This window comes from Saimiri boliviensis, chromosome 15, assembly GCF_048565385.1.
Source record: "Saimiri boliviensis isolate mSaiBol1 chromosome 15, mSaiBol1.pri, whole genome shotgun sequence".
Taxonomy (NCBI): domain Eukaryota; kingdom Metazoa; phylum Chordata; class Mammalia; order Primates; family Cebidae; genus Saimiri; species Saimiri boliviensis.
The window spans coordinates 81,927,885-82,072,063 of NC_133463.1; the positions used below are offsets into that span (position 1 = coordinate 81,927,885).

Below are 144,179 nucleotides of genomic sequence, written 5' to 3' on the forward strand. Positions count from 1 at the left end.
GTTGAGTTGAGTCAGGAGTAGACAAAGGAGAATCTGATTAAAAGATATTCTGGGCCGGGCGCGGTGGCTCAAGCCTGTAATCCCAGCACTTTGGGAGGCCGAGGCGGGTGGATCACGAGGTCGAGAAATCGAGACCATCCTGGTCAACATGGTGAAACCCCGTCTCTACTAAAAAATACAAAACATTAGCTGGGCATGGTGGCACGTGTCTGTAATCCCAGCTACTCAGGAGGCTGAGGCAGGAGAATGGCCTGAACCCAGGAGGCGGAGGTTGCGGTGAGCCGAGATCGCGCCATTGCACTCCAGCCTGGGTAACAAGAGCGAAACTCTGTCTTGGAAAAAAAAAAAAAAAGATATTCTGATGAGCAAAACCAAAAAACTTTTCACATCTCAGTTCTAAAACAAGGTCAAACCAGAGATACCTGCAGCCAGGAGGAATAATGTTTGGATGTAAACAAGCTTTGTGAATAATGTTTGGATGTAAACAAGCTTTGTGAATAATGTTTGGATGCAAACAAACTTTGTGATTGTAGGAAATTCTGTTACTTTTTACAACCACTGATTGTGTATCTGACTTCTCTATTGTATAGGCCATGTGAGGCATACATTTGCATTTCCTCTTACTATGATGTAAACCAGAGCCAAGAAAGTGTATTTATTCCTGGCCTTTGAAAAATAAAATTTGCTGTTTAGGCACAGCCTATCAGCCCTCCAGACGCTTCGCTTTCTCTCTCTCTGTCTTTATTAATTTTCCAGGCGCACTCCCTCTTCCAGGTATTGGGACCCTCTTGCAGGTCGAGAGACCCCCAGGCAGACGTGCCTACCCGTCCCGGATGGTCCACGACACAGTAGGTAATGCAAATCTGCAATTCTTGAGAGAAGGGAAACTTCTGAGATGAATCTTGTGAATATCCACCTCTGTGCTTAGAACAATTTCCTGGTTGCTGCACAATAAGCTGGAGTCGAAACAGAGAGCATGGCCTCAGTGAGCTGATGAAATAGAGATCACAGTTCAGAATTATGGGCTTGAGGCAGATGGAATCCTCAGGGTGGGCCTTGAGTAGAGGAAACTCTGTAGAAAGGGGATTCCATACATCAGTGGAGAATTCCTGAGATTCTCTGGCTGAATTTTAGTTGTGCACGTACAGGATAAATCATCCAAGCCTTACCATATAACACATACTATGCTGTTAAAAGCAGAACACAGATACTAGAAGTCAAGCAGTTCTTGAATGGAGAATTGCAAGGAAAGTTGGAATTCTTGCCCTGTCAGAATGTAGACATCTCTTTAATTCATCATTAATACCCTAGCATCCAGCTGAGACTCCAGAAAGCTTGTGTCTTAAGAATAAAGATCATACCATGGACCTGGCCTAACCAAGGTCACAGAAAAGATCCCTAGAAAATAATGAGTTTAATGTTTGGTCCCCCCGAGTAAGAGAGGCTTGGAAAATACCTTGAGCTTTTCATAGACTTAAATGAACAAAGTGTTAAACCAAGCATTTAAAAGTTCAAGTGATCAACCAGTAATTAAACAACTTGTTAATTTGAAAGGACAATAGTGAAGACAGTCTCTTCAATGTCTTTTCTACAACATTCAGTATTCAACACAAATTTCAGAAAATAACAAAGAAATAGAAACATAAGATTTGAAAATTACTCTTGAAAATATGTTTAAATAAAGAAAAATATAATTTTAATTAGTGAATAGATAAAAAAAATCCAACAGAAAAAAAATGTAGGTTATAAAACTAAATAGAAATTCTAGAACTAAAACATGAACTGAAATAAAAAGTTGACTGAACAGGTCTAATAGAAGATTGGAAATAGCAGAAGAAAAAGTCAATGAACTTGATAATAGTTAATAGAAATTGCCTAATTTGAAAGAAAGAAGGGAAAAAAGATTGAATAAAGTTTAAAAGAACCCCAGGGCTCTGTGTGAAAATAATAAATAGTCTAACATATTGGCACTAAGAGAGAAGCTAGTGAACAAAAAGCAAAGAAAATATCTGACCTGGCATGGTGGCTCACACCTATAATCCCAGCACTTTGGGAGGCCACGGCGGGTGGATCATTTGAGGTCAGAAGTTCGGGACCAGCCTGGCCAACATGGTGAAACCCTGTCTCTACTAAAAACAAAAAAAAAATTAGCCAGGCATGTTGGCACATGTCTGTAGTCCCAGCTACTCAAGAGACTGAGGCAGGTGAATCACTTGAACCCAGTAGGTGGAAGTTGAAGTGGGCTGAGATCACACCACTGCACTCCAGCCTGAGCAACAGCATGAAATTCTGTCTCAAAAATAAACATATGTGTGTGTGTCTATATATATATATATATATATATATATATATATATATAGACACACACACACACACACATTTGAAGAAATAATTACAGTTTCTAATTCCCCAAGTTTGATAATTTATAGATCCAAGCAGTTACATCAAAACCTGATAAATATAAGGAGTTTCATCTCTAGTAGTAAGGTAGTCAAATGGTTGAGAACCAGAGGTAAGAGGAACATCAGGAAAGAAGCCAGAACAAACAGACACATTACGTGTAGGGGACAAGTGTAAGAATTATTGCTGACTTGTTATCAGAAACAACGGAGGCCAGAAGATTATGGAATAACATCTTTGATGTGCTGAATGAGAAAAGCAATAACCAAACCAACTGTCAATACAGAATTCTGTATTGAACAAAAATATCCTTCGAACAAGGATGCAATAAAGGCATTTTAACTTAAATTAAAATTTAGTGATTTTTTTACCTCCATCAGACTTGTAGTATGAGAAATGCTAAAGCAAGTCCTTCAGGTCAAAGAGATGTTCTATTCTGTAGAAGTTCAAATCTGCAAGAGAAAATAAAAGCACCAGAGATAGTAAATAAGTAGGTAAATACAAAAACCTGTTTTCTTGTTTCTTATAACTCACATGAAACACAACTATTTAAAGCACAAACAAAAACACTAAAAAGTGGGGTATATGACGCTTATAAAAGACATTACAATTAAATCCTGAATTTAGTCATTAAGGAATAAGAAGACAAATTGCATTGCTCATCCTAAAAGACAAATGACATGGAATTTTCTTTCTTTTTTTTTTTTTTCTTTTGTTTTTATTGCATTTTAGGTTTTGGGGTACATGTGAAGAGCATGCAAGATTGTTGCATAGGTACACACGTGGCAGTGTGATTTGCTGCCTTTCTCCCCATCGCCTATATCCGTCATTTCTCCCCAAGCTATCTCTCCCCACCTGCCATCCACCCCCATCCCTCCCCTATTGCCCCCAACAGACCCCAGTGTGTAGTGCCCCCCTCGCCGTGTCCATGTGTTCTCATTGTTCAACACCCACCTATGAGTGAGAACATGCGCTGTTTGATTTTCTGCTCTTGTGTCAGCTTTCTGAGAATGATGGTTTCCAGGTTCATCCATGACATGGAATTTTCTTGCTTGCTTTCTTGTTTTCTTTTTCTTTTTCTTTTTTTGAGATAGAGTCTTCCTCTGTCACCCAGGCTGGAGTGCAGTAGCACAATCTCGGTTCACTGCAACCTCTGCCTCCCAGGTTCAAGTGATTCTTCTATCTCAGCCTCCTGACTAGCTGGGACTAGAGGCGAGCACCACCATGCTTGGGTAATTTTTGTATTTTTAGTTAGAAACAGGGTTTCACCATATTGGCTAGGCTAGTCTCGAACTCCTGATCTCATGATCTGCCTGCCTCAGTTTCCTAAAGTGCTGGGATTATAGGTGTGAGCCACTGCGCCTGGTCCTGACGTGGAATTTTCAGAAAGACCAATGTCTTGAAAATCCATAAAAGTAAGAGAACTATTTTAGATTAAAGGAGACTAAAAAGACGTGAGAATCAAATGCAACTCATAAATCTTAATTGAATCATGGCTCAAATACACAGATACGTGCACGCGCGCATGTGCATGCAGATGCAGCATAAGCAAGACTTAATTGGGATGATTAACAGAATTTGATTTGAATATGGACAACATGTCAGATAATATTATTGTTTTACATAATTATCCAGTGTGATCATTGTACTGTGGTTATGCCAGAAAACATCTAGTTGTTAAGAGATTCATATTGCTTTGTAATTAGTGGTCAAAATGCCATGATTGGTGATTACAACTTGCCTTCAAATGGTTTGGGGGGAAAAAAGAAAGCAAAATAATAGAAATTGCTGTCACAGCTATAAAAACTCACTGCTCCAATTTCCTTTTAAGAAAGCACTTGCCAGTCAGTTGCAGAGTGTAGTCAGCTGGACGTTTCTAGTCATTAGGTCCTTCAGGATCCAATTCTGCTTTTGAGCTGAAGCCATACTCTTTCCCAGCAGTGCCCAGCCAGTGACTGATCCATGCACGATACCAGATGCCCAGTGGGAAATCTTTGCTCTGGAGCTCCCTGTTAGGTTGGCTGAGACCTTTGTTAGATCCTTATTATACTCTGAGACGCTCCCTGCCGGTGCTGCTTCCATTCCTTCAATATCTTATAGACTCTCCTCTGGCATCCTAACTCAGTCTCATCATTAGTGTCCTCCCAACTGGATAATTGCTGACTCTAATCGAGGACTTTATATCTGTGCATTATCTTACTCTTTCAATATTAGTATGGTTTTGAAATTTTCACAAAAACAAAAAGGTAAAAGCCATAATACAACAAGAAGACGCACTTCTATGTAGCCAGGGTTTCTAAGTAATTCCAGTTTTATTGATCAGAATTACTCATGTGAACCTTGGAATGGGATGGAAGTTAACTGTGTGATAATTCATTTCTAATAGAATGGATGGCAGAGACAGGGAGGCCATTTTGGTCAGAAGCTCCCTTATTTGATAATTCCTTATAGTGATGGCAGCAACTTTTCCATCTTAGCAAGAGCAATGTCTTTTTGAGGGCCAAGAATTGTTCCAGAAGCTCAGCATAGAGCTTGCTTTCCCGATGTTACATCATATTTTAAAAATCTACACAATATCCTAGAAGTAAATCTCTCTGTTCTAGCAGCTTGCATGGTTTCTGTTGTCTTCAACAGAACCTTAGCCAATATGCAGGTAGAAATCCGTTTTCTCTCATATAGGTATCTAAGAATTTTTTGTCTTATTTTCTAGGTACCAACGTTGCTATTGAAAAGAACACTGCTGTTTTTCCTCCAGTTTCTTTATATGTTTCCCTCTATAAAAACTTTTATAATCATGTTGTTATCACTTGTAATTTTGAAATTTCATAAGGCAACTTCTTATTCATTATGTTGAGTGCTCAGTGGGCCCTTTAATTTATTATACTTTGTTATTGGATGTGCACACCTTTCAGGTACAGAAATTTCCCTGTCTTATATCTTCGGCAATTTCACCCAGATGAAGTTTCACTCGTGCTGCCCAGGTTGGAGTACAATGGTGCAATCTGCAACCTCTACCCGCCAGATTCAAGCAACTCTCCTGTCTCAGCCTTCTGAGTAGCTGGGATTATAGGCACCCGCCACTACACCCAGCTAATTATTGTTATTTTTAGCAGAGACGAGATTTCACCATGTTGGCCCAGCTGGTGTCGAACTCCTGACCTCAGGTGATCTGCCCACCTCAGCCTCCCAAAGTGCTAGAATTACGGAAATGAACCACCATGCCCAGCCCACCTTATTCTTTTCTTAGCTCATTTGGGAAGATCACATATCAAACCTCTTGGTTTAATCTTCTAAATTTTTATTTTTTCTTTTAGTCTTTTTTCCTCCTTAATTTTTTCAATACTTTCTGTGAGGTATTTTTTGTTTTGTTTTGTTTAAAACTTTCAGGCTTTCTATGCTTTTTTCTAGATTTTATTTTCTCTTCTTTTCTTGTTTAATTGCTGAAAACATTTTTTTTTTGTTTTGTTTTTGTTTCTTTTTCGTTGCTACCTATGTTTTTTGGACAGATATTCTATCTTATTCTTTTGGAGATAAAAATGAATTTTAGAAACGTTTTCTTCCATCTCCTGCATTAGTTTCATTTCTTCTGACTCTCTCCTCCCACTGCTTGTTTTTGTCTGTCTTTTCCAATTTAGAAACTTTCTTTAATGATTTATGATTTCTGGTTTGCAAGTCCCCAGTATGAAGTCAGTAAATTATGAAAAAGATTATTGTGAGCTGTTTATTGGTAGACAGAACTCATGGGTTATTGGGTTTCATTTCAGGAGGACTACGTGTGAGTTGACTTTTTCATTGAGTGAAACTGAAATGCCAGTGATCTGACAATTTCTAGTTTCTTAGTAACAGAACTAAGAATTAGGATTATTAACTTTTCTGTGCCTCAGTTTGCTCATAGAAACAATGGTAATAATAATCATAGTACTTACCATTTAAGATGAAGATAAAATGAATGAATGAATGTGAAATGCTTAGAAAAATGCTTGGCACAGAGTCAAGCCCTACAGTAGCTGCCCCTTCTCTGAGGCTTTATGTTTTGTGGTCTCAGTTACCCGTGGTCAACTGCAGTCATGAAATATTAAATGGAAAATTTCAGAAATAAACAATTCCCGTTTTAAACTGTGCACCGTTCTGAGTAGAGTGAGGAAATCTCGCACTGCCCCACTCTGTTCCAACTTGGATGTGAATCATTCTGCCCTGAGTCTCCCCACTACCCATCACTGACTCACCTTGGGACTGTCTCAGTTACCAGATTAACTGTCGCAGTATCGCCATGCTTGTGTTCAAGTCACCATTACTTTACTTAATAAGTGCCCTAGAGTGCAAGAGTAGTGATGCTGGAAATTCACGCATGCCAAAGAGAAGTTGTAAAGTGATGTTTAAGTAAAAAGGTAACCCTGGTATTCCTTGGTTAGGGTTTGGTAGCATATGTAGTTTCAAGCATCCACTGGGGGGATTGGAATGCATACCCCATAAATAAAGGAAGATTATTACACATAGATAATTTCATCATCATCATCATCATTCTTGTTTCAGTGCTGTTTCTTACTAGAAAAATCCTTCAATATGCTCCTGGGTGGTATAAACTTGGTTGCTGGTATTCTGAGAACATGGCAGGAGTGGTCTCATCAAATCCTCCTGATTCGGTTTGATCCCTTATCACTCCTTTCCACTGTGCTGGTGTCTTGAGTCTGAGAACTCTTCAGTTCAATTTGAATGGAAGATAAGCCTCTGATCTGTGTATGCCCATGTGCATGCACCGGTGTGTCTGGTTGCCTGGCTGGACGGGGTCAGTAGGTATTGGAGAAATGAGAGTCTACCTGCTTTGCATACGGACTTCCAGCCAATTCCATTTCCAGCCTCAGCCTCGCTCCTACCTTTCTAAGTACCCGGCGCTCTGCATGAAGGCCTTTCGGAGCTTCTGCAGGGTGGTTTGACTCATTTCTTTGTTCTGTTCTACTGTTGCTATATCTGTTTTTCTACTTTTCATTTCCCTTTCTCTTCCATTACCTCAAGTCAATAATCATCTTATTTCACATGAATCCTGAAGGAATTACATGAGATTGCACTGGTGAGAAGCCTGGCATTGTGCTTGTCACATAGATCATTGATAATCAATGGGGTCTATTTCCTCCCCTCCTATCTTCCCTCCTTCTCCTCCTCTTCCTGTCTTCCTTCTTTCTCTCCTTTTTATCTTTCCTCCTCCCCAGCATTATGCATTCACACACTTCAACTACCCCAGGCTGCTTTCAGGACAGCAGTTTGTAATTACTGCAGGATGGTGTATAGTGTCTGTGGCAAATTTATTTCCTCTCATATCTCTTGTAAGTGTTGCTGATGCAGAATGAATGCCTCAAATCACTCAGAAGCAAACAAATGGGATGGAAAACGTGCTGGTAATAATGTTGGATCATGAGGCATGTACTCTTTAAAAAATTGTTCTCTTCTTTGTCTTGAACTGTGCAGCCCATTAGAGCAGGCGTCCCCAAACTACGGCCCCGCGGGCCGCATGCGGCCCCCTGAGGCCATTTATCCGGCCCCCCACTGCACTTCAGGAAGGGGCACCTCTTTCATTGGTGGTCAGTGAGAGGAGCACAGTATGTGGCGGTCCTCCAATGGTCTGAGGGACAGTGAACTGGCCCCCTCTGTAAAACGTTTGGGAACGCCTGCATTAGAGGCTTGTCAGGGGCGGTAACAATCTGTCCTCTCCCAGAGGTCTGTTTTTTCCTGGAAAGGCTTGGTACTGGGTTGAAAGGGAAGGTGGGAGGATTCGAGTGCTGACCTTAGTCAATGGTCTTCTTCTACAAAGTGCATTAGAAATGGAAGGGATCTTAGAAAGGATTGAATTTGTAGGGAGGGAGGCTGGGATCAGGCGACTGGACTTGACTTCTTTCAAGGCCAAAGCAGTTCATGGTGAGCTTGGACAAGAATATGGGTCACACCTGGTCCAGGTTTCTTCTGGGTTCAAGAAACAGCCCATTCCTGTTCCCTTTCCTTCATCTTCAGCCATTGATAGATAGTTTCTAGTAACTAGCCAATTGGTTTTGTTTCTGTTTTTCTTTTAAATTAATTAGCTCAGCCAATATTTATGGTGAATTTTATGGTGCCAGGCATCTTTCTGGGCACTGGAGACACAGATGAATAGGACTCTATCTCTCTTCTCAATTTGCTCCCAGGTGGTCAGAAGGCTAACACTGACCAGAGGCATTTTCAATTCTGTGTGGTTGGTGTCAGAACATGGGGTAGGCTGGGGGCAACAGGGAAAAAAAGACCCCGAGCCTTTTCCAGGGCTTCTGAGAGTTTCTGGGAAAGGTTCTGCTTAAACTAAATTTTAAGGAGAAAAGAGAATAGAGCTTTTCAAAAAAGAATCAAGAAAGAGGAGAGAGAGGAAGCCAGTCCCGGTGAGAAAATAACTTGTGTGCGATGATAGAGTGGGATCTCAACTCAGGTAGCCTGGACCCAAAGGCCAAGCCCTCTCCTCTTGACCACACAGCCTTCTGGGCTAAAGGCCATGCTGGTTTGGGGGTGAGGATACTTCTCAGGGCAAGAAAGAGGCAGGATGTCTAACACGTAACATTCAAATCTCTCCATCTTCCAGAGTACCTGCACCCCAAAGGCTAGACCCTTCTTCCCCTTTATCCTCACAACAGTACCATGGAATCAGTGACAGAGTGACTTGCTCAGGGTCTAAGGTTATGCTCCTCTCCTTCCTCCTGCTCGGCTTCCTCAGGGAGGTTATGACAGGATGGTAACCAGAGAAATGGCACCAAGATGTGCAGGGCTTTTTAGGAGGTGTCCCCAGAGTTCACAAAGTCCATTCATTCATATACCTGGAATCCTCTCCGGGGAAGTATGCGTGGGATAATAACAGCCTTTCACTGACCTTGGGCCAGGTAATGTGGAAGACTTTTATATTCTGTTTTCATTTGCTGAATCTTCCTTCCAGCATCCACAAAACAAATGGATTTTATCATCCCTACCTCCTAGCTGAGGAAGTGGAGGCTCAGACAGTTTATGAAACCTTCTCAAGGTCACACAGCAAGTAAGATGAAATCAAAATGCAAACCAGGCCTACCTGACTCCGGAGACTTCACTCTGGAACAGAGACAAATAAACTCTGTGAGCAAAAATGTCTCTGGGATTTCGTATGGATCAGTGTAAAACCCCAGCTTCAGTCTTATAAACCCCATTGGCTTTAAAACAGATGGAAGAGAAGTGGCTTAGAGACAGATCATGTGTCCAGTAACAGAGGCTTTATTTGACCACATGACGGTGTGACCCAGATCCTCAAAGCCACACTAAGAGCAGTTGGTGAGTGGGTGGCCACCAAGAGACGAGAAATTTCACTGTGCTGACCTCAGTCCTGTCCCTAGCTATGCAGGCAGAGCTTGAGAGGTCTCTGATGATGGAATAGGCTGCCTGTGAGCAAGTGAGTCCCTGGCACTGGAGGTATGCAGGGATGCATGCTTATTAAAGAAATTGTAAAGGCGACTCCTGCCCTGGATAGGAGGTAGCTGAGCAAGTAAAGTGAAGCCCAGAGAGAGGAAGGAATGATGCAGAGGGTCCGTGGGCGGGACCAGATCTCTGTCTGCAGAGTCTTAGAGTCGCCCTGGATAGGAGGTAGCTGAGCAAGTAAAGTGAAGCCCAGAGAGAGGAAGGAATGATGCAGAGGGTCCGTGGGCGGGACCAGATCTCTGTCTGCAGAGTCTTAGAGGCGTTGTGAACATGGAGGGAAGTGACATGCAGGACACTCTTCCTCACTTGAGTTAAGAGCTTTGCATATTGTACCCAGTGTTTCCTGGCCCAGATCAAGGCCTTGGATTTACAAAGTTGAGGGTGGACATTGTTAGGCAGCAGGGGGTTAGAATTCCCTTTTGCAGACCAGGCTGTGTGAGCCATAAACATTTGTCACAGAAACCCTGGATTTACAGGCACAAAAAGCCCTGAGCACAGGAACAAATGGACTCAAGGCCCAGAACTCCCCTCCATCAATCTTTTCTTCCGGATTGTGCAAGACTCTGGCTATTGCATAAAGTAGCTCCTGGCAGCCTCGAGTGATGGACAGGGGCATTGATAAGAGGCACATTTCTTGGAAGAAAGAATGTGCTTGGCCTGGCAGGGTGGGGTCATGGGAGTTGTTAGACAGGAGGCCCAGTTATAAAACAGACCCTACACACAGATATGTGGATAGAGCACTCCAGCATCCAAGTTGGGAGGGGAGGAAAGACTGGCCGAACTAACTCCAAGAGAGGGCAATTTGGAAGAGACAGGAGTTGTAGCCACGTTCTCCTCAGTATTGTAATAGTTGTATTTTCAGTTGCCACTTTTTATGGAATCAACAGCAAACTTAATTTCTTTTTGGAAAACACTTTGCCGCTGGGGGACTACGTGTGAAGATGCTTACCCTCCACATGCAAAGGGCAGGACTTGAAATTAGACCTAGTAGGTAATCTCTTGGGGCTTTGCATCTTGACAAAATGAAACAAAAGCAGAAAGAACAAGAAAAAGACAATCAACCACAGCTTGTTCCACGAATCTCAGAAGCAATCCCCTGCTACCTGAGAGCTCCTGAAGGACTGCAGTGAACAGAAAATGCAGCTCCCACCTGGCTTGAAACATAACTGTATTGACTCAAATCACGAAAAAGTTCAGACACAGATGTTGACGGGTTTGTTTTTATCCTTCCGTCGTTTCTTGGCTGAGCCTCCTGTGACATTGGCTCCATTATCCACATAGGTATTGTGCTCATGGTGGCAAAATGGTTGCGGTAGCTCCTGCCTGCATCCCTTCAGGATCAAACCTGGTAGGAAAGGGGAAATGCAGGGTTAGCTGGACTGGGGTTAAATTATCTGCCCTCTGTCTTGAGTCGGCTGCTCTTCCCTGAACCCATCACTGAAGCCAGGAAGAAGGAATGTACCAATATTTTAGACAGAGGGCTTATGCTCCAGCCCAGGCATGGGGGTAAAGTCAGCACCACCAGAATCATGTGGATAGAGAATGGAGGGTGTATGGATCCACCAGTGACAGTTGGGGGCTGCTGGAATCATTAGTGTGAGAGAATGACAACAGGTAGCCAAAAAAAACCAAAGTCCACTGTAGGCTGGGCATGGTGGCTCATCTATAATCCCAGCACTTTGGGAGGCTGAGGAAAGAGGACGGTTTGAGACCAGGAATTTGAGGCCAGCCTGGTCAACATGGCAAAACCCCATCTCTTCTAAAAATACAAAAATTAGCTAAGCACAGTGGTACATGCCTATAATCCCAGCTACTTGGGTGGCTGAGGCACAAGGATCACTTGATCTTGGGAGGTGGAGGTTTCAGTGAGCCAAGGTTGCACCACTGCACTCCAGCCTGGGTGACAGAGTGAGACTCTGTCTAAAAAAGAAAAGAAAAGAAAAGAAAAATGCCCATTGTCTTTTATATATTCCTTCTATTTTTTCTTTTTCAGATGGAGTCTCACTCTGCTGCCCAGGCTGGAGAGCAATGGTACAATCTCAGCTCACTGAAAACTCTGCCTCCCAGGATCAGGGATTCTCCTGCTTCAGCCTCCCAAGTAGCTTGGACTACAGGTGCGTGCCACCAATCCCAGGTAATTCTAAGTTAGTGATAGTCTATCGTATTTTCCAATATATTCCAGTTCCAATTCCAATGTTTTGTATGTTAGCTATGATCAGTTTCTGTTGCTTGTACTCAAAGAGCCCTGAATAATAAATGAAACTTGAGCTTTGTCAGCTTGGGAGGAGATTTGATCCTGTGTCATGGAAATAATAATTTCTGTCCTATAACAAATGCATCTCTAAAATCTTGGCTTCTCTGGGAAGCAACATTACTCAACAGTTTCCTGACTGGTGTTAACATGGGGTTAAAATACCTTGGCACCAACAGGCATCCTCCCTTGACTTTCAGTTAAAATAAGAGAAGAAGATACATACTGGAAATCCATCCCAGTCAGAGCTCTCTGTTAGAATCTGAGTCTTGGAGTCTAAAAGAAATTAGCACGAATCCTGACTTTCTCATACTCAAGCCATGAGACTTTAGGTAGGTTCCTTAAACTCCCCAAGCCTAAAAATCTCCTTTTGTAAAGTGTAGATGATAAGAGTTCTTGCCTTGCCAGGGTTATTGTGAGGATTAAATGAGAAATGATGTGTGAAGTGCTTGGCACATTGCATAACCCATGGAAACAATTCTTAATCCATCAGGCATGCTATTACCATCATCATTGTATTAGTTTCCTCTTGCTGCTGTAACAGACGAATATCAAGGCAGTGGCTTAGAACAACACAAATGTATTGTCTTATAGTTCTGCCATTCAGAAGTCCTAATGGGTCCTACTAGGCTAAAAATAAGGTGTCAACAGGGTAAGTTTCCTCTCGGAGGCTCTAGGGGAAAATACGTTTTCTTGGATTTTCCACCTTCTAGAGGCCCATCCAATGTTCCCTGGCTTAGATTCCCCTTTTCTCTTTGCTGTACCGCTGTGACTTGGCTTCTGTTGTCAAGCCTCTTTCTCTGACCACAGCTGGGAAAAGTTCTCTGCTTTTAAGGATTCATGAAGTTAGAGTGGGTCCGCCTGGATAATCTAGGCTAATCCTTCAATTTCAAGTTCTTAACCCTAATCATATCTGCAAGGTTGCTTTTGCCAGGTCCGTAACATATTCACAGGATCAAATGATTAGAAAGTGGACATCTTTGGGGGTCATTCTGCCTAACACACATATCATTACCGTCTTCATCTTCATCATCAGTAAAAAGAAGTCAGATTACCCAGAACCAATCATAGTTTGCATATTGCATGACTGTAAAAGAGAATTTTACAAAATGCAATGGAGTCTAGCAGAAGTGGGTCTAAAGGAATGACAGGAGGACAATTTCCTTGGTAAGGTGGCCAGTGGGAAAGACTGATGAACTGGTTGCAGTGACAGGAATCACATTTCTGAACCAAAAGCAAAACATCAAAAGGCCACGGTCTGACAAATGTGTGGATACTTCAGTGGACATGAGGTGAGCATACTGGGAAGATGTGGGAGGGGAGGTAGCTACAGTTGTAGAAGCAGATTTTGGGGTGATCCCATTAAAGCAAAACTCATAGGCTACTATACCAACGGGATGGTTAACAAACGAAAGAGAATATTTATCTTTCAAAATGTCAGACCTCAAGGAGAAAGGTTTGTGACAAATTAAGAGTATGAGACTTGAATATTTTATGCTGATAACCACAGTGTTTCATCCTCAGTGTGACTCATTTTGTCCTCCTTCTCTCCACATCAATCCCATCTCTCTCTTACAGACACACAGGCTCCCGAGTACCCAGGGTTCCCAGGGCTCATGCCGTGGGAAGTGAGAGGATTCCTCCTGAATTCATGACACTCAGGTAAGGTGGAAGCCATGTCAGCTGGAAGTGCATCCAAGGGCCATTTCCTTGGGAATTTCAGAAAGAATTTGGGAATGTTATAAACATGGTTGATGCTTTGAGAATCCAGGTTCTAGTCTGCATGAAGTCTTGGTATCTTAGAGTTGCCTGGGGCTCCAAGCTTGGGTGGTTGGGAGGCTTTCATGGATACAGAGAAGAAACACTTCCCTGGGACAGAAATCACTGCTGAGATTTGTCTGTAGGCTAAGCCTCTTCATTTACTTAGTATCTGGGGGAGGAGGAGAAGAGTTGCTTCCTGCCATTTGTCTAATACATGCTTGTCGAGAACCAGATCCACTGAAGTCATTCTAGGCCCCCAGAATGGGAGATGAGCAAAGCAGACTAAATCTCTGTGCACAGGGGCTTATTTGCTGCTATCCGTCTTTCCTTGGTGAAATTCTGCTAACCTTTGAGACCCACCATGGAGACCACATGGGATGTTCATGCATCAACATGCTCCTGTGTTCCATCAACAAAGGCATGAGAAAGTTCTTTCCCCAGAGGCTCAAGTGCAGGAGATGAGAGGTGATGGCTGAAGATGTACACATGGTGCATGGGGGGCAATGTGAGAAGCGGTGCTAATATAGATTGGCCAACCGAGACCAAGAGCAGAGGTGTCCCCAGAGGAGATCTCTCTGGGGGAGTAATGTCAGGAAAGGCATCCCCAAGGGATGACTGTGTCAGGGTGGAGTGGGGCTGGTGTTGTGGAAGCCCTATGTGTGGGCTTATGAGGTTTCTGGGAAACCTGAGAATCCAGGTAGGCAGGGAAACAGATGGGCAGGGGTCAGAGGATCTGGGTGACAGAGAGAGCTGGGGAGTGGCGGGCAGCTACCTGGGGGCCCTGAGGCCACATTGCAGGGACTCTTTTGGGACAGAGGGCCTGGGGGAGACTGAAAACTGCCTGCTCTGGTGACCCCCATGTCCATGATTATGCATTATGACAGTTTGACCACAAAAAAGCACCCCATCTACCCCCGACCTGTTTCAGGAAAACATTAGCCACAGAAAGCTTTCCCCTTAATATTGAGCAATCCTTCCTCTTTCAAAACTGAGGAGCTGCTCGCCTGCTCTTGCAGCTAAGGTGGCTGAATCTACCCAAGGACTTATTAGAATGTCTCCTTATAGCTAAAAACCCCACCTTCATAGTATACTTGACAATCCAAGATTGTCTCAACATTTTCTGTTTTTATTTTATAAAACTGACTCTCCTTTCTGACACCTTTGAACTCCTGCTAAAATGAAGGCAACAGCCGACTACCTCCCTTGCTGCAATATTATGGATAAATAAAATTTGTTTATTTGATCTCAGACACAGTGTTGTCTTTGGCACTAGAAGTCGTGACCTGGAAGATTCTATCATGATGAGAATACCACTTACTGAGGGCTTACAATGGGCCACTGGTCAGCACTTCACATAATCCGCACACAATCTCCCATTAAGTAGGTACTGTTGTCTTCATCAGCATCATCTTCACTTTATAGGTAAAGAAAGCAAGGCACGGAGATGATAATGAACTTGCCAGAAGTCACACAGCTGGTAAGTGCTAAAAATGGGATTTGAACCCAGGCAGTCTGACTCAAGATTCTGCACTTTTCCCCAGTATGCGACATGGTTCTAATACCAACGAGGTTTTTGTTCACATGTTTGAGGGCCTGTGTAATTTTTTGAATTTGGAGACTTTAGAGCTCTGATGAACTGCTTCGCCATTCCTGAGGGGTGATTAAGTCAGGGCGGGGAGGCTGAGGGGGGTGGTTCACACACGGAGCCCAGGCAGATGCCCCTGAACTAGGGCAGCAGCAGCTGGGATGGAGGCAAGTGTGAGCCATGAGAGACCTTATCCAGCAGGCTGACACTTTTCCAGGCTGGAATCTTTAATTCCAACTGCAGAACTTAGAAGGACAGATAGGTAGGGCAGACAGCCTTTTATAGAAAGATGAAGAAACTGAGGTCAAGGGTGAGTCACTTGCCTGGAGTCACTCCTCAAACTTGTGGCAGAAACAGATTCCAAAGGTTTACTGGCTCTCGGTTGTGGACCTGGAGGGAAGGTGTAACCCCAGGCACAAAGGCGGAGTCCCAGGAGCATACCTGTGGCTTCTGCCCATGGGGTGTTTGAGCAGCTCATGCCCTGTCCTACCTGCAGCTTATCACAGCAGTTCTTGAAAGGGACACCAGAGGTAGAGTTTGAAAGGCACATTTATATACAGTGTCACTTTGTCTTCAGGACAAATGTGAGACCTGGATTGTGATGTCCCTTTTGTGGATGTAGTTCGGGGTTTAAGTGATAAACCCAAGGAGACACATCTGGGAGTTGGAGCAGCTAGGTTCAGTTCATGGTTTCGAAGTCGAGAGGGCATGGATGGCACGAGCTGCTCTTATTGTCCGCTTACCTCATTAAGAGCATTGGCAAGACTGAAATTGACCCTAAGCATGTGCACGCTTTCTTTAAAACATAACTTAAGAGTAAGTGTAAAGACTCGCAATGTACTGCAAAGTGGGGGTGAGCTCTATAAGAACCTTTTCTGATATTCTCAGCGGTCATTTAAATCTTGTCTGGTTTGCTTTCAGGCCCTGCAAAGCAACAGGCTTGCTTTGACTGGTTGCTCTCAGAGTTTATGAAGATGAGAGTGTTATTAGAATCCGAAGTCAGTCATTGGCCCGTGCTGGTAAACTCAAATCTGAAATGTGTGCAAAATGTGTTTTCTCTTTGGAGAAGGTGACATCTCATCTGAGTGCCTTGGGCCCCTGGAGGATGTTATCTGCTGAGAAGAAATCACACATGCCAGGTTATCCGTCTTCAGGTGATTTCTTCCAAGTGTGGCCCCACCTCCCTTGATGACTGCCGGGGGTGTAATGAATTACCCACTTGCGGGAGAAGGCTGGAGAATGTGCTTTACCAGAGATACAGAAGTTCAGGGAAATGCTCGGGTATTGAAGTGTGTGTGCATGCATATGTGAGTTTGCATGTTTTGCATGCTCCCATGTGCACGCATGTGTGTATTTGCGTGTGCACAAATGCATTGTTGTACACACATGTGCATCTCCAGCCCTACTGAGGTCTCATGGAGGGGCAGATCAAGACAGTTCCTTAGAAATGACTACTAGCAAGGCCTTTTTGGAAGTGGCCTGGCCCTGCGAAGCTCAGAGGATCAGATTGTGAAGCAAAATTTTACATAATGACACTAGGAAAGGAGGCAGAGTAATGGAAGAAAAACCGATTTCCAAGAAGCAAGGCACTTCAGCCTGTGTCTGCCCCCAGCCTGCTGGGCGACCTTGGGAGACTCATCAGCCTCCTGAGCCTCAGTTTCCCTACCTGGGAAGCTGTAAAGCCCAAACTCCTTGCCAAGGTGTTTCTGGCCTGTAGTAGGCGCTGTGGTGTGTGCGACTCTCCTTCAGGACTGAGCTCCCTGCCTCCCAGCTGCTGGAGTGTGGGCAGCTGGTGCTCCTCAGAAACGCAGAGTCCTTCATCCACGGTCACACTCCCTTCCCTAGGGAGCAGCCAGCTGAGGACAGACCCATGCAGGTGTCAGACCTAACCCCTGGCCTGATACTTCTGCAGGCCATCCCAGCCTCATGCTCCCTGTGGGGCCCGCAGAGGCCTTTCTTGAAAGTAAGTGCAGAGTAGCCCCGCCTCTCTGCTAGATTTCTGCTTCCCTTTCACTCCCTTTGAAACCAACAGTCCCAAGAGCACGTCCCCATCACCCCGCTGCCTGCAGACTTCCGTCTCAGGAGATCCCGGACGGAGACCCCAGTGATCTATGCCTCTGTGATGGCCCCTCCTCCACTGTCCCTCACTCTGCTGAGGGCTGTATAGCCTTCTCTTCATCAAAGCGCACTCCAGCCTCAGGGCTTTTGCACCTTCCTTCCGTAGAAAACTCTCCCCACCTCCTGTGTTGGTGGCTTCCCACCATTTAAATCTTAGCGAAATGGTCATGTCCTCAGCAAGGCCTTTCCTGACCACCCTGTCTAAGTTTCCTCCCTCAGTTACTCAGAATACATCATTGTTTTATTTTTTTCCCGAAGTTTATCACTCCCTGACATCAAGTTTGTTAATTACGCAGTTGTTTATTTTCTGCACCCTCTCCTTTGAAATGAAAGTTCCCTGCGCACAGGGTCTGCAGTGCCAGCAAGTGCACTTGGAACAAGGTAAGCCTTCAACAAATATGTGTCGAGTGAATGGAAGACAAGGTGGTACCAGACAGGATCCTTATGCTAGGATTCGGGACATCCATGCACTTGGGTGGTGCAGAAGTGTAACAGGTGGCTGCAGGTTGTGTGGCTTAAAGCAACAGGAACGTATCCTTGCATAGTTCTGGCGGTCAGCGCCCTAAATGAAGGTGTTGGCAGGGCTGCACTCTCTCTGGAGGCTGGCAGGAAGAATACCCCCTTGCCTCGTGCAGCTTCTGGGGGCTGCAGGTGTTCCTTGTCTTCCTCGGCCACATCATTTGAATTTCTGCCTTGCTGGCCACATCATCTCCATCTTCACCCAGCCTTTTCCTGTTCTCTGTGTGTTCTTTCCTCTCATAACAACACTTGCCATTGGATTTAGGGCCCATCTGGGTAATCTGGGATGCGCTCATCTCCAGATCCTCAACTTACCTGTCTGCAAAGATCACTTTTTCCCCCCAAGAGTTTACAATCATTGATTCCAGAGATTAGGGCATGGACATACCGTTGGTGGGGCCACTATTCAACCTACTAGAGACAGGAATGAAATTCCATCTTCTTCACTGGTCATTAGAGAAATGTAAATCAAAACCACATTGAGATACCATCTCACTCCAGTCAGAATGGCAATCATTAAAAAATCAGGAGACATCAGACGCTGGAGAGGATGTGGAGAAATAGGAACACTTTTACACTGTTGGTGGGAGTGTAAATTAGTTCAACCATTGTGGAAGACAGTGTGGCAATTCCTCAAGGACCTAGAAATAGAAATTCCATTTGACCCAGCAATCCCATTACTGGGTGTATATCCAAAGGATTATAAATCATTCTACTATAAGGACACATGCACATGTACATTCATTGTGGCACTGTTTACAATAGCAAAGACCCGGAACCAACTCAAATGCCCATCGATGATAGACTGGATGAGGAAAATGTGGCACATATACACTGTGGAATACTATGCAGCCATAAAAAATGATGAGTCTGTGTTCTTTGTAGGGACATAGATGAATCTGGAAACCATCATTCTCAGCAAACTGACACAAGAACAGAAAATCAAACACCGCATGTTCTCACTCATAGGCAGGTGTTGAACAGTGAGAACACATGGACACAGGGAGGGGAGCATCACACACTGGGGCATGTTGGCTGGGGGTAGGGGAGGGACAGTGGGGGGTGCAGAGAGTGGGGAGGGATAACATGGGGAGAAATGCCAGATATAGGTGACAGGGGGATGAAGGCAGCAAACCACAGTGGCTTGTATGTGCCTATGTAACAATTCTGCATGGTGTGCACATATACCCCAGAAACTAAAGTACAACAAAAAAAGTCCGTCTTCATTTTGCCTAACTTTTAACCAATATTTAGGATTTGCTTCAATCGTGAATACAGGCATAGAGCACAAGCCCCTCAGAGGCGCCTATGAAACTGTCGCTAGTTGATATCACAGAAATTTTTGCCATAGGAGAAAAAGATGCTTGTCATTTTCATAAACGCAGCCCTTATCAGACTCTCCCTTACTTCTTGTTGTAGAATCTGACACTAGAGAGCTTGTATGTTGTTCGTTGTTCCTTTACCAGTTTGTTTTTAAACTAGTTTGAAAGATTGGTCATGGTGGCTCACAGCTGTAATCTGAGCACTTTGGGAAGCCAAAGTAGGTGGGTCACTTGAGGCCAGGAGTTTGAGTCTAGCCTGAGCAACATAGCAAGACCCTGTCTCTACAAAAAAATTTAAAAAAGTTAGCTGAACATGGTGGCATGTGCCTGTAGTCCCAGCTACTTGGGAGGCTGAGGTGGGAGGATCACTTGAGCTCAGGAGTTTGAGGCTGCAGTGAACTATGATTATGCTACTGTACTCCAGCCTGGGCCACAGAGCGAGATCCTATCTCAGAAAATAATAATCACAAATAAACAAGCTATTTTGATGATCATATTGCAATTTAATTGGTAGTTCTCTAATCCAGTGTATTTTGTTCTATGCATTTAAAAACATTATTCTAAGAAGCTATTCATAGGTGTTTTGGGAAAACCAGAGGAGGCTGAGAGCCTCTGGATGAAGGGTCTCTGAGGTGTTTTGAGTTTTTTTTTTTTTTTTTAAACAGGTTGAGCATTTTAAAAAATCATACAGTTCACTATTGATCATTTCTATTTTTGATTGCTAGTAACACTATCAGAAGCAAGACAGTGAGCTCTCCCGCTGTGGTCAGTGCTGAGACCCAAGAGCAGAGGGCTGGCTTTGAGAGAGGATACGTTCAATGCTATGATTCTTTGCATCTCTTAAAGACGTTTCCTGTCATCATATGATGTCGACAGAGCCCAGGTTGGCAGATCATATAGAAAGGGCCTTGGGACCCACAAGAAGAGAACTAATTCCACTATAAAGCCTCTGCATCCATAGCTAGCTGATAAACAGTCACGAAATGAAGACACACACGAAAGATGCTGTGTGTAATGGGCCAGCAAGACATAGCTCCTTTTCAAGGACAGAACCCACAGAGAACACCTGTAGCTGAACCAAAGCTGGTTCAGCCTTGACTTACCCCTGGACTGTGGGAAAAGCTGCTTCCCATAGTCCAGGGGCAAGTCAAAGCTGAACCAGCTTTGCAGAGCACAGAATTGTTCTTGTTGAAGCTGCCACTTCAGGGCACAGTGGGTCAGGCAGCCATGGCCCATTAAAGTGGGTGATACGTATTTCACACCCTGGGCTGGAGGGTGTCACTGGCTGCTGCTTGCTACCCAGCTGTCTGCAGCTGTGATGGGCTTGTCTCTCCATTAACTGTGAGAATTATGTTAAAGCCAGACCCACACCAGGTCAGCATTGCTATCTTGCCTGAAAAACAGATTAGATGACTCTCAAGACCTGTGTCTATCTACCCAGAGGCTATTGCTCAGCCTGAAGTATATTGATGACACAGATGCTATGCTTTGTATTTTATTTTTATTATTTTTTTGAGACAAGATCTTGCTCTGCCACCCAGGCTTAAGTGCAGTGGTGTGATCAAAGCTCACTGCAGCCTCAACTTCCTAGGCTCAAGTGATCCTCCCATTTCACCCTCCTTTGTCACTAGGACTACAGGCTCATACCAGCACACCTGGCTAATTTGTTTTTATTTTTGTAGAGAGGAGGTTCTCACTATGTTGCCGAGTCTGCTCTCAAACTTCTGGGCTCAAGTGGTCCTACCTCCTCGGTCTCCCAAAGTATTGGGAATACAGGCGGGAGCCACCACACCAGGCCTGGATGTTAAGCTTTAAAGAGGAACTGGATACCATGATTTCAAATAAGAGTCTCAAAGCTGTTGCCCTGTGTTTGCACATGAAGCTAACTTGAACCTGTGTTGTGTATGCATCTGCCTGTTGGAAGCCACCTGGGAAAAGAATTTACATTTGGCTTGAAGTAAGCTGCATCAGCTGCCAAGGACACCACTAAAATATCCATCTCTGCTTCTTTATAGGTGAAGTGAACAAGCCAAACCCTGATTCTTCTTACCTTACAGGGTCCCGGGGGGCTGGAATGAGAGAGTGCATCATTGCAGTTTCCACTGTAGTGCTCCATCGGCCTGCTTATTCCCTGTGGTTGGGGCTTGATTGTGCTCAAGTGTTAACCCCTCCTTTGGAGGGGATGATCTTCCTCCCATGATATTCATGGTAATTTCTTTTCCCTGCTGGGTCTTGAGTTAGGTAGGACCATGTGACACAGACCCAGAGGAAGAGACCTGAGAGGAATTCTGCTTGGATGAGTCTGAGAAGATATTCCTGGTTTTTCAAAAAAAAAAACAAAAAAAAAACAAAAACAAAAAACCTCAAGATAGGAATTCTCCTCTCTTTGCTTTTGGAAAGGTTGTGCAAGGATGGCTCTGACAGTGGTCTCAAAATCACGAGGGTAGCATGGCCCACCTGCTGACGACGGCACAGCAGAAAGATCAAGACTTGGGGCTCAGATGAGATTATTGAACTGGCAAATTAACACACAAGCCTTCTTTCCCCACGTTCCTTGTTCTGTGTATAAGGTTATACCACTGATGGTTTGTGCCATTTGGGGTTGAAGGTTTTTTTGCTTGCAGCCCCAAGCTGACATGAAAGGTCTGTTAGAATCATGAGCAGATAGTGGCAGGATATTTCGATAGTCTAAATGGAGAAACTTTAGTGCATGGGTTTTGTGATAGCAGTTCTGCCTCTCTGAGGATATTCCCCTTCACTTCTGGGTTTACAGCTGTGATCTGGATACGGAGTGCAGGAAGAGTTCACCCTCTCCCAGTGGCATGCTACTGTCTCAACAAGCTGCATGGAGAGTAATAGAGAAAGACACTTCCTTGACCAAGCTCACTTTGACCCCCTGGAGCTCTCACAGTATTTCGGGGCTGTGAAGAGCAGATCCACCTGTGTTTCCACCAGGCCACAATTTCCTCATTAGTTTGCTCAGCTTCCAAGCTGAGATCATTATTAATTAATACACTTATAGTTATTAATATACGGTAACATTAATTAACTGCAGTCTACTAAATGCCCCCTGTATGTCTGATCTGATGCTAGGCGTTGTGCTGTATTTTTTCACTGATCCTCCTAATCCAAGAAGGTGGGTTTTGCCATGCGTATTTTACAAGAAAGAACTCAAGGTTCAGATAATTCATTAATGTGCCCGAAGGTCCACATTCTGATTGGAGATCAGCAGAGGCAGGATATCGCCTCTGCAATTCTCCCCGTTTCCACTTCTCTGAGAGGAGTTTTGCAGAGGGAAGCATCTGTTTTAGATTTGCACTGGTTCTTGGCTTGCTCTGGTGGTAAAGAAAAAAAACATTAACCTTGGTGTCAAGAACCTGGGCTTGAATCCTAGTCTGTCTACTGAGGTGATGATAGGACAGGGGGAGGTGTCATGGCGTGGACTGAATTTTTTTCTCCTCTCTGAGTCTTAGTTGTTTTTTTTTTTTTCTCTAAAAGGAATAATAGTCCTTAAACTTCAGGTAATTTATTGTCAAATGAAATAAAAAATGTGAAATTATCCAGGTACAGTGTAATAGGTACCAAAACCTCATGTTTAGTTTATTTGTTGATTCACTCTTCACTCATTCTGCATATCATCTTCTGGGTCTGCAAGATGCAGCATGTAGACACCTTGGTAGTGAACTTGAACACTCTGGCAGGAGTTGGTCTCCATCACCTACCAGTTGTGAAACGGTGGGCAGTGCAAGTACCCTTAGTAGTTCTCACTTAACCTTCTGTAACAAAAGCGCTTCTTTTGTTACAGCTACACTTTCATAATTTTAAATGTGTGAACTCATTCGATCTTCTCAATAGCCTTCAAAGTCAGCATCTTATTATCTCCCATTACAGATGAGGAAACTGAAGTACAGGGAAGTTAAAAACTTGGCCATGTCACGTGGCTAGTGAGTGCTGGAATTGGAAACTGATCCCATAAAATCGAACTGCAGAGCTCACGGTCGTGTACTGCTATTTCTCCTCCTGGAGGTACTGTGAGGATTCAACAGACGTCAATTGCATGCAAAAGTGTGGCTAGCACATAAGCAGCAGTCCATAAATGTCAGCTTATCATGTCAGTGAGATAGTGTGATGGTCACATAAACAAGTTCTGGGGTTGGGTAACCTGGGTTCTACCCAGCTCCATTGACTAGATGTATAAAATCTTGGACAGGAGTTCCATTTGCCTCATCAGCAAAAGACAGTAAGAAAATTCTACATCTGAAGGTTTTTGAGAGGATTTATCAAGCTAGCACAGGGAAAGTGTTAGAGCTTGGAACATTTTAAATGCATTTGGAGCATTGTTTTTTAAAACCTCTTTCCTCTTTCTACCTGAGCTACAGCTGTGAGTGCTCATGTTGCAGATATTTTGCAGGGGCTGATGTCTTATTCACCATTGTCTTTTTGCATCTCAGGGCTTAGTGCTCAGCACAGAGTCCAGGTGGGGCTGCTTAATAGAAATAGGTTAATCTGAATATAGTCTGGGATGCTTTGGGTACTGTTACCTCTTTGTGGCACAGACATTCATAGGACCTGTGCATTCACTGAGCAAGTGAGTCCTTCCTGAGCAAGTCACTCACATAACAGGCTGCAGTGGGACAGGTAAATGCCATGCAGCTTGGTGTCAGAAGGGAGGGGTTGGAGTGGAGAAGCCCGGAATCATGAGCCCTTTAATAATCCTTTCAGCTTTGACACTGAAGGCATTTGTAATTTGCCTCTACATTCATTCAATCATTCACGGTAGACAGCATCCATTTCTGTTTATTTCCCCAAGAGAGGCAAAACCACACATTTAATTACTCCTTCCTTCCTTCATCTCTCTGAAAATGGAGAACCTTTCGTCCTTTGTCTCAGGGAGAAGCCATGTTATGTATCCTAAAACTCCCTCTTCTCTCATTCCTGTTCTTAGCGGCTTCTTTCAACTTGACCTGTCAAATATCTCTCTAATGTGCCCCTTTCCTCACGTGTGCACACCCTTGCCACCCAGCCACTGGTTTCTGCAGCAGCTCTCTCTTCCTGCCTGTCAGCCCTGCCTTTGGCCTGGACTCTTGTAAACCATTCTCCATCCTGTGGCCAGAGCAATCTTTCCAGATGCAATCATCTCAATTCCCTGTTTGTCGTGATTCGATGGCTTCTACCTGCTGGATGCCAGGCTTTGGAAAGAAAGCGTTGAGAACAGATGCAGCCTGTGCCCTCATGGAGCTGGTGGCCAGTCTGTGCTTTGTCCAACAGCTGTGATCATTTCCACCATTCACACATTTGGGGACTCATGAGTGTGGACCCAGGGAAGGCTTATCTAGTCTGTCTAGTTGGGATAAATAACCAGGTGCTTTGGGAGTTGCCATATGAGCTAAATGCTCATGACAAGGAGAAACTGATCAGGCTCTGCAGGATGTACCAGGGAGAGGGGAAACAACAGGCACCAGAAGAGGAGGCGTGGGAAGCCTGCTGCTGGCTTGTGGCTTGGTTTCCTTTTTTTTTTTTTTTTTTTTTTTTAAGTCAGGGGTTTCACCATGTTGGTCAGGCTGTTCTTGAACTCCCAACCTCAGGTGATCTGCCCGCCTTGACCTCCAAAGTGCTTGGATTACAGGCATGAGCCACCACACCCAGCCCTCTCGCTTGGTTTCTACAGCACTTGTACTTGTCCTTGAATGATGATCACTTGCTCATTTGTGAGCATCTGTTTTCTTCCCTGTCCCCAGAGTTTTCTGAGACCAGAGGCCTTGTCTTCTCTTATTCTACATCTCAGTGCTTAGTGGACACCCAAGAACGTTTACTATCAATGGGCAACTAAAGACAGAAGGGAATAGTTTCTTTCCCCTCTCTTCATCATTTGTGTGAAAACTCCTCCTGCCATCCCACCTCTCACTCTTGTCGTTGTCTTTCCTGCGCCGAAATATATTGAATCTCTTATTTACTCTAGCTTGTCCCAAGATACACCTCTTTTGAGTTAGAGACAGAGAATTCAGTGGTAGTACCTGCAGGTAGGCACAAAATTATGCAAACACCACTGTTTGAAGATGCCCGCACTCCCTGTCCATCTGCTTTCCAAAAAAATGTGTAGTTAGAGTGCTCCATGAAGCAGAGTGTGGCTTGTGTTTGTGTGGTGTGAGTGTGTGTGCATGTGGTATGTGATATATGCATGTGTTTGTGATTCCACATGGTTTAGTGGAAGTCATAGTCCTACCTTTGGATTCAGGCTGTAAGTTCTAATCACCTACATGGTCATTTATTGCTGTCATCACTTGACCTCTTGGCTCCTCAGTTTCTTCATCAGTAAAATGGGAACAACTGTTCCCTTAGAAAGACTGTTATGAGGATCAGATTTACTGCATTTAAAGCACCTGACATCTAAAGTTTTGATTATTTCCACTTCTCAACTCACCTGTTACGATGCTCAGGGGTTCACCTCTTGCCAATGAAGGGTGTTGACAGCATCAGGTTGGAACGTATGAGCTAGACCTGGCCAGGGGCCTTTTGAGCCAAGACAAGGACAGACCTGAGCCATGGGCTCCTGATCTAGCAGCATCCTAGTGAAGCCATAATGTCCAGCCTGATTTTTTTCTGAATAGGCCTTGGGGAGGAGCTGGCAGAATTCGGCCTAATGGAGCACACTTTAGATGGTTGAATCCACTTGTCTTCACTGGGCCCTGTCCAGCACTGAAATTTCTAAATTCCATGGAGGAGACCTCCAAGGAATATGGGCAGCTTCTCCCTTTCCCAAACTCACACTTCCCTTCAGGCCCTGAACAGTATCTGAGGGGAGGCTAAGAGTCCAACCAGGCCACTTTTTATCATGTGTCTGTTACATCCCAGACACTGGAATGGGCACTCTGCATGTGCTATTTAATTCTGTCCTTGAAGGCATTGGCTCTCAACTGGGGATGATTTTTCCCCCAGAGGACACTTTTCAATATCTGAAGACATGCTGATTAACAAAAACCACATGATTATCTCAATAAATGCAGAAAAAGCATTTGACAAAATCTGTAACCGCTTCATTATAAAAAAAAAAGTCAACAAATTAGAAATAGCATTTTCTCAACTCAATCAAGTTTGTCTATGAAAGCCCCACAGATAATACCCTACTTAATGGATTTTAAAAACTGAAAGCTTCTCCCTTAAGATCAAGAACAAGGATGTTTGCTCTGACCACTTCTATTTAACCTCTACCATGTTAGAGGTTCTGGCCAGGATAACTAGGCCAAAAGAAGAAACATTAAATAAAAACAAAAATAAATAAAAGATACTCAGATTGGTAAGGCTGGTGAGGAGGGGAAAGTACAGTTGACTGCTTTGTGTCTACAGCATTTGAGTTGTCTTTGGCATTGCTGACATCCGAGAGGCAGTTCAGCAGACTTCAGAACCCCAGGAGCTCTCTCACCTCTTCCTTCCATCCCCACGAGCACCCAGAAGCTTTTGGGTACATGGACTTGGCAAGTCAGCTGTGGAGCCACATACCAAAACACTCATTCCCTCAATGTAGAGATACTTGGTTTTTACCTCTCTCCAGACATTATGCTAGAACCAAGAAATACAGACATGAGTGAGATGTGGCACCTGCTCTAGAGAAGTGTTCTAGGTAGTAGAGGAGAAAGTGCCTGATCAACCCAGTGCAGATACGGTGTGGCCCATGAGGGAAGCATATGTAAAAAAGCCTTCCCCGAGCAGGCACTTGGGCTATGCCAAAAAGTATAGATTTATTTACTAGGCAGAAAGAATGCATGAAAAAAATCATTAAAGTGTAAAAATCATTAGATCTGTTGATCCAAATATTGCTGGCTCTCCCTACTCTCTAAGCTAGAGTATGATCACATTCCCATGCCCACCCCCATCTTGCTTTGGTCAATGACATTTGCATTGCATGGAAAGATTAAGAGACAGAAAATGGTTTGCCATGGTCTTTTCTTCTTGCTGTGATGACAGAAGAAAGCTTTATCAGCTTGAGTCATAGAGTGACTACTATGAGCAGAAATTCCTCCTCCAACTCCTGCTCCCAGTGGCGACTTTGGGCATGTAGAATGAAATTTAGGGGATGCTTGTTTCTGCAGTATAACTTAGCTCACCCTGACTAAAACATAAAGGTATCACCAAGGGCAGTAGAAAGAGCACAAGAAAATATCTGGAGGTGAGAAATAGCCTCTTGGATATGAAAAACTCTAAAAGCTTGGTATGGCTATTGTATAAAGTATGACAACACAGGAAAATAGAGACATGACAGAGCAGAATCTGGAGACTCTGTTACCCTTTACAGAGGAGCTGTGTTGTTTTTATTTTTCTGTAAGCAATGGGGAGACATTAAGAGTTCCATTTTGAAAAAAAAAATCACCCTAGCAGCAATGTGGAGAATGGATTTGAGAAGAATAAACCTCAATGCAAGAAGACTCAGGAGGTACCTGTTTTAACCCTACAGGTGCAAGAAGAAGGGAGGCTGCATGAGCCCCATGGCATAGGGATGGAGGAGTGTGAACACACAGACAGAGAACTCAACAGGATGGAATCTGCAGGACTTGGTGGTTGACTGTACATAAGAATGAAGTAGAAGAAAGAGAGTGGTCTCACTCCAAAGCCTGTGTTCTTTCCACTCACTTAGCTAGTTTTCTTTGGATAGATGCTTTTGTATTATCACCTAATTTAATCCTCAAAATCATCTTCTAATTTAGGTTGAACAAATACTATTTCTACTTTACAGATGAAGAAATTGAGTCTCTGAGAGGTGACAGAATGGGTTACTTTAAAATCAAAGTTCTCCACTATCCAAACGGCCAATGTGTTCTTTCTCTAAATCTCTGATCTCAGTGACTTAGGTATTTTAGGGATGGAAGTAGATTTTGAGGGGGCAGTAGCAGCAAGGTGAGGGGATTGGTAGTGGGCAGGGCTGTTGCTTTTCAGCCATACTTATCCAGTTGATTTATCTATGAGTATTCTTGCATATGTTACACTCATAAAAAGCAATGTGCTCGAAGAAACCTCGTATACCAAAGTCTGGATTTATAAGACTCAAATGAGTGATTCTTATTCCGTTGTTCAAGGCTTTTTTTTTTTTTTTTTCCTTTCTTACTCTATCAAAATATTCCTCATAGGTTTTCTTAAAAGAGCAATCTCAGTCTCCCAGGATGCTTTTAAAATGCGATTTATTGCCCACGTTTTATTAGCATTCCACTGCCTAATGCAGTCCATGTTTAACATGGCATGTATCCACTCATAGAATTGTGCCAGCCTGAGATGTCATTAGCTTGGTATTTCCAGTTGTCTTCACGGTTATTTTAAACAAAGGAAGAGTGAATAGAGTCAGTTGTATAATTTAAAGTGGCCCAGTCTCCCTGAATCAAACTCAGAGTAAAGCATTCTATGGAATTGCGTGGACGGAGGGGACCTGGAGAGATGGCGGTTAGCAGTCCTTGACTTCAAACAATCCTGAGCCCAGGCCAGCACCTCTTTTCCCTGAGATTTACTCTCCTTTTCTGCAAAGGGAGAAGATGGACAAGCCAGTGGCATGCAGCTCTGGGCTTAGAGTTCCGTCCTACCCGTCAGCTCATTACTCCCTTGGAAGCCCTTGGGAAATCAGGCTGTGAGGAAGTGGAAGTCTTAGGGTTAGTCACCCCAATACCTTCTAGTTTGGGAAATCATAGATTTGAGTCTCTAACCTACTTCAGCCACTTAGGAACTCCGAGGGCTGAAGGAGGTCCTGTAGCTGTGTCAAGCCTCTCTTTTTCTCATCTGTAAAGTGAGGCTTTCATCTTGTATTTGGAGGGTTCTGATAAAGGAAAAAAATCTAGCACACTGTTCAGAACGTAATGGGTTTAGTGTGTGTATAAATGCTGACATTTATTCACCATTAAATACAGTCTTGGACTACTTAAAGCACTTTACACATAACTCATTTAATTCTGCAACACCATGAAGAAGGTACTTTTATTTCTCTTCAGTTTACAGATAAAGAAACACAGTCTCAGAGAGACTGAACAACTGATTCAAGGTCAAGAGATCATAAGTGATGAATAAGAACATTGGAAGTTTTATCATATTTCATACAGATCTGGTCTAAAAATGAAGCTGAAAATTTAATTCTGCCATAAGTATTTATGTAGTTCGTTTGACACAGTCATCTGTTAAAGTGGTGGGCAGATTCTAATGTGGCTTTCCATAATGACTGCCTCCCAGTATTCAGTGCCTAGAGTAGACAGGACCTATGACTTGTTTCTAACCAAAAGAGTACAGCAAATAATGCCTACTGCCTATGACTGTCAAGCTTGTTTTGATGGAGTCTTTCTCTCTCTTGCTGTCTTGATGAAGCAAGGGGTTATATTGGAGGTCCACATGGCAAGGAACTGAAGACAAGTTTTAGGAGCTGAGGGTGGCCCCGGGTGACAGCTGCCACAAGAGATGGAGACTCTCAGTTCTACAGCTGCAAGGAACTGAATGCTGTTGGTGTCCATGTGAACTTGGAGGTGACTCTTCCCTGGTTGAGTCTCCAGATGGAGACTCAGCCCTTCCTAATGCTTTGATTGCAGACTTGCAACTGTGCTTGACCTCCTGAATCTACAAAACTGTGAGGTAATAAATGTGTGTTGTTTCAAGCCACTAAGTTTGCAGTAATATTGTTACACAGCAATTGATGACTAATACAGTTGTGGTTTTTATTTATTTGATTCTTGTTAACATAATCCTAATGGTAATTATTTAAAATATCCTTCTAGCCTGCGCATAGTGGCTTACACCTGTAATCCCATCTCTTTGGCAGGCTGAAGTGAGAAGATTGTTTGAACCCAGGAGTTTGAGACAATTTTGGGCAACATAGCAAGACCTCATCTATACAAAAAATAAAATTTAGCCAGGTGTGGTAGTATACACCCATAGCCCTAGCTACTCCAGAACCTGCTTCAGGAAGATCATTTGAGCCCAGTAGTTCGAGACTGCAGTAATCTCTGATTGTGCCACTGTACTCCCACCTGGGTGACAGAGCAAGACCTCGTCTCTAGAGAAATATAAAGAAATAAAATATCCTTTTATTAGGCTAAGTTCTCTTATGGGAGACCATTAACAATGCAAAACATTAAGTGAACACTAGAGACAACAGAATCCCAGATGACAGAAGCAGCAGCACCTGATCTCCTAAATCCATTTCCAGCATTCTCAGGGCCTTCAGCTCTCCCTCACCAAGGACTGGCTTCCAGCTCCCTCATGCAGCCCAACTGACAAGCATCGCACAGCCTGTCTGTGTTCCACTGGAAGTGCTACAGCCAGAGCAGAATGCATGTTCTACCGAGTAGGATGCTTTCTTCCTGCCACTGACTCTTCCCTCTTCTGTAAAATGCATCACCATTTTCTCTGAGGAAACTTACCACTCTCAGTTCATATGGTTCATATGGTTGCCTGTCCTATTTTCTCAGCCACCTATATAGGTTCAGGGATGAACACATAGCCCCAGGCAAGCCAGTGGGATTTATCCCCAGGACTCCAGTTGGACCTGCTGGGAAAAGGGCATCTATTCTTTTTCAAGGACTGCTGTCTGTCTTCCATGAGGCCCCTGACAGCGTAGGAGTTGCCAGGAGTCATGGTATGCAGAAAGTGAGCTGCATCGGGGTGATGCCAGTGCAGGGAAGCAGAGTTTAGGGACAGAACAAGTCATCAGATTCTAGTGACCGATCCATGGGGCCTCAGTGAGTCCAAGCCTAGACTTTTCACCTCCATTGATACATTTCCCTTTGTGCATAAGACAGTTTGAGAATGGTGTCCATCCCTAGCCACAGAAAATAGTTCTGGCACACACCTGCTGAAGGTTAGCCATCATGTCGGGTAACAATTATTCCATAGAGACATCTGCAACTTTTATTTATTTATTTATTTATTTATTTTTGAGGTGGAGTCTCACTCTGTCACCCACACTGGAGTGCAATGGTGTGATCTCGGCTCACTGCAACCTCAACCTCCCAGGTTCAAGCAGTTCTGGTGCCTCAGCCTCCCTAGTAGCTGGGATTACAGGCACCCGCCACCATGCCTGGCTAATTTTTTTGTATTTTCAGTAGAGACAGTCTTTCACTATGTTGGCCAGACTAGTCTTGAACTCCTGACCTTGTGATCCACCCATGTCAACCTCCCAAAGGGCTGGGATTACAGGTGTTAGCCATCGGCTTCATCTGCAACTTTTAACTGACATTGACACAGGATGGCATGGCTATTTCCACCAGACATAATGCTGTTAACCAACAAAACTAATGGTAACAATACCTACCATGTACTGAATGCCAGTTTTGTGCCAGGTAAAGATCACCTTCTTTTGTGAGTTATCTCAGTGAAGCCTCCACAGCCATGCGAGAAGTGATGAGAGTGACGGGCAGCCATGTTTGGCAACTACTGGGCATCAGGCTCCTTATTTCGTTCTTTACACACAGGATCTCATTAAAGTCCCACAGACTATCATACAAAGGGGGTGACAACTTCATCTCCACTATAAGATGAGGTAGATTGCACACTTTTTTTCTGCTAAAGCACCTACATCTTTCTCATAAACACAGAGGCCAAGTGCTCTGTGACCACACAAGGTCCTCATGTAAAAGCTGGAAGGTATGACTACTCCTTGCTGTCCCCAGGGCATCTTAGCTGAGGGCAGCCCTGGGGGGAAGCATTGAAGCAGAGAGGGCTGCACCTGCACATCTGGTGTCCTGAGATACTTGTTGATGGAAGAGCTGAAATGTTGGGCAGCACACACCACTTGACCCAGCAAGCCTTCTAGGACAGCTGGTTCAGAAGCTGGGGATTAACATTAGGAATGGCAATACAGGGATCTGTGTCTTGGACCATGTGAAATGACTGATACTGTCTGTAAATATACCTGTGTGTTCATTCTTTACCTGTGGGATGCCTGTGTGCTGTGTAGGGACCTGGAGTTAGTAGACGAGGACTTAATCTTCTCTGTGGCCTTTCCAGGACTCATTTTGGATATTAGGGCTTGTATATACTTATCTCTGAACTTTTTTTTTTTTGGAGACAGGGTCTCACTCTATCCCTCAGTGAGGAGTACAGTGGTGTGATCTTGGCTCCCTGTAACCTCCACCTCACATATTTAAGCACTTCTCATGCCTCAGCCTCCTGAGTAGCTGGGATTACAAGCACTTGTCACCATGCCAGGCTAACTTTTTGTATTTTTAATAGAGAGAGGGTTTCTCCATGTTGGCCAGGCTAGTCTTGAACTCCTGACCTCAGGTGATCCGTTGATCTCTGCCTCCCAAAGTGCTGGGATTACAGGCATAAACCACCACATCCAGCCTCTAAACTTCTTTCTGGCTCTGGAAAGCAAAGAGAATAGTTCTTTATGGGGCATTGCAGGTGGATGAGGCTGAAGAGGTCTCAGAGATCAGATTATGAAGAATTTTGGATGCCAGGCTTAGGTCTATCGGGAGTAACCTCAGTCTAGGAGCTGCTCACATCTTATCTTACTGTGTCCTCATAGCAACCTCAAAGGGTAGATGTATTGGTCAGGTTTCATGCAGTAACAAAAAATCCCCAATGTCAGTGATTTATGGCAGTAGATTCCAAGCCAGAGCCTGCATCAGAATTACCGAGAGGCCTTGTTAAAACACAGATGGCTGGGCCCACCTCAGAGTTTCTGATTCAGTAGGTTTAAATGAGGACTGAGAATGTGCATTTCTTGCAAATTTCTAAGTGATGTTGATGCTGACGGACCACGCCTTGAAAACCACTGGTTTATGACAATAGATATTTCTTTCTCCTTCACAGCCCTAGGGGTGGGCTACGGTGCTCTGCTCTGGACTGTGGATGGATTCCAGAACTGCTCCACCTGTTTCTTATTCCAGAACTCAGGCCGATGTAGCAGTGACTACTCAGGCATGATGTAATTGTGCATGGCAGGGGCATAAGAGGCCAAGATAAGAGAGTCATTCATATTTAATGCCTCTCTTTTGATTGGCATATGTCTTGTCTCATTGGCTAATGCAAATCACAAGTCTAAGGCCAGCATCTGTGGGATGGGGGAAATATACTTCTACTGAGGCAGTGGAAAGGAACATGCAAGCCCAGGACCCAGACACACATAGAATGAAATCCTGATTATATCAGCTATGTGAGCGGGGCAGTCACTTGCCTCTTTGAGCCTTGGTTTTCCATTTGGGGTGAACGAGGGTAATAATTCAAAGTTCACAGCTTTATAGTAAGAATTAGGTATAGTGCAGGCAAAGTGATTGAGAGGGTTCCCTCAAGAGAAAATGCTTGAAATTTTAAAAGAATAATGCAGATAGTGAGACTCACCAATGGCAGAAGAGATCTTTTGTGTTGAGGTGACAGAGGCATTGTGTCATCCTCTCCCCACTGGTCCTCTAGAAATCCATCTGCTCGGAAGACTGGCCAGCTGATCTTTCACAGAAAGAGCCTCACTTCATTTTTCCCTCTAGGTTGGACTGGGTGAAGAAGTTGTATTTTCTGAGCCTTGACTCCCAAACAAATCTCTGAAGAATTGGGACCCCAGAATGTCAGACTTTGCATTTTCTCAGGCACTGTATGGTCTATATTTCCCCAGGATTGGGTAGATGGCCTGATACTTAGGATGTGATCAGCAAACACTATGTGAATTGCATTCTTACTCATACTGACAACCCCCATTCTCTCCCTGAAAATGGAGGCCTGGGCATCTTTCAGCTATATTCCATGAGCCTTTAGTGCATTTATTTTTTTCTTTGGCATGCTTTGCACTAAAAGCTATTTTCTTTCCTGTCATCCCCTATCAACTTGGTGAGACCGGAAGTGTGGGCCATTGTGATTGTGGATGCACCAGGGCCTGGGCAGGGTGATGGCTTCGCATTCTTACTGTCATGCTTTCCATTGTGCCAGGCTTGGAGAAGCTGCCGCGGTGTGTTTATCTGTTCATTCCTTCATTCCTTCATCATCTCTTCACGCTGGCCACACACATGTGCTATTAGGGTTCTTATCCATTTGGCATCCTTCCCTAGGCTGATTGTGAACTCCAGTTAAGAGATGGCTTGCAAGCAGCCTTGCGGACTGAACTGCAGTGTCACTGAACTCCTGCCACGTGACAGCCATGGCTATACATTCTAGCTTTTGCCTTTCCTGCATCCATTTCCTGTTTTTCTGGCAGTAGTTCACGGAAGGTTTACTCCTGAAACCTTCTCCCACTACTCTCTGAACATGTTTTGTGGATGGGGTGAACAACACCTCTGGCTTTGGAGGCTGAGCTTGTGACCCGAGCCTGGCCCATCAGAGCATCACATCTTTCTGGTTGCAAGTGATGCTCTGACTATGAGCACATGGCCTACCTCAGGACAATCAGGGAAAATGGGACCCACCACTGGGGAGTTTGTTGGAACCACTGGGAGTAGGTTTAGAGCTTTGTCAGTCATCTTGCCACTGTGAGGTGAAAACCTGAGAATGGGCCAAACATAAAAGGCAGAAGGAACATGGGGAAAGTGAGATTGAGTCTGGAAACAGTGCTTGAGATCTGGAGTGAGCCAGCGAGGCTGACTTACTTTATTTTCCTTCCTTCCTTCCTTCCTTCCTTCCTTCTCTCCCTTCTTCCCTTCTTTCTCCCTTCCTCTCTCCCTCCCCTTTTCCCTTCCCTCCCTCCTCTCCTTTCCTCCTCTACTTTCTCCTTCCTTCCTTGCTTCTTTTTTTCCTTCCTTCCTCCATTTTCTCCTTTTCTCCCTTCCCTCGTTCCTTTCTTGCTTTCATTGGTATGGATGAGATGAGCAGAATAACATAAAAATACATTCTCATCTGACTTACTCTCCGTGTACCAGTGACTGTGCTGGACCGTGGGGAAATGATGATGGCTAAACAGAGATGTCCACTGCCCTCTGGGGGCCTTGCTCATCTCTAAGGATTAGAGATGATATGCAGGATACACATATAATTACAACTTCGGAGGAGAGATGACAGAGGGTCTTATGCTGGGGGGTTGACTCAGTCAGGTGGGTCTCTCTAAGGCAATGGGTCTCAGCCAGGGTGATTTTTGCCCTCCCAGAGGATACCTGGCAGTGCCTACGTGGAGAAAGGGTGATGCTACTGGCATTTAGGGAGCAGAGACTAGGGATTCTGCTAAATATCCTGCAATACACAGCACAGCCTTCTATGACAAAAAATTATGTGTCTGAAAATGTGGATAGTGTAAGGTCAAGCAACTCTGTTTCAAAGCAACAGAGGCTGAGTTGAGAATTGAAAGATAAGATGTTAATAAGGCAAGGGGACAGCAAGGGGGCTTAAGAGTGTTTCATGCAGAGGAAACTCAAAGGGCAAAGGCTCAGGCAAAGACATTAAGGAGTGGCCAGGTGTTGTATTGTGCAGGTGAGGTTGGAGGTCAGTGAACATACAGGACTTCTAGTTAAGTATTTTGGTCATCATTCCAAAATCTCTTTGAATATATTAAGACAGAGATGATGGCAGTGACATGATATTATTTGCATTTCAAAAAGTCCTCTCTGGCTACCTTGTGGAGAGTCAATAAAAGTGAAGTCCAGTAACATGGAAAGACCAGCTGTGAGGCTATTCCATGATTCTAGGTGAGACAGGAGTGTTGCTTGGACTATAATAATCTTGGTAGAGTTGGAAATAAGTAAAAACTATTGAAAGCCAACTAAGAGTTAACATATGTGGGGCATGGTAGTAGAATGGATGTACAGAGCTGGTGTAAGAGAAAGAGATATCACCCATGGCAAGATGGGTGGACAAAGGGGTCATCAGCCAAAATAGGAAACCCTAAGTTTGTACAAGAAGATCATTAGTTAAGTTTTGCCCATTTGAGTTTGAGGTGTTGTGTTGATATTCAAGTATATCCAAAATGCATTGATACTTCTCCCCTTATGAGGTAGAGTATCATATCCTTCCTCTTCAGCATGGTCTGGACTTAGTTTCTAGTAAATTGCATATGGGAGGAGTAACAAGATGTTAAGTATGAGACTCAAACGTAAAATGACTGTGGCTGGGTCACATGGCTATGTGACTAGGCTGGGTCTATGAGACTAGGCTAGGGCTATGAGACTAGGTGGTAAAATGATGGCACCCTGGGTGCAATCTCGCCTTTTCTCTTGAATCACCCAGTCAGCTGCCATATCAGGAGATAGCCCAGGAGACAAGGAAGCCAGATAGCAATGTGTGAGGATATTTAAGCAGATCATAAAGAGGCCTATATTATGAGGAACCGAGACCTGTCAATGGCCTGGAATCAGGTCACCCCCAGTCAAGCCTTGAGGCGACAGTTGACTAGTCCCAGGTGACTGCCTGAGGACACCCTGAAGAGACGCCAGAACCACTCAGCTCAGCCACACCTGGATTCTTGACCTGTAGAAATGAAGAGATAACGAATGTTGTTTTACACATCTAAGTATTAGATGATTTGTTATACAGCAATTGAAAACAAACCCAGGCCCTTTGAAACATTCTAGTGGCTAAGGCTACAAAGCATATCTCAGTATCATCTAGAGTTCTGACAAAATTTCTCTTGATATTTTTGCAGATATGATTATAAAATATGGGATGAATAAGAGCACACTTAGCAATGGCACTGTAGAACAATTTGTCTAAAAATGCAGGCAAATTCATGCCAAAGAGAAAGGTTGCTTGCTTCTCACTCCTCTCGTATTCAACAATGATCTATGCTTCCTGGATATTGATGCAGAAGGCAGGCTGAGCACAGCTAAAGATGTTACTACTGAAGGGAAAACTGATTTGCTACATAATCCCCATAAGAGGCTAGAAAAATATAATGAAATTTCCAATTATATAAGACAATGTCATTGGCATTGTCTTATTTAATCTTTTTAAAAATTACATTCTATTATTACAGATGAAGAAAACAAAATCAAGTCATTTGTTCAAAGTTATATAGACAATGATTGGGGACCACAACTCCAACACATGCCCTTCGGCTCCTGGCCCAGCCTTCTATTCACCACGCCAGGGCTCTCTGATAGCAGAATCAGGGCTGTGAAAGATTTTAGGAGCCTAGAAGAAAAATGGACCAAAACGTTTACTTTTATTTCTTTAAAGTGCTTGACTCTGTAGGACTGGGCTGTCCAATAGAGTAACCACTCAGCATATGTGGTCATTTACATTTAAATTGGTTATAATTATAAAATTGAAAATTCAGTTCCTCAGTTGAACTAGCTGGATTTCAAGGGTTTGATAGCCACGCGTGGCTGCTGCCTGAGGTACTGGACCACACAGATACAGAACCTTCCCATCATCACAGAAGATTCCATGAGACAGCATTGCTGGACTGAAATACAGCTGTTTGTGGAGTGGGAGCAAGTTCACTGGTTTTGGGGCTTTTCTGTTACTGAAGGACAGCTGTGCAGTGACAGGAATGGGGAAGCTGATGAATACGAAACATCAGCTAAAATGGGAAGGAGTGAATGTGTGACAGAGGGGTGAGCTGGAGGGGCTGCCAGGAATCACAGGTGTCAAGCAGGGGTACGTGGGATGAAATAGGAGTGCATTGCTATGCACGCCCCGTTCTCTGTCCTCATGACGTCACAGAGGGATTTCACCTAAAGGAACATTTTCAGCCCCTCTCTGCTCTGGCTTTCTTTCCCCCAGGCCCTCTTTCTTCCTGGCTGCCAGGGAGAGATGGCAGAAAAATACATTGGATTGGGAGAGAGGCTAAAAGCTGATATCTGTTTATATTTTCATCCAGGCCGTTGATCTGGCAGACTGTGATGATTTTGGATCCCTCTGTCTTTCTCTCTTTCCCTTAGTCTTCTTATTGTCTCTTAACACACATAAAGTAGGGACTCTCTCTCTCCAATGCAAGTGAGTTTAACTACCTGCTTTGCAGATTTTCCTGAGTCATTGGGAAGTCAGACGATCGTAGGTCACCTCATTATGCCTAGATCCCAGCTATGTCTTCTAGTCTTGTGGTAGCAGAATTATTGCTGATCCAATCTTCACCTTTCTGACTGTTAAGAATACGTCTTAATTGGTCCCAAACGTGGAGGAGGGGTACAGGAGTGATGAGTTGTCACTCTTGAATCTCAATGTTACTAAAGTGGAATTTAAGAACATTAGTCATCTTTTTCAATTGGATCCACTTTAATGATATTTAAGAGATGCAAGAACGAAATCATAATACCAAATAACAATCAATTTTTGGACTGTTTTTTGAAGGTCATAACCTCAATCCAGAGTCAGGTAGGATTTCAGGATATACTGGGTTACTCTTTGATTATGACGGTGCTTTCTAGTATAGAGAAGTTGGGCGAAGTGGGTCTGGTCCCTGCAGCTCATGGAAGATGCTTCTCCAGCGCTTTTGTTTCATCAGGATTAAAGGAGAAAGTTTGGCAAGGAATTGGGGAGGCTTTATGAAAACTGGTGCAGAATCCCACATAGAAACAAAACACATTTTTCTTGAAAAATACTTTGGAACTGAGGATATAGCACTGTTCAGACTGCATTATCCAAAATGTTCTGTGTTCTTCATTGAGTAGGACATCAAGGCTGCGGGAGGTGACAGTGACACTAATAACTGAAGCCACAACTAACCTTGATTGTGTGTTTACTCCATAGTAGGTGCCTAAGAATTTTCCTTCCATGACCTTATAGAATCCTTACAACAATGATTTAAAGTAGGAATTTATATTGTTCCCACTTTATAGGTGAGGAATTTGAAGCATATGGAGAGGTTCAGTAACTTAAAGATTTTCAGCTGGTAAGTTAGGAAGCTGAGATGCAAACTTAGGTGTCTTTAACTCCAAAGCCACCTGGGAGCCACTGATGCCTATGCCATAGGTAACCGAGCTGATACCAGTCATCACTGCAACCACTCAGTAAACAGGGTCATTTGCATTTACTAAGGGCCACTCACTGTGAGTATGGCAGACCTCAGATGAACCAGCAGTGGTTAGGGTCCCCGGGAATTTTCTGTCTTGTGGCAAAGACAGACAACATAAAGGCATAATCAAAACAGTGTTATCTAGATCCTTCTTCCTCATTTTATAGGTCAGTACCGGCAGCCAAGAAGGAGGAGCCAAGCTGCTCAAACCACAGTTGGTGGGTCCCAAAAGGACCAAGCTACATCTAAGGCTGGGACAAGATTGAGGGAAGAGAGGAGCTTAGGAGGCCGAAGGAAAGGAGGCTCCCCCTACGTGTGCTGCCTATCCACTTGTGCAACCCTGAGAACCAGTGCCTCCTTAACTTTTCACCTTTGGTCATGAGAGACTGCGGTTTGAACTGCGGCTGCATTACTAAGCCTCACCCCAATACTGGCCCTGACTGCAACCAAGATCTCTAATTTCAAGAACCACCCTACAGCCTGTGTTCCCACAGCATAAGCCTTTGCCAAATCTTTATTCTGTTTCATTTTTTTCCCCAACAGATTTTTACAGAAATTTTCTCAGGTGTGATACAAAACACCTTCTGGGATTTCTAAGTCAGTTATAAACCTGCTCATAAGCTCTAGAGGCAGGGGCTCTGCTTCACCCATGTGTCCTGAGCATGAATTGTTTCTTTAATCCTGAATTTTAATTATTCTGAGACTCTAGGGATTGTACGAGTCATCCTATTTTTGGAGACGTGAAAGCATTCAAAAGAGTAAAAGCAGGTCAGAGAATCAATGAAACAGAGAGAGAAGGATGTGTTCACTGCCTCAATTGAGCCCCTTTTACAGATGGAACAACTGATTCTCAGTGAGTCCAAGAGTCTCATTCAAGGTCACAAAGCTAGTCAGAGCAGAGCTGGCCCTGAAACCTAGCTTTCTGTCTCTTGACCTGAATTATACCAGATCCCACAATTGTGACTGATAACTACTGTGCTTGATATCAAATATAATTCTTTTTTTGTTAGGGCATTCAGGGATTCTCACTGAGGAGAAGCGATGGGTACAGGGGCAGGAAAGAGAGATTTATTCCGCTCCCAGGCCATTTCGTATGAAACCGATGTTTATTATAACCTTACTTTAGACAATCTTGGAGTTTTATGGGAAAGGAAGAGGTGGGCAGCCATAACCTAAACTACCTCCTGCCCTGTTTATTTTCCCCTCTCTTGTTCCTATTTTCGTCATTTTCTTTCCCTTCAGCACTGTGCAATTTCTTGCTTATATGGTTTAGCTGCGTCCCCACCCAAATCTCATCTTGAATTGCAGCTTCCACAATTCTAACGTGTTTTGGGAGGAACCTAGTGGGAGGTAACTGAATTATGGGAGCAGGTCTTTCACATGCTCTTCTCGTGATAGTGAATAAGTCTCACGAGATCTGATGGTTTCACTAAGGGGCATTCCCTTGCACAAGCTATCTTGCCTGCCACCATGTGAGACATGACTTTGCTCTTCCTTCATCTTTCACCATGATTGTGAGGCCTCCCAAGCCATGTAAAACTGTGAGTTCCTCTTTCATTTATAAATAAACCTCTTTCCTTTAGAAATTATCTAATCTAGGGTATGTCTTTATGAGCAGCATGAGAGCAGACTAATACATTGCCGGCCAGGCACTGGGATGTCTGCAGGGGAAAATGCCATCAGACCCCTGGGGCACTGGCATCGCCAGGGCACGCTTGCTCTCAGACTCACCTCACTGACCCTACCCTGGGTTTTTACAGAGAACCAGCACAGTAAACAAATAGAAGCATTCCACGAGCCTTTAAAAACCACTTTAAAAAAAGCAAAAATCCAGTACGTGGCATCAGTATTTCATAAATAACCCATCTTTATTTATAAGTAGGAGAAGTCAAAGATCATAGCTATTTTGTGATGTTTACTCTAAACTATCCAAATATTGGCACTGCACTCAGACTGTGGAGGGGAGAGAGATAAATAAATGCCCATTCCTGCCTTCTACAGGCTCACAATTCTTATGGAGGAGAAAACCATCATCATTACAATACAGAATGGAGTGTTAATTAGAGGTGTGAGAGGAATGGCCAGATGGAAATGTTTTATAGAAGAAATAACTTGGGTGTGGAGTCAGGCAGAGTCTAGCTGAGTCATTAGCTCTCTGAGTAACTTTAATGAGATGTTCAAGCTCTCTGAGCCTCAGTTTCCTCCCATGTAAATAGGAATATTACATGTAGACTATAGGCTGTCTGAGAATTAAATAAGCTCCCATGTGTAATTGTTCTTGCCATATCATAGGTTCTCAAAACATCAGTTTCTTCCTTTCCTCCTTTCCTCCCTCTAAAATTCTATATATACTCCCCTCTATCCCTCAGTTCCATGTCCTGTGGTCCCTGCGAAAGTCTGGGTTCCCCAGCCACAGTGACCGCGAGAAGGTCTTGGGTATAGTCTGTTTTCAAGGTAGCACCAGGAAGCAAGGGTGAAAGAACAGAAAGGATGAGACAGAGAAAGAGAAAATCTAACATGAGGTTATGCTTCTCTCATTACAGGCCTGTATTTTGTCAGTGCAATGGCCGCTGCTTGAATTCCCGGACCTAAGGATGACATTCTTCCAACTTCCCTTGCAGCTGGAAATGCCATGGTAATGGATGTCATTGCCGGGCTGGCAGTAGCTATCTTGCAACCATGAGGCAGCAGGCATGTGTCAATATGTAAGGATGGCAGAGAAAACAACTAGAAGGAGCTTGGATCTATCTATGATGTCACAGTCAAACAACCAAACCAACACTAGGCGCCCCCCCACCTCTAGACCTCTCCCCATGTGCAAACACTCAAACCCTATTTGCTTAATTTCAGCCAGTTTCCTGATAGCAACCTGCAAGCATCTTCCTGACCCACATATCCTTATGAAAACAAGGACAGTGGCTCTGTTGACACAGTTGTGCTTTTGTGAGCACCTACAACAGCACAAAACACACAACTGGTACTCAGCAAATGGTGCTATTGTGACCTCACAGTGTGGCTGTGACTCTAATCTGGGTGGCATTTCCTGTTTCCCACGCTTATCTCCACCATGGGGCAATGGCTCTGCAGGGGAGACTTCCGCAGTCAGAGATTATCCCAAGCCAATTAGCCTCTATCCTTTAACTCACTTTCCCCCAGCTGGCATTCATCATCTTGTCAGCCTGTCCCCAAAGCCCTGGAATGTCGTGGAGCTATATCCCAGAGTCTGAGTGATGGATTGTTCCTCCCTCACGACCCTTCTGGGTGTCTCTAAGTGAGATGCTGGTCCTGGTTAATCTCAGATTCAGAAACTATTTCCAGAGTGATATCAACCCAGGCTTTCTCCTCTGGGCTAAAGAGGGAGTGAGGAGTAGGGTCTCACAGAAGCGGAGCTGGAAAGTATTGGGACCAGACAACCAGGCCTCTTAGTCACACACTGCAGGGACATCATTCTCCCTGTGTCGCTCTCAGTGGTGCCAGTGGAGTTGTATAGTGCCCAGCCTGCACGTGCGTGGGCTGCCTGAGGAAGCCCTGCTGGCTGCGTCGCTGCAAGGCCTCTAGATGCTGCCACCTTCCACCAGTTTTTTAAAAAGAGAACATTGAACAGGAGAGAGGCTGAGTATATCTTCCCAAATAGCATACCAATGCATGGCAAGTACATTGGGAAGTATGTCTTCCCATATACTATAAATGTCTATATTATATTATAAATGTAAATACATATTCATATATTATAATGTATATTCAATTAGAGGAAAAAAGACTGGAAGAAATCAAATCAGGTTGCAGGATTGTGAGTGACTTTGCTGCTTGAGGTCACACAGCACTTATGGAATGGAGCCTGGACTTTATTTTTATTTATTATTATTATTTTTTGAGACGAGCTCTCACTCTATTGCCCAGGCTGGATGGAGCGCAGTGGCTCGGTCTTAGCTCACTGCAGCCTCAACTTCCTGGACTCAGGCAATCCTCCTACCTCAGCCTCCGAAGTTGCTGGGACTACAGGTGTGTGCCACCACACTCAGCTAATTTTTTTTTTTTTTTTTTTTTTACTTTTAGTAGAGATGGGGTTTCATCCTGTTGCCAAGGCTGATCTTGAACTCTTGAGCTCAAGTGACTCTCCTTCTTAGGCCTCCCAAAGTGCTGGGATTAGAGGCATGAGCCACCACACCAGGCCCTAGACTGGACCTTGCAAGAATCTATGTGGGTGGCTCAAAGGCCTTTGACCTACAAGATTCCATCTGATCTGTCACCTGCTGCTTATCGGGACAAACCTGCTCATGGTGCTGTGGCCACACCAGGTGCGATCTGGCACCTGCTGCTTGTCGGGACAAGCTGGCTCCTGGTGCTGTGGCCACGCCAGCTGTGAACAGGCACCTGCTGCTTATCGGGACAACTCTTTGCAACTTTTCTGTAAATTTAAGGCTATTCTAAAATAAAATCTTTATTAAAAACAAATATTGCCAACAAAAATCAGGCAGGACTGCTGAAGCTCTCCCCTGCAGCAGGCTGTCCAGTTGCATGGTTTGCACCTGCAGAGCCCCTGATGGAGCGGAGGAGAGTCCAGAGCCTCCATGAGGACTGCATCCGCCAGGAGAGCACCTTCCTGTGCTTATCCACCTCGACAAGCTGCTTTCTTCTAATGAGCCCAAAGTCACATAGAGCCCAGAAGCTGCCCTGTCTTCTCCGCAGCCCATTCTCACCGCCTGCTTTTATTTCTGTCTCTTGCTGTGTTCTATCTTCTTTAAAAAATGTTAAACCTTTTCATAGAACTTCACACAGCACCTGTACTCACTGACCTCTCAGGCTTCTTCTGGTCATTGTGGTTTTGGAGATGTGCTTTCATTCTGGGAGGAAATGCACTTTTGAGGAATGGCCTTTGCACCCTTACAGTAGGCCTGCGAATGTGACTGTCACCTTCTCCTTCCCTGTGCCACCCTCTGTGATAGCTTCCGGTGGTACAGTGCAAAGAGCCCTTGATGGGGAATCACATCTTTGGCTGCACGTCTGCTGCCCCTTCTACCAAATCATTTCCCCATGCAGAGCCTCAATTTCTCAGTTGTTTAGAGCTAGACGGCCTTGTAAACCTGGGCAAGTTGCTTAATCTCTCTGTGCCTTGGGCTCCTTGTCTGTGAGATGGGAATTGCCGCAGCTTCTATTTGTTTCTTTCGTGTTTTGAAACAGGGTCTCACTCTGTCACCCTGGCTAGAGTGCAGTGGTATAATCTCTGCTCACTGCAACCTCCACCTCCCAGAGTCAACCTCCATCTCAGAAGCGCTCGCCTGTGGTCTCAGCTACTAGGGAGGCTGAGCTGGGAGTTGGAGTAGATGGGACCACAGGCTGGTGCCACGGCACCCAGCTGTATTTTTCTTATTTTTAGTAGAGACGAGGTATTGCAATGTTGGCCAGGCTGGTCTCAAACACCTGAGCTCAAGTCATTCTCCGGCCTTGGTCTCCAGAAGTGCTAGGATTACGGTTGTGAGCCACCTCACCCGGCACAGCTTCTACTTCGTGGAGGCGTTATGAGTTAATGCACGTAAAGCTCTTAGAAAAGTGCCTGGCAAATTGTAAGTGCTTAGTAAATATGAGTTATTGTTATTGCCATTATTGTTACGTAAACATGACTTGTGCTAATACGGTAAAGTGGTCTTTCCCAAATAAACTCTACACAGGTATTTCCACTGCATGAAAATTTTCCATGGGACTCCTTCCCCATGTTGCCATTTGCTGTTGTAACAAATTGCCACACACTTAGTGGCTTCATGTAACACAAATTTATTATTGTACCATTCTGGAGGTGGTCAGAAGTTCCAAAAGGTTTTGTGGGCCTAAAGTCAAAGTATGGGCAGGGTTGCCTTCCTTTCTAGAGGCTCAGGGGAGAATCTGTTTCGCCACCCTTTCCAGCTTCTGGAGGCTGCCTGCACTCCTTGGTTCTTGGTTGAGTCACGCTCACCTCTCTTCTGCTGTCACTTCTCCTTCTCTGACTCTGACCCTCTCCCCTCCCTCCTGTAATGACACCTGTGATTATACTGAACGCTGTTGAATGCCCGGGATAACTGCATCATCTCAAGTTCCCTAACTTAATCAAACCCACGAAGTCATTTTCGTCATGTAAGGTTATGTATTTATACGTTTTGAGAGTTAGAAAGTAGATCTATTTAAGAGTCATTATTTTGCCTATGCAATACTCTTTAGGATAAAGCCCGGATTTCTCAGAGTAGTGTGACAGCATCTGAAATCTGGAGTCCCTCCAGTTCTTCCAGCTTTTAGTCCTTGTGAATCCATCTCCAGAACATTTGCTATTTTCCTGCAGGCCTGAGCTTCCCACTTTCTTGCCTTTATCTTCCTGTTTCTACCTGGGAAGTCCCCTGCCTTCTCCAAACCCGCATCTTATCCTTTCTTCAAGATCCAACTTAACAATTGTAGCAGACAGTAGTGACCACAAAAATACCGCACAATACAACTCAGTGGTGTAAACCTACGTTCAGTCTCATTTACGTTTCTGCAACTTGGCTGGAGATCAGCTGATCCAACTGGCGCTCAATGAGGCTTGTTCCAATCAGTAGGTAGGGGTCAGGTCTGTTTCATGCATATTTCATCCTCCATGGACCAGAGCTGATTTTTGTCACGGTGAGGACAGTAGCACGAGAAGAAAAAACCCCACCGTGCCAGCACACTCACCTCTGGCCTCTATTATGGTCACTAACAACCTACCGGCCAAGGCAAGTCACGTAGCTCAGCCTAACATCAATGAAACAGGGAAATATACCTTGCTTCTAGAAGGAGGGAGAGTCAATATTTTACGTGACTCAGCCTAACATCAATGAAACAGAGAAATATACTCTGCTCCCAGGACGTGGTAAAAGAGAGTAAATATTTGCTGAACAATGATTCAAGTGATCATAAAGCCTCTTCCTCTAGGGAGTCTTCCTTGAGTTTCTCAGAGGCAAACTCTGTCTTCTTCCATTGGCATCTCACAGCACTCTGCTTTTTAAAGAGCAAGGCATAGTTCATTATCTCTAATAGGATACAGATACTTACATCGGAGTCACTTGAGGTCTAGATAGGTGGCTGATTCTTGTTTACTACTAAACCTATCCTTCATCCCACTCCAAGCGTCTGTTGCCTACTCAGTAAAGACCCTGGAACAGGAAAACAAGTACCATCCATCTCTTTTCATGAAGCTTGGGAGTAGAAGCCCCGTCAGCCTCACCTGGGAATTATCTTATTGCTGGCAGGCAAGCTTGCAGTATTTGGGATACTACATTCGACACAGAGGACACATTCATGACTCCCAAGATGATGGGGTTTTGTGGTTCTAATTATCAGAGGGATAGGAACAGGTCACTCCACTTCAGCCTGGGTGACAGTGAAAGACTCTGTCTCAGAAAAAAGAAAAGAGAAGAGAAGAGAAGAAAAGAAAAGAAAAAAAAGAAAAGAAAAGTCTGGCCTTTTGGCCGAATGGTTTCAGGCTACATTCTCATGGGCATTTTTTTTAGGATGGACTTTAAAATATAAGAGATACCTTTTCTGCTTTCAATGCTGTGGAAGTAGATTACGAGGAACATGCTTTGGGAATCACCAGCCGGGGGGCATATCCATGGATTCAGTTAAAGCTGGGTTTTAAACGTGATTCTTCACTGACAGGGAAATGCCCAACTCTGATTGGTGGGCAGGGTTTTGCTCTAAGAGCTTGCACTCTGTAGCACTGGGATCTGGTTCAGTTTCTCATTAGTTGGATGATCGTGGGCAAGTCACTGGCTCTGTGAGCTCCAGGCTTTCCATCTGATCAGTTGAAGCCTGGCTGGACCTGGGCACTCACCAGCCCACCCCTGTGCTAGCCCTTATGTCTAGAGGATACTGTGGGCCCTGAAGTGTGAGGTTTGCAGAGTGCATAGCAGCCCAGAGGGAGGGCTCAGCTCACTACCAGACTTTCCCTGTGCACCCACTCTGGGGCTGACCTTGTTGAGTAGTCACACGTTGTTTCCCCAGTCTGCATGAGCCTGCTGGAATGTTCCCAGATTTACGTCTTGCAGGCTGGGCAGTCCTCTTCATTCCCAGCCAATGGGTCAGAGCAGCTATAAAATGAGAGATGACATGGTTTGTGGATTTATGCCCTAGAAGCACCTTCTCATATGCCTGCTCTGTCAGAGTGGTGTTCTCAGTACTCCCCAAGGGGAAAAACCCACACTGGAGCCTGAGCAGGGGTGCCTGGTGAGTGCCCAGGTCCAGCCAGGCCCCAAACATTCCCAGTATATTTTCTAGTGAAGTGGAAAATCACGTCATTTAAAGACCGATGCAAAACAAACAGGAAGTTGGAGCTGGGATCCATTCCTGCAGAGGAGGGTGGAGGAGGGAGGTTGAGGGGAACGTGATGATAATAGTGTAGTCACGAACATTCATACAGTTCTCACCGGCTTCCCTTCCCTCCCTCTGTAAGGAACTTCCTGAGGCTTAGGGATATGGGGGCTGAGTGTAATGTAACTACAGCCAAGAACAGGACACAGTCTCAAAGTGACCATCAGACACAGAAATTCATTGACGTTCATTTCCCATTATGTGGCCTTCCTCATGGGTTGGCGTGGGCCCTGGCCTCTCCTGTGTACTGGGGACTTCTCTCCTGCACCGTCTCTTACTCTGAGCTGCACGGCACACCACCCCTAGCCCATGTTTGTTACGTCTCACTGTTGCACCATAGTAAAAATAACCTTGATGGGAAGGACAAATGCTTATGAAGCCCTGACAATGTGCTGTGCGTATTTTAATCACTTTATATTTATTAGCTCATTTAATCCCCATAGCTATCTCGTGGGGTAGGTCCTGTTGTTGTTCCATTTTATACTTGGGGAAACTCTGTAATGCTTCATGTTTTACAATGTAGATTTTATTATTATTCAGGTATGATGAGGCCACAGATCAGAGTGTAATGGCATTGAAAAGACAGTTCCCAAGAGGAGAGGGACACCAGGCTATGGGGTCCATGGGGGAAGAACAGTGTCTGCCAGTCAGAAGGCAGCAGGAGTGGGAAAAGAGCCTTCATTGTAGTTTCCAGGGGAAGGAATGGTCAAACAGGCTTAGGATTGGCGAGTTTGAATACTTTCCAGGACTCTGGGGCCATAGAGTTCAACCCTAATTGTCCAGCACTTGAGCCCGGGGTGAGTAGGGCTGGGGAATAATGGCCAAGAGTATGAGAGCAATAGAGCAGGTGAAGGTTGTGGGCTCTGGGTTGGCTGGTTTATATACCCATTTGTAATCTGCAAAAGGGTCCAGTTGCTCCTCACTTGCGGAAAGAAGTTCAAATAATAACAATGTATGAAAAGACATTGTAAGAATTCTTTATTACCCGTTCCAGCAAGAGGAAGAGTAGAAAGCAATTCCACTCTTTAATGCATGATGGGAGTGCAGGGTTTTTTAAAGAAAGGATTTGGAATGTGGAAGAGGCAGGAGTTGCTAGGAGCTACCCAGGTGGCGTGACTTTCCCCAGGGGTGCCTCTTGAATTATTGTTCCACTCGGTGAAGGGGCTGGCACCATTGTGGATCCTCCCAGGTTATCAATTAATCACAGTCAATATTGTAGTCACTCTTTAGCCAGGATGAGTTCCAACCTTGAAATATTGTTTTGCTGGAGAGAGAATTCTGATCTGGTTCTTATCAGGATCCAACTTCTGAAGCTTCTAAGGAAATACATGACCACAAACATGAGCATCGTGTGGGCTTAACAAGCATCTAGGTAAATAAATATACATAAGGCATGGAGCATAGAATGGGAGAAAAGGGAGTGGAGGTTCACGGCACATTCCGAGGCTGCGTTTCAAGATGAAAGGTAATCCATGTGCAGTTTGTCTCAAAGTCATGTCTCGAGACTTGAGGGTGTGCAGAAGAGCAAAGGGGAAAGGAAAAAAAAAGTTTTAAAACATGGTTTGAGGCTAAGCTGCACGGCTACACATTTACTGTCTGTATGAATTGACCAGCCCTGGGAGGGCAGTCTCTTCAACACAGGCAAGGCTCCCATTGTCAAAGCGTGAGAATGACAAGAAACACTCCATACCCTTGGTAGTCAACAGAATGTTTATGGAAGTCTCGTCGATCTATGGGATCCCACTCTGCTCAGCTCTCTGTCAGTCACCTCTCTGCAGGTTGAAGGTAGTCAATTAAGTGAGAGCCTAAATCTCTGCCCTCAAAGAGTTCCCAGTCTAGTGAGGAAGCAGATATGTAAATCTCCTTGCACTACCTGATACTGTCCACCCATTCACCCCTAGCTGGACAGAAGCATAAAGTACTATTTGATGAGGAGACCAGCAAGAAAACCGCATAGCTGAGAGGCAACAAAAGCTGGACATGCAGGGTAAGGAAGGTAAGCATCTGAGCAGTACTCAGAGAGGAGGAATGGAATTATAGAAGATTAGGGAAGTGTACACATGTAAGATGCCTCTGGAAAACAGTACAGAAGCCAGAGTGGTTAGAGAAGATGTAGGCAGGAACAGTACTGAGATGAGGCTGCCATGGACTTTGTGTGGTTAGCATGATCATAGCAGCCAGCAGTTACTGAGCAGTCTACAGGCAAGAGGTCTCTAAGCAATAGCATTTTCTCATCCCTCACCGCAGAAGGAGGAAATTCAGGTGCAGGTGTCCCGGGTCACAGAGGAAGACGGGGAGCCTGGGTTCGAAGTTCAGGGGTGTGATTCCAGTGTCCTCGCTTTTAACTGCTGCAAAGGGAGCTCAAAAGGGTTTTACAGTGCAGGTGACAGTTCTAGAAGCTTCCTCTTGTCAGCTCTGTTGAGTATTTGTCAGCGGGAGATGCTGAAGACAGTGAGCAATTAGGTTGCACTGGATCAGAGAGGAAGAAAAGAAAAGTTGATGGAGAGAGGTGATGTTTCTGGTGTAGACTTAACTGGATCAGGTGATAAGAATGAGCTGCCTGCAGAAGTGAAGGAGAGTCAAGAAGGGAAGATTGAGGCTCCAATCTGGGCAGCTGTGCAGGCACCAACCCCCTTATCTTGGGGACAGATTGGCTTGGGAAGTAGCTGGGCTCAGAGGGAGGCTGGGAGTTGGCAGGCCCTGTCCGAGGAGGCGAAGCTGACTGCAAGTAGCACCCAGGCTCACACTGAAACCCGCTCCCTGGCTGCTGCTGCCTCACAGCACAGACTTTATCCCTGCACTGGAAGTTGTACTTGGGGCTGAAACCTCATTTACTGTTATCTCTCTCTGTGGGACTAGGAACACCAGGCACTGAAATGCCTTGCAACCCTCCCTGCAGGTGCAGACCTGGATTCAATCACAGCCCTCTTCCCTCCACCACACCCATTCTTGCTAGCTCAGGGACCCTGCTCCACTACCCACTGGCAGGACTTTACTGCAGACACAGCCTCCCCAGGAAATAGACTCCTCTGCAGGAAGCTGGGAGTGTGTCTTTTTATATGAAGGATTTGTGGGATCTCATGGAGTATGTCTGCAAAGACCCTATAAGCTCACTTCAGATTCCCTTATATTTATCTCCCATGTTTACACATAGGCTGCAGCTGTCTGCCTGGAATTTCCTGCCTTCACTCTGCTCCTGATCAGACTCAGAGGAGCCATTTTCTCCAGTTCTCCCTTGGTCCTGCTGGTGGCTGGCAGGAGAGTTAGATGTCCTACCATCACCTGCATCCTTGGGGAAGAAGCCAGAGGTCCGGGCATCCTTTGCTTCGGGTCATCTTCTTACAGGATTGCTCCTCTGTTCCTGCTCTCAGCACCAGGGTCCCTGGTCACTCATCACTGGTGCAAAACTTAAGGGGGCACCAAAAAACTCAATCATCAAGATAGCCAATTTAGTGAAAAAAAAATTTAAAATCAAAATGAATGCAAAGAAACGAAATGTTTAACAACAGAATCCACCTCGGCAGTTGAATAGCCTCTGCCTCGCTCTCCTCATCTGAATCCCTTCTCCGTGGGAGCCTATTTTTAATTTTAAAACTGATATTTTGTCTATCATGAATATTTTGCATTAATTTTGATTTTGAAATACTGAATTTAGCATTATTTATCTTGCTTTTTGAGTTTCTAGGACCCCTGATAAATTGTGTACCTGAGGCAAGGGCCCCCCCTTGCTCACCCTAGTCCTTGCCCTGCTGAGTGGGTGCAGGGCCACACTTTCTCTGCAGATGCTTGACAAGTGTCTGCCACACTCTCTAGAAGGCATGGTCCAAGTTCTAGACTGGAAGCCAAGGGGGAATTTCATGGGAAAGCTCACACTATTTGCAACTTTTATCAAAACTCTCCAATTTGTTCTCTCAAGTATCTGATGCCTGTTTGTTTTTGAAACCTCATTGGTGCTTAAGACATGCTTACTATGTGAATGAAGAAATGAATGAGTGAATCCTCAACTGCATTTTCAATTACCAGAAATTTTTCTGTAGAACACTCACAATCTGTCTACACACACCATGTCTGGATTCCACCTTATTACCCTCTTCCTTAAACTTGCAGATGTTAGAGGAGCGTGTTCACCCGGTAGTAACATTGCACAGGTTAATGCAATGGCCAATTAGGAATAGTAGTGGCAGCCAAAGGTTTAGTGCTTCACTTGATGGAGACTCTGCACTTAAATTTTAAATATGGAGCGATTGTGAACAGATGAAATTGGCTTTCTCTGCAGCATATATATCAACTCAGGTAAAAAGAAATTAGCTATCACTCTGCATGAGGCATTAAAGATAAACAAAATAATATAGAATTAAAAAATAAGAGGAGGAGAAGCCAGAGGAAAAAAAATGAAACTCTTTTTATCGTTACACTTGGCTAAGGGTATCATCACATGCTCTCTAATAAGAAGAAATCTGAGTGAAGAAAAGTAAAACTGCAAAAGATATTGCATGCTTAATTTATTATTAAATTCAAGTTAACTTTATGTAGTTATTTTTAGTATTGTTAATTGACTCTCAAATAACATTTGATGTTTTCATAAAGCCCTAAGAAACGGGAGCTCCTAGGTTTTGTGTAATCTGAATTGGTTAGTCCAACACTGACTAACCCCTCAAAACTTCTAGTGCCCGTATTAGGAGAACCAGATAATAAGCACATGTTACAAAAAGGTGCCCAAGCAAGGCTCCTTTCAGGGAGGGGGTTTGCTGCACCATACCAGTCATCTCCATTATCTTTGAGCTTACTACTGTATGTAGGGCCACATGCAGAGCATGGAAGATGGGAAGAGGGATAAAGCTCAGTCATTGCCCTCAATGAAGTTATTGTCTGGTGGCTAAGACAGACACTTACACTAGCATTTGTCTAAGGAGGTTAATATCATAGGAAGCTTCGTTTAAAGAGTAGAAAAACCCTCAATGAAGGCCTGATGGAATCTACTTTGGGTGAAGATTTGGAGATGATAATGATTCAGAAAGTCTTCCTAGAGGTGGGGCTGTGTGAATAGAGTTTAGAAGGAATTCTGGCCATATGACAGAAGAGCCCAGCAGGGGCCACTTGGGAGCCTTTGAAAGAGAGTAAACCCCTCAGCAGTTTGGTAGCCTGCAAAGTCCACAGGACCATTCTAGGTGGAGAAAACCTCTAAGTGAGGAAGTTGCACCTTTGAAGAGTTGAATTTCCTTGGAGTGCAGGAGTGAGTGTTAAGGAGGCAGTGGTGATGAGGCTTAGGATTGGGTTCATGCTGGTTCATAAGGGGCCTCACATGTCTCATTAAAGGCTTCTAGCCGTAAGAACACCATGAAGTGATCCACACTTAACAACAGCAGCCGGGTGACCACATGGAGGATGGAGTGGAGAAGGCCAATGAGAAAGAATCTCCCTCATTGCCTTGTGGTCACAGAGCTTGATGTTTCCTGGTGGGGGGCTCTGATTACCTGGGGTTGTAAAACTAGTTAAGTGAAACTAGCAAGACCCTTCTCTGCCTGAGCTTTTCGGAAGAGATTGACTTCAGCCTCTCTTCCCAGGGTGCTGTTCAGCCAATCATTCTCTAATCATATTTGTAATGGGGGCCTGGCTCTGTGCCAGGAACATCCATATGGATTCTTTCAGGTAATTTTCACAAAAACCCTGAGAACCAGCATCATGACTCCGTGTTGAGAAAAGGAAACTTAGGTTCAGAAGTCACATGTAGGAAATAAAGATCTATGGCATGAATCAGGTCTTCTGACTTGGAAATTCCATGTGCTTTTCAGAGACATACATTATCTCAAAATATCTTTCTTTGTCTCTTCTTCTTTGTTTCTTTCTTTCCCTTTTTTCTTTCTTTCCTCTCTCTTTATCTCTTTTTTCTTTTCTTTCTCCCTCTGTCCCTCCCTCCCTCCCTTCTTTCCTTCCTTCCTCCCTCCCTCCCCTCCTCCCTTCCTTCCTCCCTCCCTCCCTCCCTCCCTCCCCTCCTCCCTTCCTTCCTTCCTCCCTTCCTCCCTTTCCCTTTCTTCCTTCCTTTATTTTTTTATTTATTCATCCATCATATTCATTGAAAAATATGACCCTCCACCTTAGTGCCCTAGGGTCATTAGCTACCAGATGGAATCCTCTAACAACTGAGATGTATTCAGAAAATATTTCTTGGACAACTTCTATATGCTTGCTATCTTATAATCTCTGGGGAATCCTGTGATGGTTAAGCTATGGCTTCCACCTCAAAATCCCAATCTAATGCAAGAAACAGATGTACAAACCAGAAATTACAGTTCTCTGAGATAAGTGCTAGAAATGAGCTTTGCTGGAAATGACCTCATTTCCCCATATTGTAAAATAGATGACTTACGGCTACGTTGATTTCCACTCCTCACTCCCCTATGCACCATGCTCTAAAAATGAAAACGCAGAACAAGCCACTCTGGGTCTTTTAGCCTGTGCTAGTACTTGGAAGCATGCCTGTTCTCCATTGTCTGCTTTCTGTAATTTCTTATTAATTAAGGGGAACAACTGTGAAAAATTTATATTTTAAGGCCTAATATTCTGTGAAATAATAATAGACACTGCACAAAAAAATTTATCTCAAATTATGGAGTCCTCTATATCAACGTATCAAAGCATGCTTCTTGTATGCTCCTAGTGTCTTACGCGATTGAATAATAAATAATTTCAAGAGAGGTGATAAATATTTATATGAGATAGTAAAAGTTTGATTCAATCATAAAAGAGTTTGAAGAAAAGAAAATTAGAAAGTATTGGCATATGCATAGGAAAAAGATAAACATAAAGGAAGTCAAATGAAAAGTTAATAGTGGTTATTTCTGAGAATGGGAATTGAATGTAATTTGTATTTCTCTTTCCATATTTTTATATATCTTCCCAAAATTCTGCAGTGAGCATGAATTGCTTATATTTTTAGAAAATAAAAATTGCTTTAAAAAAAGAACTTCTTGGTAACTGAAAGATTGAATTGTGTTGGTGGGCTTTTTATCAGTCAACTTGCTCTTTACACTATCCAACCTGCTATTCCCACCATCCCACCTACAATTTCCACCATCCCACCTGCTCTTCCCATGATCCCACCTGCTCTTCCCACCATCCCACCTGCAATTTCCACCATCCCACCTGCTCTTCCCACCATCCCACCTGCTCTTTCCACCACCCACCTGTAATTTCCACCATCGCACCTGCTCTTCCCACCATCCCATCTGCAATTTCCACCATCCCACCTGCTCTTTCCACCTTCCCACCTGCTCTTCCCACCTTCCCACCTGCTCTTCCCATGATCCCACCTGCTCTTCCCACCATCCCACCTGCTCTTCCCACCATCCCACCTGCTCTTCCCACGATCCCACCTGCTCTTCCCACCAGCCCACCTGCAATTTCCACCATCCCACCTGCTCTTTCCACCACCCACCTGTAATTTCCACCATAGCACCTGCTCTTCCCACCATCTCATCTGCAATTTCCACCATCCCACCTGATCTTTCCACCTTCCCACCTGCTCTTCCCACCTTCCCACCTGCTCTTCCCACGATCCCACCTGCTCTTCCCACCATCCCATCTGCAATTTCCACCTTCCCACCTGCAATTTCCACCTTCCCACCTGCACTTTCCACCATCCCACCTGAACTTTCCACCATCCCACCTGCTCTTCCCACCATCCCACCCACACTTTCCCCCATCTGACCTGTGTTTTCCACCATTCGACTTGATCTTTCCATTATCCTACCTACTCTTTCCACCATCCCACCTGTGCTTTTCTGGAGGGGATTTGGAATTGACTCAGGTGAAGCTCTCTTGTTTCTAAACTGAAAATTGAACAGGTTTGAACTAACTCCTGAGTAAGCCTCCAAAGTAGATGGAGATGACTTTACCTATGTAAGGTGAGCTGAGGTTGCTGAAATACTGGCTTTCCTGTCAGGAATCCCTCTATAGTGTCTGCAAGTCCACTAGCAATGTAAGACTTCATGGGTGGAGCACTTTAAAAGTACTTTGACAAAGAGTCCAGTCAAAAGCGAGTTGATATTGGCTGTCACAGTCGACAATAATAACAACAATGGCAAACACTGTTTCAACCCAATTCTCTCTCCATGCCAAGCTCTAGTCTCCATTATTTATATGTTAGATTATTTTATTAATGATGATTAGGTGAGGGAGAGAAGAGAAAAGACTCAGAAACATTTGGATCTTGTCATTCCAATTTTCTGGGCACAGTTCTTTATTTCTTTTATTTATCTTTGTATTTATTTTGAGACAGGATCTCACTCTGTCACCCAGGCTGGAGTGCAGTGGCACAATCATAGCTCATTGAAGCCTTGACCACGTGGGCTCAAGTGATCCTCCCGCCTCCACCTTCTGAGTAGCTGGGACCACAGGTGTACATCATCATGCCTGGCTATTTTTAAAATTTTTGTAGAGATGGGATTTCACTATGTTGCCCAGGCTGATCTTGAATTCCTGGGCTTAAGCAATCCTCCTGCCTTAGCCATCCAAAATGTGGGATTATAGGCATGAGCCACCATGCCTGGCCAGGCAGAGTTCTTTAATCTGTAAAAAGAGCATGATGCTATCCTTTGTGATGAGTTTATTAGAGGGGTGGTGTGGAGGGTAAAGTGACATTATGTAGGTAAACCAAACTTCCTCACAAGCATTACCATGTATTTACTTTAACCCTAATTTAAATAGAGAGAGAGGGGTAACGTTCTCTGCCTTGCACCCTTTCTCCTGAGCTGCACCTGCAACTTCCCCATTGCATAGTGATCCTGAGAATTTACACCAGGGGATGTGTCCCAAATGAGGCCAGCGACTTTTAGGAAGACACTTAGGGGAGCCGTCTTTGCATTTAGGTTCACAGACGTATGGATGCAACGCAACTTGTAAAGCTCATGTCTGAGAAGGAAGCAAGGCAGATCCGAGAGAGGGAAAGAGCCCATGGGACCCTGCTCATATGTAGTTACCATGGCTTAACCTGTCTACCACCTCAGGATATCTCAGTTACATGAGCCAATACATTTTGTGTTTGGCTCCTGATGACAGTAATGAAAAAGCCTATTTTCCATGTAAAATGAAATCTGGAATGAATGATCTAAATATTGGCACCAAGATAAGTATTGATTTTCATGCTCTTTTTTCTGTGTTTTTACAAGTGTTTTATAAAAATTGGTTTTACTTTTATGCTAAGAAAAAATTAAAATATAAGTGTTTTAAAGGGTTGTGTTGTGATATCGGTCCTGGATACATTCCCTTCCTTGGTATGGCTGGGACTGTAGGCTAAGAACTTAAGGCTTTCTGATCTCTGTGTGGGTGCCTCCCTGGGCTGTAAATTGCAGGATGATGCCGCTGTCAGCTGCATGTTTCTGTCCTCCTTAAATTCATATGTTGAAACCTGATCACCAATGTGATGCTATTTGGAGGTGAGGCGTTTGGGGTGTGATTAGGTCATGAGTGTAGAGCCTTCATGAATGGAATTAGAGCCTTTAAAAGGGGACTACAGAGAGCCCCTCACCACTTTAGGAGATGCCCAGCTGCCAGTGAACCAGGAGGCAGGGCTTCCCCTGATATCGTGTTTGCTAATGCCTTGATCTTGGACTTCACAGCCTTAAAAAATCAAGAGAAATAAATGTTTGGGTTTTATTTGCCCCCCCCCCCCACTCCAGTCTATGGTATTTTGGTTATGACAGCCCAAACAGACCAAGGAAGTGCTGTCTCCTTCCTGGTCCAATTTAGAAATTTGGGCTCTGTTCGCTTCCTCCCAGTCCCCACTTGGCATCCCCCAAACATCCGCATTTGCACTGTCCTTGCCATTTTTAGCCTTCCCTCTGTGCCTCGTGTTAGTTGTTTGCTTGCCTGTACCTCTCTCGCCTGCAAGCTCCTGAGGAAGGGACACACCTTGTTCCTCATTGCGGCCCAGCCCAAGAACTGGGCCACGAGAGGTCACTGGCCCATTTGCTAAATGCATGCATGATGGATCCCATGGCTGGCTTGCACACCACCCATCCTAATCACTCTCTTCCTGGTCTTCTCTTGTAGAGGCTAGAAAACAATAATATTTTATTTCTCAAGCTTCTTTTTTTTTAGCCAGGACTGGCCAAGTACCTAATGTTGGCAGAAGTCCAGGAGATGCTTCCACTCCCAAATAAAAGAGCAAAATCTTGAGAAAATCATTCACCTTCCTGCCCTGCACCTTTCCTCCCACCTGTAACACGAACGTTCTGCCTGCTGTGTACATGCTGTAGCTATCTCGCATCTGTGAGGCACCCAGTACAAGGGAGAAAGCCAATATACTCAAACAGCAGGGAGTTAGGAGGGATGGAACCTGGGTCTCTACTGACATAACTGAGAACTCATATAGGTCCTTAACTGCTTACCACTGGGCATCCTAGGTTGGGAGCCACAGTCAGATGTCTGTTACGTGTAGTAGATCCCCTGATACTTGTGTGAATGAATGAGGGATCCCACATCAATAGGTGGGGGTGCATAAAAGGTGTTGGAGAGCATCAGCCTCGAATCTGGCCCAATGCCCCAGATCAAGGGCTAGTATTCATGGTGTCCCTGGACATAAAGAGGCTCAGAGAGGACGATGGCTTGCAGAAGAACAAAATTGAGCATTGGCAAAATCGATATGAATTCTTCACTTTGTTATACAATATCTCTTTTATAAGCATGTTGCAAGGTACTGGGCCTACAGAAGGTATTCACTGCATTGCTTAGTTAAATAATAATAGCAGAAAGAAAAGAAATGTTGCTTGATTGGGAGTCACTTTTCTTTTACTCCAGGTGACCACAACGTAATCTAACATGTCCCAAGACACTTTATACAAATGTAACATCAATTCCCTTTCTCCCCTGACTAGCCCTTGGAGTTCCTGGACATCGTCAATGTTATTGATTCTTGGCCCAGTGCAAATGTAGATGGGATGTGTTGCACTCCAAGGAAATGCCATTTGAGGAAACAGATCAATAAGGTTGATTATTCACATTACAAAGGAATTCAGGCAAGTGCATTGGAATAATTGATTGTTGGAAAGAAATTATTAAAGAAAGACAATGTGGCTTGGACCTAGGCTTTTAGATAGTTCTTTCTCTTACTATCTGGGTGATCTTTCCATGCCTTTTATAGAATCATAATAGAAATGGTAGTATTAGTCATGGGGTAGAAATAACTACACTCACAATGATGGTGATGCTAATTTAACTTTCTAAGGTTTTTGTGTGTGTGTGTGTGTGTGTGTGTGTGTGTGAACTACTTAAACTCAGTGAAAACAAATAGACAAACAAGCAAGCAACTAAACTTTGAACAGTGCTGGACCACTCAGAAATCAACATTAGTGGTTAAGAGTATAGTTATAGGAAGCCCTCCAACAAGAAGAGAAAGTTCTTTGGAGAACAATTAGATGTGATATGGGAAGCTTTGCGTCCAGAAAATGAACAGCCATTACAGGTAAAGAGGATTTGACTTGGAACCTTTTCCTCTCTGTAAAGCCAGACCCAGGCTTTGTCTGCCTTTGCCCCATGGACACTACTCCTTCAAGCCCTTCACACTGTATTTGAGTCTGTTATGGTCCTGGGGAGGTCTTCTTTTCTCCAGAAATACGCAAAGAATTCTGATTCTCAAAAAATCTGATTGGACACAGGGATATTTTCTTATCAGTGTTGAATGGGGTGAAGAGGGTTGTCTTTCAAATAGACTACCCTCATCCCATTCCTGATTTGAAAGACCACTGCTAATAATGGGACTTTGGCCATCAGCATCATGAGGGTAGAAACCACATCTGCATTCTCAGTGCACTGTGAGACATGTAGTAGATGCTCAGTAAATATTTGTGGAAGAAAGGGATGAGTGAGGTAAGAAAGAAGGAGGTACAGAGATAGACAAATAAAATGAGGGAAGGAAGGAAGAGGGAGAGGAAGAAAGAGAGGAAGAGAAAGGGAGGGAGAGAAAGAAGGAAGAAAGAAAAAAGGAGTAGAGGAAGAAGGAAAGAAAAAGGAAGAGAGAGGGAGAATGAAAAGAAGAAAGGAAGGGAGGGAGGAAAGAAGAGAGGGAAGGAAGAAAGGAAAAAGAAAGGGAGGAAAAACAAGAGAAGGAAAGAGGGAAGGAAGGAAGGAGGAAGAAAAGGAGGAAAGAAGGAAGGAGGGTAGGAAGGGAAGGAGGAATAAAAAGAGAAAGAAAAGGAAGGAGGGGAGGAAGGAGGGAAGGAAGAAAGGGACAGAAGGTTCAAGGAAGAAAGGAGGAGGGAGGGAGGGACCGCAGGTTGTTGGGGCAGGGCAATGCCTGGGAACCCCAGGTTTAGAGGCAGTATTGCCTACTGTCTTATGAACCTGAACAAGAGCAGAGGCTAGGATTCTGTTCCTGGCTCCGTCACTCATTAGCTATGTGACCTTGGCCAAGTCACCTCTCACCTTCCTCTGGGACACAAAAGGAATCAAAATAGATAAAGCAAATCTCCTCACTTTCATCCCAGGTATAGAAGTGAGCTCAGAATGTGATTGCTACAATGATAGCAAGCTTTACCCTGAAGCATCCTCTGAGGTTGACAAAAGTTGACATGGAAAAGAAGAATTTTGTCAAAGGATGCTCAGATGCTGAACCCACTGGTCTCTCAACCTGCCCTTATCCTTCTGTGAGGAAAGTCAATAAAAGGCCTTTAACCAAAAATATTTTAGTTTGGGGATGTGGAAAGCAGATGTGAGTGTGGGGTAGGGTTCCTCAGAATGAGGTCTTGTGAAGATGAGGGTGGAAATCCCTCCCTAAGTCTGAGGATCTGAGTGTAGAGAGGAAATGGGGAAGGCCCAGGGATCTTGTTGAGATGCCTTTGGTTCCATCATGCATGGCAGCCAGTGAGCAGCCATGACTGCACGGGTGTCTGGGCAAAGCAGAGCAGGAGAGGATTCCCAAATAGTCCATGGTTTAGCTGAGGCATGGGAAGGTGAGAACAACAGCATACCTTGAATCATTGGCTTGCTGTGCATCAGTTGAAGACACGGCTCCCAGCAGATCCCCAGGAGAAAGGAGGAGGAAGGGCTTAGCTAAAGTCAGATAAATTAAGACATAGGTGCCACAGAGGGCAGTAAAGGGGTCCGAAGTTAGGATACGAATGTGACCTTTCCACAGTTGCCCAAGCTTCATCATGTAAGCCCAGAAAGCTTTACATCTGCCCTAAGGAAAAATGGATTTGAGAGTATGATTGGGAGTAGGCACCTTGTGATGTGCTAGGGTTTGCCAGTCTCTATGATGTCAATGTCAATTCCAGCTTGCAAAATTCCTAAAAAAATTAATGATCATCTTTTACTGGCCACATGAGCACACCATGGGGCAGGAAGGAACTCCTGAATTTAACTCAGCAGATCCAACATGGCTTGGAGATTCTAGAATTTACTGAATTTTCTGTACCATGTAGAATGGGACCTAGGAGGATAAAGAAGAGCAATGCAACTGTGAAGGGAAAAATATGGACTCCCAAGATAGAGGAGTCTAGAGCAACGCTAAAATTAGAGCTCAGTAGTACTAAAACTGTGTTAAAGATGGTTGGAACCACCCAGGACTTAGCACTGTGGGAAAAGGAGAGATAGGTGGTGTGAGGAAATGAACACTGTTAGAACCACAGTGCCTAGTCTCCCGGAGTCTCTCGTGTTTCTGCAAAGCTCACAAGCACATAGACAGGCTCTCATTTGCTATTTTTATGAGGACATTGGTGACGCAAACAGCCTTGGAAGAGATAGTGTCTCTCTCCAGACTAAAAGACAGGCAAGCTTAGTGACTATTATAAAAGGTTTAGGGACTCTCTATTTGGAGTCCCTCTCCTGGAATGCACCCTGCTGTGGGTGCAGGTGCTACCTGGCCTTCTTCACCTCTCCATGTAGGAACCATGGCTTGTGGAATTGGTGTGACAATGATGATACTTGGATTAAATGCCTATTGCCTGAGTAATAAATCGCCCTGTGCCCCTGATCAAGGAGCTGCATATCTTGTGAGGCATCCAGTGCCAGGCTGTTACCCTGCAAATAAGGTAAAACCTCAGCCACTTCACAGTTCTTGACAACTGCAAATCTGGATTACGAATGCCATGTGTCAGTTCATACAATGGGCAATGTAAGAGTTTAGAAACACAGCTGACTGCGGTGAGGAGGTTTGGAAGCACAATTTCCTGGAGTTGAATGTCACTGTCCGATCCCGTGGGTAAGAAAACTGAAGATGGGAGAAGCAAGGCGTCCCCCAAATTCTGAGGATAGGGAAAGGCAGGGCTGGTGTTTCACAGAGGTCTGGCTGGCTTTAGAGCCCGTAGTGTGTACTCAAAACTGGAAGCCCTCCAAAGCTTCATGCAACTTAAGGAGGTCAGGGTAGACTTTGGAAGAACCCTGACTTTCACAGCCAAACGGAGATTGGAGGATGCAGTGGAAGCTGCATGGGCTTTGGGTTGTACAGATCTAGAAGGCTGTCCTAGCTCAGCCCCTGAACTGGGTGACCTCAAGCAACTCATGTGGCCTTTCTGAGCCTGATCTCTCTTATTTGTGAAATGTGAGAAAACAGTGCTCACCTCACAAAGTAGCCATAGGGTTAACCAGGTAAAGTGAGTGACGTTCTTAGCAAGATGTCTGCAAAGAGCCAGAACTAAGAGTAATTCCTCTTCAAGGCAGCATTCCTCCTCTGGTAGCAATTATGATCATGGAAGAGGATGCTGGAGAACCAGATGTAGGGCGCTGGACGGCAGATCAGAGAACTGAAGTTCAGGGAGCGGCGAACTCTCACGTTCTGTTCCCACTGCGTGTTAGTGTCTGAGTCTGGATGGGACCTCACCTCCATCTCGGTCAGTCCCTATGTCTCTGCCCCTCTCTGCTACTACTCCTCAATGTCCCTATCTGCCTCAATGTCCCTACCTGCCTCTGTACTCCTTTCCACACCGTTCAAAAGGACCCAGCCACCTCTCTCAGGAACCCATCATTTTTCTTTTAATGCTTTTCTCTCCCGACTAGGTACAAGTTCTTTGGGGGCAGGATCCAGGCCTATTGATATCTGCCATATCCCAGCCTCAGCATGGTGCCTGGCACAGACTGGGGGCTTGATGCATTTCTGTATAAAAGTTACAAATGAGTGCACACATACATGCATGAATAAAACACTCAGGCATGCTGCAGGCTTGCAGGAAAGGTAAGATTAGGAAAAGTGGAGATGCGTAAGGAAGGGCAGCATGGAGATGAGAGAAGCATGCAGAAGCTTGCCTGGGTCTAATATGTCCTCTCTGCGGGGGCTGCAGGTGGCGCTGAAGATGGCGGGGCCCCAGGTGCAGTGGCCAGCCCAGTAGATGGTACCATCCTCCCCCCCGCCCCTTGAGACGAAGTCTCGCTCTGTCTCCAGGCTGGAGTACAGTGGTGCAATCTCAGCTTACTGCAACTTCCACCTCCCAGGATCAAGTAAGCCTCCTGCCTCAGCCTCCAGAGTAGCTGGGACTACAGGCACATGCCACCAGGCCCAGCTAATTTTTGCATTTTTAGTAGAGATGGAGTTTCACCATGTTAGCTAGGATGGCCTCGATCTCTTGACCTTGTGATCTGCCCACCTGGGCCTCCCAAAGTGCTGGGATTACAGGCATGAGCCAACATATGGTACCATCTTTATCATCTTGTTCTGCCCTGTTGGGGAACCCTTTCACATTTATTCAACACAGCAAGGGTGTTTGTTGGCCAGAGCCTAGGAACCCATGAGGGAGATGAAGGGGTGAAGAGAGGGGTCCCTGGAGGTAGGCACAACATCGGTGGGGCAGCTGAGCCATTGGTGCAGAAGGTCAGGGGTGCTTCCAGCTCAGAAGAAGCAGCATCTGAGCTGAGTCATTAGGGAGTGTTGGGATCCTCTTTATAAAGAAATGACCCAGCTTCAGGTTCCTGCAGGGTCTGGGACAGCCAGCACAATGCCAAGTGCTGTGATCACCCCGCTGTGCCCAACTGGGCCAGCCAAGGCCTTTTGTGCTTTGCACCAGTTGTGTGGGAAGGTAGCCCTGATTTCTCAGCATAATACCAGTGCTGAGAGTGAGCCTGGCAGGGTGTTAGGAGCATGGGCTTTTGAGCTGGACAGACCCATGTCCAAGTCTAAGCCACTCCAGCACTGATCGTGTAGCTGCACCAGTCTGAATGTTGATGTTTTTATTTGCTAAACTGGAAAAATACAAGTACTTGTATGTTTTTCACGAGTAATGAGCTAATCCATGGGAGTTGCTATGATCATTGTTGTTATTATTTCGGTTTCCTTCTGATTTTGCCCTTTCTGTGCTCATATCCAGGCAAATTTTGGCAGTTTCTCTTTCTTAGTGTAGATGTCCCCACCAAGCATAATATGCAGGTTTTTGCTTCCCAATTTGGGTAGCAGAAACTGAACAGATGAGACCCCTTCTCTGTGAGGCCTCAACAAAGCCACAAGCATTGCCATCTTTGCCAACTTCATGCCTGGGCAGTGCCAGCTTCTAACAGGACTGTGTGGATGGTCCCGAGGCAACCCTGAGGCCTCAGCTTCATGATTCTGTGACAGCTGGTGTCACCAGTGGGAACGGGTGTTTCCCCCTTATGCGGGAAGCTTAAGGCAGAAGCAGTCTGGCCTGTCAGCTTGTTTATTTACATAGCAAATTGCATTTTCTACTTCATTAACCACCACGCTGTACCCAGGAGCTTCCTCTGGGCACTGGCTCTGATCAGGGATTGGAGGGCCTTTGTTCTGGGACTAGAGGAAGATAAGTTGGGAAGGGGGTGGGGTTTGGGGGGCACTGCCAACCCAGGAGGCATCTGCAGAAAGAGAATTGGCACTGTGAACTGGGGCAGGAAATGCTGAAAACCTATGGGCTTTTCCAACATATGCTTTGCTGGAAATGAATATGCAGCTACCTTGATATAAAACTGGGTGCATTTCTTTTCTTGTCTGAGTCACAGTATTTTCCTCTACAAAACACGGTTTCCGCCAAGGTGGTTAGGATGACCATGCTCACAAATGATGCCTGTGAGTGCAGTCCTATAAACTCCAAAGTCAAAAGCAAAGAGGGTGGATGGTGAGGGAGAATAGATATGGCTTCAATGCTTTTGTCCTCTCTAACATTCATGTTAATATTAATTCCCAATGTGACCGTATTGGGAAGTGCAGATTTGGGGAGGTGATTGAGTCATGAGGGCTCTGTCCTCAGGAATGCGATTAGATGCCCTTATTAAAGGGCTTGATTCAAGGAGTTCAGCCCTTTGGCCTTCTGCTTTCTGTCATGTGAGAACACAGTATTCTTCCCTTCTGGAGGATGCAGACAACAGACCTGCTATCACCTTGATCTTGGACTTCCCAGCCTCCAGAACTGTGAGGAATAAATTTCTGTTCTTCAAACATTCCTCAGTCTGCGTTCTGTTACAGCATGCCAAACAGACTAATAAAAGAGCAAAGCTCCCCTTGTCCTATTGCAGCCAGCTGAATCTATCTTGGGGAATATGATCACAATGCAAAAATTTTCTGTGCCTCAGTTTATCCATCTTCAACAGAAGGACAAGGACATGTACCGCCAAAAGTGCTGTGAGAATCAAATTGGATAAGGCACACACATCTCACAGCACACTCTCCAGCACTGAAAAGATGCTCAGCTCTCTGAGCCTCAGTTTCCCTTATTTATCAAAAGATGAGGTTGAATGATAAATTTAGAAGAGTAAAGAAAGCACTTCCTAGGATCCAGGGCTCATGTGCTCAGTGTGCTACCTTATTTATTTCCATAAAGGTGAGACAGGGTAAGGTTTTGATCATCTCATTTTACAGACAAGGAAAGTGAGCTGCAGAGAGGTAAAGTGTCCTGTCCACACATCTCCAGGAAGTGCCAAAGTTGAGATCCTGTCTTCAGATCCCAGGCTCTCATGGACCACCCTAGGTAGTCAGTAGAAGTTGGACTGGACCGTGGTCCTTCAGTCTTTTCTTGGGAAGCTGTTATGACTCACAGGACCCTAAGGGCTGATCAAGCCCAGCAGTCTGCAAGCTGAGTACAAACTCCTTTGAATTTCACAAAGACTTTTGAAGGCATAGACAGCTTCAAGTAAGCTCCTTCTACCTGCTCAGCAACTGTAAGTGCTCTTTGAAAAGTGACTCAACTAGAGATGCATCTGGGCTCTGCCTGCTTCTGCATCTGCTCTTACCATGCCTTTGCAGAAAGTCTTTTCTCTCTTTATAAAGGAAAGCCATTCTTCTTCATCCTGAAGGTAGCCTCTGGGGCATCAAACCAAGGCAGAAATTCTGTGAGTGCCAAGTGAAGGAGCTTCTGTGAGAAATACTGAAGGTGGTGGTGACTTATTTCAACCAGGCATCAAACACAGGCAAGAGCAAGTTTCAGATCCAGTTCTCTTTCTCTTGTTATCTATTTATCTCCCCTCTATCCACCCACATCCATCTAGCTATCATCTTCTGTGTACTTATCCTTCCCTTTATTCGTCCATCTAGCCATCCATCTGCATAGCCAATCAGCTCTCTTAAAATTTGATTTCAGGAATGAGAAGGTTAATAGGGCTTGTATATTAGCACATCTCCTTCGATTTTAAAATAAAGTCGTACTCTCCTGTCAGTAAATTGGATTTGGCTGGTGGGTTTGACAGTAAAAACTGGCTTTGCCAACTAAGCTACGTGGCAGATATTTTTCGTAAATTAAATAAATTAGGTCAGGCACAGTGGCTCACACCTGCAACCCCAGCACTTCGTGAGTCCCAGGTGGAAAAAGTTGATTGAGGCTAAGAGTTCTGGCCCTTTTATATATAAAAAAAATTTAAAAAATTACTTGGGCATGGTAGCACGTGTCTGTAGTCCTAGCTATTTGGGAGTCTGAGGTGGAAGGATTGCTTGAGCCCAGGAGTTTGAGGCTGTAGTGAGCTATGATTGTGCCACTGCACTCTAGCCTGGGCAACAGAGCAAGACCTTGTCCCTAAAGTAAATTGATTAATTAATACATTAATTAATTAATTTTTAAAAAGCTAAATAAGAACTTCAAGGTTCTGACCAAATCTAGTTAAAGCACTTATACAACATTCCAGACCTGCAGCATCCAATATGGTAGCCACCAGCCATATGTGGCTACTATGCACTTGAAATGCGGCTGTCAAAACTGACATGTGCTAGACTATAAAATACACAGTGGATTTCAAAGATTTAGTATGAAAATGTAAAGTAGCTCATTACAATTTTCATATTGACTACAGGTTTAAATTATAATATTTTGAGTACATTGAGTTAAATAAAATATATTATTAAAATTAATTTCATCTATTCCTTTTTTACTCTTTAAATTGTGTTTAATAGAAAATTTAAAATTGTCTGTGATGTTCTCCTTATATTTCTATTGGACAGTGCTGCTTCAGAGAATAGATTCTTTGGAATTATTTAAATGTATGGCAAAATTTGAGATTTTTATTTATAATGCCACAATGCTATAGGCTTTTCAAATTTCCCATAAAAGGTATGCTTTTCAAATTTGCCATATACAAGCAAATACTCCATTTTTTACACATGGAAAAATTCTGGTTTTTCTAATTTTGTGATTTTGTGCGAATTCTATAATGGGCACAGAAAATTTACTTTCAACCTATTGAGCCTTGACAAATAAAGAGGTATTGACCTTAATAAAGTTCCTGCAAAGGTTAATGGAAGACTTCCCCTAGGAGATCACATCTTTTGCTTGTGCTGAGACCTTCTAACATTTGCCAACTACTGAAGCTATCTGCCATTTGGCCAGGCCCCTCCCTCTCACCCGCCCGGGTCTGAAAGAGAATATGGGAGAGAGGAAGAGAGGGTCTGGAGGCAAGAGGATGGGGTCTGGCTCCATTTACAATGGCTAACTTGCTGAGTGACCTTAAGAAGTCTCTTCCCCTTTGAGTCACAGTTGGATGATCTGTAAAACATAACCTTAAACCCCACTGATTTATATGATCCCTGCTATGGTCTGAATGTTGTTTCCTTCTAAAATTCTTATGTTGAAATTCTAACCCCCAAGGTGATGGTATTTAGAGTAAGGTCAAGAGGGTGAGCCTTCATGAATGGGAGTAAGTGCCCTTATGAAGGTGCCTGAAAAGCATCACCAGACACTGAATCTGCCAGTGACTGACTGTGGACTTCTTAGCCTCCAGAACTTTCAGAAATAAAGCTCTGTTTCTGTATAGGTCATTTATTCTGTGGTGCCTGTAACAGTGGCCTGAACAGACTAAAACAATTCTGAAGTGGCATTCCTGTTTCCTCATCTGCTTGATGAGCATAACATACTCCCTGGCTTCCTAAGGCTGCCGGGAGGATTGACTCAATCAATACAACACTGTATTGAAACAGAATGTGGCCCGTAGCATTAGAATGTGCTTGGTCTTTCTTGAAGTGTTTTCTGTGTACTGTGAAGAACACAGTCTGTGAGGATATGGTTGTCCCATTTTACAGAGGACAATGCTGTGCTCAGCCTCAGAGAGATACAAACACACCCAATATGTGTTAGTGTCAAAGCTGGTCAGGATCGAACCTCAGGACCTGGGACACCATTCTCATGGACTCTTATTTCTTCCACTTAGGATCATCTAATAGAATCTTGATTTAGCTGTTGAATTGCTGAGTCTCACTATAAGAACATGAGCTCCAGCACCGTGGGGACCCGACTCTGTCACTGCTGTGGCTCCACAGTGGGGCCTGGCATATAAGAGGGGCTCCATAACCATGTGTGTGCTGAAGGACGGGGTGCCAGTGCTCCTCAGGGTCTGCTTCTGCCCCTGGAGGGGTGGGTCCACTGTGTTAGCAGCACCCCACGAGACTGAGGCTTCCCTCAGTTCCCTGAGCTGGAGTCCTTGTCTCTGTGGGTGATCACTATCCCTGGAGAGCAGCTGAGCCCCCAGCACTACCCCTGCAGCCAGCCTGCCCACACTCCCACTGCATAGCAGTTTGTAAAATGAATTACTGTCTCTATGCAAGGTTTCTTTGATTAAGGAGGTGAAGTGTAGGTGGAACTGGGATTGGGTGGGTGGGAGATTATTAATGGCTTTTTGTTGTATATTAGGATTTGTTAGTTGTTTTGGCATTATTTTTTAGAGTTTAAAAAACTAATGAAATAAAATGAAAAGGTACCGTATAGTCACTGAAAAAAAAAAGACAAAAACCTAAGAGTAAAATCTGAAGAAGAAAAATCGTCTGTAATCCCACAACTTACGTGCAACCATCTCTGGCTTGTTATCAATCAAACAGTTTTCTGTGCAGCCTGTGGTTGGGATCATACCCCACACTCAGTTTTAAATCATGCTCTTTTCCCCTGAAAAAGGCGATGAGCATTTTCCATGTCACTAATGACTAATAACAGTTACTGTTTGTGCTGTACTTACAGGGTGGGAGGCAGGGGGCCAAGCGCTTTACCCAATTGACTCTTAATTTTCACAACTGCTGCATGTAGCCTGGCGAGAAGCGGTGGGTGAAGGATGGGCCCTGGAGCTGGGCAACTTGGGAGCCAGTCCCGGCTCTGTCACCCCTGAGCTGTGTGACTTTGGGCATGATGGCTGTGTTAGTTTCCTGAGGCTACTGTAACAAATTACCAGATGCTATGTGGATTAAAACAACACACATTGATTCTCTCACTGTTTTGGGGGCCAGAATCTGGAACTAGGATATTGGCTTAGCTATCCCCTCTGAAGACTCTACAGGAGACTGCTCCCCTGTCTTTTCCTAGCTTCTGGAGTTGCCAGCAGTCCTTGGTCTTCCTTGGGTTATGGATGCACCCCACCTCTGTCTTCTGCCTGTCTTCACATGGCTTTTATGTAAAGGCATCAGTCATTTGATATAGGGACTACCCTAAGCCAGTGTGACCTCATCTTAACTACTTACATGTACAATATTCTATTTCCAAATAAGATCACATTCTGTGGCTCTAGCTGGACATGACTTTTTGGGAACCACTATTCAATCCAGTAGAGTGGATAACCCCCCTGTAGCTCACGTTGATCATTTGTTGGATGCAGAGACTAGTGTCCATATAATAAGGTTAGTGCAATGTTTACATGAGGATACAGATGTGTATACATGGTTGAGAATGGTGACTAGTGCATCGCAACTTCCGGGCGGGATTTGCTTTGACCCTGAGGCTGTCTTACAATCATCTCCATTGGCCCAGTGAGGAAGTTGTGTCTCAGTTAAAAGTTGCTGGGAGCCTTCGCCCCAGAATGACAGAGCAGGCACACATTGTAGCTGCTGGAAAAATTTCTGGGCGGCGTCCCCTTTTTACTAGACAGTATCAGTAAGTGATCAAGAGAAGAGGCTGTCAGGCCAGCCAGGGCTGAAGATAACTCCCAGCTTTAGTCGCCAGCTGGACGGTCTTGGGTGAGTCCCTCAGACTCTCTGAGGCCCCTTTCCTCAGCTATGACATGGGACAAACCATACCCATCTAACAGGACTATTGTGAGGCCAAAGCAAATCTGCAGGGGCTTCTCAGCTCAAGAGGAAGCAAACAGCAATTTGCAAATGGCAGCTGCTATTAGTTTACATTTAAATCTAGTTTTGCTGATTTGACACATTCACTTGTAGCCTTCAGGCTGGGCATGATGGCTCATGCCATAATCTCAGCACTTTGGGAGTCTGAGGGGGGAGAATCACATGAGGTCAGGAGTTTGAGACCAGCCTGGCCAACATGGAGAAACCCCGTCTCCACTAAAAAATATGAAAGTTAACTGGGTGTGGTGGTGCACGCCTGTAATGCCAGCTAATCGGGAGAATGAGGCAGAAGAATCGCTTAAACCCAGGAAGCGGAAGTTGCGGTGAGCCACGATTATACCACTGCACTCCAGCCTGGGTGACAGAGTGAGACACTGTCTCAATAATAATAATAATGATTATAAAGTAAAAATAGCCTTCATTGTTTTTCTTATTACAGAAGTCACATATGTTCATTATAGGACAATCAGAGCATATAGATAAGCCAAGAGCAAGCATTAATCACCCGTAATGTTACCATCCAGAAATAAAACCTCTTAACTATCCTTCTAGTATTGCATATGTACAGGTATGTACAGAAATACTCTCATACAGAAAACATACATCTTAGTGGGACATTTGTGAGCTGTCTTTTTTCTTAGCTATATGTGATGAGCATATTGTGTGTGTGTGTGTGTGTGTGTGTGTGTGTGATGGGGAGAGAGAGAGTGAGAGAGAGAGAGAGAGAGAGAGAAAGAATATAAATTGTCACAGCTATAACACATTGTTTCAAGGACTGTGTTGAATCACAGCCTTACTTAGACATCAAGTGGTGGTTGGTCATCTCATCTTTGGTTCATTTCAATGCTGCGTCTGTTTCCATATTACTGACAGGGGTGTCTGGTGCAGTGATGGGGCTACTTCTGTGTCTAGCCCAGTGATCACAAAAGAAAAAGGGAATGTCACTGAGGATACACTTGTTATGGTTCATGAAGCATCTCCACAGCCTCTTCCCAGTGTGCCCTTGCTGTGTGCATGTGGGGCTCCCTTCTGTAGATCAGGGACTGTTTCGAGGGGCCAAAAAATGGCAATCCCAGGACCTGAATGCAAGACCTGTCTTAGCAGAGTCTTTGTTCTGCCATATAAGGGATGGGGACTGAGTGACAAGGGCCTCTGTCTGGTCACCCCTCACCTGGCCCCATTTTCTGTCTCTTCCACCACCCAGAAGAATAAACAGATGAACTCTCCCTGTGCCTTTGGGGTCCCAAGTCCTTCCACCATTAGGGAGACTTGAGTACTTGGAGGAATCCTGGAGGATCCCTTCTCTAGAAATGCCCTCACCCTGCAGGCTTCTATCCCAACAGCTCTTTCCCTGCCTGCTTCCTGCCTTAGCCTCTGAGCCTCTTGAGCAGGGGTTTTTGTTTTCTTCAATCCAAGCTCTTGTATCTAACAAGGGAATTCAATAAAAATTATGCCAGCTGAATCGAGCCAATGAAGAGAGATTAATGATGGAATCTCAGGCAATAGCTGCCTGTCTAGCTAAAGCCTGTTGGCTACTCTATATTTAAGATTTCTTATGCTTATGTGACATTATGCAGATTACAGAGGGCTCTGCTCACATCCATCATCTCGTAAGGTAGGCTGAGTTTAGATGATAATGATGTGGTTTCACAATAAGAATGATTTTTCCTTCTTGCAGTCACTTTTCTTCTGGATCTTATACATTTCTGGTGATACCCTCGTGAATTCTTATTTTTAAATATTAATGTAATGAGAGTAAATTGGTCTTTCTTACCATTTGTTGATTTTTAGCAAGTTTGAACATTTTTGAAAAATGTTTGTTTCTGTTCTTTGTTCATTCATATCTTGAGGTCCGAATATATATATTTTTTATCAGTTTACATGGGCACAGTCATAGTTGTGACATTTTTTTCTCCAGACTCTTTTTTTTATGAAATCAATTTGTAGTTAAGTGCTTATTTCCATGAGAGTTTGACATTTTAACAGTCATATTTCTTGATTTTTTTGATTTTTTCCATTGGAGACTCCTTAAACAACTTTGAAGTTTAGAAAGTCATTCCTGACAGACATTAGATAAGAAGAAAATCTAGTGTAGTATAGCTTTTTATATTTTAATGTGTCATAGTTTACTGTTTTAATCTACTTGGAGGCTATTTTGATGCTATCTATAAAGTGAATTATGAAGACATGAAGCTACCTTTCCCCTCCAAATTAAAAGCAGTCTTTAAATTTCTACTCATTGGTTTATCTTTGCTAGCTGCACACACACGCACACACACACACCCTCCTCTAACATCTTCAGATATTAAACGTAATAAATAAATAAATATCTAGATATCTATTTCTACTGGTAGTTGATATTGCAAATCCCATTTATTTTACAGATGAGAACATTGAGGTACAGAGAGGCAAATTAATTTTCATGGACTCATCCAGTGAGTTACTGGAACTTCTAAGAGGAAAACCCATTTCTGTGGATTCTCAACACAATGCTGTTTCACTGATTTCATCCATTCTCTCAAAAGACATTACAATTAATGTCACTTGTTTCCACACTCTGTCTTTCCAGTTAGACCTAATACCATAACCACCAACACGTGGCTGTTGAAAGTTTGAAATATAGCTAGTTCAAATTGAGATAGGTTGCAAGTACCAAATGCACACAGAATTTTGAAGACTTGACATAGGAGGAAAAGAATGCGAAATGCAAAACTAGTAGATTTTATAGTAATTACCCACAGAAATGATAATATATTGGATATAGTGGATAAAATAAAATTTATTAAATTTAATTTCAATTTTTTTTTTTTACATTTTAATATAACCCCCCCCCAATTAAAAATGACATTTATGGCTTGTAGTATGTCTCTTTTGGACAGTGCTGAAAACCAGATTAACTCTAAATAGGCACTGCAACTTTTTTTTTGTTTTTATTGTTTTTTTTTCTCACTACTTCATTTTAGCACAGTTTCTAGTATGTAATAAATGCCCACCGAATATTTGTCAAATGAATGATCACGTAAATAAGGGAACCACACAACTACAACCCCATCCCCTTGTGACAGGGCGTGATTCTCAAAAGTCATGATGGTTGTTTTTCTCTCCAATTTTAAAGGGATTGACTAGGCCACATGATCCTAATCAAGAGTCCCTTAGTCACTAGGGATTGACAGAGAGCAATCTAGGATGGGCCATGAGCTCAGGCTGTGGGGGCAGGTTGTTTGAGAGCCCCTTATGCCACGACTCTAATCACACTTGGTGGATCTTAACTTCCTACTCACACAATGTCATTTGCTCTAATGCACTCTTTCTCTTTCAGGTATCACCCTGCAATTCAGCCTCCTCTTATCATGAGCTTCCTTGACTTCTCTTTTAAGCTGGAAGCTGAAGGTAGGAGAACCCAGGACACATGAGAGCAGAAATGTGGTGGGAGAAGTGTGCAAAGTGTGTGGTCCAGGAGTCCAGGAAGGATGGGGTTGGTGATAGGGACGCAGCAGGATCATCAGGTCCTGTGAGTCATCTCTCTCAAGGGCACTAGAATGACATTAAAAGCTTCCAGAAGGGGAATGCCACATGCAAATCAGCCTTTCTGACAGCTCCCTCGGGCTGCTGCATGGAGCATGGATGGGGACACTCAAGAGGCTGATGCGATCCCACAGTGGCCTGCTGAGCAGGGGCTAAGCAGGCAGATTAGTGAGTATTTAGGTCCCCAGGAGGGATACAGGTTCCTGGTGTGGGCAGCCGGGTGGCTGGAGGAGCTTCCTGAGTATTTGCTGTCTGGATGTTTGGGTGAGCGGATGCTTAGATGGTGGATGGATGGTTAGATGTTGTGCTTTCTTCAGATCTCTGTGCCTTAATACTCTGTTCACCTTGAGTGTCCTCATTCCTGTGGTCCTTGACAATATGTCTCCAGCCTCCTTTCACTCTCTTCTTCCAAGCTCCCTCCTTTGGTGCCCACAGCATCCTGCAGGCATCTCTGAGTCCTCCACAAACATTGTCAGCTGACTTCTCTGTCTCCGTACACTCTAATATCTGAGGGGCCCTGCCTTTCTTTCCTTGTGTTCTTAGTGTCTGGCTTATAGAGGATATTCAGTGGGTGTTTGTTGAATGAACAAATATGTTACAATAACATTCAAATTTACCAGTTTATAGTCTCCATGAGAGCAAGAGTCACACCTGCCTTAGTCATGATCTTATCCCCATGTCTGCCTGCTACAGAGGCTGGCCTCATGCAGAGGTAGAATCAGAGCTTCGTAAAGGGTAAGATATGAAAAACGTCCCAGAACAAATCTGTGCTCCTAAGAAACTGCCCTAGGACCACACCATTCTTCATTCTTGCTACATCTACTGCAGGTACCTGGGAGAGAGACTTTTTCTACTGAGGATGCTGGGACTTGGCACACTCCCCTATGTACTTCTTCACTTTCTCATTCATTCATTCACTGATTTATTCATTCTTTCAGCATTTTTCAATCTGCTCTGGTCACAAAACCCCTGGTGTTGATATGTTGGTTTTGGACACTGTTCATCAATCAAGCAGGGTGATGGCAGAGGGTGGTATCCAAAACCCAGGATGTCCTAAGAGTGTGTTCCTTGCCAGGATGTTCATTCCAAACAGCCCTGGAGATACACAATCTGTCTTCACGTTTCTAAGGACCTGTGTGAGAAGGAATAGTCATAGGTGCCTTAGGGGAAGAGATGTGAGCCCCCTGAGAAATACTCCCCTCAGTCAGGGCGAGGCTGCCCTGTGAGTTGGGGTCCTCTGCCCCATGGGTCTGAGGAGCTTCCCAGAGGCTGGCTATGGGCCTGGCTGAGCTGCTGCACAGCCATCACCTAGGTCACAGGCTGGGAGAAGTGAGCTCTGAAGCTTGTTCTAACGTAAATTTCTTGCAGTGTGATTTTCTTCAATCCATCTTTCATGGTTTTTCAACGAATGTTTTAGCATCTTGAATGGAGAAGCTGGGTTTCACAAAGCCAAGGCCATGGTCCTAAATAGGTTAAGTTTGAACCTTTGCTCATTAACCGTGTGAGCCACAGGGGAGTGATACAACCTCTCCCGGTCACCTTCCTCCTTCCTCGGTGAGGAGCCCCACACCTCCCTCGTTGTTTTCTGTGGGAATCACATGAGCTAGTGTATTTGAAAACATCCCGTACTGCCTCTGACACGGAATCCCATTTATGGACTCCCAGCTGTGTTATTTGTGGCTGTGTGACCTGGAAGAAAATAATAGAATTCATCTTTGGAATTTCATTAGTTGACATATGCAAAGCTCTTAAAACAACACTGGCCACATGTACCATATGAAGCATTATATAAATGTTAGCCATGATTGTTGCCTGTATGTGCCCTTCTAACACCCCGCGTCTCAGGTAGTCCTCATCAGGGTGTCTTTGCGTGGGGCATCTTCACCTATCCAGTCCCGCATCTGCAGCAGGGCCTTCCCATCCCATCCCTACCCCGAAACATAGCAGAGCCTAGATCACAACAAAAGCTTAAGATCATCCACAGACATTACTGAAGGAAGAGGCTGCTGTCACCTGCTGCTCAGCTCCATGGGACCGAGTCCAGCTCAAGGACAACTGGACTTCCCAAGAGCACTGTCCGAGGAGTCCTGCCGAGGCCACCACATCGAACATCTCCAGGGGGTACCAGGACTCGTGCACATTGGCGTCTCCACAAATGAGACCCTGGGGACACTGTTTTCTGGGTGAATGTTCTCCCTGCAAGCCGTGGGACTTCGAGGCCCTAATTGCTATGGCAGCTTCGTGTGTTGGGCCTCTCAGGAGCATCCAGACACAGGCACGGGTCCTGGGTAACTAACACTTCTCTACGAGGTGTGAGGGATTCCTGTGAAGCTGGAGCTAACCATTTAAACTGGGTCTGTGTTGTTGATAAAATATTTCGGGGACATGTAAAGTGCTGGTGGCGGCAAACACTTCCGACTTCGTAGCTGGGGAGAGGTTAGTGTTAGGGCACTGAGAAAGGGGATGCCAGGGGAGTGTCGGGAATTCCAATTAGTTCTGTACCCAAGGCTGACCCTGCTTTGCAATATTTGACCCAAGGGATACTTGAGGCAGGAAATTAGAGTCTGGAGGCAGGAAACGTTAGGCCAATCGACACTTCAGCCTTGGCAGAAAATAGCCCCTCCTTAAAGCAGACACCGAGTAAATGACTTTGTAACTTTACTTCAGCCTCTTCATTTGTATAGAGTGTAACCACGTAAGCAATGGAAGCCCTTAGAGGGTGTTGAAACCCCCACAAATTCTGCAACAGGGCCCTTGAGCCCCTTTGCTTGGGCCCGCTCCCACCCTGTGGAGGGTACTTTCATTTTCAGTAAATCCCTTCATTCCTTCCTTCCTCTGTGCATTTCGTTCAATTCTTTGTTAAAGACGCCATGAACCTGGGCGACCCCCCACAGGTTGCATGTTGATCTGAAGCCTTTTGTGTGCTATTTTCCTATGGAAACCAAGGCCTCAAAGATGTGCCTATTTTCTGTAACCCATGTGGAGTCTCATGCTGGGAATCTGAGGGGGTGTCTCTTGGGAAGACGCTGTGAAATAAATACACCTAGGAGAGGGTATGTGTGTGTGTGCGTGTGCATGCGTGTGTGTGTGCATGTGTGTGTGTGTGTGGTGGTGATGGTTGCAGTGGGGTGTGGAGCTGGTGTTTTAAGGTTTTTAAGATAGTGTGCAATATAAAGACTCCAGTTTGTTTAATTAAGGCTAAAGTTTCATTAACCAGAAGATCCCTGGCCTGCTCAGGCACTGAAGAAGAGTTGAACAACCCAGAGGCCCACAGTGCAGGGAGTAGGTGGCTTGGCAAACCTTAGCAGCAAGTGTTTGGGATTCTCTGGAGATCAGGGGTGGGCAACCATTTTCTGTAAAGTGCCAGGTAGTTTCTGCTCTGGGGTCACACTCCACTAGCCTCATCCTGTGAAAGTGGCCATAGGCTGCATGCAAGAGCAGGCTGTGAGCCAATGAAACTATTATATATGTACAAACACAGGCAGTGGCCGAATTTGGTCCTCAGGCAGTGGGAGCTGGGGTCTGGCCGGGACTGAAGCTACAGTTAGGATGGTGACTTCCTCCCTGCGGTCACTGCACTCCGTCTGCGTGGAACTCCATCACCTTGAAAGGGCGGTTCTGTTGGTGAAAGCATGGAGACAGAAGCAGCTCCATCTCAGATTCTGATCCTCCACGTTGACCTGTGATTAACCCCAGTTCTGGGGATGCTTCTAAAATTTAGCTTTTAGCTACTGTTCCTTGTGTAAGAGCCTCTGCTTACCTAGTAAATCCTGCTCTTAAGTGAAACAACCGTGACCATCAATCCTGCCCGTAGGCAGATTCACATTCATCTCCTCTTTCTCTTTCCCTCAGGGATCCGCTTTGATTGTCCTGCACGTCTCTTCCCTGGGTCTGAAGCAGAGGGAGACCATGAATCTGGAGACGAGGGCTTATTTGTAAGTCTCTGCTAAATATTGCTTTCTGAAAAACTATATGTCAGCCTCTTTCCCCAGCCTCTCAGCTTCTTCGGGTTTTGGAAGAGGTGTCCATAGGCCTACCCAACAAAAACAGATCCATTTAGTACTGTAGGTGCAAGGCAGTCAATTCAATGACTCACCACTGACCACAGTGATTGGCTCAAGCTGTTCCAGTCAGATTAAAGCAGGGACTTTGTTCAGTGAAAGGAAGAAAGATTTTTCTCCTGCTCACCTCTTCCTCTCCCTCTCCTGCTTCCTGTCTTCCTCCTGTGCAGGAACAGCTGATATCTGTGCAGGAACTCATGAAGTCTGAGGTTTTTGTCAACTCAGTATCCAGGGCTTCTGCCCACATCCCTTTCCAATCAAGTCATACCAGATTGAGCTAATGCCATGTCCTGAGCCGTTACTATGTGCCAAGTGTCAGTGAGTCCCAGCAGGTGTAGAGATGCATGAGCCAGAGAAGCCGTTCTTCATGTCCTCAGCAAGCTTGTGACTGCTGAGGAAGACGGAAATCACAAAATCACAACACAATGTGTTGCAGCAAAGATGACCTATGAGGGCAAGGCATTGTCCTTGCATAGACGTGGTGGCAGGGCTGGGAGAAGGAGGTACTGGACCAGCAGAGGTCATGTCGGAGCAATAACTGGAAAGCGCTGTGGCTTCGCAGGGACACATGCATGCAGGGGAACAGGTGCAGCATCATGACGGCTGAAAAACTCTAGTGTGTTCAGAGATCCCTCTTCGTATCTTTCCTATTCTACCTGCCAAAGTGAGACCTGGACTTGTTTAGAACGACAGACCCAAAGAGGTGCCTCAATGCCATCGTTCAGTAGCTGGTTGAAGCTCCAGCCAGCAGATGCTGCGAGCAGCTGACCTTGGCAGAGCCCACTGATGGCAGAGGTGAGGAGCTGGCTATCCAGGACAGATGTCCCCAGTTATATGGGAAGCCATCAGGCAGCTGACTGAGCCACTTCCATGCAAATCTGCAGCCCTCTGGACTCCTTAATGCACCACATGAGGCTGGATTGATGTCAAATAAACTTGCACCCCAATTCTGGCCCAGAAGTGTTTCATGTGTGTGACCTTGGGCATGTCACTTTATGTCTCTGACTGCAGTTAGCTTATATGCACAAAGAGGTTATTTAAATCCATCTCCAAGAGTGTAATGAGGCTGGAAATCATGGGTATAGCCAGCCTGGTACACAGTGGAGCTTAGTAGCTATGAGACAGGAATGTTACTAATCCCATAAGGCTGGTCCCAGGGTGTGCAAGGACTCCTTGGAAGCAGAGGTTGACAAAGGCCAGAGCTTTAGAACCTGTGGAAACAGGTGAAGACTCCTCTGATAAATGAAGTCTGTCTATTTCCCTGGGCTGCTTGAGTCATTGGCTGGCCCAGATGTATCCTTGGGCAGGCAAACCACCATCTTCACCCCTGAGAGATACTCCTAGCAAGCCAGGACTTCACACCTGTATGGATGAGATGAAGATCAACTCATGCACACTTCCCCCAGGACAGGTCCTGGCCTTTGACCTTTGGGCTCCCGCCGAACCTCTTCCAACCACCTGTAAACCAAAAATAAAATTCTAAGCTCCCCAACTGACTGTTGGACCCCCATGGTGGCCAGAAGCATTCCAAAGTAAACCCGAAAATCCAGTGCAAGCCAAGGTGGGAAGGGGAGGTCAGACAGGTTCAGGATACCCTCATCTCTTTGGAATTCAGGCACAGCTGACCAGCATTAGAATGAAAACAAAGATCTTTAGAATGACAAAACAATCTTTGGTAGCAATAAGACACCACTTCCAACCTAACTCTAAAGTAGTATCACATGAGAGATGTCAGGCCCTGAAAGAAATTGGAATATTTTGCTACATACTATATTTCTTTGGCTTTTTTTTTTTTTTTTTGGCAGATTCTCTCTCTGTCGCCCAGGCTGTAGTGCAGTGGTGTGAAGTCAGCTCACTGCAACCTCTGCCTCCCGGGTTCAAGCCGTGCTCCTGCCTCGGTCTTCCAGGCAGCGGGGATCACAGGTGCGCACCACCACACCTGGCGGTATTTTTAGTAGAGATGAGGTTTTGCCATGATGGCCAGGCTGGTCTCGAACTCCTGTGCTCATGAAATACTTCAGCCTCAGTCTCCCAAAATGCTGGGATTATAGGTGTAAGCCACCATGCCTGATCTCTCTGGCATATTTTGAAATGGTTTGTAAAACCGTCCCATGTGGAGAAAACCTACATTCTATAGAGAATCCCCTTCCGTTTCCAGGTCTTCTCCGTTATCCAGGAGGTAATTAACTAAGAGCGTGGCACCTTTTAAAGTCTGATAAGAAACATTTACCATCCATCCTCTCTGTACCCTGCTATGTGGAGGTTTCATCTGCAAATAAGAACCTTGACCTCCACAACCCCTTCCTTAACCCAGACTCTCCTGTCTGTAGATTATAGATTCCAGGTCTGTAGACAATAACTTACCTCTTTCAGCCAAATGCCACACCTGCTTCAAGTTGCCCTGCTTTTCAGACCAAACCAATGTGCATCTTACGTGTATTGACTGATGTCTCCCCAGCACGTATAAAACCAAGCTGTAGCCTGATCACCTTGGGCACACGTTCATAGGATATCCTGGGGTTGTGTCATGGGCTACAGTGACTTATATTTGGCTCAGAAGGAATCTCTTCAAATATTTCACAGTTCAAGTCTTTTTTTTTTTTTTTTTTTTTTTGAGACAGAGTCTGACTCCGTTACCAGGCACCAGGATGGAGTACAGTGGCATGACCTCGGCTCACTGCAACCTCCGCCTCCCGGGTTCAAGCAATTCTCCTGCCTCAGCCTCCCAAGTAGCTGGGACTACAGGCACGCACCACCACGCCCAGCTAATTTTTTGTATTTTTAGTAGAGACGGGGTTTCACCATGTTGGCCAGGATCGTCTCGATCTCTTGACCTTGTGATCCGCCCATCCTGGCCTCCCAAAGTGCTGGGATTACAGGCGTGAGCCACCGCGCCCGACCCACAGTTCAAGTCTTTTCATATGCATGCTGAAATGCCTGGATGCTGGGGCTTCAACCAGGCACCATGTTTATCTGTTTAAAATGTGTATCTGTTTTAAAAATTAATTACAATTAATTACAAATAGATTAATATTTCTGCTTTTAAAATTAAGCCTGATACTATTAAAAAGAAAAAAAAAAAACAAACAGCTTTGATGGACTAGGACATCCCTGCTGTGGAGGAAGGCTATTTGAAGGAGGCTTTGCCATGCACGGCTGGGTGGGACAGCTTTCACAAACCCTCCAAGCTCCTTTGCTGTGGCTGCATCCACATTTCCAGTGAACAGCATGGGTAGAATGGATTGCATGGATCCTCACTGGACACTGATGGGTTTAGCAGCAAGGCCATTATGCTCTTTGATGTTTGGAGGTGGAGGGCCCCCAGGGGGTGATTTGTTGTCTTTGTTGGGTATTGACGCCTGCATTTGTGGGCTGAGCATTTTCACAGATGTGCTTTACTCCGCAGGCTTGTCAGCAGCCTCTGCAAATTGCAAGCCACCTCCTTCAAGCTGCTAAGCCTTGAGAGGGAGTAGGACCTCAGCTGCCCGGACAGAGAGCAGTGTCTCTTTCCAAACCTGTGGCCAGCTGGGTGGATGCCCCAAAGGAGCACCGAGGGTTCAGTGAGATGGGAGTTCAAGTTCTAGAATGTTCTCATTTGGTGCAACCACGTGGCTGCCTCTTGGGGCAGTTGCCTCCTTTCTTTCCCTTAGATGTGGTGGGAAGAGCCTAACTGTGGGTGATGAGCCAGGGGAGAGGCACAGAGCCTTTCTGAGCCTCAGAGTTGTGGCCTGAGAGACCCCAGCAATGTAAGCTTACTCTGGGGGGAGTGTCACATTCGACACTCTTAACAGGGGCTTAACTGAGACCACGTGCCCTGCTGGGTACCCTGGCTCTGTGAGAACAGTGACTGAGGTCCCAGGTGACAATGGCCTGCCACACTTAACTGGTGGATGGTGGGAAGAGGCCTCACTGAAACCACCTACCACATCCAGCATCTTTATTCCAGGACCTCTGAGCCACAGAGTTGGGGAGGGAAGTTCTGGGGAATACAGATAGCTTTAGAGCTTCTGCTTAGACAATAACGATCTCTCAGTGCTGGGGAACCCTGGGGCAGCCTGGCAGCAGGTAGGGCTCCACAGGGAGGCACCAAGAGAAGTTGTCTGGATGATCTTAGCACAATCTTCCCTTCTTTCTCAAGTTCATGTAATGTGCTGTGCCCTGGTAAGGCCCTGAAGACTCAGCCACCAGCTGGGTACTGCCCTTCTGCAATCTGTTTAATGGTTACCTTCTTTTAGCTCCTTGGACATTTTGAGATTGGGAGGGGTGTCACCAATTTGTAAATCATCCAACTGAGGTGAGTGATTTTTGTACCAGACATTGTGCCAGGCACTGGGGAACTGAGTAAATAAGGCCCCCTGCCTGGCCCCCTGTTCTGGGTGCACAGTTGACTGCATAAGAACATGTTCTGCAACAAAGGATCAAAACAAGCCCAGAGAAGAGACGGTCTCTAAGGGGACGACTGTGTGAGCTCAGCTCCTGGCTGGGCCTTGTGGAGGATACAGGAAATGAGCACATCTTTTGTGCCCTCTGTTGGTGTGGATCCGAGCCTTCTGGCTGCATAGAGTCATCATTAAATATTTATTTATTTGTTTTCTTTGAGACAGGGTCTCACTCTGTTGCCCAGGCTGGAATGCAGTAGTATGATCACAGCTGGCTGCAGCCTCGACCTCCTGGGCTCAAGCAATCTTCTCACCTTAGCCTCCCGAGTAGCTGGGACTACAGGTGCACACCACCATTCCTCGGTAATGGTCCAAAATGTTTTGTAGAGACAAAGTCTCACAATGTTGCCCAGTCTGGTCTCCTGGGCTCAAGCAATTCTCCTGCCTCAGCCTCCCAAAGTGCTGGGAGCACTTTGGCCATCACACCTGGCCATCATTTAATACTTAAATCATTATTCCACATAAAGGTAGGAACCTGGACTTCTCCCTCACTCTGAAAGTTTCAGGGATTTTCAGAGACTTCCGCATTTCCTCAGTTTCCCTTGCACCAGTTTTGTGCTTTAACAATTACACTAGTCATCCCAGATACATTTTCTTTCTTTGTCTTCGTTTGGGTCCCCTAACACCCAGAGATGATAATTCAGTGCAAGTCTCCTGTTTGAAAAATTATCCCAGAAACACTATAAGTGAAGTGGCTGTGTTGTCTGGGGTATATACCCTGGGGTTCATTGTCACGTGCCAGGAAAATTTAGGACATGGACACACATGAGGAGTTTAGGAGAGAAGGTTTCACAGGTAGAAGAGAAGAGAAAGAGAAAGAGCTTCCTCTATAGAGGGAGTGTCCCATTGGAAAGGACCAGTTAGTGGCAAATGAATGAAGTTTTATAGTCCAATTTGAGGAGGTGGTGTCTGATTTGTGTGGGGCTTACAGATTGGCTCAATTAGCTATGACATTTACATAGTGCGTAGGAAAGTCTGGGTGCCCACCCTAATCTTCTTATGCAAATGGGCTTTCCAGTTGATGGGTGCCATCTTGTCTGCTCCTTACGACACGCATGGCTAGCAGAGAAGGGAGGATGGGGCCACCATTTTGAAACTGTGTAGTCCTTAGTTCCTGCTGGCATTCACCTGTGCCAGCTCCCAGCTTGCAGGCTGCTCTTGATTCGAAAATGATTTGGGGCTGCTTTTCATTAAAAAGAAAAGCCTTACGAGGACTTCCATGCACTTGCTATCTGCCTGAGCAGTTTCGTCCTAACTCCTGTATCATAAGAATGTGAGGAAGTGGGGAAGGAAAGGGGGTCACTGAGGGTGTGTTGTGAAGCCAGGTACCACTGTGGGCAGCTAGGCTCAGTCCACTGGGGGCTCTGAGAGATTACACGGAATGTGATGCAAAGTTGTCTCCACTGAGTGGCAGGGAAGCCTCCCCCACTTCCTCTGTCGCTGGCTGAGGGCTGATTCCCGGGCCTAAGACAAGCCGACATGGGAGGCCTCTAGAAACCGGAAAAGGAAGATCCTCCCCCGAGGAGTTCAGAGGCCTCAGGGAGAGCACCAAAGGTGACAGCTATCTGCAGTGTCATGCAGAATGTGACATAGTATGAGTGAGGGTGGACAGCCTTGAGAACCAAGACGGACTCCTGCGCCAGCCGTGGGTGCCGAAGAAGCTCGCTACAGAGAAGAGATAGCTGAGCTCCTTCTGGAAGTAAACTAGGGGTCAGCCAGGGGTGAAAGGCAGCCCTGGGAATCTGGACTCCAGAGAGAAGTAGCACAATGTATTAGGAAGACATAGGCAACTCACCCAGCACCGGAGGGCTGGTGGGGGCTGAATTAGGAGGTGAGGCTCCAAGGGCCATCAGTGCCAGGTGTGAAGTACTGGGGCGGCAGGAAGAGCAGGCTAATTCAAGGAACAATGGGGCCAGGTGTGGGATCTTGGCATCCTCCTTACACCCAGCTGAGTTAGGGAGAAGGAAGGGGAGGATGGGGTCACTCTTCCTCTTGGATTCCCCCATCACCTTCTGCTGGGCAGCTGGGCAGTGCCAGCCCAGGGCTCAGTGCTTTATGAATATTAACCCATTTACTTCTCAGAACCACGTTACGGAGTAAGTGATATTATTTAATCCACTGTGCAGATGAGGAAACCAAAGCACAAGGAGATTAGATTATTTTACTGACGTTAGCATTGGTGAATAGAGCTGTGGTAAGACCAGATAATGTCCCCCCTCAAAGACGTCCATGTGCTACTTCTGGGAACCTCTGAATGTGTTATTTCACATGGCAAAGGGACTTGGCTGATGTGATTAATCTCGAGATGGAGGAATTATCCTAGATTATTTGAGTGAGCCCAATATAATCACAGTGGTCTCTGTAAGAGAAAGGTTGAAGCGGCAGCAGCGGGGGGCTGGGGGGGCGGGAACATGATAACAGAAACAGTGCTAGGAGTGATGCAGCCACAAGCCAAGAAATGCAGGCACCTCTGGAAGCTGGAAGAAGCGAGGAGCACGTCCTCCCCGAGAGCCCCAGAAGGAACCCAGTCCTGTTGACACCTTGAATATAGCCCCATAGGTCCATTTTGGACTTTCTGACCTTCAGAACTATAAGATAATCAATTTATGTTGTTTTAAGCTGCAAAGTTTGGGAAAGTCTGTTACAATAAGAAAGAAATACAACACGTAATAATGGGTTCCATTCTACCCAGTAGATGGCGTGTGGGTTCCCTATGTGACACCAAGGTCGGAAGACAGATGTGTAAAGGACAAATTGATAGCAGAAGCAAGCCTGTGGGATGCCCTAAGTTACAAAGCCTCTGTCGTAATGGTCATGATCCATTACAATCTTTCGGAATTGCCACGGTCCCCGCCTCCCTGATGCTAACCTTCCCCAGTCCCTGGCATTGAGGCTTCCTCCGGCGAGGCCACGCTATTCATCTGTGCCTTGAATGTTCAGCCCTCAAAGCTCATCTCGCCGATGCCTCTACAAGGAGACTGCTTTACCCCAGGTTCAATTTCCTCAGATCATTCTTGTCTTTCGAGGTGAATGACAGCAGGAGGTTTTTAAACATCTTGGACAATAGAACTTGGTCTTTTGGGAACTGGACTATTTATAGCATTTTTGAGCTTCTAAAAATCCTGTAGGGGAATATGGAAGTTTGCTCCTCTCCAGCTATGGGGTTGGCACACATCAGATTTTTAGTCAGAGTTAGCCTAGAATGCTCCTAGGTGGGCATGAGGGGTGGGAGAAAGGAGAACGTGTTGTTCCTGAGCATCCCTTTCTGCCAGGCATGGCAGGGCCCTTCTTTTTATAGTGCTTCCTATTTAGATTGGCTAGCACATGCTGACCAGAGTGGGCCCAGAGCCAGAATGTTCAGCTCCGAATTCAAATGTTGCCAGCTTCTAGCTATCTAACCTAGGGCAACGTCTTATCTCTACTCCTCACTTTCCTCATCTATAACGTGAGAATGACAGCATAGGCCTTGTTGTGAGGATCACATGGATAATGCATTTTTAATATTATTTTTATTTAGTTTTATTTTATTTGAGAGAGGATCTTGATCTGTTGCCCAGGCTGGAGTGCAGTGGCTTGATCATCGCTCACTGCAACTTTAAATTCCTGGGTTAAAGCGATCCTCCCACTTCAGCCTCCCTTGTAGCTGGGGCTACAGATGCATACCACCAAACCCTTCTAATTTTTTGTAGTGATGGAGGGTTATCACTATGTTATCCAGGCTGGCCTGGGCTCAAGTGACCCTCCTGCCTGGACCTCCCAAAACACTGAAATTACAGGTGTGAACCACTGTGCTTAGCCCAATTTTAACATTCTTTGAATGGTCTCTGACATCTGGAGAATGTCAAATAGCTGCTAGTGGTTATGTTGATGATCATCAATGTCATAGTTACAACATCCTTATTTCGTATTCCACGAAAGAGCTTTATTCTCATCTCTATTTTGGAGGTGATAAAACCGAGCCTCACAGAGGTCAATTGCATGTCCAAAGCCACATGGAGAGTGGGTCAGAGCTGGATTTCAATACCAGAGCTCTCTTTTGGTACAGAGCAATTTCTGAAACTTCATTTTCCTCTGTACATCCAGGACACACAACACTTGGGCTGTCTCTTCCCAGTGATCCAAATCCCAGGCCCTTGGGCTTTGTCAGTTCAGATTCCCAGCATGCTCAGAGGCTCTGTCCTTCCATAATGAGTTCTCTGTCAATTACCAGCTCCTGCGCAGCAGCCTCCAGGGCAGTGCAGGCCACTTGTCCTGTCACGCTGGGGACTGAGCAGGGCATCTCAATTTGGGCAGCTACTCAGTGGTCAATCACAACCTAAAACAGTGACAGCAGGGTGGCCTTATGCCCAGTGATTTCTGGAAACCAGCCAGCCCTTTTCCCCAATAAGACACTCTCTTTCTCAGCATGCAGTTTTATACCAGACTTTTTATGCTAAGCCAGGCTGGTCCTAATTGTAATTGGTTCTGGCTAGTTCCTGCAAGAGCTGTTAAATCTTTTATTTGCTCATTCTCTGGGGAAGTCTGCTACTTTGGGGAACTAACTCTTACACCCTTGAGAAAAGCTATCTCCCCTGACCCTTGCTAGAACATACTCTTTCACTCCTGTTCCACTCACCCGGCCATCAGCAGTGTCTTTAAATGGATGTTATTTTTGATCTGCTAGGAAAATCAGTGTGCCCTGATTCTTTTGATAGACCTTAAGCCTAGGGCTCTAGACATCTGCTCCTCTGTAAGGAGTATTTGCTGGCAAATCGACTTTCTATTTAATAAAGCCTAGCCAATAGAATCCCTGCCAAAGTATCCTTGTGACTTCTACAGGTTTAATTGGAAGTTTATGGGGTTCAACATGCATCGTCACTAAGTTTAAATAGCACATTGATTTAGGATTTACCTCTTAGCTGGAGATGGTTTCTCATCAGTCCAGGATCCTAGTAACTGCCCAGGGCTGGAGCTGTCTACGATCCCAAAACACTTCTCACAGCTGTGATCTTATTTGGTCCTGAAAGTAAGTCTTCAAAGTAGCAGTTATTATTATCTCTGTTTACCAGATGAAGAAATAGGGCTCAGAATGGTTAAATAATTTGCCTCAGGCCATACAGTTACGACAGAGCCAGGATTTGAACCTAACGTCATTTGGATGCCAAGCTTCTTGTTCTTTTTACCGTGTCCATTTTCAATTGTCCCTTCATTTATTCCAAGCCTATTTCTTGAGTGCTTACCAGACAATGATCTAGGCCCCGGGGAGCCCAGCAGCAATGAAATGGTTTCCACCCTGGGGGAGAAAAGCAATGAACAAATATTGGAGAGTGGTAATTGCTCTACAGAGGATTAAAACAAGGTGAGGCTGGTGGAAGTGTAAACTGGGACAGCCTCTGTAAAGAGCAATTGGGCAATAGCTCAATCAAAATTTGAAACGTGTATCGACTTTGATTTGGCAGTTTGCTTCCTAAGTGATTTATCGTACAAACATGTTAGCACATATGCAAAGCAACGGATATGTATACAAAGATATTTGCTGCATCATTGAACAAGCAAATCAAAGGGGAAATCATGTAAATGTCCCTCAATAGAGAATACAGTGTATGCCTACAATAGAGATCTCTGGAACTATTAAAAAATAAGGCAATTTATAAATAGATAGATGGATAGAAATACAACATGACATCTAAGATGTTATGTCAGGTCAAAAAAGCGTCTTGTTAAACAGCATACTGAGTTTGCTGCCATTTAATTATGGGAAAAATCAAACAAAAGAATACATATATGTTATTAATCACATAAACTCCATAAGGAAAGACTGTGAGAAAGTAGGGACAAGAGTTACCTCCAGGGACAATTGGGATGGCTGGAAAAAGGAGAAGGGAAAAGCTGTTTGCTTTTTTCCCTCCTTGTATAATCTTTGGTATCTTTTGAATGTACATGCACTGCTTATTCCAGAACACACATTAAATTGATTTATTGTTATTATTATTTTAATAATTTTTGGAAAACAGGTGGTGTTTGGTTACATGAGCAAGTCGTTCAGTGGCAATTTCTGAGATTTCGCTGCATCATCACCTGAGCAGCGTACATTGTACCCAATGTGTAGTGTTTTACTCCTTACTCCCCCTCCCAATCTTCTCCCCTGAGGGTTCAGAGTTCGTTATATCGTTCTTACACGTTTGCATCCTCATAGCTTAGATCCCACTGATAAATGAGAACATGTGATGTTTAGTTTTCCATTCCTGAGTTATTTCACTTGATATAATGGTCTCCAACTCCATCCAGGTTGCTGTGAATGCCATCATGTCGTTCCTTTTCATGACTGAGTGGTATTCCATGGTATACATATACCATATTTTCTTTATCTACTTGTTGATTGATGGGCATTTGGGCTGGTTCCACATTTTTGCCATTGTAAATTGTGCTGCTATAAACATGCATGTGCAAGCATCTTTTTCACATAATGACATCTTTTCCTCTGGGTAGAGAGCCAGTAGTGGGATTTCTGATTCGAATAGTAGATCTACATTTAGTTATTTCAGGAATCTTCACGCTACTGTCCATAGTGGTTGCACTAGTTTAGAGTCCCACCAGCAGTGTAAAAGTATTTCCTTTTCACCACATCCATTCCAATATCTACTATTTTTTTAGTTTTTTTAATATGGCCATTCTTGGAGGAGTAAGATGGTATCACATTGGGGTTTTGATTTGCGTTTCCCCAATAATTAATGATGTTGAGCATTTTTTTGGTATGTTTGTTGGCCATTTGCATATCTTCTTCTGAGAATTTTCTATTCACATCCTTAGCCCACTTTTTGATGGAATTTTTTTTTTTTTTTCTTGCCGATTTGTTTGAGTTCCTTTTAGATTCTGGATAGTAGTCCTTTGTCAGATGCATAGTTTGCAAAAATTTCTACCACTCTATGGGTTGTCTGTTTACTCTGCTGATTATTTCTTTTGCTCCGCAGAAGCTTTTTAGCTTAATTAGGTCCCATCTATTCATCTTTGTTTTTGTTGCATTTGCTTTTCGGTTGTCATGAACTCTTTGCCTAAGCTAGTGTCTAGTGTTTTTTCTGATGCTATCTCCTAGGATTTTTATGGCTTCAGGTCTTAGATTTAAGTCTTCGATCTATCTTGAGTTTATTTTTGTGTAAGGTGAGAGATGAAGATCCAGCTTCATTCTTCTGTATGTGGCTTGCCAATTATCCAAGCACCATTTTTTGAATAGGGTGTTATTTCCCCATTTTATGTTTTTGTTTGTTTGTCAATGACCAGTTGGCTTTAAGAATTTAAATTTATTTCTGGGTTCTATATTCTGTTCCATTGGTCTACATGCCTGTTTTTATACCAATACCATGCTATTTTGGTAGCTACAGCCTTGTAATAAAGTTTGAGGTCAGGTAATGTGATGCCTCCAGATTTGTTCTTTTTGCTTAGTTTTTCTTTAGCTATGCAGGCTCTTTTTGGTTTCACATTAATTTCAGGATTGTTTTTTCTAATTCTGTGAATAATGATTATGGTATTTTGATGAGAATTTCTTTGAATTTATAGATTGCTTTTGGCAGTACGGTCATGCTCACAACATTGATTTTACCCATTCATGATCATGCAATGTGTTTCCATTTGTTTGCGTCATGTATGACTTGTTTCAGCAGTGTTTTGTAGTTTTGCTTGTAGAGATCTTTCACCTGTTTGGTTAAGTATATTCCTAAGTATTTTATTTTATTTTTATTTTTTTGCAGCTGTTGTAAAAGGGGTTAAGTTCTTTATTTGATTTTCTGCTTAGTTGCTGTTGGTGTATAGCATTTCTACTGATTTGTATACATTGATTTTGTGACCTAAAACTTTACTGAATTTATCAGATCTAAGAACTTTTTGGATGAGCCTTTATGGTACTTGAGGTATACAATCATATCATTAGTGAACAGCGAGAGTTTTACTTCCTCTTTACCAAGTTAGATGCCATTTACTTCTTTCGCTTGTCTGATTGCTCTAACCAGGATTGCCAGTACTACTTTGAATAGAAGTGGTGAAAGTGGGCATCCTTGTCTTGTTTCAGTCCTCAGAGAGAATGCTTTCCACTTTTCCCCATTCATTATAATGTTGGCTGTGGGTCTGTCATAGATGTCATTTATTACCTTAAGGTATGTCCCTTCTATGCTGATTTTGCTAAGAGCTTTAATTGTAAAGTCATGCTGAATTTTGTCCAATGCTTTTTGTGCATCTGTTGTGATGGTTATATAATTTTTGTTTTTAATTCTGTTTGTGTGGTATAACACATCTATTGACTTGTGTATGTCAAACCAGCTCTGCATTCCTGGTCTGAATTCTACTTCTTTATGGTGGATTATTTATTTGATATGCTGTTCAATTCAGTTAGCTAGTATTTTGTTGAGGATTTTTCCATCTATGTTCATCAGGGATGTTGATCTGTAATTTTCTCTTGTTGTTATGTCCTTTCCTGGTTTTGGTATTAAGGTGGTAATGGCTTCATAGAATAATTTAGGAAGGATTCCCTCTTTCTCTATCTTTTAAAATAGTTTCTATAGAATTAATATCAGTTCTTTTTTGAACGTCTGATAGCATTCAGCTGTGAATTCATCTGGACCTGGACAAGTTTTATTGGCAATTTTTAAAAAATAGAGTTTCAATCTTGCCATTTGTTATTGGTCTATTCAGAGTTTCGATTTCTTCTTGGTTTGATCTAGGAAGGTTGTATTATTTCCAGAAATTTATCAATTGTTTCTAGGTTTTATAGTTCGTGTACATAACAGTGTTCATCATAGTTTTGAGCGATCTTTTGTATTTATGGGGTATTGGTGTAATATCTCTTGTTTCATTTCTAATTGAGCTTATTTGGATCTTCTCTCTTTTTTTCTTGGTTAATCTTGCTAATGGGCTATCAATTTTGTTTATTTTATAAAGGAACCAGCTTTTTGTTTTATTTTTCTCTTGTATTTTTGTTGTTGTTTGTTTCAATTTAATTTGGTTCTGTTCTGATCTTTGTTATTTCTTTTCTTCTGCTGGATTTGGGTTGTTTGGTTGAACAACAACAACAACAACAAAAATACTTTGTTTTTTCCTTGCTTCTCTAGTTCCTTGAGGTATAAGCTTAGATTTTCTGTTTGTGCTCTTTCAGATTTTTTAGCATAGATATTTAATGCTCTGAACTTTCCTCTTAGTACTGCTTTTGCTGTATCCCAGAGGTTTTGATAGGTTGTATCACTATTGTTCAATTCAAAGAATTTTTTAATCTCTAACTTTATTACATTGTTGATCCAGAGATCGTTCAGGAGGAGAATTTAATTTCCATGTGTTTGTATGGTTTTGAGGGTTCTCTTTGGAATTAATTTCCAATTTTATTTCATTGTGGTCTGAGAGAGTACTTCGTATAATTTCAAATTTCTTAAGTTTTTGAGCCTGTTTTATGACTTGTCATATGGTCTATCCTGGAGAATGTTCCATTTGCTGATTGAAAGAATGTGTATTCTGCAGTTGTTAGATAGAACATTCTGTAAATGGCTGTTAAGTCCATTTTTTTCTGGAGTATAATTTAGGTCAATTGTTTCTTTTTTAACTGCTGTTGTTTTAATGTCTGTTTTACAATTGAATACACATTTTCCATACAATTTAGCAACCCCCCTCCCAAGTTCATTCAGGTGAAATGACAACCTGTGTTCATACAAACATCTGTATGTGAATGTTCATAGTGGTTTTATTCATAATCACCAAAAATTTCAAACTATCCAAATGTCCTTCTACTGGATAATGGATAAATAAAATATGATACATTCATGTAGAAAAAAAAGTCTGTTTTGTCTAATACAAGAATATCTACTTTTGTTCACTTTACTATTTGCATGGAATATCTCTTTCCACCCCTTTACTTAAGTTTATGTGAGTCCTTATGTGTTAGGTGAGTCTCTTAAAGACAGCATATATTTGGCTAGTGGATTTTTATCCATTCTGTATCTTTTAAGTGGAGCATTTAGGCCGTTTACATTCAATGTTATTATTGAGATGTGAGCTACCGTTCTATTCATCGTGTTAGTTGTTGCCTGAATACCTTTTTTTCATTGTGTTATTGCTTTATAGGCCCTGTAAGATTTATACTTTAAAGAGGTTCTATTTTGGTGTATTTTAAGGTGCCATTTTAAAATTTAGAACTCCTATTAGCATTTCCTGTAGTGCTGGCTTGGTAGTCACAAATTCTCAGCATTTCTTTGTCTGAAAAAGATGTTATTTCCTTCATTTATGAAGCTTGGTTTTGCTGGTTACAAAATTCTTGGCTGTTAATTATTTTGTTTAAGGAGGCTAAAGATAGGATCACAATCACTTCTGGCTATCAGGGTTTCTGTTGAGAAATCAGCTGTTAATTTGATAGGTTTTCCCTTGATAGCTGTTAATTTGATAGATTTTTTCCTTTGTCTTGACTTTATATAACTTGATGACTGTGCCTAGGTGATGATCTTTTTTGCAATGAATTTCCAGGGTGTTCTTAGAGTTTCTTATATTTGGATGTCTAGATCTCCAGCAAGACCAAGGAAGTTTTCCTCAATTATTCCCTCAAATAAGGTTTTTAAAGGAACATCAGTTATTTTTATGTTTGGTCATTTAACATAATCCCAAGTTTCTTGGAGGCTTTGTTCTTTTTTTTTTTTTTTCTTTTAACATAGTCTTACTCTGTCACCCAGGTTGGTATGCACGGGCACAATCTCAGCTCATTACAGCCTCCACCTCCCAGGTTCAAGTGATTCTTCCACCTCACCCTCCCAAGTAGTTGGGACTACAGGTGCACACCACCCTGTCTGGTTAATTTTTATATTTTTTGGTACAGACGAGGTTTTACAATGTTGGCTAGTATGGTCTCAAACTCTTGACCTCAAGTGATCTTTCTACCTCAGCCTCCTAAAGGATTACAGATGTGTTCATTTTTATTTGTTTGTCTTTATTGACTTGGGTTAATTTAAAAGCCTTATCTTCAAGCTCTAAAGTTCTTTCTTCTATTTGTTTAATTCTATTGATGAAAATTTTCAGTGTATTTTGCATTTCTCTAAGTCTGTCTTTCATTTCCAGAAGTTGTGATTATCTTTTCTTTAAGATATCTATTTCTCTGGAGTCTTTTTCATTCATATCCTATATTGTTTTTAAAATTTATTTAAGTTGGTTTTCACTTTTTTCTGATTCAGAGAAAGGTAAACCAGAGAGGGAGTATTAAGCTACTCTGAGTGGCTTAATAATCAACATTCTGAGTTATTTATTTGGCAATTCAGAGATTTCATCTTTGTTTAGATCCATTGCTGGAAAAATAGTGTGTTCTTTTGAGGGTGTTATAGGACTTGTTTTGTCATATTAGCAGAATTACTTTTTTGGTTCCTTTTCACTTGGGTAGACTGTTTCATTGTAAAGATCTGAAACTCAAGCACTGCTATTCAGGTTTTTTTGTCCCATGAGTTGATCCCTTGATATGGTACTCCCCCACTTCTCCTAGGGATGGGGGCTCCTGAGAGCTGCACTGCATTGATTGTCATTGCTTGTCTGGATCTAGCCACCCATTAGGGTTACCAGGCTCTGGGCTGGTGCTGGGAAATGTCTGCAGAGTCCTGTGAGGTGATTTGTGTTCAGGTCTCCCAGCTGTAGATAAAAGTACCTGCTTTGGTGGAGGTGGCAGGGGAGTGAAGTAGGCTCTGTAAGAGTCCTTGGTTGTAATTTTGTTTAGTGTATTGGTTTTCTCAGATACTGATTATGCTAGTAGTGAACTCGTTACATGGACAGACTCAAGACCTCTAATTAGCCATGGTGTTGCAGGTGTTGCAGGTGTTGCATGGTGTAGCTGTTGTTTTCTCATTTCTTGGAGCAGGGTTATTCTGTTATGAGTTGCTGTAATAGCTTGAGTTGGTTGTTTTCCAGCCAGGAGGTGGTAATTTAAAAAAGCACCAGCTGCAGTAGTAGGAGGGGCATATAGTCCCGCTCTACATTGACCAAGATAAGTACTGGGGTTTCTCAGGTGATGGGTGGGGCCATATTTCTTCCAACAGTTTGTCTTTTGTCTTTGGCTACTTGAGCAGATAGAGAAAAACCATCAGGTTGGGGCAGAGTTGAGTCTGAGCTCAGACTCTCCTTGGGCAGGGTTTGCTGCAGCCACTGTGGGGGATTTGGGGTGGTTCTTAGGCCAATGGAGCTATGTTCCCCAGGGAGTTATGGCTGCCTTTGTTGCATCATATAGGTCGCCAGGAAAGTGGGGAAAAACCAATAGTGACAAGCCTAATTCAGCTCCTAGGTAGCCAGCAAGGCTCTTGACATGTCCTGACAACAGCACTGCGTTTATATCCAGGCAGCCATTGGACAGGGCTGAGATCTTGCCCCAAGTTACAAGCCTTCCTGCTGAGAAAGCCAGCAAGGCTCTCAGACCTTGCTCTTCCCCACCTACATGCACCTGTGGCTGTGGCTTCTGTACTCATCTCTGCACTTCCCATTGGTACCCCCAGATTCCACTTAGGAAAATTTGTGCTCAGTTGAAATTGTTACGGAGTTCAGCTAGGAGCTTCCTTCACCCTGTGGCCCCTCTCCAATTCCACTGGCTGCCTTCCCTTCTCCAAGAAACCCTGTGAAATAAGGCCCAAAATGGCTTTCCTGGGCTCAAGCTGGGGACAGGGAATACCTATAGGGCTTTTCCCACTGCTTCTTCCACTTTTATATTTTGTTTAGCTCTCTAAATCCATGTCAGCTATAGGTGAGGTTAAATCCTTCTCTCCTGATTTGGATTTTCACGTTCCTCCATGGGAATGTGTGTTCAGAGGCAGACTTTTATTTTCCTCTTACACTTTGGGAACTCACAGATTTTTGGCTTTCCTGTGGAGTTTGCAGAGGTAAGCTGCTTCTTTCAAAGGGTCTGTAAATTCTTTTAGTTTTTCTGATATGTTCCTGTGGTTGTTCTTGAAGCAAAAGTTCACAATGTGAGTCTCCACATACTGTTTTATCCATCTAAATAGGAGCTGCATGTTAGTCCTGTCTTCTACCCACCATTATCTCCATCTCTCCCATACATTAAATTTATGAGGAGGTCAATGCGAGTGACTAGTGGTTGATCAATGAAGATCTCTCTGTAGATGTGAGGTCACAGTAAGCTTTGAATGAGAAAAGGAGACAGTCATATGACAGTTAGTGGCTAAAGCTTCCTGGCAGAGCATGGGAGGCTGAATGATCTGGTCATGAGGAACTGGAAGATAACCAGTGTTGGGGAGTTGAGGAGGTGAGGAAGACACTCACATATGATTAGCTTAATGATATTAGCTGGGCACAGACTATGTATAGATGTTCTTGTCAACCAGCATAAGAAATCTGGACAGTTTTTGTTGTTGTTTTTGAGATAGGATCTTGCTCTGTCATTAAGCTGTGGTACAGTGGTGCACAATCGCAGTTCAGGGAAGCCTTGGCCTCCTGAGCTCAAGGGATTCTCCTGCTTCAGCCTTTCAAGTAGCTGAGAGTGCAGGTGCATGGCACCACACATGGATATTTATTATCATTTATTTATTTATTTATTTATTTATTTTTGGTAGAGACAAGGCATCATTAGGTTGCCCAGGCTGGTCTTGAACTCCTGGCCCCAAGTGATCTTCCTGCATCAGCCTCCCAAGTAGTTGGAACTACAGGTGTGTGCTGCCACACCAGTTACTTTTTTTATTTTTATTTTTTTGTAGAGACAGTGTCTTACTGTGTTGCTCAGGTTGGTCTTGAACTTTTGGATTCAAGTGATCCTTCCACCTCAGCCTCCCAAAGTGCTGGGATTTTGGCCACTGCACCTGGCCAAAAACTTGGACTTTTTTCTCGCCAATTTCCACAGGCTTTATTGGTAAGCACACTTTAGAAAATAATGATTCATCCTATGGTTTCCATATTAGTGGTATGGAGAGCGAGCCATGCCCAGGGATATGTCAAACAGTGCTGCAGGGACAGCTGCTTCGTTCATCTTTTGTGCAGGGAGCCAGTCCTATGCACCAGACTTGTAGTCAGCCAATTCTTCAGGCTTAAAGCATGGGCTGATTTCTTTTTCAGCACTTTTTACTGACTTGCTGCCATGATGGTGCTGCCAACTTAAATACAGATATTCCCACATATGGTACCCAGCTTAGACTTCACTGGATTGGTGTTCCCAAGCCAGGAGTTTGCATTCTATTCTACGGATGATGAAAAGACATTGATGGATTCTAAACAGGCAAAAACCAGTTCTAACTTGTGTTTGAAAGTGATTATTCTGCTGGGGTGAAGAACGAGTTGAAAGGAATGAGAGAATTAGAAAGAAAAACAGCTGGAAGCTACTGCATTCATCCATAGGAGGCATGATGATGGCTTCCTGGGGAGGAGGTGTGACAATAAGGGAAATGCACAAATTTGGAGTAGGTTTTAAAGTTAGGGCAACTAGGCTTACTTATTGAAAGACTGAGAGTGGGGTCTGTGCAAAAGAGAATCTCAGATAATTTCTACTGTTTTAGCTTGAGCAACTGGATATCATGTACCATGGTGAAGAAGACTTGGAAAGAACAGATCTGGAGAAGAATCAATAGTTCCATTTTGATCACATTAACTCTGACATTCCTCCTGAGACGTGAATGTGTATGTGGAATGTCCAGTACACCCTTCTGTATAAGTAGTCATGGAGTTAGAGAAAGGTAAGGACTGGAAACAGGAACTTGAGTACTTAGATAATATTTATGACCATAAGAAGAAATAAGAGAGTTTAGAGAAAGAAAAAGCCCCAAGGAGTCTCCAACTTTCCCAAGTCAAGCAGAGACTCAGAGGAGGGAAATGAGACTGAAGGGGTGGGAGGAGGCTAGAAGCAGCCCGTAAGTTAGTGGGGAAATGTGAGAAGTGTGCATGACGGAAGTCAAGAGAAGGGCAGAAGGAGATGATTCTAGAAAGAGGAAGTGGTTGGCCAGGTCAGCTTCTGCTAAGTGTTTATTGGGGACCATGCAGGAAAAGTGTATGTGTTTGGTCAGAGGACAGAGCGCCAACCAAAGTGAACCAAGGAGAGGACTGAAGGTGAGCAAATGGAGACAGACACCACAGTTTTCAAATACCCTTCAGCGAAGGGAAGTGGATTGATGGGATGGACCTAGAAGTACTAGAGGGGCAAAGATTTTTGTGTGTTTTATTTGTTCTAAATTATAGAGATGTTAGAACATTTGGTATGATCATCCCAACATCAATTGGGATGATCTGTAGAGAGGGCATGACTGAGCCTGCAGACAGGAGAAAGAGGGTGTAAGAGCAGGAGCAAAGTCCATGAGTAGATGAGGTTGAATGATGTCTAAAAAACAAGTGGAGGCTTTACCTGTAAGGGTCAGAGGCACTTTTTTTGTTGTTTTTCATAAGAAGAGAGAATATTGAGAGGACGTGAGTAGGTGGTTGGGATGAGTGAGGGGAAGATGAATGGAGTTTTATATAATTATTTTTGTATTCTCAGTGAATATAAAGTACACACACACATAAAGTAGCAAGCAAAGTCACAATTGGGAATGGCATGGATGAAGGGACACAAGAATGTAGGGGCTCAGTAAGAGAGATTTTAAAAAATTATCACTTTGGAAAGTAGAAACAGTGGAAGGAATTCAGGAACATTCTGCATGCTGTCTGAAATCTGTTACCCTGAATTTAGAGTTAGGTCAGTCAGCAAGATAGTGTGTTTTCCTCCAGCAATATTGGATATCAAAGAGGATACCTGCCTCACCTCTCAGGACTGTGCAAAGTACTAAACTGTCAACGTCTATTGACTTACAAAATAGAAGCTGTGATTGCTATTAAAGCTTGGAATTGGGCTTGTCCTTGAGCTAGTTCAGTGTTGGGTTTTAGTATTTGCTGAATGATTTCTCAGCCCTTTATTGCAATCTTTCTATCCCCTCAACTCTCTCTCTCTCCCTCTCTTTTTACTTTTCTCAGGTGTAGGCCACTACATGAATGAATAAGTGTATTAATGAGGAACAGGCTCTGATCAGGTAAGAGCGATGGAGAGAGAGAGGAAGACAGAGAAGCTAAGGGTGTTTTCAAGGAAGTGATTGCATTTTCTCCCTGAGAAAAGGAGAAAAGTTAAGGTACACATGAGGTACTTAAAATAATAGATTGGTAAGGTTAACAGATTCTTCAAATATTGTTGCAATGAGTACACAAGGTAGGTAATAGGAGGTAATAGCGAGTGAGTGGCTTGGAATAGAATGTCACATGAGTGCAGTTATTTTAACAAGGTCAAGGATATAGCCATAAAATTGTGTAGCTGAGAAAATAGAGGGACAGATTATTGGAGGTAAGGCAAAGGTGATTTGATGGATCATGTATGGATATATAAGTCTTCATGAATCATGATAAAATTGAAGAAAAGGAAGATAATGAGCCAAGACCCAATGTTAACCACGAATGAATACACTAATGGAGAGTCAGCAAGCTGGTGTGTTTGCCTCCTGTAATATTCAACTGCTCAAGGGTAGGCCACTGCCTGGGTGAAGAAAGAATTAGTGAGGTTTGTGCTTGACCAGGTAAGAATGATAGAGGAGGGGACAAAGAGTTCAAGGGGTTTTCGAGGAAGTGATTCCAATGATGAGCCATAGTCCCCCAGGGAGATGAAGAGGGAAGTACTGGCATGTGATGTATTGGCATATGCCAACACACAGAGCACTGGAGGACAGGAATCTGATGGCATAGACTTCAAAAATAAATGAAGTTTTGGAAGATGGAGATTCTCTCTCTCTCTCTCTCTCTCTCTGCAATGATTCATGCATATTAATGTTTTCTCTCTAATAAAATAGCAAGTGCTTAGAGGACAAAGAATGTATGGTTGCTTATTATTATTACTTTCTCCTTACAGAGCCAAGCATCACAAGGTCAGGCATACAGACCCATTTTAAATTGGCTTATTAGTCATGATCTTGGTTGCTAATGACAGAAACGTAGCTCAATCTGGCTTAATGAACTGCCTTAGAAGACCAGGAATCAGAGGACTCCAGGCCTGTCTCTATTCTGAGGTTCATTGATGACTTTCACTGGGAGGTTGTTGTCCCTTGGTTGTGTCTGAGTTCCTTCTCAGATAGTCTCTCCCTGAGAAGTGCAAAAAAGTTTCCAGCAGCTCTAGGTTCTAGCGTCCTTAAAATGGTAACCCAGTGAGAGAGAAAGGTATCTACCAGTGGTGACACAGAATTTTTCTGGCTGATTTTGACTAATTTGGCTTGGATCATATGCCAAAGTGTAGGCCCATGTCTAGAGAGATGGAGTTCTCCAATAGCCCAGCTTATGAGCTCCCTTTGGGGCCAGGAAAGGGGTCAATGTTATTAAAGCTTATAAACAGAATATAAAAGAACCATAGTTTCTCAGAGGTAAATTTGGGTTGTTATTATCAAAGAAAGCAGAGGAGGCCTGTTAGGCAGCAAAAACACGAGATGTTCCTACATATACAGGAACAGAAGCTGCTGAGTTATGAGGAAAATTAAATGAGATGCAGTATATAAAGCCCTGCTGTGGTACATGGTACCAAGTAGGTGTTAAATACCTTTTTATTTCCTGTAACTCTGCTGCTGTATTCTGGGTTCTGATCATGACTTGTTCTGTGACACTGGATAAATCTGTAACCTTCTTGGGGATCAGTGAGTTTATGCATCTGATGTCTTCATGGTAAATCTCAGCAAAATATGGCCACAATTTTCCCCCTTCCTGTACTCAGATTCCTTGCCACAAGACTTGCAGCTCCTCCCAACAGAAGGCGCAATCCATTATCTCACACTTCGAATTGAGGCTGGCCTGGTGACTTGCTTCGACTAATAAAATATGACAGAACTAGAGGCCAGTTTCATACCTAGGTCACAGAGACCCTGTGTTTCTGCTCCCTGCCTTGGGAACCTGCCCAGCTGCCCTGTGAACAAGCCTGAGCTAGCCTGCTGCAGCGTGAGACCACGTGGAGATGGAAGTCTCAGCCAAGGTCCATCCTAGACTGGCCAGGTCTTAGCAGATCTGCCAGCGAGTGCAGATTTGGAGTGAGCTCAGCTGAGATCAGCCCAGCCCAGCCCAGACCTACAGAGCTGCTCAAGTGACCCACAACCACACGAGCTAAGTAAATGCTTGCAATTTTAAGACACTCAGCCTCTGGGTGGTTTGTTACAGCAATAACAATTTGATACTGTCCTTATGTAGCACAGGACTCCTATATTTTCAATTCTTGTTAAATGCCACTTTCCGCTTGCTCTTTGAATATATTTGATGAGATAAAAGCCCTTTCCTTTCCCCAAAACTGAGTTTCCTGCATATTAAACAGCTTTCTTTCAGAAGCTTCAGTTCCCAGGGTTTCGATCTACATGTGTTAGGCAGCAATCTCTGCAATAAAAGCATGTTCAAGGGCACTTTTCCTGATCAACTATGTAATCTGTTCATTTTTCTTGTTTCCTGGAGTCCTGGTGAATGTTTTGATGCTAACACTTTTATCTGTGTGTTTTAAAGGTTTTCTCTTTTTTTCTTTAAATTTCAGTGTTTTACTGAATAAGCCTTTGCGGTTAGACTTAGAGGACACAGGTGCAGAGCCCAGTTCTCCTTTCCCTGGCTGTGTTGCCTGGGACAGCTACAGCTCTGGGGCTGCCTCACGTGCAGCATTAGGGATTATTAGCATTGGCCTCACAGGATTTAAAAAAGGATCACCTGAAACTGAATTCCGGGTGCTGTTAGTGTGGTGCTGGGCATAGGGAAGGGGCTCGATGCCCGTTAGTTCCTCTCCTTCCTAATGATTATAACCCTCTTGAACCGACAGTAATGGAAGTGAGCTCCATTAATGTAACCTGTGATGGCTGCTGAGAAGCAGAGATAAATGAGACATCACAGAGGTTATCTTTTAATGATAATGATTATTTTAAAAAGAATAATTGTAAAATATGCTGCAATAACAAGTCCAGAGAATAAGGGAACAGTGGAGGGACATTTATTCTCATCTGCAGTGGAATCATGAAATGATGAGGGGCAAAGATCTTAGACCTCGCTGTTGGTGGTGGTTAAGAGCTGGGATGAAAGGTTGGGTATGCCCTATTTCAAATCCTGGTTCGTCCATTTATAACAGGTGCAGCTGCCCGCAAACTACTTCAACGACACAAGCCTCAGCCTCTCTGTTTGCAAAATAGGGAAAACAATATCTCCTCTATATGGATTTTGTTGACTGAAATGAGAGGGTACTCAGCCTTGAGCACAATGCCTGTAAATGGCGAGAGAGATGTTTGATTTATCCACACCTTCCCTGGATGCATGAGGAAACCGAGACTCTGAGAACACCTTCAGCTTCCTGAGCTTGCACAGATGAGTAGGGCCAGGCCCTCCAGTTTCTGGTTTTAGTAAGTAGTAATTTGAGCTAATATCTTCCAGGGTATAATATTACAAAGTAGATTCTCATCAGGGAGAAAGAATTTCTGACAATTTCCAAATCAAACAGCTTTTCTTCTAGTTGTGAAATAGAATTGATTTTCAGAGCTTAAAAAAGTAATGAAAAAGTAAGCAAGTAAACCGTCAGAGTGGTTATGGTGTTTAGCAACCTGCTACCCAAGGGATTGATTTGGTTTCTGTGGTGGGCTTGGTGTCCCGTCATATCCAGGAATGATGCTGTGGGGCATGGGGAACATCACAGACAGGGGCAGGGAATGCAGATGATTGAGGAGCCTCAGACATACCCAGAGAGGACTATCAGGCAGTCAGGAGCTGAGTGCTGAAGGATGTTAGACAGTGAGAGTTAAAGGTAAAGAGAGAAGGACAGGCTGTGTCTTCTAGGAACTTCCACTAGAAGCTTATTATTCTGATGACAGCCAGACCTGGAAGTGCCAGGCTGAATTAGCACAACACGAGAATATGAGAACATTTCTTCAGGGTCATGTTGCATCGCCACTTCTAAATGAAGCGTTGAAATTTAGACTGGCCTGATCTAATGATAAGAAGAAAGGGTAACTTTAAAATTCCTGAAGGAATATTCAACCAACTCTAATTGAATCTCCTGGAAACCCTGCCTTCTGCTAGGCACAGGAGGACAGAGGTAGTTCTTGCTTTCCAGTTGTCCAATCGAGTGGGAACAACAGATGGAAACAGAGAAGTCAGCAGAAAGTGACCTTAGAGACACAGGCTCACTCTGGCAGATAGTGGATGGGCAGCCAGAAAGCTGGGCGTTGAGGATGAAGAGGAGTAGACCAGATGGAGAAGTGGAGGAATGGGACTGAGAAAGTAGGAAGAATGAATGTATAAATGCCTTTAAAGGCTGTCATGCTTGAGAGGTGTGAGGCTATGGTGCACCCGGAGGCAGGGCTAGTCCCAGGAAGGTAGGAGCGGAGACTGGACAAGATCATTTAAGAATTCAAAGAAACTGACTCTTCCTAATTGCTTCTATATCTCTATCAAACCCCATCATGATACCTAATCCATATGAAGACATTAAATCTTTGGTGAGTAAACGAATGAATGAATGAATGATGTGCCAGTGCCTGGTAGAAGGGAAAGTGCTGATCAGAGATAAAGGGGAAGGCTGCATGGGGAGTTTCCAACAGCAGCAAGGAGATGGCAAGTGCTGGGGCAGCAAGGAGTGCTGACTGAAGGATACTGTGGAGTCAGAGGAACCAGAGAGGACCCTGGCCAGGCCAAACATTTGATCTGTGGTCCTTGCCAACTGAAGAAGCCTCTCAGAGCCTCAGTTCCTTCTGCTGTCATACAAGGATAATAACTAGAATCTGGTTAGTCAGCACTACTTTGCTTGCAAGAGAGAGAAAACCCAATCTGAGATGCTTAGGCAAAAGAGGGATATATTGTGTCTTGCAACTGAAATGCCTGGGTGTGGCTTAGTCTGGGAGCGCACATGAGGTTGCTGTGACCCACTTTTTCTCCATCTCTTAGCCCTGTTTTCCTGCAGATTGGCTTTGCTCTCAGATGTGGCATGCTGGTGAGTGAGGAAGTCAGCCTCTGTCATAAAGGGACCCTCCAATCACACATTCTGAAAGTTCAAATGCCAGCTACACAGAGATTATTAATGTTTTATTCCCTGGGGTGAACACTGGGACTTCTTTCTAGGTCTTCAATGCTATACTCCTCTAGGAAAATTTTGTGATAACTTTTGTGATGGCTAATTTTATGTGTCAACTTCACTGGGCTGAGAGATGCTCAGTTGGCTGATGAAACATTATTTATGGGTGTGTCTGTGAGGGTTTTGCTCCTTCCTTCCTATAAAACAGTTCTTGGAATGGCAAAGCCTTGTTCTTTTTTGTTGTTGTTGTTTTGTTTGTAGAAAGTTATTTATTTAAAGAGAGAGAGAGAAAAGGAGAAGGTGGGAGAAAGAAATAGCTGACTCTCACACTGAGTGGGAGAATCCAGAAAGATGGAACCCAGAATAGAAAAGCAGCTTCCACACTGAGTGGAAGGGAATAGAGAGAGATGGAGTTTAGGAGGGGAAGGCAGGCTTCCACGAGAGAGTGTGGAAGGGGACCCCAGAGGGCATATCCAGGAGAGAGAGAAAAGGCTTCCATGAAAGCAGTGTTTGTGGAAGGGGACTCAAACAATGAATCCAAAGCCTTGTTCTTAAATGTTGAGGTTGAGTTTAATTTTCCATAGCACAAACAGCTGCTGAGAGCTCAAGGCCTCCAATTCTCTTCTTAGACTCAGGTCTGGTAGAAAAGAAACCTGTTCTCTTTCCCTCATTTTAAGCACAGGTGTTGGGCCTCATTTTTCTTGCTCTGAATTTGATCCTGTGCCTTATTTCTGTGTCTACTCCCTGGGATCAGTGGGATGGGCTGCATGGATTGGCTTATACCTTGCTCACCTGCCCACTGAGAAGAGGAGGAACTCAGCTACACCAAATAACATCAATCAAGGACAGATCAGTGATTTTCCAAAAAGCAATTCACAATGCTATTGCCAGAGAAAGAAATGGTTGCTGAATCACATCCAGCAAGTGTCTAATATACATTACTAATTGGTGATGGTGTGAAGATGGATTAAGACGGCATGCGCAAGGGCTCTAACACATGGTATGTACCCAATAAATTCCCAACATTAGTGTATTTTATAATGCAGCTGCTGATGCTAACAGAAACAGGAACAGAAAACACGGAACAGAAAACCAAACACTGCATGTTCTCACTCATAAGCGGGAGTTGAACCATGAAAACTCATGGACACAGGGAGGGGAACAACACACACCAGGGCTTGTTGGGGGCTGGGGGGTGAGGGGAGGGAACTTAGAGGACGGGTCAATAGATGCAGCAGACCACCATGGCACACGTATGCTTATGTAATAACCCTGCAAGTTCTGCACATGTATCCCAGAACTTAAAGTAAAATAAAATAAGGTGTATGGTGGTCCCGTAGACCTGCTTTGCCATGGTAAGATGTCCTTGCTTCCCCTTCCACCATGATTGTAAGTTTCCTGAGGCCTCCCTAGCCATGCAGAACTGTGAGTTAGTAAGTCTCTTTTCTTTATAAATGACCCAGTCTCACGTGGTTCTTTAGAGCAGTGTCAAATGGACTAATACAGTGTCTATCTCCACTAGGATATCATAAGTTCTCTAAGAAGAGGGGCCAAGTTGTATTCACTTCTGCGTCTGCAGAACCTACTACAGGGGTATCCAATTTGGGGACTCTTTGGGCCACATTGGAAGAAGAATTGCCTTGGGCCACACTAAAGTACACTAACACTAACAATAGCTGATGAGCTAAAAAAAAAATCTCATGAAGTTTTAAGAATGTTTATGAATTTGTGTTGGGCTGCATGTGGCCTGTAGACCATGGGTTGGACAAGCTTGACCTACTAGAGCATCTGGCCCAGGGGCTCTGTCTGAACCATATTAGGTTGGGGCAGAGAATCCTCAGGGTAGACAATTATAATTGTGCCTGATTACCAGAAGGGACTCCATGCAATGATTAACTGGATTGGTTCTGTGTAACCCCAGAGCACTGACACAGGTCTGTTGAAGAAAAGACATTCTGGGAGACATGACAATTCTAACGAACAACATTTTAACTCACAAAACTCGTCAAGCAGTGAATGAGCCACCTTGAGAGGTGGTGAGCTCCTTGTCTCTAGAAATACGTAAGTGAAGGTTGAGATATATACAGAAGGTAAGCTATCTGAGAATTTCTTGTGCTGAATAAGAGATTGATGCAGAATGTTTTGTGAGGCACTGAAGGAGGAAGATAAAATATAAGTGAACATTGACTTGGCTTTAGCTTCATAACAAGTGAGATATCTTCAGAGAATCCATGCTCTAGACAGCGTATCATAAGAGAGAAAGGGGGAATTGACTCCTCAGCGCAGATCTCCCATCAGTTAAAGTTCACAGGACATCAGCACCCTAGAATTTCCCAGTTGCCCCACCCTGTCCCTCTGGCAGTCTCTGGAGAAGCTAGATCCCAAAAAATTGTGGAGTCGTTTTCAGGGCAAACCATCTGCCTCGTTGGAGCTTGGAGGGTGGCCGGACAGAAAGTAGTGGGTCTGGGGCATCTTGCACCTCAACAGCAGCAGGGAACATCAAGGAGAGAAGAACGTGCAGACCAGGATGGAGAGGCACAGGAATTATGAGGCAAGATGCTTTCTGAGCTTGCCCACCGGCCACATTCAGGTCCAGGTTGGCATGGTCAGCTGAGAGGGAGGGACACCATTCTGGGAATGGCCCCTTCCCAAAAGATGGCAACAGAATTCTAGATTATCTATGAAGTAAAAATGAAAAACTCCTTTCTACAGCCTACATGAGTTATATTGATTGCAGAAATCTGCCTGAATGTTCATCAGTAACCTCAGAAAAAGAAAAAAAAAAAACCAGCTGAGTGTATCCAGGGAGGCACTTAAACTGAATCCAGCACAGACTCCAACATCACAAATGCAAATCATCAATATGTACATTTTCTTCATTCCAAGGAATGCATTTTTCTAGGATTCTAGTGGTAAGAGAACATGTTACATTCCTTTGTACACTTCCCCTTTTTCCAAATGAAAGGATGGAACCAAGAAGGTTGATGAGGTCTGCGTCGAGAAGTCAGGATGGAACACTTACTATGCAAGATCTGTGTGTGTGTGTGTGTGTGTGTGTGTGTGCGTGCGTGTGTGTACATGCACATGCTTATAAGCAAATGTGGGTTTGCATTCAAATGAGCATGTTCCATGTGTCAGCGTGAATATGTGGGCTTAATTGTTCTTGAAAGTACACATGCATTCTCAGCTGCCTGTGCATAGCTTTGCATGAGCCTAGATGTGAGTGTGCATGTGTCTTATTCATGTGAATCTGAGTATACGATGAGAGTGCACTTCGGTGTGTGTCTGTGCATGGTGTAAAGAGGCCCTGTCTGCTGGTTAATGTGTGTGTGCAGCTTGCTCTGCAGCTTCCCCTCCCATTCTGCCTGCCCCTGGAAGGACCTGTGCTCTCCATATATTTAGGAATCTGTGCACCTCTGCCTGCAAGAGATTGAGGTTCTTTCTCAGGAGGAGCCAGCTTGAGCCACCTCTAAGCCCTAGGTCCTGCCTGGGACTGTGAACTTCACTATTGACTTTCTCTTCTACGAAATGAGAAAGAATAAAAGCCCAGACCTAAAGCAAATATTCAACAAGACAGTGTTACTAATCTTGCCTGTACTCATTGAAGACAGCGTCAAGGTGACAAAAGTCAACTGGCCAGCTGAGCCTCACTTTGCACCCCAGGGGTTAGGCCTGCACAGTCTGCAGAGCTCTGGCATTCTTACCAGCTCTGTCCCTGCACTTGCTCCTACCCAGCTAGGTTCAATATGTCTGGTTTCCAAGTCCCAGCCCCTCTTGGCCTGCCCTGTCTAGTGTCATTTGGTTTAATACAATTCATTTCAAGGCAAGTTGATATCATTATAAAACAAAAATGGAGAAAATCCTTAAAACCAAAAGCAGGTTTAAAAATGTGTAGGGCTGAGACTCAGACTGACAGTTGCCTGCAGGGATGTTCTTGGAGAGTGCTGTCCTGAACAACCCCTCTAGGGTGGTGAGGGAGGCAGGTTTGGGCCTGAGAGAGAAGTTTACACTGAGACACACTTGCATCGCAAGCCTCTGTCTCACCAGCAGCTCTGGAGCTGAGCAGCCTTCAGGGCTGTTGCCAATTGAGACAAGGGGCTAGTGTGTATACATCACCACTAACCCTTTCCAGAACTCTTCTCATCTTGCAAAAATGAAGTTTTCTATGTCTTCAGTAACATCTCCCTATTTCTCCTTCTGTGGCAACCACTCTTCTACTTTCTCTCTGTGATTTTGACTGAATATCACATGTAAGCGGAATCAGATAGTATTTGTATTTTTTTGTGACTGGCTTATTTCACTCAGCTTAATGCCCTCAAGGTTAATCCATGCTGTGGCAGTGTCAGAGTTTCCTTTCTTTTTGAAGCTGAATAATATTCCATTGTTTGTATATTCCACATTTAGTTTATGCATTCTCTCACTGATGAACGCTCGGTTGCCTTCACCTTTAGGGTACTGCAAGTAATCCTGCTGTTTATGTCGGTATACAAATATCTCTTTAAGATCCTACTCTCAGCTCTTTAGCAAATATACTCAGAAGAAGTGGAACTGCTGGATCATATGAAGCACAAAATTCTGTGTTTAATTTTTGGAGGGATGGCCATGCTGTTTTCTATGGCAACTGTACCATTTTGCAATCCTACCAGTAATGTGCAAGGATTCCAGTTTCTCCACAACCTCATCGGCACTTGTTTTATTTATTGATTTGCTGTCCTAATGGGTGTGAGGTGCTGAAATATCTTTTGAAACATGGAGAAAAAGAAAGGAGTAGAAGAGAAGCAGGAGCAGATTGAAGGCACACAGCCTTACCCAGTTTCACTGTCCCAAGAACCATCAACGCTCTTGGGTACAAAAACACAGAGTGAACAATGATTAGAAGGGAGAAATGTAGAGAATAGTAGAGGCAAGCTGTGACTGAGGACGGCCAACAGAGCTGTTGTTCTGCTTTTCTGGTCACTTAGAGGTAACTGGACTCTCCACATTGCTGAAACCACAATCAGGAAATGTACCTTTCCGTAAATCCCTGATGATCCAGAAAATGGCTCTTGTTCTTTTGTAGCTAATTCCTTGACATCACACAAAATACAGGTATGACCAGCTACCCTACTGAGATTCACATCCTGAAGGAAGTAAAGGGTCTGGCCTGGCATTACCAAGGGCCCAAATAATCACACCCTTCTATACCCAGAAGCAGAGGGTCAGGCCTCGTCAGTTAGAGAGAAGTCAAGCCAGGATGTCAAGAGACCCAGGAGCAAGTCCAGCTACTGAATCCAGTCAACTGTGCCCATGGCAGCACTTGACCTTGAAGTCACTCGAGCTAATAAACATCCTTACAAGGCTTTGTGTCTTGTGTTTCAGGCCCTGGCTTCAGTGCCAGGATGCACGGGTGAATAAGACCAACTCTGTACCCTACAGAAACCTGTAGTCTCATCACATAAACACAATTATAATGCAATGAGTACTGTTGGAAGGCAAAAGGGAGCTGCACTTTGCAGCCTGGGAATAAGAGTCAAAGAAGGTAAAGGATGAATAGAATTGAATTGAATGTGGAGAGGAGAGCAAATGGATTAGAATCAACTAGAGGTCACAATGCTGGCCATATTTTATGGGCTTCAGAGGACATCCATGCTGCTGCTGTTGATGATGATTATGATGATGATAATGATGATGATGATGCTATGACTCCCAGTTTAGTGCTCTTCTCTGAGTCCCTTCCCAGGAAGTCCATTGCAAGAGAATGCAATGAGTTTACCCGCACAGCTTAACTTGGATTCAGACAACGCAAAGGCTTAGTCAGAAGGATTCTCACTTCCTGCCTACTGCTGTCTGCAGACGGGATCTTATTTCCATGCATTTGTACCATGGTGCCGGGAAAAAGAAATGGGATTGGGTTCTGTGGCTGGTTTGATTTGCCTGCCTCTTTCTTCTTACATTAGGAGGAAGCCTTCTGGTGTGATGGGGAGTGCCCTGGGAGAGTCAGGAGCCCTGGAGGGGGGACTCTTTATTTGTCATGGCACATAAAAAACAGATCTTTACACATCCCTGGGTTTGTTAAGTGTGGACAGCGTGGAAGTTTGGTCCAAATAACAGCAATTATGGGCACCGTTTTAGCATGTTTGTATATTACGTGATCTCCCTAAATCTTGGAGGAACTCTAATATAGTTGGGGGAATCACAATGCTGTGGAAAGAAGATTGTTCTTGGACTCAGACCCTCAGTTTCATCTCTTCTGAGCTCCATAGCAGAGCTCATCCTCATTAAACTTCAGTTTTCTCATGCATAAAATAAGATTCGTCATGCCTCTCTTGAAAATTGTTTTGGTGATTCGAATGAAGCATTAAAGTGTCTTACATGTAGTAGTTAAGAGTCGAATGTTACTGGAATCTGTAGTGAAGGATGGCAACCCTATTTTAAAGCTGCTATCCAAAGTGGCATTCTCTAATAAGGTTCAGCAACTTCTGTGTTCTGGAAACCCTTCTGACACCACCTTTTGGCTTATGTATCCAAATAAACATTTTTTTAAAGAAGTTCTTCCGGGAGGCTAAATATTTATTCCAACAAAGCTGCTGTTGCTCAATACATAATTAGTCTGGTTTGGAAATGCACTTTAGAGCAGTGTTGCATAGAAACACAACATGAGTCACATGTACACTTTAATACTTCCTTGTAGCCTCATTGAAAAAAAATTTAAAAGCAGGTGAAATTAATTTTAATCATATATTTTATTTAGCTCCTAATATTAAAAATATTATTTCAATATGTAATCAATATAAAAACTATTAATAAGATATTTTACAGTCTTTCTTTCATATTAAGCCTGTAACATCCAGTGAGTGTTTTACTGACAGCACATCTCAATTCAGATGCTAAATTTTCACTCTAAGTACTTACTTGATTGATATTATAATCTCACGGAATTTGCAGTTGCAAAAAAAAAATAGCTTCATACATTCACATTGCTCTAAGTATGCTTAAAAGTTTTTAAATAAAGCTGTGTTAATGGTAGACTATTTTACTGTGTTTCAGTTTTTAGATTTAAGTTTAAATTATTTAAAATTGAAGAAAATTAAATATTCACATTCTCACTCACATTAGCTATTTTGCAAGCACTCAGCCACATGTAGCTAGTGACTATTAGGCAGCACATCTTTGGGTTCTGAAGACATTTCTCTGAAGGTCCTCAGCAATCCTCATCTTTCTGAAGTTGGTTCCATATTTTATGAAAAATACCCTGAACTCACTGGGAGTCTTCATTTTGGAGGAGATTGTGAAGAATGATAAAGTGCTTGCTTTCAGAAGGAAGACTGACTACACTGAGAAGGGGTGACTTCCATCATGCGACTCCTGCCTGAAAATTGTTTCTGTGATCATGAAACCTATTTGGGTAAACAAGTCCCAGTGTGTTTGCTTTACAATTGCTTGCATGACTTCACAGTCACTCCTTGCTCAGATTGCAAAATAGGTGGTGTGACCCGGTACATAGAAACACTGACATCTCAGCATTGCTCATGAGTGTAGTGGCCAGGGAAACTGGAAATGAGCTGGGGAGCTGAATCAGAATCTCCCTAGGGCTGTCTGCCCCCACCCAAGTCTGTATCCTTCCTAAGAAGGCAGATTCCAGGTTACAAAGAGGCCTTCACTAAAGCAGGACTGAACATCTTAGCTGTTCCATCGTGGACACAGGCAGCCTGACGATTTCCCCTTTGGTGCCTGGCTTTATTTCCTATTTCCCGTTTGGCTTATGCTGCACCCGTTTTGAAAATGACCTATAGGTAAAAGAGCAGTTTTGCTTCTAAACACCATAACCTGTAACAGCCTCAGCAGGTATGAAAACTGAACTACACTAAAAAAGGATTTTTGTCATCAAACCCAGAGTTCCCCTATTAGCTGCTTGAATACCCTATTATTATTATTGTTATTATTGCAGTTGACAGTATTGAGCAGTGCCAAGATTACATAAGTACAAGACATGACAATTGTCAAGTCCACCTCATACACAGGACGGTAGTACCAGGAGACTTACGGTTAATTTTTACCTCCCCTCTCCTTTCTTTTCTTCCATTTTTCCATTTAATCAACTTTTTGAAAGCACCTGGGGTAGCTGCTAGGGTTTCTAGGACAAATGAGACAGGGGCCTTGCTCTTCTCCTTTAGTAGATGTAAACAAATGTGTAAATACATAAATTTAAGTATGTACATAATAGTAACTATTATCCTCATCAGTTTAAATACTTCTCTAGCCATTATTTTATTCAGGCACTGAGCTGAAAAGAGCCCAGGATTTGAAGTGAATGGGCCAAAATTCAAAATTCTGACTTATTTATTACAACATTTTATGTACCCTTGGGTAAGTCACTTAACTCCATTGAGCCTCAACTTCTTCATCTGTATAATGGGGTATTAATACCTACTTTACAAGCCTGTTTTGAAAATTAAATGAGCTGATCAAGGTAAAACCACAGGTGCTCCAGGAGCCCCAGGAACACAGCTGGCTCTCAATACATGCAACACCAGTGAGTACCACTTTTAATGAATCCTTCCAGCAGATTTGAAGTGGTCTTCACTGTCATGAAAATTGAAGCCCAGAGGAGAAAAGTGTCTTGCTATTGATTCCAATGTTACACGTCAGATGGGAGTCTCAGCCACTTGAAGATGAGGACAGGCCATCAACCTGCCTCAGAGTGCCAGGAAAGCACATTTGAGGAACACCCCACACAGTGGGGAACATGGGAGGCTCCCTGGGGGAGAAACCTTCTAATGAGAGAACTAAAGAAGACCATGGGTAAAAGGAAGTTCAGGGGAGAGAGAGGAAAAAGAGGAACGAGATGAAATGATGTCTAAGACCAAAGGACAGAGAATGGACAATAACCAGAGACAAAAAAAACACATGGCATCTACAGATAACAGAAAGAAATGAAACATGACTAGAGTGGGTATGTGTATGTATGTGTGCATTCATGTGCATGTGTGTGTTCATGTGCATGTGTGCATTCACATGCATGTGTGTGTTTGTGTTCATGTGTATGTATGCATGTGTGTTCACAAGCATGTGTGTATGTGTACACGTGTATGCATGCATGTGTGTTCATGTGCATATGTACGTGTGTGTATGCATGTGTGTGTTCACATGCATGTGTGCATATATACATGTGTATGCATGCATGTGTGCATTCATGTGCATGTGTGCATTCATGTGATGTGAGTGTTCATGGGCAGGTGTACGTTCATGCATGCATATATGTGTGTTGTGACTGGGGAAGTAGATAATGGTCAGGTCATGTGATGAGTATCACATTGGGGTCAACATCTGAGACTTTGACGTGATACTTATCACAGCTAGCACCCGAACAGGGACACCGACGTGACTGACGCCACGTTGTACCCCAGTGCAAAGATACCTGACTGTGATACTTACCACAGCTGGCACCTGGACAGGGACACTGACTTGACTGAGGTCTCAGGTGGTGACCCCGACATGATCAAGGTCTCAAGGTTCTGGGGCCCAGAGTAAACACTGTTAACAGGTAATTCCCTCACGACCTTCCCCTGAGAGGGTCATCCAGCACAACTTTTATGTTAGTAAACAGTTAGGGTAAAGATAAAGGGATGTGGTGTAAACGGACTTAACTAGGGAAGCTTTATTGTCCCTATCTTTTACGGTACGACTTAAAATTCTAACCTAATGAACTGGCTGCCTTCAGTCCAATCCATTAAAACTTTTGGCCTTACAAAAGGTTTGAGACTATAATCTTCTGACTTTCCCTAATCTTTTGTCAACTACCCCAGGAGAATCCCAACAAAGTCACACCAAGCTAAATTAAGATTTCTGTTTAATCTTTGCAAATCTTTGAAATGTTTTCAATTGTTCACATATGAATTTTAGGTGAATCATAATGACTGCTGCATGGAAAAAACATAGGAGAAGGAAACTGCAAGCAGAGAAAGCAGGAAAGACACTGCTGACATCATCCAGGCAAGCAATGATGGTGGCCTGCTCCGAGGAAGCAGCAGTGGTGATGAAGAACCCTGCACAGGGTTGAAAGATGTTCAGAGGGTATGGTGGATTCGAAGCCATGGCTTCCAATTTGTGGTCACTAGTCCAGACATCCATAGAAGCAATAATTCAGTTGGTTCCTAGAAATTTGCAGACCATGGCTTGTCCCTGGGTGTCTGTTTATTGTAGCTTTGTCTTGGGATTTTTTTTTCTTGATGCCAATGAACTGTGTTGTCATTGGGGTGAAATTCATTTTATAAACACAGCCTTAGATTGGGTGGCTGTGTAGGGGAATTAATGTTAATCATTACAACAAATAACAAAATTTTAGAGGCTTAACACGATAACATTTTGTTTTCCCTGACATAAAAATAAATGTGGTTGTGGCGGATGACTTTTCTCCAAGCCCAGATGACTCAGTAGTCCTGGGGCCATTTAATTAGTGGCTTAGATGTCCTCAGAGCCTTGGAATCCACTACACCATCTTCTGCATCCAGCTGCCCTATGATCCAAAGGAAAATTGTGTGGGAAGCTTAAGGAGTCAGGTCTGGAACTGGTATAGATATATGGAGGCTCATATTCCATAGTTCAGAACCAGTCTCATGGCTCATATTTAAACAATCTGACAAATACGGTTTGACCGTGTACAAGGGAAGAAGTAGGATCTGGTAAACATCTAGCCAAATTCTGCCATGATGCAAGCAACAACTGGGTGAATCAAAGAAGTGGATTCATTTCAACAATGTTTACTTTCTATTTTACTTTATTTTGTTTTATCCTATTTTTGAGATGGAGTCTCGCATTGTCAACCAGGCTGGAGTGCAGTAGTGCGATCTTGGCTCACTGTAACCTCCGCCTCCTGGATTCAAGCAATTCTGCCTCAGTCTCCCTGAGTAGCCAAGACTTCAGGCGTGGTAATTTTTGTATTTTTTAGTAGAGACAGGGTTTCGCCATGGTAGCTAGGATGGTCTAGGTCTCTTGACCTTGTGATCCACCTACGTTGGCCTCTCAAAGTGACAGGATTACAGATGTGAGCCACCATGCCTGGCCCAATGTTTAATTTCTTTAACCCAGAATCCTCTAGGTTTCTTCCTCTATCTTAAATAACTACCACTTTTAAGAAATGCGAACAAAAAACGTCAAGTGTGTTTAAGGCTGGCCCCATCCTCTGTTTGGTTGTGTGCCAGACCCAGTAGACATGGTAGAGAATGACAATGAGATGTTGATGTTAAGAGCAGAATGAGGCTTGAGTCTTTAGTTTCAGCCTAATCTAGGCATTCATTAGACACTAAGATCCTGGTTCCCCTGTCCTATCCCTTGCTGGGTTTGTTCAGGCAAAAATTACTCTGTGATTCTTAGTATATGAGTGGATCTTCAATATTTCCATCTATTTTTGGCAAGTATAGCCACCCAATACAATGAAGAGGAGGGCAAGCGAGTTTAAATTGGGGGCATGTGATAGAAGACAAAGTCTCCTTAGCAGTCAGCAGGAGAAGCATGTCTAAAACTGAGGTTTATTGCTTAGCAGTTGAGCTCTGTCAGCCTAAATTAATTGTTTCTTGTAGTTTTTCTTCTCATCGTAATTACATGCTTAACTAGAAGTCAGAGAGTCCTTTATTTAAATTCATTCTTTAATGGTTATAGGTTGCTTGACTTTTGCAAAGCTCCTTGCCCATTTTAAGCTTCTATTTTCTCTTTTCTAAGTTGGATTTGATGATTTCTAAAATTGCTCTGGACTCTAATCTTTCATGCCTCTGTCAAGGAAACATGAAACAGGAGAAAAAAGGTAAAAGAGAAAAAAGCTGAGAGTCCTTGCTTTCATCTTTACGGAGGAATGCGTTAGGAAATTAACATTCCCCAAAAGTCCTAGTATCTCATACGTTGTTGATCAAGCTGTGATTAAGGAATAAAACAGTCTATTTCTATACCCAATTATAGCTAGGTCACTGACATTTTCTGTGCTGTGGTCCCATCTGTCTTTGCAAGACTACATGGGTGAAAATGCTGGTCTCACAGTTAAAAAGAGGAATCCTTCACTCCACAGGGCCATGTGAAGCATACTGCGGACCTGACTGATGGTAATTTCCACCTAGAATCAGTGTTCAGTGGAAATTACAGATGAATGAGTTGCCCTATCTACCATGCCAGCAAAAGTACTCTGTAACAAAAGGTTGACCCAAAGACCTCTCAGTGGAGAATACACTTTCCGGGAAATGAAGAAGCTACACAGATTCAGAAAGAGAATAAAATAGACATCAATTGTTTTGTCCATGCCTCTTTGTTTCTTCTGCTAGAACACTCTGATTTTCCTAGAAAACTCCCCCTTTCCTTCTGCCGTTCTCTGTGGTTATGGTGGGGTTAACCCGGTCCATTAGCCCCAGTCCAAAGTCAGTCACCCTGGTCAGAGGATTGGTTTGAAAATGGTCAAAGACATTTCTAGGGATTGATGTAAGAAAATGACCCTACAAGGCTATTCAGAGGAGGATACTTGAGGAAGAAGCTGCAAGATAGAAATGCCATTTGCAGCAACCTGAATGGGATTGGAGACTATTATTCTAAGTGAAGTAACGCAGGAATGGAAAACCAAACTTCATGTGTTCTCACTCATAGATAGGAGCTAAGCTATGAGGATGAAAAGGCATAAGAAGGATACTGTGAACTTCAGGGACTCGGGGGAAAGGGTGGGAAGAGGGTGAGAAATAACAGACCACAAAATGAGTTCAGTGTATATAAACTGCTCAGGTGAGCTGTGCACTGAAACTCCACAAATCACCACTCAAGAACTTATGTAACCAAATACCACCTGTTCCCCACAAAACTATGGAAATTTTTAAAAAGATAGAAATGCCAGATAAGCAAGTAGAGAAACTGAGTCCTGAGGACCTGTTCAAGATCCTGGATTTTACTGTCCTTGAACCTTATATGCTCAACAGATACTTGATTTTCCTTTTGATTGAAAACATTTTAAGGGAATGGGGAAAGGGTCTATATTTTGCAATGAAAAGGCTTTGACTAATGCAAGAGAGAACCACATTGCTTATACTCTTTGAATAATGGTCATTATAACTGCATTGATAATGACTCTTCTCTGGCCTCCTGATAGGCACTGCGCACATATGGCTCCTTCTCTTCCAATAACTTACAAGAAATACAATGATCATTATTATGTAGGTGTAATTACAAAGGTTCTGTTACATTGGGTGACTGGACCAAGGTCAAATTGCTTGTAAGAAGTGAAGCAGAGGCCGGTACAGTGAGTCACAACTGTAATACCAGCACTTTGGAAGGCCAAGGTTGGTGGATTACCTGAGGCCAGGAGTTCAAGATCAGCCTGGCCAACATAGTGAAACCCCATCTCTACTAAAAATACAAAACTTACCTGGGTCTGGTGGTGTGTGCCTGTAATCCTAGCTACTCAGGAGGCTGAGACAGAAGAATCTTGAACTCAGGAGGTAGAGGTTACAGTGAGCCAAGATCAAGTCACTGCGCTTCAGCCTGGGCAACAGAGTAAGACTCTGTCTCAAAACAAAAAGTAAAGTAGAGAATTGAGCCCAATTTTGCTTGCATGGACTTGTTCCTCTCTCATATGGTTTTTCCTGAAGGAAAAGGCTCAGTAAGCATGAGGACAAATCAGAGAATCAGAGAACACAATTGTTTAGTTATTCGAATAATATGAAGGACTTTCCATCAAAGTCACAAATATCTAGAAAAGGGGTTATTGTTATACCAAAGAAAAGGATTGAAGAGAAACAAACAAACAAGCATATTTGAAAAGAGAATTTGCCTAAATAAAAGGAAAGGGTGTGTTTTGGGCCTAACATTTTGTTAGGATTTTTGGGTGCATTGGTAAATTTCAACTGGAACTAATTTGTTATGAGAATACAGAAATCTTACAGAACCTGATGTTGTGGAATTAACTGAGTTTCAGACAAGGTTTGGAAGTGGAGACAAGAAAACCTCAGGCCTCTAATTCTCATTCCCAGTTGTCTCTGCTTGTCTGTTTTGCCCTTCTCTTTCTCTGCAGACAGGCTTTCTGTCATCTGCTGTCTGTGGGGCAGAACCTGGCTGTCTGTGACTCCCTCGTTGGTGTATTGCAGAGAGAGCCAGTCACTCACAGAAGCTTTCTTCTTCTTGTCTGGTTTGTTTGGGCAAACCGGTCAAGAAGAGGAAAGCTATAAACTAAAAGAACAATATACTGAAAGACTGGAAGGTCCAGTCATTCTTTGTCAGCAGGAACTAGGAGAATATGCAAGAGATGAGATTTTAGGGTGTGAGATTAAGGAGGATTTTATTGATTTGGGAACACTTTCCTGGGATACAAGAGTTAGCTCCTTGGAAAGTACCCTGAGAGATGCTAAGAAAACACTGACTCCAAGAAGCATGGAGAGATCAGTGGTCCCCACACCCCAATTGGGGGCAATTTCAAAGGTTCATCAATGCTCTAGAGTCCCCACGGGGTCAAACTAAGCTCTTTGCTGGAACTGCAGAGTAACTCAGCTTCCCCTTTTGCCAAACCCTGCTGTCTTCCCCTGTGTTTCACAGGTCTTGAGATCAATTCTTAATACACTTTGTGCATTCTAATTTTTATCTCAGCATTTTCTGCCAAGAAAACTCAGCCTGCTACAGACACCACCCCTCTTGGTGGGGCTGAATGAAGATCCTGGATATTTACTCCGTAAAGGTCTCCATATATACAGTATTGGAAGAACAATTGATTTGCCCAGAGAAAATCGGTCACACTGCCAAGTGCAGATCCAAATATGTCTGTCTTCAAAGCCATTTGTATGCTGCTATGTTTTCCTATTTAATACATATTTTTATGATTGATCTTTGGGCAAAGTGTCTAAATTTACAGGCAGAGAAAATCAAATTGATAGACATCAATTGTAGCATGTGGCTGGAAACAGTTGGAACACAGTACATAAGAAGAGCTAAGTGTCTGTGATTCATTCATCCAGTCTGTGATTTATTCATTTAACAAACTTTTATTAAGCTCTTCTTATTCTGTGCCAGCCCTAGGCTAGGCACTGAGGATACAGCAAGAAATAAAGCCTAGATTCTGATTTCGAAAATGCATGATCCAGCAGGAGATTCATAAATCATTTAAAGGCTGATAAAGAATGGTTCAAGCTTCCACTTACATCCCATGAGAATAGTTGAGCACTATTTCTTGAAGACAGAGGCCCACAGTGCTTCTGTGCCCCTCAGGCTCAGTAAAATGCTGAAATCATCTGGTATAGAACTGGCAATAAAACTGATTACCCTGCCTTCCCTTCTACAGCTCACTCTGGTATGAGCCAAACACCATGTACAGGCCTACATCCCATATTAAAGAAATTAGAGCCAGTGCTTCTTAACGGGATAGCACAGGTAGGTATGGCCTACTGGCAACTTTTGGTTGAAGCAGCATATGGCAACAACATTGTCCTTTTAATTTTCTCCTTTGGTGATGATTTCCAGTGCCAAGCAGGATGAGAGGCAGGACCCCTCCACGAATATAGAAAGTGGACTGTTGCATTGAAAAAAAGTGGAGTGCAGTGCCACAGTTAACGAGTGAACAGTGGGTGCTAGTGAGCACAGGGCCATGGTTGTGCATGGAAATGTCGTTAGTTTTCCTTTTTCTTTCCCCATTATTGGCCACCAGTAATCCATATCTGCCATCCTACCTAGTGGGCACATACCAGAGCTTCCAGTGGTAAGAAGTTCCTAAGTTAAGGGTAAACACAGTCAACGTCCATCATGATGAGGAAGTGAAGAAATATGTAGCCATCCTTCAGTATCCATCAAGGACTGGTTCCAGGACCTCTCAAGGATCCCAAAATTCAAAGATGCTCGAGTTCCTCATTAAATGGTGTAGTATTTGCATATAGTCTATGCACATACACCATATACTTTAAATCATTTCTAGATTACTTAAAATTCTGAATACAAAGTAAATGCTATAGAAATAGTTGTTATGTATTGTATTGTTTAGGAAAAAAAATGACAAGAAAAAAAGTCTGTACATGTTCAGTAAAGATGCAAACCTTTGATCTGTTGTTGTTTGAATGGTTGGATGGGGGACTCATGGATATTGAGGGCTGACAATAGGTAAAGAAGGAAAAAGGAGAAGAAGACATTTAATAATCAACAAATGAGTACTGCATTGTTTTTCATTCCAGAGCCCATGATCCTGAGTAGCCAGAGAGGATGTGATCCCGTACATGCATGGCCAAATGGCCTTAGATCCGGTGTCAGGAGGAGACGGAGGAGACGGATGTGTCCCAGTGGAGGGAGGACAGTGGTGGAGGTATATGGCAGGGGTGAAGGGGCCTTCCTACCAACAGGGCTGTTCAGTGCCTTTATTTGTCAGTCAAAGCCTGTCTCCGGCTAATGTCAGTTTGCATCTCCATGTATTTTACATTGTCCAAACTTCATTCCACATGATCTGGCCAGGCCTTCAGCAGCAAATATTACACATAAAGTTCCTTCTGCCCAAAGAGCCTCCTGTGTTCTCTAAGTAGCCAATGCTCCCCACAGCCCACACAATGGCAATTACCTATCTTGCTTCCTCTGATGTACCTGGGCAGTCAATCCTTCTGCCCTGTGGGCTTCTTTGTTACTTGGTTTACTCATCTTTGAAGCTACGTGTGCATGAAGGTGGAGCCTCCCTCATTGCTGAATCAGCAGCTCCCAGCATAGAGCACAGGATTGACCAGTCATTCCATAGGCCACTGGGAATGTATGATTGGTAGAAGGAATTAATGAGTGAGCATCTCATTGTGTCACTGATCCAGGTCTCGATGGATTCATCAATGAAAGGGCTGCACAGAGACTGGCAGATGAGATTAGTGGCTCTCACTGGGGATGTCCACCAATGGAACCAGAGGGAATTTGGGGAAGTCTGAGACCACTTAGAATACAAAAAAAATCAGCCTCTCTGGGTATTTTTAGGGAATAGTGTGATGCCACCCTCTCTGTTAGGAATCAAACTCTGAGCAGGTCTCTTGAGATCCTTTCATTTTGTACATTTAATGAATTCTATTTCAGTCTGCAGGAGTGGTTTTCCAATACTAGGATTCATTGAGCCCTCCCTGAGCAGCTGCCCCAATTAGCCTGAGCAGTGACATGCAAATCCCCGAGACGTTTTGCATTTTCTCTCACATGGTCCTCCACAGCCTGCTCTGTGTTATCTTTGTTTGGGTAAGAGCTGAATCCCAGCTGTTTAGGAGCCTCGATGTACTCGTTTCTGTTTCTTCTGTAGACCTAGTAAGCAACTGTCTCACAATGTGCCCTCTGTCCACATTTTATTTGCTTTTTTTCTCACTGAAATGAAATTGAATTCATCTGGGTAGTGCCCTCCTACCCTTAGTTACAATTTTGACCTTTAGAAGTATAATCAGATGTGTACAAATTTTCAGATTAACAAATTATGCTGTTTATCTGGAAAGGTTTGATGCCCGGAAGCTCCAGGTAAATGCTACACTCTTACTGGTGTCCAGGCTGGAGTGCAGTGGCACAATCATAGCTCACTGCAGCCTTGAGTTTCTGGGCTCAGGGGATCCTCCTGCTTCAGCATCCTGAGTGTCTAGGGCTATAGGCATATATCACTATTCCTGGTTAAGTTTCTGACTTTTTGGTAGAAATATATTGTCACTATTTTCATCCCAGTTTGGTCTCAAGTTCTTGGCCCAAGTGATCCTCTTGCGTTAACCTCCCAAAGTGCTGAGATTACAGGCATGAGCCATTGTGTCTGGCCACACAACATTATTTTTTATGGAAGTGGGCACAGCATTCTCAGAAGCTTGCAGTCACTGCTGGTCAGTGGCAGACAAGCCAGGGGAAGTAATTCCATTCTCTGAGCACAAGGCTGGGTGCTTCCCACCTATCAGCCTGAAAAAAAAGGGTGCTAATGGTTCTCCTTTCACAGATGAAGAATTTGAGGCTAGGGGATGAAGGTCACCCCTGCTTGACATGTGTTCTGTTTATCAGAAAGAAACCTCTTTGCAGAGAATCCCTCTGCCTTTGCCATAACCTCAAGGCCATTGCCTTCCAAATAGCTGGCTGGTCCTATTAAGAAAAGGCTGTCCTTGGATTGCTAAGGGTCCTGGGCTGGTGAGAGACATGCATGCTTGGAAAAGGATCTAGAGACACCTCCTGAAAATGAGCCAGAAAGAGTCCTGCATACAATAGGAGGAGGATGAGTACACCATGGGAGAAGCTAACTCAGCCTACCATCAGTTTCAGCTCCTGTCAGTCCCTGCATTCTACGCTACAGTCTAGATCTACCCAAGCCCTGTGGGTCTCCCTCACATCCAACTCTTTCTCCATCTCAGACTTTGCTCACACTGTTTCCTCTTCCTGGAAAAGCCTACCGGTATCCTTGGCTCCTTCTGGCTGGTGCCTCTTTACACTGCAGCAGATGCTGCTGGTGCCTGGCCCCAGCTCCCCCTGGCCACCTTGAGGTATTCCTGCACCAGCCACCTAGCGTCCAACCTCCACCTCTTTTTGCCTCTGCTCCTCTGCCCAAGGGTTTCATTTGGCAGAAGCCAGCTGATACGGTTTGGCTGTGTCCCCATCAAATCTCATCTTGAATTACAGCTCCCATAATTCCCCTGTGTTGTGGCAGGGGCCTGGTGGGAGGTAATTGAATCATGGGGCCAGGTCTTTCCCTTGCTATTCTCATGATGGTGAGTAAGTCTCGTGAGATCTGAAGGTTTTATTAAGGGGAGTTCCCCTGCACAAGCTCTCCTGCCCATTGCCATGTAAGACATGACTTTGCTTCTCCTTCACCTTCTGCCATGACTGTGGGGCCTCTCCAGCCGTGCAGAACTGTGAGTCCATTAAACCCTTTTCCTGTATATATTACCCAGACTCAGGTATGTTTTTATTAGCAGTGTGAGAACAGACTGATACACCAGCTCAGCAGTGTGTAGGGCAGGTGGAAAATGCCAGAGCTTTGGCACCCTCAGGGCAGTCCTCAGCCAGTGAGGGAAGAGAATGTGCGTGGAAGTGTCCCGGCTTCCTGGTCCCTGGAGGGGACAATGCTGAGATGCCTTCTGCACAATTGCCACCTGTTGCCTAGACAGCCACCTGCCCTTTGATGCCCCTTTCTCAGCTGTTGTCCTTTCTGATTCACCCTGCCTCTCACTCACATTTGCTTCCAGGGATCACCTCCCAAGTAAGCTACTTGTGTCAAGTCCTGATCTCAGGGTCAACTTGGAGCAGCAGGCAGGGAGAGAGTACTAAGACTATAATAAATAATAGCACATTGTATGTTTCAAAATTGCTAAAGGAGTAGATTGTAAATGTTTTCACCCCAAAACCTAAGTATGTGAGATGATGGATTGTTAATTAGCATGATCTGGTCATCCCACAGTGTGAGCATATATCACAACATACAATCATTATTTGTCCATTAAAATTAAAAGACGACACTCATTAAGGTCCACTCACACCTTATCTGGTGACTGCATCCTAGGTGAGAGTTGGTGAGGGTCTCCTCCTCAGAGGTCCCAGGCATTTGTGGGTTCCCCTGTCCACAGCAGGATGGACTGCAATGGTCTGTTCACTTCTCTGTCTCCCGCAGCAGGCCGCGGGTTCTTGGAGGGCAGGAGCTCTGTCTTGTGATCTTTAGACTCCAGTGCCTAGCAGATAGGAGATTCTCAGTGTTTACTTTTCAACTCAGTGATTCACCTTGTGGCTCTGTTTTTCCATTTATGAGCTCACCTCTAGGGCCCCTGACCTTGTGAGTCTCCATGAGGACGGGATGTGGGGCAGGCCAGGTGTCACCTTGGGCTCCTGCCACCAGGGAAGGTCCTGATATAACTAAGGTTAAAGTTGTGGTGTGGGGCAAGGGGTGAGGGGCAAGTCCAGATAAGCAGACTTGGGTCAATTTCTTAACATTTTTTGAGGGCTGTGCTGTATCTTGGCTGTAAATGATCTTTTCTGCACCAGGGGATTTTTCTTTTATAAATGCTGCCTTGGAGGTCGGATTAAGATGCATTTAAACGGAACATTTAATGATTGTTTTAAAATAGTCCAGGCCATAGCATACAGACACAGACACACTGGTTCTGTGCACTGTATCCTGCGACCCGGAACCAAAACTTGCTAAGTGAGTCCTCACCCTCCAGCTCAGAGAAAACAGGTGAGGATGTGGCCACTACAAAGCTAGAGGACAGAGCAGGGCAGAATGGAGCAGAGGACTCTTTCCCACCGTACTGCTCTCCGGGGCTCCTGCAACGTGCTCTTCAAACATGAACAGCAAGTCATGTTTGACATTTTTTTTGAATAAATTATTTTATTAATGGAGATTAGTCACTCAGATATTAACTGGCTGTAGGCAAAGGGAAGAAACATGGTGAAGTCAGATTTGTTGGTAAAGGGGAGATGGTACTAAACACTCTGCCCAACAAATACTCAGCAAGGGCTGGATCGGCCACTGTTTCTAGCTCCCCCAGAAACTTTCCTTGACAAGTATTTCCTCTCAGAGAAAAAATTTAAAAACACCTGTAACTGGATGAGGGGAAATGAGTGTAGACTTTTTTAATTGTACTTTGGGCTCTGGGGTACATGTGCACATCCTGCGTCCTGCAGGATTGTTGCATAGGTACATACATGCCACGGTGGTTTGCTGTCTCCATCCCCCTCACTCACCCCAAGTGGCCTACATCAGGCATTTCTCCTGGTGTTATCCCTCCCCATCCTCCCTGCCCCCTGCTGTCCTTCCCCTCTCCATTTTAGACTAAGTCAATGCAGACCCTACCATCTCCCCAGACTCTCCAATCTGGTAAAGACCTTTCAGAGTATTTCTGTGAAACCCACTTTTCATAATATTTACTGGCCCCATGTCCCCCACTTTGGAATCCTATGAGACCTGCAGTTTCTTTCCTTGGGGAAAGGCAGGATGAATGTACCCAGCTATCAGACACAACCCCATGGATGCCTGGATCCCCTGAAACCCAGTGGGTCCTGGATGGAGCTACCTCCAGTTGACAAGTGCAAGCCAAGGCTCCAGGAAGAAAAAGGCCTTCCCTACATCACACATTAGTCAGGGGAAGGCTTAGACACAAAGCCAGGAAGCCTGGTGCCTACCTCATCAGACAAAGAAAGATCAGGTAATTCACCAACAACACAGTCATTGATATTTAATCTTGTGTCCAGGTTCAGGGCCAGTTGTATTTTTTTTTTTTTTTTGAGAAAGGGTCTTGCTCTGTTGCTCAGGCTGGATTGCAGTGGTGCAATCACGGCTCACTGCAGCCTTGACTTCCCGGACTCAAGTGATCCTCCCACCTCAGCCCTTCCAAGTAGCTGGAACTATAGGCATGTACCACCACGCCTGGTTAATTTTTCTAATTTTTGTTTTGTTTTGTTTTTGTAGAGACAGGGTTTAACTATGTTACCCAGTCTGGCCTCAAATGCCTGAGCTCAAGTGATGGGATGGCCTTGGCCTTCCAAAGTGCTGGGAGTACAGATGTGAGCTGCCAGGCTTAACCGTATTTTTAAAATACTCTTTTTTTTGAGGTATAACTTACCATAAAATTTACTATTTAGCATGTACAATTCAATGACTTTAGAGTGTAGAATTGTGTTCACTAAAACAGCGATGATAGTGACTGTCACTAAAAATTTAGTGTAGATTTTTTGTAGAATTATAAAAAAACTTCATGCTCACTAACTGTCACTCCCATTCTTACCTCTATCCTAGGTAAACACTAGTTTACTTTCTCCCTATAGATTTTCCTTTTCTGAACATTTCGCAGGAAAGGAATCACACAATTTGTAGTGTTTTTGCGCTTGGTTTCTTCCACTTAGCATAGTGTTTTTGAGGTTTATCCATGTTGTAGGGCACCGTAGTACTTTGTTTGTTTTTTATTACTGAATTGTAGTCCCAGGGCCAATTGTTTAAGGTGGAATCTTGTGTGTGTGTGTGTGTGTGTGTGTGTGTGTGTGTGTGCATGTGTGTGTGTACTCATGGGTGTGCATATGTACATGTGTGTGCATGTGTGCGTTTGTGCATGTGTGCATGTGGATGAGGCATGAGGAGTTGAGGCCGTAGGGAGGGCTGGCTGGGTTTCTATATCACAAGCTGTTTTAGTGTCTACCCATTTTTAATGGTGAGGTGACCCATATGCAAGGGCTTCAAGTTAGCTAGAGAGAACAGGTACAGTATCTGGTCATTCTTCCTACTGCAGAGACAAAGATTGACTACAACAGTCTGCTTTTTTCCTCCTTACCAAGTCCCTGGCACATTTCTTCTGAAAACAATAGGGATTTTTGATTGTTTAATGGATTAGTCCATTCTTGCATTGCTATATAGAACTACCTGAGAATGGGTCATTTATAAAGAAAAGAGGTTTAATTGACTCACAGTTCTATGGGTGGTGTAGACACCAGGCTGAGGGCACGGAGACACTAAAGTTCTGCTCATCCTTTGTAGGGACTGACTCATGAAGTGGGCATGGCTGGTCGACCCTTCTTGGGCAGGGCTTCTGGGTCTACCACTGAGTAAGCTGAAAGAAGTTGGGGTTAATTTCTTTCTTGTCACTCTAAATATCTTCCCATTTCCCTAAGCTCTGGGGTTTGGGGTTAAATGACTGGGGTTAAGTAATAAGAAAGAAGTAAATCCATGAGTCATTCTCATGTCTTTCTGATGTCCTCAGCCCTATTAGTCCCCAGTAAATTCTCCTTAATATTCTCAACATTACTGAGGCAGTTTAATGGCTTCTATATTTAAGAGGGACAGTGAACTTGCCATGCAATCATTCTTATAAGATCCTTTATGAATAGCAACAATGTCCACATTACGATTTTACATTCCGCTTTAATAAGGACAGAATTGCCATGGGCAATTTTGAATGAGCTGGTCTTGGCTTCTAACTGCTGTAGGTCTTCTGGCAGCAGCCTGCTCTATTTCCTGGCTCTTCACTAGATTAAATTATTTTTTTCTCACAGTTCAGCCCTTACCTCCTCTTTAGGCTAGCAATCTGGAGAGACAGACCAAAGGATTACAGAGTTTTGGGGACTCAAGGGTTCTTAGAAGCCCCTTGTCCCCAAGAAAGTAAAGAAATGTTCAAAATGGAAGAACAGACCTACGGATGGTCCAATTTCAACTTGAATCCTACCAAGGATGGGTCTCCCTGTTTTAGCCACAGATGGTTCTTTTGCTCAGTAGCTCCAGAGAAGTCCCCTTAACATTGAAGAGAGTGGACCAAACAAAGAAAAGTGGTTCTGGAAGCAAACAGATATGGGTTGAGTCTGACTATGTCTATAACATTAAGCAGATTATTTAGTTTCTCTGTGTTTCAGTTTTACCTTTGGTAAAATGCACATAATGATATTGACTGAATGTTGTATACAGACTTAGCTGTGATAATTGATGGTAATGCTCAGCATGAAACAGGTGCCCCACAAGCTATAATTATATTTGTGAGTAATGGTAATACCCTGGCAGGTACTAAAGACAGACTCCTTCAAGATCTATTCCAAACCACTTCAAACTCACCTTTGCAAGAAAGGGTAGAGAAAGCTCAAACTAAAACAAAATTAAAGAAAACTGACATTCCCTGTTCTCTCTTGCATCCAGATTTCTGCCAGAGATTGGGACAGCAGTGAGAAAGTGGAGGTGATGGCCTGGGAGAAATAACTGGATATTTCAGGTAGGGTTGGTGTCTGGGTTTCCTGGGGTAGTCCCTGTAGAGTTTCTAAGCATCTGGTTCCCAAGCACCACAGAAGCTTAGTGGAGCCCCAGCCTGGGATTCTCTCCTGGAGTGTGAGCTATGATTAAGCATCTCTACTGCCTACATTGTCCTGGACATGTAGAATCTAATTCTGATTTCCTGGCTCTTCCAGAGATGCTGTGAGCCAAGTCTTTAATAAATTATGTATTATCTAAATTAACATGAATTGATTATTCTTTTAAAAATCTGTAGCCTAAAACCATGACCAATGTAATTGCTTATAACAATTCCTCCACTACTTCTAAGTACTGTCTGAAATGCATTTTTTTTTTTTTGAGTCAGAGTGTCACTCTGTTGCCCAGGCTGGAGTACAGTGGCATAATCTTGGCTCATTGCAACCCCCACCTCCTGGGTTTAAGCAATTCTTCCTCTGCCTCCTAAGTAGCTGGGATCACAGGTACCCACCACCATGCCGGCTAATTATTGTATTTTTAGTAGAGATGAGATTTAGCCATGTTGGCCAGGCTAGTCTCAAACTCTTGACCTCAGGCGGTTCACCCATCTTGACCTCCCAAAGTGCTGCAATTACAAGTGTGAGCTACCATGCCCTCCCTAAAATGCTATTTGGAGGAGCACAGAACACATCTGTGTGCAGACAGCCAGCGATGAGATCTCAACAGCTCATTAATCTGGGCACTTTATTTTACAGAGAGGAAAACTGAGAGCCAGTGTTGAACAGTAACTCTCCCAGAGTCTCTCAACTCAGTGTCTAGGGTATTGAGCATTTGGTCCCGCTGTGCTGGACTATGTACTCAATCCCATATTTGTCATCTCATATAATTCTTTCTAGAGTCCTGAGGTGTATATAGACTTTAGCATCTCTTTACAGGAGTGAAGTAAGGCTCAGAAAGCTTATGAAACTTCCCCAAGAAGTCAAACAGGTATTTATAAGCAGAGCTGGAACCGTAACATGGAACTAATGGCAGAGCCTATACTTGGAACCTGAACATATATTTGCCTTTGATTACATGGCTTTTCATATCGTCCCTTCGTAATCCCAACTAACTGGGGGTGATTTTAAGGTGATTATAAAGGGAATGTAAAATGACATTGGTGCCACTTCTGCACCCAGAGGTGCCGGCTGGGTGCTGAACCAAAGACAATGTTGTGTAAAGGTTAAATCTCCGAGAGTAGATGGAAGCTTCACTGGCAAGGACAGATGTAGGCTCACTATAAGCAGAGAGAATGGCTACTTCCATGGAACAAATAGTATCTTCTATGCATGTAGAGAAAGAATCCCTGTCATTCCTTCCCACCCTTTCACCTTCTTCCCACCATCCAACCAACTGCCTTATACAGGAGGACAATTACTAATATAATGGATCTGGTCTTGGGACCTGGATTGGACCAGCTTTTACCAGTGCCTGGACAGAGGCTTTCCCTTCAGGAGCCTCGGTGAGATCACTCTCTCTCTAGCTCTCTCTTTCCACCATCTCTGTAATTGCAACATTACAGGTCATAAATTCATGAGAAAAGACAGGAGTACTGAACACCATTCATGTTTGGAGAATGGCAAGTAGATCCAGGTGACTGAGAGTGTGGTGTATTATAGAAGGAGGTGACCAGAAGGTGGACCAGATCATACAGGCTCTGAGTAGCTTTAAGGTACTCAGGCATTCAGTCCCTGCTATCCAGCCAAACCCCATATGTAACTAAAACTACATGGAAGTCCTTCTTCAACTTCTTCTTACCTTGCCCTATCTTCTCCCTCCCTTTTTTCCTACCAGTCTCAGATTCCCTTTTGGTGCCTTTTCCCTTCAAATCCATTTAGCATGATGAATTTAATGGGCTTTCACTCAGACACAGCTGTCAAAAGTAGATGAACCCTATAGACCAATGTCCTATCTCCATTCCAGAATGTCCCACAGACAGAACACCTACTCTAACTAGAATCCATGCCTGTAGCTTTCCTATCACGATAACATTTGATGGTCTGAGTAACTAGTGAGTACCTAGTGAGTTAGAAGTCATCAGCCTCTAATAGGTGAGGGAGGCCTTGAGAGACTTGGCAAAATCCCCAGGCCAAGGGTTGCTCAGAGTCTTAGTAGCTGAGCCCCAAATCTTGACAGTTGTGACCCTAATGCTGGTGCTCCTACTGGGCTGGGGATTTATATTATCTTCCTCATTCTTGGCCTTGGCCAAACCCTCCTGAAATCCATGACAATGGCCTGCTGAACTTGGCCCCACAGAATAAGCCAAGTCTTGTCTTAGGCTTGCTTTTCTTTCCTCTTGGGACCCAGAGCCTCCTCACGTTGCTGGAGGGCTCTAAAGAACAGCATGAAGAACTGAGGTTGCTGTTAGCAGGTGGCAATTGAGGGCGTTTGGTTGGTTAGGAGGTGATAGCACAAGCCTTGCTGGAGCATCTTGCTTCTGCTTTCCTCAGTTCTCCTCACCTGTGCAATTAGGAAGGTGGGCACACAGCCTGGCTTAGCTCTCATTGCTCATAGGTCTGTAGTCTCAGAAATGGAAAAATAAAGAAGAAGAAGAAGTCTTACAGGAAGGCCTGTTCCTGCTTTTCTGGGCCCACCCCTGAGCTTCAGCCATGCTGTTTCTGAGCTGATGAGGGACAGAGGTCAACACGAACTTATGGGTCATCTCATGGGAAGCTCAGATGGGTTATTGGTGGTGGTATAGATGATACGTTGAAACAATTGTGAGGCTACCCTCGGGCTTAGCAGGAAAAGAATTCTGGGCCTGATTCATAGTGCCTACTACAAGGGCAGGATTTGGAGGTGGGGACATACATACCACAAGAAGCCAATGCTAGCCAGTGGTAGAATCAGCTCATCAGCTGTGGAGGAGAGAATGAATTTATTCCCACTGGCTTTTCAAAAAAAAAATCAGTTTTTCCAGAAGTAAGCTCTAGGTCTCCTTTCATCCTCAAACCATATTTCATGTAAAGATATCATGATTCTTATTTTATATACAAGTAAATCAATGCTCAAAGAGGTTGGGTGACTTGCCCAAGGCCCCTCAGCTCGGACATGATGTATCTAGGATTCAAACCCGGGTCTGTCCAATTCCAGCTTGCTTTCTTTCTGTGCATGGGTACTTTCTGCTCCTTATGTTTCCTCTCTGGCAAGAGCTGAATTAAGATTTTACAAGTATGCATGCATTTTTCAAAAGACTGTCACCAAATGAAAAGTTGAAACAATCTAAAAAAAAAAAAAAAAAAAAAAAAAAAGATTTCTCAGCTCAGGACTAAAAGTCCTGATTTGAAAAATTAAAGTCACAGAACAGTTGCAGGGACAGTCATTCAGTCCTTTAAAATCTACTCCTGAACTTGAGAGAGAGCAGCTAGTGAGAGCTAGTAGAGACGCTTGCAAAGGTGACCTCAGGCCTTTCCAGAGATTAGCCCAAAGCAGATAAGGATAAAATACTTTCATTAGTGCAATTAGAGCCAGCGTGAAAGGAATGTTGCCAGGAGACATCACCTCCAGGACACTTTCGCTATAAGCCCCAGGCATTTGACAGCCACAGTACCTTAAGGCAGAGAAAGAGTTAGGTCTATTTCTAACTGCAAAAGCAGGAAAACCCTCCATTTGGGTTCAACAAAGAGTTCACCCTTCAATGGTCTATTCTGATATCACATGTAAATTTTTTTTCTATTCCTTCTCAGTGTCTGATTTATCCAGTGGCATATCACACGACTAGACACAAAGCAAGTACAGATGAGAGAGTTACCAAATGACGCCCAAGGGTTTATAGACTTGAGGTGGTTTTCTAAAATCATAGAACTCTTTAGGATCTATTATGTTGATAACTGTTTTTAGATATAATCTGGGCATGGTAGGTTATTGACATGAGAGGTGGGGACTAGATCATGGAGGGCCTTGAGTGGTGTGCTAAGATAACTGGACTTCATCTTATGAGCATTCTTTAAATGGTTTGAAAAGGGTGGATTGACATAATCAGATTGGCATTGCAAATAGCTAATCCAGTGAAGTGTGGAAAGTGGACAGAGGGAAACCAGACTGGAGGCAGGAAGATAGTAAAAAAGCAGATGGAAAAGTATCTGGTTTCCCATTTTACTGTTTCGAATGGGGCAGAAATTGCACGTGATTTATCTATTTGTATATCCTAGAGCTAAGGATAGTGTCTAACACCTAGCAGGCTGTATTACTCAACTTGCATACTGCTTTATAAAGAATGATCGAGACTGAGGAATTTATAAAGAAAAGAGGTTTAATTGAATCACAGTTCCATATTCACTAGGGAGGCCTCAGGAAACTTAGAATCATGGCAGAAGGGACAGGGGAAGCAAAGAACATCTTACATGGTGGCAGGAGAGAAAGGTAGACTTTTAAACCATCAGAGATCATAAGAATTCACCTACTATCACAAGAACATCATGGGGGAATACCACCCCTATGATCTAATCACCTTTCACCAGGTCCCCTCCCAGACACATGGGGATTACAATTCCAGATGAGATTTGGGTGGACATACAGAGCCAAACCATTTAACAGGCCCAAAATATGTATTTGTTAAATGATTGAATGATGTGATTTCAGTAATTCTATTGGGAAAAGAGAGTAGATTCTTAACCAATTTCTTAGCAGACAGAACTGAGAGGAGAGGATGGATCTGAGAAACAGGGAATAAAGTTGGGAGACTTTGGTAATGGATAGAAGTGGGATGTGGGGACTAAAAAGAGTCTTTCTGGCTTGGAGACTCGGGGGCTCTCACTGAGTGTGATGGAAACAGATTTGGGGAGATGCGGGGTCAGGATGAGGTTAGGATGCTCTTGAAAGACGCATGAGAGCATATGCTCATATCACTGAGCAGCCAGCTTTCTCCTCTGCACGGGCCCTTAGCATGCACTGTTCTCTTCAGACCAGAATCTCTTCCTTCCCTTTCATACAGTTAACTCCCCTCATGTCTTCAGGGAAGACTTTCCTGGACCCAGCTAGTCCAGTCAGACTCCCAGGCTCCAGTGAACTGGCTTCTTCTTTTCTAGCTGTAGTTCTCAACTGGCCCCTTGTGTGTAGCTCATGGATTAAAGTCTATCTCCCCTTTAAGAGAGGGTCAGCTCATAAGCACCAGGAGCATGTCTCTTTGGTAGTCACCACTGACTCCTAGTAATAAACACTACTCCTGGCACACGGTAAGGGCTCAAAAAGATGTTCATTGAATAAATGATTAAGTGAATTCATGCCTGTATAAACAAACGAACGCATGTATAGGTGTCATAACTCTATCTTATAACACGTAATACGATCTGAGTCCCAATTAGCTTTCCCAATGCAATCAAAGAGGTGGTTTTTCAGAATAACATGAGTATCTGGATTTGAATTGATGTGCCTGCAACACAGTAGGTACTTGGTAAATACTTATTGAATTATTCCAAGCTTTTCTGACTACCTCATCTGAACATCTTTTGGCAAGAAATACAGTGTTTTGAAACTTTGACTTTATTTATCCACATGACGATAATGACACCTCAGTTTTTTAAAAAATGAGAACTTGATGAGATTACCTATGTCGATACCAGGCACATAGAAGACACTCATTAAATGCTTATAATCAACAACTGGGTGAATTATGTAATAGAAATCCCCAAGAGTTTACAGGGGCCACTCAATAAAAAATGAGTGCAGCATCAAGAAAATCCAGGTCCTTCCACACACGAAAGGACACACACACACATACACACACATGCACACAGCCCTCATCCCGTATCTTCCCTCCATATTGTCTATCAGCTTTCTGCAGCTGGTCGAACTCCTAGAAAGGAGTTAGCTTTCTTGCTGTGAAGAGTTCCCAAATATTTTAAGACATGACTTAAACACAGTGAAGTGAGTGAGTTTCTGAATGTGTGTGTGTTCAGTAACAATGTCCACTGCACGGCGGACACTCAGTACATGCCTCCTCCCTTCCTTTTGCATTTCCCTCTGTCTTCTCAGTTCTTTGTACAAAGCTTAATACATACGTAGTAGGTGCTCTGTGAAAGTTTGAGCCAAAGACAAAGGAAAAGAAGAAATGAAGGGAGGGAAGGGGGTGGTATAAACACATGTTCGTGTTTTCCTTTCTTTCCAGGCACATTATTACCATCTGGGATGAATTTAAGGAGAGAGTAGAATAGATGAGAGCTGTCGGAGAGGGCAGGCTCGTGGTCTGGAGCTGCCTAGTACCTTTATGTATGATTATCACCACATGGAGCCCCTAGCGTAGCTTGAGTTTGCAGGCTCCATGTCACCCACTGTGCCTAATGTTCACCCTGCTGCTGTTGTTAAATCAGTAGGAGACCCTGGCCACCTTCTTGTGACTTCCCTGACTCTGTTTCTGGATACCTGGATTTGGTGGTTCTCTGACAAGTGGTAAGAAGAGTAGTAACAGCTCTTTGACTTATCAGCACTCTAGAGTTACAGATCTCCCTGCACACTACAGCTCTCTCCCGAGCTGCCTTCTGGACATCTCAGCAGGTGCAACACGCATCTCATGATCTTCGCAGGCCTCTGTTTAGTCCTTTCTCCCTCATTCAACTTGTCAACCAGTGAAGTGAGAGTCATCCTAGAAGGACCAGATCAGTTCATCTTGAATCTACCAGGATTTAAACCCCATCTCAACCCCTTACCAACTGTACCACCTTGAGTAAATTACGTAACTTCTCTCAGCCCCAAGTTTTCTCATCTGCAAAATGGGGAAGAATGGACCTTACTTAGAGTTGTTGACAAGGATGGTAAAATGTCACACGTGCAAAAATGTCAGCCTAGTGTAGACAAGATACTTAATACATGAGTCCTTTCACACCCTTACTCACCCATGCTCAATTCTCAGAAATTAATATATCATCACAGAATGGCCACTTTTCTTTGTATTCTCTTAAGTCTTAAACTTCAGCATCCACATCATGAGAGGCACCATTTAGCATGCAGGTTCTCAGCCCCACTTTTTAAAATGCCACTGCCTTCATGCAGCAGGGCCCAGGAGTCTGCATTTATAAAGAGGGGCCTCTGGTGTCATAAAGACCGCCGCTTGAAAGAGACTTGTTTTCAATCAAGATCTGTGGTTTAATTGGAGCCAACTCGTTGCCCAGCTGATTGGCTTGAGGGTTTGTGGAGTAGAGGAAAAAGAAAGAAGGGGGACTTTAAAAAGGTTGAAGAGATCAGAGGAGGGGTCTCTCGCTGGATGGGAAAAGTTGACAAAGCCTCTGTCTCATATAAAACAACTATTGTGCTGACATTGGCAATGCTTCAGGAAAGAAGCATGCCGTCTTGGCTCCACGTAGCTGTAATCATGGCTCTCCTAATTAAAGGCTGCTGGCGGAAGGCCGTCCTGGCATCTAAAAGCTCCCTCTGGGGCAGCCACATTTCCAAATGCCAGTGGTTGGTTCCTGGAGCTCTGGGAGAGGGGAGCTCCCAGAAGGTTCCTGGGGAACGTAGTTCTGGAAGATTTTTTGTATCTCCTAATCGGCATCAGAGGGTTGTAGGGGAGGGGGTTCTCAACATCTTTGCCCCCTTCTCATTGCCCAAAGGTTTTTAAAGACTCGAGGGTAAATTGCTGCCTTTCACTCACACTCTCTCCTCGCCTCCTCTCTCCTGCTTGGAATCAAAGGACAGTTCCCCAGATGGGAATCAAGTGACCCAGTGAGTGAACAGGAAGAGAGGATCTGCACATGCAAATCCCAAAGTTCGGATTCAAGGTCTTGTTTTCCCCCTCATTTAGGCTATTTGTGTTGATTTCCAGACATTGAAAAAGTAACTGCAAAGTCACTTCTTAAATTCTGGCATTGCTCTTTTCCTAGGAGATGTCTGGGCTCCATTTTAGTAGCGCATGGAAATCATACCTTGCAGAGCTGAGGGGGAATCAGAAGCAAAGCAAAGGCTGGTGTAGCATGGTGGAATGATTTCATTTGCTGCCCATTTAAGTTTTGTTTTACAAAAGCTTCCAGAGAGAGAGATAAAAGGAGGCAATTTAAGAGTAAGAGAGCCGTGGGTTCAAATCCAGTGCTCCATGCAACTTTCAGTAGCAAGGCAGCTGCCAAGAGGAGCCCACCCTCTCTGACTCCAGCTCTCCAAGACTACACATCAGTGCTGTTAACATCCGGTTCAGGGTTTTAGGTAGACGTGAGTCATTTCTTCCTACAGCAAAACACCTCAGTAGTCACCTAGGAATATAAAAGTAACACATGAGAATATGTTTGTGTAGTCCCAGGCTGCTTGGCCTTCAGTTGCTGGGTAAAGTGAGGTCTCAGGAACACTTTGCTCTTCTTCTATTGCCTTGAGAGGTTGCTCTTATCATAGCCAGACTTGAGGCCCATTTTTTTTTTTTCTTTTTGAGACGGAGTCTTTACGGGAGCTCAGTGGCATGATCTTGGCTCACTGCCACCTCTTGTCTCCCAGGTTCAAGTGATTCTCCTGCCTCAGCTTCCCGAGTAGCTGGGATTACAGACATGCACCACCACACCTGGTTAATTTTTGTGTTTTTAGTAGAGACAGGGTTTCATCATGTTAGCCAGGCTGATCTTGAACTCCTGACCTTAGGTGATCTGTCCGCCTTGGCCTCACTTTGGGAGCCACAGTGCCCTGCCCTACTTTCAAGATTTCTAACTTTCTCCTTGGCTACCTCACTAGTTGTAAGGCACTCCAGAGCTGTTTTATTTAATTTATCATATATTTGTATTCCAAGGCTCAAAGATAAGATATATAAATTTTATATATACAAACACACATATACATATATCCATGTACATATATGTGCATGCATAGAACACACAATATACATATATATGCATGTGCACGTGTTTCTATTCATAAATGCATATAGAACACATGTAAGCACGTATATATTGACATGCTTCATACATAAATGTGTGTATACATATATAGTTATAAACGCCACACTTACATTATCTACATATATGTGCATGTACACAGGTATGAATGATGTGGACTTGGAAGTCCCAGGTGTATGTCAGAGGCTCTCAGTGTTCAGCAACGACTCCCAGGCCCTTTCACTGTATCTAGGCCATCACCCGTGGAGCCTCTGGCCGATGCCCCTGTTAGAGGTCACCCCTGGCCTCCCGGCCTCTGCCCAGCACCCTAGCAGCCTGCTGCTTTACCTGCTGCGCCATGGCGTCAGTGGGAGCAGTGCTCACTGGGTTCCTCCTGACTGTGGAGGAGGCCCAGTGCGGTGAGGTCTGGGTACTGAGCGGTTAACATGCAGGCACTTCGGGTTCTTCATGACCCTTTCCTCCTGAGCAGCCCAGGGGCAGGGTAAGGCTGGTTGGTATGTCCTGCCCTGTTCTACCCTCAGGCCTGAGGCTGAGTCCTCCTGCCAGATAACCTCACTCAGAGGCCTTCTGAACCCCCTCCCTGCAGGGTGCCCTTCATTGTGCTGCGTCTGCTCCCACTCCCTCCATATCCACACCAAGCCACAGACCTCCACGCAGGCCCTCAGGTGTCTGAACCCTAAATTCAAATCTGGTATTGCCGTTTTTCTAAAAGACGCCTTGGCTCCATTTCAATAGCACATGGAAAATCATATCTTGTGGAGATAACAGGGAGATTAGAAATAAAGGATGCAAGGTGGCTGGCATAGGGTGGTGGCATGACGAATGAGGGGTGGCATTGCCACCCTTGATTCACAGCTGAAGAAACAGAGAGGTGAGTGAACTTGCCCGATGTCACCAGCTGAGAAGTAGGATCCTCGAGTCAACCTCAAGTTTGCCTATCTGACTTGGAAGTCCATGGTCTTTCCTCTGCAGGGCCTCTCTGAGTAGCGGCAGAGCTGGTGGAGGCACCAACTCTTTTGGCTCTGGGCCCAGTATTCTTTGTGCAGTGCCAGGGCCTCTCCGAGTGAAAATCTGAAGACACAAGCTCAAAGCCTGCAGAGCCCAGGGAGCTGCTGGTGTCAATGATCCTGGTACTGGGGCCAGCTCCCGTGGGTGGAGGGAGCCTGGCCAGCTAGGGAAGAACACCCCCTACCTAGAGGGGCAACTGCTCAGGGCCCAACATGTGGGCCCCTGGGAGTAGAAGTTCAGAGTTGCCAGATCTTAATGGAAGTCATACTTTGAGGATTTTAGGTAAAATTAACCAAGGGCTAATTCCCAGTAGCTAACTCAAATTATGTGTGTGTGTGCACGTGTGTGTGTGTGTGTACATATTATACTAGCTAAACAAAACACATATGTTAGCAGAATCTTGCTGGCAAGCTGCTGATTTGCTTCCTCTGCTATAAACTGTTTTACAATTTAAGGGAGGTATTTTGGTTAATTTTTGTTTGTTTTGCAGATGAATCTGACAAACCTGTCTCAGTTACCCCATGACTCCTATGACCAGCTTTAAGCTCTGGTCAGGGAAACAGAGGTAAAAGCAGCCTAAGAATTACCGAGGAAGACTGGACAGAAACCAGGGGCAGGTGGGGGCCACAGCTTTGTGAACCTCGGAGGCTCCAGCTCACCCGTAGAGTGAGCTCTGGCTGAGCAAGATGCAAGCTTTGTATCCTCACCCATAGCCCAGGAAAGTACCAGCTTATAAGGTCAAAGGGAAGGCTGCAGGTTTGTGTCTGCAAAGAACCTAGGGTAGTGCCTGGGGCAGAGTGATTCTAAATGGCAGCCCACAGGCCTGGTTGCTTGATTTGTGTGTCCCAGCACAAGATGGAAACGTGAGGTTGCTTGTTCAAAACCTGTTAAGAATTTCACTACAGTGACAGCAGAGTATTAAATGGAACCAGGGGCCCTTCTAAACATAGGCCCTGTGTGACTCTATAGCTTGTATACCCATGAAGCCAGCCCTGGGCAGCCATCTTTATTAGCTAACAGAAACAATATTTGTTGAGCAACTATTGTGTGCTGGGCACCATGCTGAATGCTTGCCACGGTTTTATGTAATCGTTGCTATAGCCTTATGCATGGATATAGCCGTTATTCTCATTGAACAGGTAAGGAGAATGAGGCACGGAGAGGTTGATTCACTTGTTCAGGATCACTCAGCTGAGAAGTGGCAAAGCTGGATTTGATCCAGGCAGTCTGGCCCAGAAGTTCCTGTTAGTAACCGGTGAGCTATTATATACCATTCTTATGATTATTATCATTATCATTGTCTTCTTCTGAACTTAAACAGGGAGCTTGGTCTGACTGGGATTGAGCACCCAGAGACCCCCTGAACCAGGCCACAAGATCAGGCCCAGGAAGCTCATTCCCAAAGCCAGAGAGGCTCAGGAAGAGGTGGCAGGATGTGTTCCTCCCTGGAGATGCTACCTGTGTGGTGCTTACATTGGGAGGTCAGCACCCAAAGAGCAAGGAGAAGAAGAGTTCAAATGAGGACACTCCTGCTATTCATTAAACCAAAGAGAGGCCTCTGCAGGACTCAACGCTTTATTCTTTATTCTCTGATCCAATGTCGGGATCAGCGCTAATCAACCGCAGAGCGATTACTCACATTACACAGCTTCGGGCTGACTCAGCACCTTCAGAACCCAGGCTGGATAACAGATTCTCTCTTCCCACTGCCCTGCAGAGTTTCAGCGGAGGCCACCCCACTCAATATGAGACTGCAGCAAATTCTCCTGAGATCAGATAGGTGCCTGCCAATGACTAAGGAGTATTCTTTCTCTGTGTTTTTTCCTTCTGGGTCTGTGTGGTCCCATCTTTTTTTTTTTTTTTTTTTTTTGAGACAGAGTCTTGCTCTGTCACCCAGGCTGGAGTGCAGTGGTACAATCTCAGCTCACTGCAACCTCTGCTTCCCAGGTTCAAGCGATTCTACTGCCTCAGCCCCCTGAGTAGCTGGAATTACAGATGCCCGCCACCACACCCAGCTAATTTTTTGTATTTTAGTAGAGACGGGATTTCACCCTGTTGCCCAGACTGGTTTCGAACTTCTAAGCTAAAGCAATCCACCCGCCTCCACATCCCAAAGTGCTGGGATTACAGGCATGAGCCACCACGCCTGGCCCCCATCTTTTTCAAATAAGCTCATGAATTCAAGATTTTAAGTTGCAAGGGGGAGGATGATATATCAGCAATATCTTTGAAAATGTTGAAAACAGAGGGAAAAAAGGTACTCCAGTTTCAATGATTCTCAGAGCAATAATTGAATTTCTCACCTGTGAAATAGGCATGATGGTAATAATGGTGATGATCATAACAGCTAACATATTCAGCCCTCACAGTGTCCCAGGCACTTTGCTAAACCCTTGACTCAAATTATCTCACGCACGCATTCCTACTTGACATAGGTGTGATCCTGCCGTGCAAACCACTTACAATCTTTTTTCAAGATTCACTAAATTATAGCTCAGGCAATTTATATCAATTAATCTCCTTAATGGAACGTGTATGGTTAGAGAATAGAACCATGGTATAGATGAGCGGCAATCCATTGAGCTCCTCTGCTCAGGTTGGATCTTGCCTGTTCTAAGAGGATGTGATGGGCGATGTGGAAAGGAAGGTGAAGGGGAGGCAGGGCTGGGAAGCTGACCGCTGCCAATGACCCCACTTGGCCCCCACTGCATCTCCTGTCCTTGCTCCCTCACTAAGCTCCAGGCACACTGTCCTCCTTTTTTCTTTCTTTGTTCCTTAAATTCTCTGTGCTTCATCCCTCTCCAACGCCTTTGCAAGTCTGTTTGCCTGAGTTGCATCCACACATCCTTCTGGCTTTCAGCTTGGCGTCATCTTGTCAGGAAGCCCTCTCGGACCCTGGGTCCTGACTCTGCTGTGCAGCCTCCTTCCTGTTGCTTGCCAAAGCTGCACTTGAACATTTGTTTTGGATGCCATGCATTAGACTCTTCCCATCATGAGGATAGAGAGCATGCCTATCTTACCTATTCTTATTTATTATCATTGCAACCCTACCACCTAACACATAGTATGGATTAAGTAAGTGCTTGCTGAAGGAGTGAATAAGTAGAAAGAGGTGTTCAGGTAGCAGGTAGGTGTCAGCTCGCTGAATGTGGGTGATGAATTCGTGCTCCGCTGGACCCTAGTGCATATCTGGGGAAAGAGGCTCAGGTGTCCTGGCCTCAGCCACGGGTCAGATAGGCACACTGGATACTTTGTAAGTTGATGGCAGCATCATCGAGTCTGATATTCCAGGGTATGGGGCTGGCTGGCCCTTATGTGGACTGGATTTGAAGCTGGAAAATACGAACTGGGAGAGCCAGGCGGGTATGAGGTGAATGCCCCTCCACTGGCCCAGAATTATTCCTTGTGTCTGAAGCAGAAGCACTGAGCCCTCAAAGTCTAGACCAAGAGGTGGTAAACATTCTCTGTAAACATCCAGATAGTAAATATTTCAGCTCTGTAGGCCTTATGGATGTGTGGTACAGCTATTCAACTTATGCCAACGTAGCACAAAAGCACCCACAGACGATGCATCGGGCAGTGAGTCTGGCTGTGTCCCGATATATATTTATTTATTGCAATCTGAATTTCACATCATCTTCATGCATCACAAAGTATTTTTTTTTTTTTAGATTTTTTTTTTTTCTGGCAACCATTAAAAGACATTAAGATGATTATCAGCTTGCTGGCTGCACAAAAAAGCAGGTGACATGCTGGATTTGGCTCACCGGCTGCAGTCTGCCGACCCTGATCCATACTCTTGCTTTGTATCTGTTTTCTCTGCCATTTCACAGAAGATGCTTCTTTAGGTCGGCTGGGTCCAGGTCCTCAGCTGCCATTTCCTCCTTGTGTGATCTAGGGGGTGTCATTTGATCTCTTGGGGCCTGGGCATTTAGGAGTTGGGTTAGATAAGTTCTAAGCTGAGGCTTTCTGTTAATAGTTAGGAGATGCTGTTGTCTGGAGTCTCCTGCTGGGGTCTCTCCACTCTATACTGAGGGTTCTTCTGGGGAGGTTCTGGGTGGATTTGAGAAAAACTGAATATCAGAGAGAGACTGCTACCGTAGGAAGCCACCAGTGGATAAAGAAGCAGGTACGAGATCCCGAGTGCCACTGGGGACTTGTTTATCGGAAGACTCTCCAATTCACACTTGGAAATTGACCTGAGCCACATATTCATTCATTTTCCTTCCAGAAAACTGTGCAAGATTACGGGAATCCATCCTTATCTTCAAACGCTTTGCTATTACGAAAGAAGGACTTGACTTCTATCAACATGAAGAGGTGAGACTTGAGTGGGGTAAGGGACATGGGGCATGTTACCACAAGTAGTGTGTGTGCAAAGATCACAGCTCAGATCCAACTCGAAAAACAAAAAAACCTGGCCAACCTGTTTTGGTCTTAATTCACTTATTCTTTGTAAATGACCCAAGTGTATCCCCAACCCGGAAACCTGGGCTTCCTCGGGCCTCCCGTCCTTTCTCCCACGCACACCATTAATCCTGTCGGTCTGTGCATTTTCCCCAGAACCACTTGCAAGTGTGTGGCCTTTCTTAGACTCCACCCCACACTTCCGTCACTCAGCATTTTACCTTCCCTCACCTGGACCAAATTTGACCTCCTAAAATCGTTTATCATTGTCCTGCCTTTAGACACTTTCTAATTTTCAGGTCATGATAAATGTTGTTGTTGTGTGTTTGTTTTGTTTTATTTTCAAAAAAAAAAATCTAATTGTATCAGTTAGCTGGTAGAAATTGTTTAATGGCTTAGGATAATGAAAAATTCTGGAGATGGATATTGGTGATAGATACCCAGCAATGCAGATGGGCTTAATGCCACTGAATTACATTTAAATATGGTTAACATGATAAATGTATGTTCTGTGCATTTAAAAAAATTTTTTTTATAGACAGGGTCTTGCTCTGTTGCTCAGGCTGGCGTGTAATGGTGCAATTGTAGCTTGCTATAACCTCAAACTCCTGGGCTCAAGCTATCTTCTTTCCTCAGCCTCCCAAGCTACTGGGACTACAGGTGGGAAGGCAACTTGTTTGGTAGAGGTAGAATCTTGCTATGTTGCCCAGACCATGTTTTATGTATTTTACTACAATAAAATTCCTTTAATCATTCTCCATCATTGCAAAACATGTTTATAAGGTTTATAGAGACCTTGCAGAAACTCAAATCTCCCACCACGCAAGTTTCATTCTACACGCTCTGATCTCAGCTTCACCTTCAGCAACTTGTCATTCCCACTAAACTTTTTTTTGTCTCCCTATATTCCATTTCTATTTCATCTGCCTGATATATATTTCATCTTCCCCTTTCCTAGTGCCTGAACATCTGTTCAAACTTGAAGATCCAAGTCAACAAGATACTGTCATCCCCCCCTTCATTGACCTCTCACTGATAGCATTAAAGGACTGTTTGTTTAATTTTAATATTAATATTAGATCAGCAAAAAGGCTCCAGATATTTATAAGGAGTATGTCAGATATATGTCAGAGAAAGAGAACCTCAGTAAAATGAACACCACTTATTCCATGCAAAAGATAACCAACATCTTTGTAGTTTTCTGTATGTCTATTCTGAAACTTCTTCCTCTCCTTTCCCCTTCGGACCTGACTCCTACCATTAATTTTGTATTTGTCTGTCTATTTCTTTTCTTTTCTTTCTTTCTTTTTTTTTTTTTTTTTTACTTTTTTTTTTACCGCATTTTAGGTTTTGGGGTACATGTAAAGAACATGCAAGATTGTTGCATAGGTACACACATGGGAGTGTGATTTGCTGCCTTTCTCCCCATCACCTATATCTGGCATTTCTCCCCATGCTGTCTCTCCCCAACTCCCCACCCGTCCGCTGTCCCTCCCCTATTTACCCCTGACAGATCCCAGTGTGTGATGCTCCCCTCCCTGTGTCCATGTGTTCTCACTATTCAACACCCGCCTATGAGTGAGAATATGCGGTGTTTGATTTTCTGCTCTTGTGTCAGTTTGCTGAGAATGATGGTTTCCAGGTTCATCCATGTCCCTACAAAGGACACGAACTCATTGCTTTTGATGGCTGCGTAATATTCCATGGTGTATATGTGCCACATTTTCCCTTTCCAGTCTATCATCGATGGGCATTTGGGTTGGTTCCAGGTCTTTGCTATTGCAAACAGTGCTACCATGAACATTCATGTGCATGTGTCCTTACAGTAGAATGATTTATAATACTTTGGAAATATACCCAGTAATGGGATTGCTGGGTCAAATGGAATTTCTATTTCTAGGTCCTTGAGGAATCGCCACATTGTCTTCCACAATGGTTGAACTAATTTACATTCCTACCAACAGTGTAAAAGTGTTCCTATTTCTCCACATCCTCTTCAGCATCTGTTGTCTCCAGATTTTTAATGATCACCATTCTAACTGGCGTGAGATGGTATCTCAGTATAGTTTTGGTTTGCATTTCTCTAATGACCAGTGATGAGTATTTATTTTCTTCTGTTTTGTTATGCTAATTTCTCTCCCTGAACAGGGTATCATGTAGTTAAATATGCTCTTGAACTTAACATAAATGGAATCATACTGCACCTTCTCTATGACTTGCATTCTCTCTGTCAAAATCAAGTGTGTGAAAAATTCATTCTTTTGCATGTTATTGCCAATTCATTCATTTCACTGGTATATACTGTTTAATAGGGTAAATATAATACATTTAGTCTGGGCGTGGTGCCTCATGCCTGTAATCCCAGCATATTAGGAGGGCTGAGGTGGGCAGATCACAAGGTCAGGAGATTGAGACCATCCTGGCTAATACAGTGAAATTTCATCTCTACTAAAACTACAAAAATTACCTGTCTGTGGTGGCATGCTCCTGTTTTTCAGCTACTCTGGAGGCTGAGGCAGGAGAATTGCTTGAACCCTGGAGACAGAGGTTGCAGTGAGCCAAGATCATGCCACTGCACTCCAGCCTGGTCAACAGAGCGATACTGTGTCTCAAAATAATGATAATAGTAATAATAAATATATATATTACGTTTTAAAAAACCTATTCTTGCTGGTGACGTGAATTTTAACTGTTTCCAGCTTTTTCTAATAAAAAAAAAAGTGCTGACATGACTTAGCTCTGCCTGTGCAGGTTTCTTGGGGCAAACTCAAGATTTTCCAGGTATATAGACAGAAGGGGTAATGCTGGTGCAGACTTATGGATTGCCTTTACTACATCTGATAATGCCAAATTGCTGTCTACTGTGATTTTATCAAATTACACTCTTACCCAGCATTAGTTAAGAGCACTGATTGCTCCATTTCCATGCATCATTGATTACCAGACTTTAATTTTTGCTTACTTGGTGTATGTGAAATGATATCTCATTGTGGCTTTATTTCACATTTCCAAATAACGGGAGAAGTTGAGTTTCTTATCATATGTTGATTATTAACTTATAGTTTATTTTATAATGAGTAAAATCTGCTTTGCTCATTTCTTTCTATTAAATTTTTTGTTTTGTTCTTATTTATTTGAAGTTTGTTATATATTCTAAAAAGTACTTAATTAATTTTACATATAGCAAATGTTTTCCCCTAGCTTTGACTTACCTTAACACTCTCTATAGTTTCTTTGCTAAGT

The 144,179-nt window shown here is 43.9% G+C and overlaps 1 long non-coding RNA gene across 1 annotated transcript; it reads right to left on the reverse strand.

The window, feature by feature from the left end:
• Positions 1-85,570: 85,570 nt before the first annotated feature.
• On the reverse strand, positions 85,571-87,349 carry LOC104652299 (uncharacterized). The gene is made up of 3 exons (XR_745626.1): positions 87,295-87,349; positions 86,967-87,112; positions 85,571-86,390 (listed from the first exon to the last, which is right to left on the reverse strand). It is a non-coding gene; the product is annotated as an uncharacterized LOC104652299 (long non-coding RNA).
• Between the last annotated feature and the right edge of the window lie 56,830 nt (positions 87,350-144,179).